This window comes from Girardinichthys multiradiatus, chromosome 21, assembly GCF_021462225.1.
Source record: "Girardinichthys multiradiatus isolate DD_20200921_A chromosome 21, DD_fGirMul_XY1, whole genome shotgun sequence".
Classification (NCBI taxonomy): domain Eukaryota; kingdom Metazoa; phylum Chordata; class Actinopteri; order Cyprinodontiformes; family Goodeidae; genus Girardinichthys; species Girardinichthys multiradiatus.
In genome coordinates, this window is record NC_061813.1 from 13914584 (window position 1) to 14058762 (window position 144179).

General features: G+C 39.1%; 1 pseudogene; it reads right to left on the reverse strand.

The window, feature by feature from the left end:
* Nucleotides 1-35485: 35485 nt before the first annotated feature.
* On the reverse strand, nt 35486-117824 carry LOC124858494 (annotated as a pseudogene).
* Nucleotides 117825-144179: the final 26355 nt, after the last annotated feature.

Genomic DNA, 144179 nt, shown 5'->3' on the forward strand with positions numbered 1-144179 from the left:
TATCAACCACATTACAGAAAAGTAAGCCATCCTGTGTGTATCTTTACAATAGACAATAAAACAACGTACCTTGGTATTACGCATGAGTGGCAGCCCCATTCACCTTTTTCTCGAAAAACTATTTGTTATGGCCATCTCATAGGTTAATGACCACATACAAGATAAATATGAATGTAAGATGTTTGCAAACCTTTGTCAGCACCTGACAATGTCCCAAATGACCCGTACTACAGAAAATGGGAAGTCTGTCAAGAAAGCTTTGGAATAGAGTTTGTGAAATAAATGCAAGAACACTGAACCAATAAACAGCAACAAAAACAGACTTATAGGGACATATATATGACAATGACTGTGTTTTTTTGTTTTATTTTTTTTTAACCAAATACTAAGTCTTGAGTCCATCTTTCTTATTTTATTGCACTTACTTGGGAAGATGTTGGCCTACTTCTTTGATAATACAAGGTAGATCTCAGAATAGATCCAAAGATCAAACAAGTCTAAGTGGGCGTCAGAGGGTTTGTAGTAACATCAGGGGTACATCTGGAGCTGAGAGTGTGTCGATAAGTGGTTAAGATCCAACAGCGGTCCCTGAGTTGCCAAGTTTCTTGGTTGGAACACATCTTTCAGTCATACCTTGGTCCACCAACACTATCTTTGCTAAGGAGAAGCCATAAAACATCTTAAATTCCTGTGGCAACTGATAACAATAAGCAAAAATTCACACCATTCTGTAAACACTGTACTAAAACATTAACCCTTCCCCTTTACCTGTTTCTGTAGATCCACTGCAGAAGACATTGTGTTGTTTTTGCATGAATGTTGTTGTGATTCATCATCTTATCGAGCACAGTAATGTTCAGTTATGCTTGAATATTGTTGTACTACACATTGCCTTGTACCAAATAAATGTTTGTGCCTGTACATGTTTGTATACTACAATGATAATGAGGTTAACATTATTAACACTGCAACATTACTCTAAATTAAGGAGCTTAAGGAATCCAATAATGTTTTATGCCAACAGTTTTTCAACAGTGCCTTGGAAAAATACACTTTTTACTACATTACAACCACAAATTTTAAGTAGAGTAGCTAAAACTCTGAAGTGAAATAAAAATTGTCCCCCTTACAAAAACAAAAAAGTTAAGAATTCAGTATTTCCCGGGCTCATTGGTTGCTTACCTTGGAGAAGAACAATATCTATGAATCACAGGACTTTCCAAGAGTGCAATCAATAATGGCTCAATAACTCTTAATCTCCCCTGTGTACTAATGGCCAAAGCTGGCTACATAAAAACAAACACAACTGAGTTTAGAGACAGCTCTATGCTCTGTGACTCCTTCTTCAATTATGCGCTGTAACCCACACTATAGTCAGGAGTGCAAAGCTGACTCATATTTACCATTCGATCCAGTTTAAGGTGCTTTGTGATTGGTCTCTTTTCTCAAATTCAATATCAGTCGCGTTACTTCTTTTCAGAAGAAGCCGTATGGACATCATAATTTGGGAGAATAATGCATCTCTTAATTCAATTTGCTTTTAAGAGGGAATTTATAATGGAAAGGGTGAACGAAATTTTGTACTTGAATCATTTTTATAATTAAGTTCACTCCCCTATTGGCTCTAAATGTCATACCTTTAACTCAGAAACATGCTGCCGTACTCTCAAATCGATTAATCTTTAGGATGAACTTTTTCTCTTCTTCAGTAACAGATTCTCAAATACACTCAGTCATTTTTGGACAAAGTTTCATCGCTTTGCCTATGATGTTATCTTTATCGTTGAAGATAATATATATTATATCGTCCTGTGTCTTACACACACACATAAAACAGGCTGAGTAAAAAGTAAAAGAACAACTATGTTCTCATTTTATCTGTCAAAACTAACTGTATACTTGGTATACCCGCAAATATACCAAACAAAAATGTTTATGGCATGTTACATGGCAGACAGCTCAATGTGTTTTACATAGGCCACCTAAAACCACGTTCAATTTAGCTGACGACTTACATTAAACAAATTTCAGGATGCTTTTTAACATTGCTTCATAAATGTTGAATTCCTCAAATTACCCTAGATCGGTTTAAACCTATCTGACCAAATAAGTGGTGAAACCTGTTTTTTGTTGTTTTAAAAGTTATTAAAAAAGGATAGAGTTGACCATGCACTTTGATCCTCTCAAAAATGTTGTCAGATTCACCTTGGTTGCTTTAATCATCCTAGATATGAGGCTGAGACATGGTTCAGCATTATTTTTTTAATGCATTAATTTTAAGAGTAGGATCAACTGATCCATAATAGGATGCACAGTCAAAAACGCATTGCTTTACAACTGCGCTGCACTTTAGCCAAAATTTAGATTTTAAAAGGCCACTTAAAAGGAAACGGTATTTTCTATGGAGCCATGTCGGCTGTTCCTTCAGGCTATTGCAACAAAGAGTTAGACTTAGGTGGGTGAAGGTAATTTCATTCATTTCCCATTTAGTATTTTTGCATTCTTGATTGTTTTGTGCCCTGTGTTTTCAATTCATCCCTGTTTTTGGGGGTGTTTGGTCAACTTGGTTAAGAGGCTAATTGACCTAGAGCCATTTTCAGTTGATAACAGGAGGGTGAAACGCATTGGGAATACCTGGCGCATAATGCTGCAGTGTATTTCTACTTTGGCAGCTAGGATAGTGGCCACGATAAGGTGTTCACATAATGCAAGCAAAATTTTTAATTTGTACAAATGACAGCGTTTTTCTCATCTTTTGGCAAAAACAATTCTTTGTGTTGGACCTGAGACAAATCAGCAAGTGAACTCCAGAAAGGCATAAATAGCTGTATAGTTTTCTTTTATTTAAATTTCAGACACTAAAACTGTCAACCTATATAAATACATTATGCTAAAAGTAAAGAAAATGCAGACCAGTAGTGTGAAATATTAAATGGACCTTCTTAAAAACCCCATTTTGTCCTGGCAATGGATCTTAAGCTCTTTCCAACAACCTCTCAGGATAAATACAACAGCCCGTTTCCCGTTTTCTCTCCATATTCTCTCTTTCTGTTTCTATAACTCTCTCTGTCTCTCTGTCCAACGGCTGCCCATACTTTGTGTTTCAGCGTACCAGGTAGGTAGTCACCAAGTACTCAGAATGCACTGCAGTGTGACGTCTGAGGGCCTTCCGTATTGCAACAAACTTGCTCTGTTTAATCCTTTTGAGCTTCCATTCTCTGTTACAGAGAGAATCATTTCGTCTTTGTATTAAATTAATTGATCTCTAATTTACAACTGCTCTGTCACACACATGGTCTGATATCACCTCAGCTGTTAATATGAAAAACTGAGTAACCACTTCAAGCGGGAATGCCACAAAGAAATATTTGTTAACATTGTTAATTTTGGCTCTGAAACGAGGAAATCATAATTGGCTAAAAATGCAATTCTTGGTCAAAGGTTTGCAAAAAAAATATACTCTTTCACTTGGTCAGCATTTTCTTTACCTCACTATTGCATCGCTTAACATTTATACATAACATTTACTTGTTTAGATTTCAGAATCAAACAAAAACAACTGAAAACTGTCCTAATTTGTTATGCTAAGCACTAAAAAACACCATTATAGTAAGATAGAACTGAAAAGTTCAAAAACCAACATATGGTAATGTCTTCCTTGGAAAGATTACAATATTGTTGCCAAGGTACATGCGGATATAATACATGTTATTTTGTATCCCCATTTGTCCTTTAGTGCAGCAGTTATATTACATGACATTATTTAAAATTTTATGTTGTGTTTATGTCACAGTGTGGTTTGCGGGCGGACCAAAGTGCAGACAAGAGCTGGGCAGCAACATGTTGTAAAAGGTTTTCAGCTTTATTTTAAGAGGTTTTCAAAGAAACCAAACAAGGCACTGCAGATACAAACAAAGTCCAGATCCAAAATTTACAAGATCGGTTCTGCAGGAACATGGAATAACTCAGCACAAATACGTGGGTTGAGAACGGGGTATGACAAACACAAGGAACCAGCAACGAACAGAAACAACAAACCAACTAATATACTGGGGAAAGACAAAGGCAGGTAATCAAGGGAACTGAGAACAGGTGCGACAAGGAGGCAGGGGAGCAGAAGGAACAGGTGAAACAAATAAACAATAAAGAGAAACCAAGACCTAAGCAGAACAATAGACTAAGATAAAATAACCAAAACATGAGAAATTTAGAATAACCAAGAGGTAAAGGAAACAGAGGAACTGGAAGGAACAGAAGAATAACAAGAACCTAAGGCATAAACAAAAGGAAACCCTGACTACAAGTAAACAAACAAACACTGATAGAAACAAATTGAGAATGAAGCAGAGGACTAGGATAAAAGTAAACAACTCAAGCTGACCAAACAGGAATCAGAACTGGAACACTAGAAACTAAACATAAAGAACTAAGCTAGACAGAACAGAATAAGAACACAGAAAGGGATTAAAGACGAGGAGGAACAGAAAACACACTAGAAAAACAAGAAGTGTCCAAGGTGAAAAAGAATACCAAACCATAAATAAACACAGAGATATTAAAAGAGGAAGTAACAAATCCAGGAGAACAAAATACCCTAATACAGAGACTAATCAATAATAGAACCATACAAAGTAACAAGGAAACAAGGAAACAACCACATATATTTATATTATATTGTAGATATGTTTATACTGTTTAATTTGTATTGTATTGCACTGACTACGCCAAAACAAATTCCTTGTATGTCCAAAAACGTACTTGGCAATAAAGCTTTTCTGATTCTGATTCTGATTCTGATTCTGATAAGGAAACCTAATGAGGGAGGAGAACAACAAAACACCAGGAGGCAGTAGAGGGAGCAAAACAAACTAATAAACTTAATAGAAACATCTAGACAAAATAAACCATCACAAGAAACCATAAAACAAAGTCCAAAATGTCACTCCGTGACAGTTTAAGCTTTAAAAACTGAAAGAAGTTTTCTCAAACGAAGGGCTCTCTATGTCCATTGTTATTTCTAGAAACATAACAAATGTACTGTATTCATACCTTTTTCAAGGAAAGTTAGCATCTCTTGGCAAGCATTTTCTCATATATCTTATCATTTAAAGAAGTAGACTCAAAAAGGATTAGCATGGTGTTAATAACAACATAACTAAATGCCAAACCTCTGTGTAAACACTGTGCCGAACTAGAACAGCCCATTTATTAAGCATTTGGGATTACTGGGGAAGGAATTTGCTGACTTGGGCCATCTGAATGTTAATATTATCCCTCATAAATGTTTGTGCTATTTTGCAGAAATAACACAAATTCATGTAAGACAGAAAGAAAAGAAACATTGTCCAAACGAGAGATTTTGGAGAAGCAAAGCCAACTCACCAGATTTTTTATATTATCTTTAAATAAGTGTGCATCCTACATGCTAGCTTAGTTTTTACACATTCTTTGTCTGTAGGTGAATGTGTATACTTACATCACGCCTGCTGTCAAGCCTAAACTTGATGCCCCCCTCACTTTATTTGAAGCCAGTAATAAAATGTATCAGTTGCATCATGAGAACAGTTAGATCAACAGTAGTGAATATAGCCAATAAGCAATCATCTGACAGGTAGGAAGGCTCAGGTAGGAATGGTTTTGGCTGGGAACAGTTTGTCAAGGGTAAAGAGTGAGGGAGCTGATAAATTGGTGGAGCAAATACCTAAAGACCAGAGACATACATCTCAGATACAATTGATATGACAGGTTACAGTATGCTTGCAGATCTATGCTGAAAACCATAAAAATAAGATGAAATATTAAGCATGCTGTAATAAATAAAATGTTTATCCAACTGTAGCCTCTGTTTTGTAAACACCAAATCAATTTCTGACTGTTAAATATTGACAGCTAAAGTATTCTTTATGCTACAGATACTCAGATTAAATCTTCTTGACCATTAAAGTGTCAAATATTTCTGAAAAGATATGCTGAAGACTCTGGACATCATGGGGCTGTTGTACTTCACATGCCTCTTAAATGCTGCTTAGAGGACCGGCTACCTATAGGGAGTTTTGGCCATCCCCCAGTCTCATCATTGCTTTTTGCAAATGATATGGTGTGGTTGGAGTTTTAGGCCATAACCTTCAACAAGGACTAGAGCGGTTTACGGCAGAGCGGAAGTGATGAAAGTAAACTCCTCTAAGTTCAAGGCTATGATTGGATTGCTCCCTCCTAGTAGCGGATCAGCATTTGCTTCAAGTATAGTAGTTTAAAATCTTGTTTTTTTGTTCACAATTTATTATAGCGTGGAGTGCGTTGAATAAACAGCTTGAAACCTTGTTTTAAATTATGCAAAGTGTCATGGTGAGAGCAGAGCCAAAAAGAGAACGTCTGAATGTTCAGGTCGATCTACTGACCGTCACCTTTGTTGTGACATTTGTATCATGACTGAAAAAAAGAGATCCCAAGTGGGGGGTCGGGAGATGATTTTCAGAATCATTGTGATGTGAAACCTGAGGCATATAGAGAGCCAGAAGGATATAAATATACTATGAAATAAATAAATGTCCCCCTGTTAGGGTTTGAAAACGTTTGTATTGTTTATCACTCATGTCTGCTCTAAGTGCCTTTCCCTCCTCCATGCCACAGAAAGGGAGATGGGGAGAGGAATGAGTTATGCTTTCATCAGCAGCATCTGGGGACTATTCGTACCAGGTCCCCACTCTCCCTTTTTGTGTGAAATCAAGACACATGAACCCTAACCTTTCTGACCCCACACACACACACACATACACACACACCCTGAATGTTTGTTGAACTGTGTGTGAACCAGCATGTATAAATAAAGAGAGAAGGGTGCCAACACTTTGTAGTCTGCACTGCAGAGTGTGAGCTACCCTTGCTGCAAGTAAAACTGACTCTGTATCGTTCTTGCCTCTGAGTTGACTAATTAATACCTAACACCCATTAAATGTCCTATTAAATAATTTTAATGTACCATTTATTTATTTAACACGTTATTAAATAACTATTCCATTAAACCATTAAACTCTAGATTTATTTATTAAATAAATAAATATAGAATCAAATAATTAGATGTATTTTTTGGGGTCGCCAGGTTGCCAATAGGTGGTCGCCATTCTCTGATACTGTTCTTGCGTCCCACAAGGGGCACACCCAGGACTTCTTGGTAGTTATATACAGCGCCTTGCGAAAGTATTCAGCCCCCTTGAACTTTTCAACCTCTTGCCACATTTCAGACTTCAAACATAAAGATATAAAATTCTCATTTTTTGTGAAGAATCAACAACAAGTGGGACACAATCGTGAAGTGGAATTAAATTTATTGGATGTGTTAAACATTTTTAACAAATAAAAAACTGAAAAATGGGGCGTGCAATATTATTCGGCCCCCTTGTATTGATTCTCGATTGGATTCAGGTCTGGACTTTGACTTGGCCATTCCAACACCTGGATACGTTTATTTGTGAACCATTCCATTGTAGATTTGGCTTTATGTTTTGGATCATTGTCTTGTTGGAAGATAAATCTCTGTCCCAGTCTCAGGTCTCTTGCAGACTCCAACAGGTTTTCTTCCAGAATGGTCCTGTATTTGGCCCAATCCATCTTCCCATCAGTTGTGACCATCTTCCCTGTCTCTCCTGACGAAAAGCAGGCCCAAACCATGATGCTGCCACCACCATGTTTGACAGTGGGGATGGTGTGTTCAGGGTGATGAGCTGTGTTGTTTTTACGCCAAACATATCGTTTTGCATTGTGGCCAAACAGTTTGATTTTGGTTTCATCTGACCAGAGCACCTTCTTCCACATGTTTGGTGTGTCTCCCAGGTGGCTTGTGGCAAACTTTAAACGAGACTTTTTATGGATATCTTTGAGAAATGGCTTTCTTCTTGCCACTCTTCCATAAAGGCCAGATTTGTGAAGTGTACGACTTATTGTTGTCCTATGGACAGACTCTCCCACCTCAGCTGTAGATCTCTGCAGTTCATCCAGAATAATCATGGGCCTCTTGGCTGCATCTCTGATCAGTCTTCTACTTGTTCGAGATGAAAGTTTAGAGGGACGGCCGGGTCTTGGTAGATTTGCAGTGGTCTGATACTCCTTCCATTTCAGTATGATTGCTTGCACAGTGCTCCTTGGGATGTTTAAAGCGTGGGAAATCTTTTTGTATCCAAATCCGGCTTTAAACTTCTCCACAACAGTATCTCGGACCTGCCTGGTGTGTTCCTTGGTCTTCATGATGCTCTCTGCGCTTTGAACAGAACCCTGAGACTATCACAAAGCTGGTACATTTATACGGAGACTTGATTACAAAAAGGGGGATTATATTTATCATCATCAGTCATTACGACAACATTTGATCATTCAGAGATCCTCACTGAACTTCTGGAGTGAGTTTGCTGCACTGAAAGTAAAAGGGCCGAATAATATTGCACGCCCCACTTTTCAGTTTTTCATTTGTTAAAAACGTTTGACACATCCAATAAATTTCATTCGACTTCACGATTGTGTCCCACTTGTTGTTGATTCTTCACAAAAAATTAGAATTTTATATCTTTATGTTTGAAGCCTGAAATCTGGCAAGAGGTTGAAAAGTTCAAGGGGGCCGAATACTTTCGCAAGGCACTGCATATATTTCCCGTATCATCCAAGAATGGTTTGGAATCCTGCAGAATAATCGAGAAAGAATCTCAGGGGAGAAGGATGTCCTCCTGGACCTGTTATCTCCATGAAAGAAATAGATGGATGAAACTGTGAACAAATTTGCATGTTTTTTATAAAGGCTTTTTTGCTTTTGTAGTTTGGATAGCAGACTTTTAATGCATGGTCTAGGTCTTGCGTTTCTCTCTTTTTATTTTTTTCCTCATGACTCTTCATGTTTCTAAATTCAAGGAAATCAAAGGTGAGTGCTCTGCTTGGAATCTTACTACTCTTTGGTGCAACATTGAGGTGTGAGTATTGCATTCCAATCCCTACAGCTAATGAGAGCATTATGGAGACAAAGTGTCAGGGTGCCTCACCTTGAGATACCATGTGCATTTTATCACAAGCCAATTAATTATGAGGTAATGAGGTTGCGGGTTGGAATAATTTTGTTGTTTTTCCCTTCATTTGTTGAGCGGTGGAAATAGAAACGTGCAGTCCGAGCCTTCCCTGACCGATTTGGTGCGTTTTTGTTCAGAGAACAAATTAAACAGAACAACAAGAGGTAAATTCAAAGAGAGGCTGCTTTGCCCTTAGTTCAGCTACAATAAATAGCCCTGGCCCTCCCCACATTTGTCATATTGATTTTTCTTTAATGATATGCACTTGAAAGTAATTTCCTTGTCTCTGCATTGTCAGCGGTGACTAATCAGATTTTCCTGAGACAACCAATTCCATACCTCAAGGAAATGCTTGGCTACAGATACTGGTCATCCACATGACAGAGACATCACCCAACAGCTTGTTCAGGGTGCAATCTTTTTCTCTGTGCACAGGGCTAGAATACTAAATACACACTACCAAAAGTGTGTCTTTGCTTTTTTTGACACAATATAAACTCTGTATTATAAATATAGACACAATATGACTAATACACACACTAGGTTTTTGTCATAGAAGTCCATCCTTGTGTAGGTAGTTCCTTATGTACCTACAATGTATTTAGCTATTAGTTTTTTTTCATTAGAAACAGCAATTTACAGAGAATAATAAGCTTCATACATTATTTTCACAAGCTTATAAAGAAAACAAAGAGGCAAATGTACTGATAGCCCATGTGTTTGCTGGATTTTTATAGACTTGTCTTCAATATTTAACCTTGGCAAAGTGAAATTTGAATATCTAATCAATCACGCCATATTAAAGTTGAATGCTAATCGCCATTTGCTCATTATTATTTCACAAGGCGGCTCCTTTTATGAAATGTCACTCAAAATAGTGTACCCACAAGCCAATCGATGTCACCGTCTTTCTGTCTGAATGTTTCATTTGCTGTAAATACAGAAACAGAGAGAGATATGGATCAGAGGCAGGCAGCGGGGCAACCACATGTGGTTTCTGTGCTGGGAGAAGGCATGCTGAGAAGCAATTGATCAGTAGGTTCAGTATTCTGTTTCCTGAGGCTTACTGTAGTTCTTATCCATGACTAAGGCCCACTGGGGACAAGATGTTTGGAGTCAACCCGTGACCTTTGAGACTAGTTTGAAACCATGCAATTGAAGGAAGAACAATTATGATTGCTTTGATGTTTCAAGTTTTTTCAAGTATTATTTGCACCTCTCTTCCTGTATTTCATGTTTTATAAAATCATTTCACCTTTTTGTTAGGTCTGTTTACACCTGCTGATTTCCTATTTTTTTGTTGCTTTGTGATGTATTTTATTGCTTCAGTTGCTTTAATCATTGCTGTCCATCCCTTTGTTGCCTCTTTTGTGTGTGCTATATTAGTTACAACTCTCCGGAATGGTAGACAGTGCCTTTCTTGTAGGATGTAATAGTTTTGCAGATATCTATAAAGATTATATTGTTATGAAAATTTTAAGATAATAACTTCCTGTCATATCAGCAATAAATGCAGTAGTATTTGTAGGAGTGAATGTTGGTAGCTCCCAGTTTATTATCAAACATATGGCTATGTAAGGAAAGGCTTACAGCTAAGTGTTTAAATGTGAATTTTGAAGTTTGCAAATGCCTAGGAGGGTTTTACTGAAAAAAGGACGAATATTAGCATTTAATAACAACACCTCAAGTTGTGCGTTTTAATGGAACTCCTCAAATACACTGTCTCATTGTGTAACATCATGGAAAAATCTAAACATACCAGCCAAGATGTTCGGATGAGAATTGTGGGCCTCCACAACTCTGGTTCATCCTCAGGTACAATTTCCAGATAACTGAAGTTGCCACAATAATCAGTTCAAATAATTATAGAAAAGTATGAACACCATGGGAATATATTAACATCACAATCCATCAGGAAAGAGACAGGTTATGGGTCCCAGAGATGAATGTGTTTTGGTGCAAAATGTCCTCCCAAGGATATCAAAACACAGTAAAAGCATTTAAAAGTAAAACTTCTTTCACCCACAAGGGTCATGAAGACTCTCAAAATAAAAGACAGTAATCAAACAAACAAAAATCCAAATAAACAATACAGTTCTTTGTTGAAATTTTAAAAATCTTTGGCTATAAACAGGGAACTGCCTGATGAGAAATTCTAGTGTCATGCTGTTGTGTTTCGCTTCTATATGTCAGTGTTTTCACACTTCAGTCCATGCTCAATCTTCCTGCAGAGCGGAGAATGGGAGGGGGTGGCACAGTGTGTTTACCAAACAGTCTGTGTCATATGCGTCTCTAAACACACCACCCACTACTGCACACCGGCTAGCATTTCTCCCTTTCTTTGTAGTCATAGCTTTGGAGAATTTTCCTGAAATGCGCACGTTTACCACTGCCAGCGGCATAAACAATTATCAGTCAGCCCTAATCCACTGTTGCGCATACATATGAGGCTTTAATGCATGTTGGAAAGTGGTGCTGTCACTTTTTTATGGCTTATAAAATTTTACTTGGCAGACATAGCACAACATGATGCATGACTAGGAACGTACACTGAGCTTTAAATTTCTTGGAAAACCTAGTTCAAAACCGTGGCAGTGAAGGTTCCCATCTGTGGTTGGTCAGTCAATACAGTGCTGTGAAAACATATTTTCCTCCTAAGCAATTACCTCTGTTTTTGAGTTTTTTGTCACACAAGCCAAGACATCAAGCCACATTCTAAAACAAATTCATAAACAGGTGAGAATCAAAGTTGTTGACATCTTTCATTCTGAAAAGGGTTACAATGTCATGATGTGTTGGATGGGTGAAGAATCAAACTGCATACGGGAACATAGGATGAGCATGTGAGGATTTATTAATGAACGAGAAAACTTACAAAACAACACAAGAAGAGCATGACAGGGAACATGGACAGAAACACAGAGAAGGTCAACAGAGAGAATAACAGGCATAGGAACGAGGAATTGGGGGAAGTACCGGGAGGATCCAGCGAAGGACAAGGTGAGTAAAATACCTTATATGCTGGCTGTGGGAGATGTGGTGAATGTCATAGGATACAGGTGTATGACAATCAGGTGATATGTGAAACAGTTGTTAGAAAGCAGGGAGCTGAGGGAAAGGAGAATAATGAACACAGGAGCTGAACAGAGACAATACAAATGTACCAAAAACACATAAATCAACTGTGAATCTAATAAGAAAAATTATCAACTAAAATGGCAACGACTGGAGAACATAATGAACGGGGAAATCAGAAAGAGACTGGGTGAACATGGAAACCATAGGATCTATAACCATTGCTGACCAAATATAACACAAAGTCCTGTCTCGAATTAAGAAAAAAAATATATATATATTGTTAGTATTCCTAAGACTTTTGGAAAGATATTCTGAGGACTGAGTAGACAAAAATACAATGTTTTGAGATGTGTGCACACTTTAATATCTGATATAAAGATAACAGTGATGGTAGTGTGATGGTTTGGAGCAGCTGTGCTGCTGCAGGACCTGAATGACTTGTTGTAATTGATAGAACCATAACCACATTTGGGTACATAGCAAGGCAACTGATTCAAAGAGCACCACCAAGGGGCGCTGCGCTGATGGTGTAGGGGTTAAGCACGCGACCATATACAGAGGCTATAGAAGCGGCTGTCCTGGGCTCGAGTCCCGGACCTGGCGACATTTGCTGAATGTCTCCTCCTCTCTCTACCCCTCTTTCCTGTCTGCCTACCGTCAAAAAAAATAAAAAAATAAAAAGGCCACTGGTGCTGAAAAAATGTCTTTAAAAAAAAAAAAAAAAAAAAAAGAGCACCAGTGAGTTCACCTTTGAATGTCTCAGATAAAAAAAAAGGTTTTGGTGTGGTGTAGTCCAAGTTTAAACTTAAATGCTATTGAGATGCTGTGGTATGACTTAATTCTTACAATGTGGAGGAATCTAAACAATTTGCCAAAGAAGTCAAAATTCTTCCACAGTGATGTAAAAGATTAATTGCCAGCTGCAAACTCTTGACAGCTTAGATTTAAAGGCCAACTAATTCCTCACATATTGTCTGATTGGGTTTGATGGCTTCAATTGCAAGCTGCATTTTGTATTTACTCAGATTATCTATATCCGATAACATCATTTGTCGGATGATTTACAACATTTAAGAGAGACAAAAAAGCAAAAACAGAAGATAGTTGCAAGGGGGCAAATACTTTTTCACAGTGCAGTATAATATATAATCATATGTATACTTTTTATTTTGTTGGTACTCAAGATTTCCTAATGACAATAACAGTTCTACAATATACCAGTTTTTGTCTATCTAACCTCTAGGTAAGTTATTTATCCAACCACCTTTTGCAACAACCTGACACTGTTTTTAACTGATAACAAATTTGAACCCTCCTAAAATGAAGTTGTTTTTGGAGTGGCAAGCCATAATTATCTCAGTGAAACTGAGGACTTGGCACATACGTTGTTAAGCAAATCCCAGAAGCAGTAGTTGTACTGTATTCAGCCATGTCTGGTTCACAGAAAAAGGCATCACATACACATTGTGCCATTTTGGATAAGCCATAAAACACACAGTTGCAGGCACAGTGTATAATTGCCTCCCTGTACCCCGCTTCGGGCGTGTTTTTTTTATTTACCAACTATAAAAAACCCAAAGGCAAATGCTTGCATGCATGACTATGAGACATCACAAATGAAAATGATTGGACTCTGAAGGCCCGTGTGAGTACTGTGCACTGGAGGGCATTTGTTTTCCATGCATATTGTTTGGTTTGTTTTTACCGTATGGGTTCATCAATAATGCAGAGCGACTTAACCAACTATTACTATGATGAAGACATCAAAATGCAAAGCAAAGGGCTGTGAGCTCACCGATCCAACAAGAGCTGTCTGCAAAGGGAGGACCGCAGACTGGACAGACTTTTAATTAGTGGGCTTTGTATCTGAGCCAGAAACAACAGATTGGCTGCTTGCTCTTTGTTGTCAACATAGCCATAGAAACCAAGAAACACAGTTGGAATTACGGGTAATTTAGTGCAATTAGGAAAAGCATGACGGACCGATTGCAACCAACTAACTTTACAAAAAGATAATTGGTTAGGCAAAAAAAAATACTATATCAAACAAGTCATGTGTATTCACTATATCCAATATGTCCTTGCATATACTCTTTCTTGCTAAATCTGGAAAGTTGCATTAATCTATTCTATGCTTCCTAATCTTTCTTGAAATGCAAAACTTTAATGAAGCACTGATTTGCCTTTAAGTGATTTCTAACCCACTGTACCTGAAAAAACAAGATGTTCATAATAGCTGCTGGGTGGTGCGGGCGGTGGGGTCCCCGGGCGGCTTGATGCTTGATGTGGCTCCCGGTGGTGTGGCTGCCTGTGTGCCTGGTGGGGGGTGCATCCACGGCATCCCTGGCTAAGCTGGGCCAGGAGCCACAGTGGTTGGGGCTTGGTGGACCAAGGTGTGGGGCCAAGGGTGGGCCAGAATAGGGTTTCGGGCTAGGAGGGTGGCTGAGCAATTTGTGTATGTCTGGTTGGACAGTAGGGGCCTGGAAGCTGGAATCACCTCCTGGGGCCTACATGGTGCCTGGTGTACTGGGTGGTCTGGTAGATCTCTGGGTCCTGTACTGCCAACATTGGGTTTACTTCTCTTGGCTGGCCCAGGTTTTTGAATAAATCTGTCAATCTGATATCCAGAAATAATTGTTTGTAGCCTATGCTGCAACTCTGCCCTGCTGGCGACCTACTTCTGTGTTGAGCGTATGGCTGACCTGAGGTGATACTTCATGTCGGGCTGCCAGGGATGGCTGCTGCCTTCTGGAGCTGGGTTACCTGCCCTTTATTGCTCTTAGCTGCTTTGAATTACCGACCTTCTACCATTCTCACCACACTTACAAATGTACACTTCCAGTTGACAAACAGGTGCTCACACATGCCAGTTCAGTTTTGGTTAGTCCATGTACTGCATTTTTTTATGTTTTTCAAATTCAAAGAGAACCATAATGTCAAAAAAGTATTGATTATGCTCATCTTGAGGTTTTCAAATAGAATAAAGGCTTCATAAATTTCAAATTGTTTTTTCAGGTTTGATCAGTTTAAGTATTTTATATTTGGAGCTAGAGATGATCAATCAGGTCCAGATAAATAAAAACGTGTAAAACAGCCCTATTATTTTGCCCTAATGGAATGCTTCGAAGCAGATGTGCATTTATGGCATCCTTAACAGAATTGAGTCAAGCAAGTGGCTGTGCTCTTTTTTAAAGTGTTTTGTGGCGCTGCTCGTCTTTACTTTAAAGTTTAGAAGACAGGAAGTGGGTGGGGCAGTGAGAGAAGGGGAAGACATGCAGTTAACGACCAAGACTAGGAATTGAAATTAGGACAGCTGCATCAAGTACTGAACCTCCGCACATGCAGTGCACCAAGTTGCTGTACTATCACAACGTAAACTGGGTGCATCACGTATGCCACTGTCGCTTCTTTTTTGTACTAGGTAACCGACAGTTGTTCAACAGCCCATCACATGCCCTCCATTATTAACCAAATCTGTCAAAACAACATGCAACAACTGAAGAACTACAGTATTTTTTTTCTTACTTCAAAAAATAAATCTCTGACATACAACAGCCTCATATCCTGGGCCCAAAACAATAGCATAAACTTACTTTCCCAGAGGAGGATACATGCTAACAGCAACCAGATAGCACTTTGATGGATAGACTACATTTTGATGTTTTAATATCGTTATGTTTTAATATCGGAAGATCCCGTGCCTTTACACCCTTTTTATTTGTTGCTCTGTAAACCAGCTTTGTTAACAGGGTCAAATCACAGTCTTATTCTACTGCTTTCTTTAATAACCCCTACTGAGAGCAGTTTTGTCATAGTTTTGTCTATGAATAAAGGTGGTTACACCTCATTGAACTCATGTTTTATACATAGGGTTATGCAATATGCCTGAACTGTTTTGTCCACCTATTCCAGTGCATAATTTTTGAGAAGGATTTTCTCTCCCCAAAACCTTTGACGATTAACCTGAAGTTACATATATATAAAAAAGAAACACAAAAAGACACCTTCGAGGAAATTCGAAGGTGCAATGTTATCTTTTCGCTCCTGGAATTCTGTGTGTAAGTCAAACACTTTTTCTCACTGTGTAGATTTCTCTGCTTTCCTAAAAAAAACTATTAAATAATTGTGCAATTTAATACCTCCAAACAGTGTTATTTTTAGTAGAAATAAAAGTAAAAATCCTAATTTCTGTCAGTAATCTCTTTGCAAAGCACAGATCCTACTCCGACAGATGCAGGCAACATGCTTCAATCTCTCCAAGCATAGAAAACAGCTGCCTCAGAGATCAGAACACTTATTTCGGTTTTTGGCCACTAAATTTAAGTTAATGTAGCAATTTGAACAGTTTCTTTAGAGGCAGTTGGATAGCACCTGTTCTTTCTACATGAAGAGCATTAAGCGCTCTTTATAAAGCTCTCTAAAAGGAATCTTTCCAGTCACCAGATACATTTCAGTCAATGTATACAGTGACTCACAAGTTCACTAATTCTAAAAACAGTAGCTAAAGTAAAAGATGCATTTTTCTGAGGGGAGAAAGAGACTTTTGTGTGAAGCAGATTACATTTTTTGACTGTTAATAAGATAGACAGTTTTGCCTCACAGCTACAAAGTTCACATTTCTACTTACCTTTCTGGTTAGTTTCCATGTGTGGGTTTTCCTAGATTATCTGGTTTCAACCAGCAGTCAAAGGCCCCCTAAGCAAAATGTGGTTAAAAAGACATAGAAAAGACAGCTTTGGGTTCTGTTTAAAAAGGTGAGAATGTGGATGAAAGCAAAAGGTGAAAAGACACCAGTTTAAAGATGTTTACTGATTTCTGACTGGACATTTGATTCAAAAAAGTACAATTATCAACCAATTTTACTGGTTTAATTAAAACAAGGACTTGTCAATCTGGTCTCAGTGCTGGCTCTATAAAGAGCTTCTAAATTCTAATTCATATTTTATTTTATTATAAGCGTATTACCAATGGTGTGGCATGCCTATGACGAATTAGCATACATATAAGGAGAAGCAAAAAAGCTTGTATCTACTCTTTAGTCTGTTTTGTTTTCTTATGAGAACCAACTCTATTGACCACTCTTTTGTCTGTGGTTCCATTAATATATAGTAAAATAAAACATAAAAAAAACTTTGGTCAAACTATCTAAATTTAGATATAAAGCAATGAAAATTCGATTTCAGTAGATGAAAGGTTTATTTCCAACAGCGAGGACATCATCCTGCTGCCATTTTCAAAATCACTGGTGTCTCTGGGCAGCACTGACAACGATGAGAACAGGCCTTAGATAAGCAAAAAATCCTGAAGCAGTGGGCAAGATGCCCACTGACTGCCAATCAAGGACAGCCCTAACCCTAACCCTGAAGACTTCTCAGAAGAGTTTCTGAAAACCACAGAACTCTGACAGAAAACACTGTTTTTACACGGTGATATTGTAGAAAGACATTATTTGGCGTTAATGAGTGTGTGCGTCGTTGTTTGTCTTGTGTGTGTCTGTGTTGCCCTGTGATGGACTGGCAACCTGTCCAGGGTGTACCCCGCCTCCCGCCCATAGACTGCTGGAGGTAGGCACCAGGTTCCCCGTGACCCACTATGGAAGAAGCGGTAGAAAATGACTGACTGTTTTGATTTCTTTAAATTATACCAAAAAAAAAAATGTTTTTTTTTGGCATAATTTAGTCCTTTAGGCCCTTACTGACTACCATGAAGGTGCTGACAGTTTGCCACTTGGCCTTGGAGAACTACCATGTTCATATTCTCTGCATTTACCAAAATTCAGAGATAGCTATGCTGGGATTGCGACTATAGCCGTCAACTTCAGCAACATCTTTCAAAGTGAGCCTTAACACACACAACAACCTTGGTCACATTTGAAATAGTGTAGCTGAGTGCTTTGTCTGACCTTTCAGAGGACATTGCTGTAGAGAGGAATGTACCTGTCAATACCACTTTTAATGGATCACTCACAGTATTACAGCTTTCCTTTCTTTGGGTCAGGCAAGAAGGGTATCTTGGGGTACAAACAATATTGCAATAAACACACAGGAACAGAAACAAAACATTTTGACCTTTACTAACAATTATTTAAGGTCTTCACCTGCAGTAGCAGATCTAAGCCTGTTCATCTGGTCATGATACAGACTGCAATGTAGCCTGAATATCATCAAATGAGCTTCAATAAATGAGTATTGAATCTGTCAGTGAATTCTTGGGATTAATAAATAAAAGTTACATGTAAATTTCCCTGAGCTTGTTAAAACAAGTATCTGCTAATGAGGACAGGCTCCGACATGGTTCAATGCGGTATGCCTGACGTATTGTTTCACTGCGTTCATGACTTCTAATACCTCCTTTAATCAACGCAGCTCAGTAGAAGGTATTCAGAGGGCATTCCTCTCACCTCGCCAGCAACACTCACTGGCAGATGCTTTGCATATCAGACCTGTTGGATCAATATGTTATTAGAGAACAACCTCTCTGAGGCATGTCAATTAATTCTGGGCTGTCAGCTGGCCCTGCTGCATTTCTCTCTCAGCCCCATGGGAAGGGTGGTTGTCTGAAGGATTTGTGACTTAAACTGAAACAAGATTTCATCCACAAAGTCTAAGCAGTGGAAATGATTGGTTGGGTATTGATTAAATTGATTTGAAACCATATTAAAATAAGACATCGGTTAATTTTTAAAATATGTGGTTCCTCTGATTAGATGTACTATGAAACTACTGTACTAAGACTAATACCTTAAGAATTCACACGTAGTTACTTTGTTGCTGTATGATGTGCCATGTTTTGTGGGTTTTGTTCCTCCGCTTAGAAAACAATGTAAGTTCTATGAGCTTTAATGTTTTTTTTCTTCAGATTTGTATAAATGTTCATATCCAGAAATTCAGAAGACCTCATACATCTGTCTAACATGGATTTAACATGGATTGGCAGAAGAAAAGTTGTGTCGTTTCATTCTGCATTTAGTATGGCCAAAAATATCTTCCAGTAACTTTCTTTATGGTGGTATAAAGTCCAAAATACAGCTAATGTAGAACTTGGTGGTCTTTGTTGGTTGAATCTCCTCTGCAACGCTTTGGTCTGAACTCCTTGTAATTGCAGCTCCACAGGCTCCTCTTTTACCCCTGTTCTGAGGTGCGTCTGAGAGTCATATTTGTAGTTTGACAACAAAGATAAAGTTATGTAGCTGGCCATAAACACACAAAAACGCCAAAAACAATGCTAAACTGTTTATGTAATAATGCCATTTAAAACACCCTGTACGGTTCTGTCCTCAAAGACCTAAAAGCAGCACACAGTGCTAATATAAGCAGAAGGCACGATGCTACTGCTATCAAACAATGGCCAGGACATCATGTCAGGACAGAAAAAATTCATGTCTAAAACAAAGTTTATTGTCATTTTAGCATTGTTTGCAGTTTACAGCTTTGCTGTATCCGTCATTTCCATGGACAGAAGGAACTGACCGCTTAATTCAATTAAGTCTTTCAGCAAATTCTTCTTCAGACTGGCGGAGGTTGCTGAAGGAACTCGTCTTTGAAGAGGGGAAAATAGAAATTTCCCCACTGATGTGGGCAACCGGGCAATTTAAAGAGGTTCTGATGCTGGGGGATGGTGTAATGAATTGTGGGTTAATACATCCAACAATTGAACATTTAGCCATATCCACTTGAGCTTGGACTACAAAATCGCAGCCGTAAGCCGGAAGTCCATGTCATTGTTTAGCTGTTCCGCAGCAAATAATGTAATAGTTGGAAAAACATAACAGAAAACTGAAATATGAGCCAAACAGAATCTGAAAATATCTACGCAGCAACAGGAGTGGCTAAAATCAACTTTTCGGCACTCCTACAGACTGCCAAATGCACAACAAAATATATTTAAAGGCTAAAAATTTGGATTTTGCATGATATGTCGTATTTAATTCAAAGAGGGTTTCTCGTTTACCATCAAGTTGATGTATGAGCTGCTACAGTGCTACAGATTAAGTCAAACACTCAAATGATACATGAAGAGATGCCAAACTTCTCATTTGGCTGGAATGCAATGTGGCAGTTTTGCTGTTTTTTATAATTTCGGTACATAAGTCAAGCTAGACCCAAGACTACAACATCATCAGCAGTAAAATTATTGAAAAAGCAGCTGCAGAAATAGTATCCAATTGTTGTTGTGATCTCTCCAAAAAATGCATCTTCATCACTCACAAAGTTTTTCCTGCCAAATGATCATGGGACAGTGTGTGGCGTAGAGGTAGAGCAGGTCCCCCATATTTGGAGGCTCTTGATTGAAATACTGCAAACTGTAGCTGGACACTGCAGGAGATCTGGCCGAAAGAAACCCTCTGAGACAAATTTGGCTTCTTGGAAATATATCTGGTGAAAACAAACACTGATAGTTATAGTGTATTGAAGGAGCGCCATTCATCACTCTTTACTGAGGTGCATTGTTTTTTACATCTTTGCTTTATCTTTTTCTGTTTAAAGTCTTCCTGATATTGGCTTTGCTTTGCTCCCATTAAATCAAGTAACTATACTGGAAAATATTCAGTTGTCATAATGAAAATGGCTGGATTAGGAACATAGCAACAGGATGAGTCTTGGCTATAATAGGTTCCCCTTTCCTCACTTTGCCAGGGGTAAATGCATAATTTCATTTCTCTCAGGGAGATGGGAAACCATAACCATATATTTTGTATGTCACTGAAAATTGTGGTGGCTATTCCCACTTATGAGTGTGTAGGTGGGAATACCAAGGTATTCTTTAAATACAGCATAAAGAAGTTGGCTGAATGTGAGTTACTGTGTATTATTTTTCTCTCTCAGACAGAAAGGAAGTATGTGCAAAAATAGAAGCAATGAGATAACCTCAATGACTCATGGCACTTTTATAGAAGGCTTTTTTCACATAGAAGTCTTCACACCATCTTCAAATCAATGCTTTCTAGCGAGACACGGCGCCATCGATATGTTGACGCTCTCTCTTTGTCCAGGCTGAAACGGCTACCTCGATTTCTCAGAATTTAACTTCACACAGCAGGGGGACTGAGGGACCCGTCCTCTTGAAGTTAAACCTCCAAGACAGCCTGTCCAGACATTTTCTGAGATTGACCCCAAAATCCAACAGTCTCCGTTGATTTCTCTCCAGACATTTGAAGTAAAGTCATTTTGCCAGCCGCAGATGACAAAGATGGAGAGACTATTGTTTAAAAGTATGAGTGATGGTTTTGCTTCCTCAGAGAGGGAGATGGTGTTGATAGATGAACCAACAGACTCCAAACTCTTTTGTTTTAAGTTTTGCACTGTGAGTGGTTTGATTCACTTTCCTTCTGCTGAGATGATATTTCAGCCCCTAAGCTGTGACACAGTGCAAGTCTCACACTGCAGAGGTCTTGATTAGGTTACATTTCTGGACTTGTCTTTATAGATGAGAAAAGACTGTGCTGAATCTTTGCATCTTTGCTCTCATTTATTTCAGTACCACAGAACATGTCCTAATGAGTTGCTAATAACTCACTGTTTGAACAACAAATAAAAGAAAAATTGACAAATAGCTGCATCTCAATTGTTACAGTAGGCACAGTCGCTTTCTTAAAATTTTGCAAACTGATTCATCAGACGGAGAAAAGATCTAAATATCTTTTAAAACTTTCAACAAAACATTTATGGCAACATTTTTTTATTTAGAATAAAACTCATCTAAAAATTTTCTTATTGTTAAATATACTGAATTTGTATAGCACGTTTCCAGACACTGTCTTCTATTTGTATACTGATCTTTTTTAATTCAATCCCTCAATCCTTATGAGGTATTATAGTTGTGTATGAACAAACAATACATGTAAAACATACTGCACTTACAGAATTATAAAAAATACTCAACACTATAACAACTATTTTTATTAATATCAACCAGTTGTTTATTTTAATATCCGTTGATTCTAACATAGCAAATTCTAACATTTCCTGCCCAGGTGTTTTCGATTTAAATTTAACTGATATCGTTTCAGGCAGACCTGGCACCAAGGGGCCTGCCTAATTAGCCTTTTTCAGGCTTCCACGTTTTAAAGCGGATATGGTGCATGACAACTTCCGGTGGCTATAGCTTTAGCAATAGACAGTGATGAAAATGGCTCAGTCTTGGCGCGGTTCTTTTTGTTTTGTTCCTGGTTGCTCTTGTGGGGCAAGAAAACAACCATACCTCTCTTACCACGCTTTTCCGATGGACCTGGACCAAAGGAGGCAGTGGATCCAAGCGGTTAGAAGGGATGAAGGTCCGGATTTCAGCATAAAGGCGGGGTGCACTTTTGTATGCAGCCGGCACTTTGCTCAGAAGGATTTTGTCAGCGGATCCACTATCAGCCACCTTAAGAGTGGAGCTGTTCCATCTCTCTTTCCCTGGAATAACTTTATTGTACCACCTAAGAGGGAGTCTGCCTTTGAGAGGGCTGAGAAACGGCAGTTTGCCCTCTCACAGCAAGCTAGCCAGAGTGAAGCTGCTACTGCGGACCACGATTATGTAGCACATCCACCCACAAGTACATATCAAACGTGGTAAAATGTATAAATTTGTCATATAAGATACTTTGAGTCAAATATGAATATTACTACAATTGTAGGACATGATCAGTGTGTAGTAATGCACAATCTAGTGGAGAGAGTAAATATTATTTTGTGGTTTTACAGGTGCACTTGATGAAGCGCTTGAATATATTAAGGAGTTGGAAGCCAGGCTAGAGAAAGTGGATTTGTCTCCCAGACTTTTTAGTCGCTACTGTGCCTCTGATGACCAGATCCGGTTCTACACTAAATTCCCATCAGTGTTTTCCGGATCTACTGGGAGTCCATTGCACCATCTGCGTCCGGTCTTGTGTACTGGACCAGAGCACAGAAAATTGGAAATTAAGCATTTGCTGAACCCAGGCCTGGCCGCAGTATGCCTTTGATTGATGAGTTTTTAATGGACTCATTCAGGGTTGCAGTGGGCATGAAGGAGCAGCTTATTGCTTATTGCTACTGTCAGTCGAGTGACCATCACCTGGGCCAACTACCTTTTTATTGTATTCTCTTCCATCAACATCTGGATTAGCCGTGAGAAGGTAAAAGCCAGTATGCCTCGGAAATTCCTGAAGTTCTCTCCAAATGTACGTGTTATCTTGGACTGCACAGAAGTTGCTCTGGATGGGTCATACACCCTGCCATCTGGACTTGCCCCGAGACATCATGTCTCGGGGCAAATTACAAATCCCGATGCCACAATGTCGGGATCAGGAAGTGATCCTACAAACACATGAATGACATAATCACAATAAGTTATGACAAAGGAAACATTACTAGCATGAAAACATTAACAACCCAAAAATGGTCCCTGTGTAAGCTCTGTAGAGTGTGGACTGAAGACATCTTTTCCCCACAGTTTTGGGCTTTCGCACCACCACCTCGCTGGCAGGATCAGGATGGATCCCCTTACAAGAAATAAACAGAAAAATATGTCAAATACACTAAAAAATAAATAAATAGATACAGGGGCAGGAGAGAAATTTGGTAGGACACGGAGGGACAGATTTGTGACAGTTAAGATTTTTACTTAACTTCCAAATATTACCAATTGATAGAGGTTGAGACTGCATCTTTTTAATTATCTACAGAAACAAAAAATTCCAAACAAGTTAGGAGATAAAATGTATATTTGGACTGAAACTTTTGTATGATATTGTTATTGTGGTTATGAGAATGTCATATACTAAATGACATTACAACAGAAAAATATGTGTTCCATTATTTTTTTTTTACTTGTGTTCGTGGTCTGTGCCATCTTTGTAAATGACTTGTGCAAGCCAAATGTTTGCATGGTTGCAAAATCCTTTTCCAGCTGCACAATAGTAACCACTGAACAAGAAGATATTATTGTTAACTCTAAGTCATACATAAGTTGTCAATTGAACATGAGCCAACCGGCTGTCTGACTGTTTCAAACCTGCAGTCTGTGGGGTTCCTCATGTTTCTTCATGGACCTGAAGCTTCTAGCTCTGACCACTACCTGTCCCTCGACAATATTTGATACTACAGGCATGCAGAAGCAAAGCACAATTTGAACATCTATGATGTATTGACTAACATCTTGCACGTTTTTGTTCACAAATTGTAAAGGCAAACATATCAGAATTTTAAAATATCTTTTGAAAGTTTATACCATGTCTCTAAAATATTCCAAATAATTTAGCACACTAAATTAGGCTTCTTTATCACGACGTTTCTGTACTTCATATGTTGTAGCTAGCGGTTAGTTTCCTAAGCTATGTCTTTTCTTACCTTGAAAGCTGTGGATTTATTCTTCATGAAATAACTTTTACCCCTTGTCCAGTTTATTTGTTTGCGAAATCGCCACTGTTATTGCCTTCGCATCAGCAAATGAAACGGGTGGCAAATTCAGCAACCTCGTTGAGAAAATAAAAGGCATTTTTCCTTAAAATGTCTGACATGCAAAAACAGGAAGTGACACAGCACCAGTAGACGCTACTTCCGGTTGTCATGAAAAACGTAAGATTACAAGCACCATAAGTTGCAAATATGCAATGTATTTACCCAAGCAGAGGTTGCTGTAGGCTATTAAATGTGACTTTGGAGGCGGTAGAGAAGACACTTTGACATGGTAGTATGCCAAAATAGGGTTAGGGTTAGGTGGCTTCATCCTTTGAAGGCCGCATTTTAGGCCGATTACATCACAGCGAGGCGACGAAGGATGTCCAAATTCAAAGGGTCCTCCAAATGCGGCCTTTTTTTCAACAGATTTAAAGGATGGGTCCGGTGTATCCTTCGTGGCCCACCCTATCCCATGATTCATTGCGGGTCGTAGTTCGTTCGTTCGTTCGTGGTCTTCCGCTTATCCAGGACCGGGTCGCGGGGGCAGCAGACTCAGCAGAGACGCCCAGACGTCCCTCTCTCCAGACACCTCCTCCAACTCCTCCAGGGGGAGCCCAAGGCGTTCCCAGGCCAGCCGAGAGACATAGTCCCTCCAGCGTACGGGTCGTAGTGGAATATTCCACTGTGGGTCGTAGTGGAATATTCAAATGGAAGTAGTACTGGCATGGCAGAGGAGAGACGAGCTGTAAAGAAAAGTTGAATATATTACGTTTTCTGTGAAACAAAATTAGCTTTTACAATGTTTTAAAGGCGAGAATGTAGGTGTGTTAAACTGAAATATCTGTTCGGTTTACCAAAATACCGCTTAATTGCAAAAGTGCTTGACGTGTTCAGAGATGTCCACTCCCACTGTGCATACAGTCGACACGCCTTGCCAGCTGTCAGCTGACCGGGCGGTCGAGGCTCGATAGACTGGGGGTGATATGTCTCCCGGCTCATCGTTTTTATACTCCCGAAGTTTTACCAATAACTTAGGTGTTTTTTGTCATCAATATACTTTATTTAGCATATTTTTTAATATCTATGAACATAAAAGTTATTTAAACATTTTAAATGCCTGACTATTGAGCAGGAATAAAATTAAAAGATAACAAAACAAGAATATTTTTGAACAAAATAAGCTTATATGCCATCAGGAATATATAAAAGGAGTAAATAAAAACCATGTGTAGTTATATACAGGGGAGACAGCAGGGTAAACCTTAGGGCTCCATCTTTACAGCTCTGTGCTTAATGCTGTTACTTTTGCAAACACCTGCTGGGAACAGCTGGTGAAGGCTAGACTGTCCAAGTTCACAGCCGATCTCTTCCGCCCTGGTTTTTGCAGCCACCCGGCCTACATAGACCAGTCCTTCAAAGGCAGCCCCTAAATTTGGACTCAGCACACAGACACTGCACCAATGGATGGTATTTAAGGTTTGCGCAAAAAAAAAAAAAAAAAAAAAAAAGTTTAAAATCTTCACTATTTATTGAAAAGCTTATGCACAGTTGCCTTTAGGTTTCTGGAGTTAATGTGTTTTAAACAGTGATTATAATTCAGTGCTGATTAGTTTGTAAGGTTTCTGCAATGCATGCGCTAAACCTGATCATAATTAATCTGCATTTTCTGGTGACTGATGCAAACTCACATGTCACTGTTTAAACCATTATTCTTCATTTTATAATAAAAAACATGGTTATGTCATTTGAAAGGCTACATAAGTGTTTATTTACGTATTTATATTAAATAAAAAACTCCCCCACCCCAATCTGGCCACACCCCCTCAGCTAAATTTCTCTGTAACCAGGTCTGGTTTCAGGCAAATGTTATTGTCATTCTCCAGCAGAGAACAGCAAAGCTGTATACATACTATCTCAGTAAACATTGAGAACTGTTCTAGAATTGGTGGTAGGGAATGTTTTAGTTGGAGCAAGAATTTAAATTTGTGTCAGACTTTAGCGCGTTTAGCAATAGTGCTAATGCTAAAGTCAAATTTGCTAGCAAGCTGAGCTTCTTAACCCTGAGGCAGATCAATGCCAGTGAATGGTACATATTAGCTTATTTTTGATATCCATTTTAACATAGGCTGAAAAAATACACACACTGCCTGCAACACCCAGATACAAGCAGCTGTAAACACAACACAGCCTTGATATGAAACAAAGAAGGGAAAGTAACTGTTAAAAAGAAACACTTGAAAAATTTTCAATAAAACAGGACATAAAAAATGGCCGTCAAGTGGTGGCGCATGCATGAAGCATCATTTAACGATTGGAACTGATGGAAAAGACTAATTTTCCTTCCTATACATGTTTGATTGTGACATTGTTAAAGATATAATTTTAACATGAAGTACTTAACTTGAAGTAACATAATGCAAAACATTATCAAATCTGGATAGGCTGGATATGTGGACATTGGGGTGATTATTTTTGGGTTTGTTAAGCTTAAACAAAGAATGTTACTGATTGCCTTTGTGATCTTCTGTTTTGGTTTGCACCTCCAATAATAAAAGAGGAATCCTGGTCCACTATGCACAGCAGTTCCCAGATGACGACTTTGATCTGTTTTTCTTTATTATTTCATTTTAACACTGAAAACAAATCAAATCACTTCATGAAATAAATAGTGAAGGTGTTTGTTAGTCATGATTCCACTGCCAAGGACGACCCAGCAGAGGTGTTTGTTGAGATAGAAGGGATCCTCTGCATACATAAAACGTGTTTTGCACGCTAATGGCTGCATCTGTGAAACTATATCCTTATGAATCAGGTCGATTTAGTATTGGCCAATCTGAGTTTGTAGCTTTTTAATGTATACATTTTAATGTCCTGTCCTGTGTGGAAGAAGCTGTCGCTTATGTAGACTTTCAGTTAATTATTAAAATACAGTACAAATTGAAAGAAGTACAGGTCCTTCTCAAAATATTAGCAGATTGTGATAAAGTTCATTATTTTCCATAATGTAATGATGAAAATTTAACATTCATATATTTTAGATTCATTGCACACTAACTGAAATATTTCATATGCCAGAGTCTGGAGGAAGACTGGGAAGAAGGAAATGCCAAAATGCCAGAAGTCCAGTGTCAAGTACCCACAGTCAGTGATGGTCTGGGGTGCCATGTCAGCTGCTGGTGTTGGTCCACTGTGTTTTATCAAGGGCAGGGTCAATGCAGCTAGCTATCAGGAGATTTTGGAGCACTTCATGCTTCCATCTGCTGAAAAGCTTTATGGAGATGAAGATTTCATTTTTCAGCACGACCTGGCACCTGCTCACAATGCCAAAACCACTGGTAAATGGTTTACTGACCATGGTATCACTGTGCTCAATTGGCCTGCCAACTCTCCTGACCTGAACCCCATAGAGAATCTGTGGGATATTGTGAAGAGAACGTTGAGAGACTCAAGACCCAACACTCTGGATGAGCTAAAGGCCGCTATCGAAGCATCCTCTGCCTCCATAAGACCTCAGCAGTGCCACAGGCTGATTGCCTCCATGCCACGCCGCATTGAAGCAGTAATTTCTGCCAAAGGATTCCCGACCAAGTATTGAGTGCATAACTGTACGTGATTATTTGAAGGTTGACGTTTTTTGTATTAAAAACACTTTTTTTTTATTGGTCGGATGAAATATGCTAATTTTGTGAGATAGGAATTTGGGGTTTTCATGAGTTGTATGCCAAAATCATCCGTATTAAGACAATAAAAGACCTGAAATATTTCAGTTATTGTGCAATGAATCTAAAATATATGAATGTTAAATTTTCATCATGATATTATGGAAAATGATTAACTTTATCACAATATGCTAATTTTGTGAGATAGGAATTTTGGGTTTTCATGAGCTGTATGCCACAATCATCTGTATTAAGACAATAAAAGACCTGAAATATTTCAGTTAGTGTGCAATGAATCTAAAATATATGAATGTTAAATTTTCATCATGACATTATGGAAAATAATGAACTTTATCACAATATGCTAATATTTTGAGAAGGACCTGTACCACCAGTTTTGTCTAAGGTTTAAGTCAATATGAAGTGGAATATTTAGCATCTAATTAATTTTATTAAATTAATCAATCTGAGTAAAACCTTTTTAAAAAAAATCATTTGAATTGAACTGATTTGGTTGTGTACATTTTTAAACATGACTTAAATGTAATATATTTTATTGTACTTAAAATATAAATATTTTCTTCTCGACTTTAGAAATTTAAGTTAAAACCTAAACAGTCAAATTGTTACTCCCATTTTATAGAGTAAATTCCAATTTGTTTAACCAGTGCACATTTAAAACAGCTAAAATCTATTTAGCCTAATTTTTATCTATGAAAGCTTCCTTTTTTCTTTTTGTTTCTACCTTTCATGCAAAGCGTCCTTTGCTCACATTCATTCTGCACCACCTCCCTTAGTCTGCTCCACTTCACACCTTTGCGACCAGACTACCAACCTCTGGGGACGCTTCTTCCTGTTGGTATGCAGAGCACCTCCTCTTCCAATCAGTACTTCTGAAAGGTTGTTACTAATGGTCCCCAAGGAGAAGAGTCAACCTTGAATACATACAAGAACTCCTCCAGCATTTTGGCTAGCCATTGGGGATGTCACATCTTGTTTTCCTCCCTTGTCTCTGCAAAGGTACAATTGCAATATAATGCCTATGAAATAGAAATACAGCCAATTCATCTTAGCTTTATTGTCTCTCTGGAACTATCTGAATAATAAACAGGCCAACAACTTTTACAATACCTCAGGTTGTTGTGTGGTGCTTGTAATCACACATATCTCTTGCACAAACATAATATTCTTATAATTTAGAAGGGAAGGGCTGACTGCTGAACTCCCCAATGATTGTTCTTTACATTTGTGCCATATCTTTCCAAGCACTTGTGCAGTATAAAAACATCATTGAAAGATTTGTCTGATTTTTATCAGCAACAACGAATAGGCCAGTTTACTGTGATGGGCAGCCAGTCTTTAGCTGCTGAGAACAGCTTCATTATTCAATGGGTGAGAAGTGCAAGGACGAGCAGAGGCATTCCATATGTTGCACTTAACAACCAATGAAGCTGTGAAAGGGAGACTTGGGGCTGAAAGAGCTGACAGCGCTCATCCACACCCGGGCTTTCTCCAGAAGAGCCGAGGCAGGCAATAATCTGGCCATAATTAAGGGGTATAAACCATGCCATGCAGCTATTAGACCAAATAGCTTGCAACCAATCAGCTATGACATTAATAGTAGACACCAACCAAAGCGTTTTAACTCATCTCTGATGGAAGAGGATGAATCTGTTTTAAGTATTCAACAATTTGGAGCATATCCCTGAATAAAGTTATGTATATGTAGAGTAGAAGTACTGAAAGTACCTCACGTCTTGTTGCATTTTCAAAGTGAAAATTAGGGAGGAAAAATAAAATTAATGAATCATTTTGAAAGTTGTGCCCATCTGTTATGGTTTGCCGGGGTTTGGTTGGACCAATGTGTAGAACAGAGTATGGGGGCCGCCTGGTGAGTTGAATTGTCATTAATAATAAGAGAACTGGTAATGTAGACATGGAGCTGGGAATTAATGGAGAGCAATGAAAACCAGAGGGTATAAATACAGAGGCAGGGTGGAGAATAGACCAATGAACTAGAGTGTCATGTTACGGAGCTGAGCACAGGCTGGTGTTGTGTGTGCAGTTTTTCTGTCTCTCACCTCTTTCTGCAAGGTGAGACAGGGAGGTGCAATCACACAGCTGAGGATCATCTGGGCCAATCAAGGGCGAGCTCTTAAGCAGCAGGGACCCTGAAGGAGGCATCAGATTGTTAACTCACCTGAATGGTAATCAGACCAGCAGACTAGCTCTGTTTCACTTATTTTCCTGACTGCATCTCTTACCTGAGTTCTTGTGTTGCTCTCTCCCAGAGTGGATTTACACCTGAAGACCCAGTCTTGGAATTTCCCCTGCCTATGGTCCATGTCCAAGTTCATGTTTTGGCCGGAAGTACTTCAATGTGCCTTGTTTCCTTCACTGTGTTCCAGTTTCCTGGAACCGGCGTGCTAAGACAAATACTTACTACTTCTCCTGCGAACCAGTCTTTTAAATCCCTCTGTAGGTAACATCCCCCATAATCCTTTTATTCTAGAGTGGCCATTGTGTTTTCTGTAATGTGATCAACTGCCTTGTGCATGATTTAAAAGTTTTTTTTTACACTCTTTTAAAGATTTATTTTTACATAATTCTTGTCTTTGTACATTATGATGAATATTACCAGTATGAAATACAATCTCAAATGCAAATTTAAAAAAAAAACATTCAGAAAAATCTTTCTGTATGCTATTTAAACTACAATCAACACATTGTTTACAGAAAATAAACTCAGCACTTTATCCTTTCCACTTTCTTTCAAAATATTATTACAATCAGCTGCAACATATCAAACTACAAAGGAAAAGGGGCCCCTACCCTCTATAGGCCTTAGTTAGGAAATGTCCTGCAACATTTCAGTGATCTATATATATTTTTAAATAGTTAATGGATTCATGCATGCTATATATTTTGCAGGAAACAAAGTTTACTTCCTTACATTTATCTATTGTCATGAATCAATTTTACACAGCAAAACATTGTCTGTTTTCATAATGGGCTACTTGGAAGGATTGCATGTTTGCTCAGCGAATAATCAGACATGAAATTACTCTTAATGGAAATTATGGATCCTTCCCAAACTATTTCTTTACATGGCCTCCGTCACTAAAAACAGCTGAATTTAATCTTTTTCTTAAACCTGTGTTGGCCTCTTTAACAACGTGTCCTGTATAAACTGAATAGCTTCTTCCCTGTAATATCATTTTATTGCTCTTGATGGTGTGAAAAAAACCCTGCTCTTTGCTAAAGAGTAGGAAGATGAATGCAAGGGAAAATCCATTTGTACTCAGTTACTAGTGATGTTTAAAAGCAGGAGTTTTCCAAGTGGCTTTTCCTACATACTCTTTTTAAAACATATACTGACTGTAACTGTTGCAAAAAACAGCTAATCAATTTTGTTCTAACATTTATTTCATTTATAATTAACAAAAGTGGGTAAAATTTAAATTAAGTGAAATGTTAAAAAGGCATAAAATTAAGACTAAAATACATTGTTTACCGCTGTTGTCATTATCTTGGTTGTCATGTGACCTGAGTGGGTAAGAGCGGAAGGGTCCTTGTGTGGCAGATTGAACATGCTAGCAGAAGGGAAACGGAAATGATAGTGACACCGTATTGTTCTTCATTTGTTGTTTAGTTTTCACAGTGTTAAGGTGTTCCAACGTCAAGAGAGAAAGAGAGGAATTAAAGATACCAAGACATCAGTATGAGACGCGGGTCTTCATTTCCTGTGTAAAACCGGTGCAGCTATTCTGACCATTTTCAATTATGCGATGGAATACACATTGTTCAGAAACATTTTAAACTGAAAATAATTACCAATCTAAGTGTAAATCTTTATCTTGGACCGCAACATTTTTTTGTTTTTACAAATGTGAGTTTTTCTCTTATGACCAAGTGCATTCTAAACCTACTTTCAGCTGAAACTTTATTTGATCATCCACCAAATGTTTGATTTGGTCTAGCAACATATTAGATTTGGATTAGGTGATAAAGTATAATTAATAAGAGTTAGGCATTTTACTACCTCTCTTGTGCAGAAGACCTATTAAAAACAATTTTTTATATAGAAATTTCAGCCTACTTAACATAATGTACATTTACTCTACAGTATACGCACTTAATATCTGCTCTTTAGTAATGTTCGATACCACGGATTTCCTTTTCTATCTGATACTGAGTAAATTTCAGGCTGGTATTGGCGATACCGATCTGATACTTTATGCAAATACACCTAATGTGGCTGGTAAATCTAAGAAAAGCATTGCTGTTTTATTACACTGGGTGACTCAAATTAAAATTGCCAGCAAAATATTTAATTGAATAGTTAATGCCACAAGTTTGTCAATACCCACATTTTAAAATATTGATTTAAACAGTTAAAGTAAATTTGACTGACTGCAAACAACAATACATACATTTATAGACAGTGTTACTTGTGTCCATCTTTACTTGTTAATAATTTTTATAGTACACAATAGCTGTTTTTTTGCTTGTTCTGTAGAATCTAAAGACACTTTATGAAGTCTAATTTGAATTATCAATTATTTAGGAAACCTTACTTGAATCAAGGCTTCTTTGCCTATGAGATGAGCTTGCACTGTTCCCACATTTTTCCTCTGTACCTGATTATTTCCTGCCTGCAGTACCAAAGGCCTCCACCAGAGACGTCTTTCTTGCCCCAGCAGCAGTACCTGACACTGAGCTCTCCTCTTCTGTCCTCCTCATTATAGTACAGGTCCTTCTCAAAATATTAGCATATTGTGATAAAGTTCATTATTTTCCATAATGTCATGATGAAAATTTAACATTCATATATTTTAGATTCATTGCACACTAACTGAAATATTTCAGGTCTTTTTTTGTCTTAATACGAATGATTGTGGCATACAGCTCATGAAAACCCAAAATTTCTATTTCACAAAATTAGCATATATCATCCGACCAATAAAAGAAAAGTGTTTTTAATACAAAAAACGTCAACCTTCAAATAATCATGTACAGTTATGCACTCAATACTTGGTTGGGAATCCTTTTGCAGAAATAACTGCTTCAATGCAGCGTGGCATGAAGGCAATCAGCCTGTGGCACTGCTGAGGTTTTATGGAGGCCCAGGATGCTTCGATAGCGGCCTTTAGCTCATCCAGTGTTGGGTCTTGAGTCTCTCAACGTTCTCTTCACAATATCCCACAGCTTCTCTATGGGGTTCAGGTCAGTAGAGTTGGCAGGCCAATTGAGCACAGTGATACCATGGTCAGTAAACCATTTACCAGTGGTTTTAGCACTGTGAGCAGGTGCCAGGTCGTGCTGAAAAATGAAATCTTCATCTCCATAAAGCTTTTCAGCAGCTGGAAGCATGAAGTGCTCCAAAATCTCCTGATAGCTAGCTGCATTGACCCTGCCCTTGATAAAACACAGTGGACCAACACCAGCAGCTGACACGGCACCCCAGACCATGACTGACAGTGGGTACTTGACACTGGACTTCTGGCATTTTGGCATTTCCTTCTCCCCAGTCTTCCTCCAGACTCTGGCACCTTGATTTCCGAATGACATGCAGAATTTGCTTTCATCCGAAAAAAGTACTTTGGACCACTGAGCAACAGTCCGGTGCTGCTTCTCTGTAGCCCAGGTCAGGCGCTTCTGCCGCTGTTTCTGGTTCAAAAGTGGCTTGACCTGGGGAATGCGGCACCTGTAGCCCATTTCCTTCACACGCCTGTGCACGGTGGCTCTGGATGTTTCTACTCCAGACTCAGTCCACTGCTTCCGCAGGTCCCCCAAGGTCTGGAATCGGCCCTTCTCCACAATCTTCCTCAGGGTCCGGTCACCTCTTCTCGTTGTGCAGCGTTTTCTGCCACACTTTTTCCTTCTCACAGACTTCCCACTGAGGTGCCTTGATAAAGCACTCTGGGAACAGCCTATTCGTTCAGAAATGTCTTTCTGTGTCTTACCCTCTTGCTTGACGGTGTCAATAGTGGCCTTCTGGACAGCAGTCAGGTCGGCAGTCTTACCCATGATTGGGGTTTTGAGTGATGAACCAGGCTGGGAGTTTTAAAGGCCTCAGGAATCTTTTGCAGGTGTTTAGAGTTAACTCGTTGATTCAGATGATTAGGTTCATAGCTCGTTTAGAGACCCTTTTAATGATATGCTAATTTTGTGAGATAGGAATTTTGGGTTTTCATGAGCTGTATGCCAAAATCATCCGTATTAAGACGATAAAAGACCTGAAATATTTCAGTAAGTGTGCAATGAATCTAAAATATATTAATGTTAAATTTTCATCATGACATTATGGAAAATGAACTTTATCACAATATGCTAATATTTTGAGAAGGACCTGTAGTCTCGTATTCTGTTTTGCGGTTTAACCTGATGTGTTTTACAAGGTTTGTTGTGTTGCCACAACTCTTCACCGTTTTTCCGCAAACATCACAAACCGCAACTGTTTGTGAAGCTGAAATAGCTCCACATGACTGTTTCCGCTCTGTTATTCTGTCTGAGTGACTGAATGATTGCTGAATGCATGCCGCTTTGGCATACACACTTACCAAGGTGGAAGGAAAAGCAGTTCCCACCAATTGGAGAATTTAAACAAGATCTCAATAGTTTAATTTATTTGCACTGTGTTCCTGTAATGATATACATTACCTCAAATTACTTAAGTACCAAAATGTTCAATATTCTGATTTGAGAATCAACTTTAGAGCATACAGATCTGGTATCTGAGGTACCGATGTTTCAGCATCAATCTGCACATCACTTCTGCTCCCCTTTATTAATTACTGCATCAGGCAACCTCGATTCATGTGCCTCTCCCATTTCCCTCCAGACTGTGAGAGTTAACATTCATCTGAAAAACAAAGCAAAAACAAAAAACCTTCAGACCAATAGGCAACAGTCCAGCCTTTTTTTCTTTTCAGCACTGGAAGAAGCTCTGAGGTTGTCTTACGTTCAGCAAGGGGTTTAACATAAGAAATAGGACAGTTGTAGCTAATATCCTGAATGCATCTGTAGGTGGTGGTAGTGAATCTCCCTAAAGTTCTTAAATAGGCTTTGCTTTACAATACTCTAGAAGCATTGGTTTACCTTACTACTTGTGCACAAGTTTTTCCTTCCACTAAACTTTACATTAATTTGAATAGTTATTGCCCCATGAGTTTCAGAGTTTGAGATAGACATATTTGTATATACATATTTTATTTATTTTTCAACAACACCTCTCCTCTAACTCACTAAGATTTTTTTACACTATTTTAAAATTCAATAGATAGACAGTTCGCTATTTCCCATCTGTGGTCGGAGGCCGGGAGAGGGAGTGGGCCCTCTAGTCTGGTGCTGGGGCTGGCATTTCGGCTCTCTTGGGATTGCTTAGGTTCCCTTGGATCTCGGCCCCTGGCTTTGGGCCCTGGTCTGCCGGCTGGGGGGTGCCGGGCTTGATTGGGATGTGGCCCCGCTTTGGTGGAGGGGTTGGCCGGCCAGACTGCCCGGTGGGCCGTGGTGCGCCATGCGGGTGTGTGGGTGGCTGGTGGGCTGGGGCACCCCCAGGGTTTGGGGGTGGAGTTGGCCGGGTCCCCGTTAACTGGTGCTGCTGTGGCCTTCTTCCACTGCTTCCTTCTGTGGTTCTGGCCCATGGTTGGGCGCAGGGCTGCGGTTGGCGGTCAGGTGGGTGGGGCGGCAGAGCATGTCTTGTGACTGCACCGGGGCGGCTGGCAGGTTGTGCTTGGTCTGGAGTGGTTGGCCTGCATGGCCCAGGTACCCGGCTGGTGCATGTATGCCTCTCGTGGACTGGTGGGCTGGGGCTGCTGGCGCTGTCTGGGGGGGTTGGGCGGGCTTGGAGTTGTGTTGCTCTGCGGGCTGCCGTGTCCGGGGGGGGATCGGAGCGGTGGGCTGGGGGGTGGTGTGGAGGGGCTGCAGCCTGTGGGGTGGAGGGGTTGTGTCCACTTCTAGAATGTGGGGTCACCGGCGTTTGGATCGGCTGGGCGGCGATGGTGAAGCTGAGCTGGATAGTGTTTCTCCCTGGGCGGTCGTTGCAGTGGCAGTGATGTAGTGTTTTTTTGTGGCTGAGGGGGGCATGGTGGAAGACACTGGCCCTGGGTGCCTGCCTCTGGCTGGGCACCTCTTGGTAGGTTAGTTTGTCCCATCATGGTGCAGGGTCGGGGTTCCTGTTGTGGGTGCGGTGCTCGGTGGGGTCTGAATTGTTGCACCAGTGGGTGGGGGTGGCGTTGTGCGGGGCCCTTGCCTTGCCATTGCGGCGGGCTGTGTGGTGGGGGACCGGGGTGCGGCGGGGGTGCTTAGAGCAGGGCTGTGTGTGGAGCTTGCGCTGTGTGGGTGTGGCTTTATCGGCTTCTCAGCTATGGAGTTCACCTGTGGGGATTTTCGCGGCAGGGGGGCGGGGGGGCGGGGGCTGGACCAGGGGGTCTGGGCGATGCCGACGCTGTCTGCCTGTCTGTGCCCCAGGAGGGATGGGGACCACCTCCTGGGTCCGGGGGCTGGTTGCCCCTAGGGGGTACCGGCACCTGGACCTGGGAATATAGAGTGTGCATGGGGAGTGTGAGTGAGTGTATGACGTCCATTATTGTTTGTCTTTACGTTGGGTGCGAGTGATTTTATGTGTTCGTCCGGGGATCGTGGGGCAGGTCTGTGGGTCCTCACACTCACTTGCATATTTTTGTGGAGAAACCTTGTATACAAAAACACGTTCACACTCATACTCACAGGTCTTAAGCTTCAGGTGTTGACAGATACACAGATGTTCTATATTGGGCTGCACCTCTCACTAAGTACATTTTACATTCATAAGTACCGTGTACTATGTTGTTAAAAAAACCAAAAAAAAACAGCTGCAGGTGTATAAGCAAGCAGTGTAATCTTGTATTCTCTTCATCCTTCTTTCTCTCCTCCACTCTTTCCTCCTTTTCACCCCGTTTTCCCTTTTGCCCCATCTCTCTCTTTTTCAAGCTTCTTTTTTCCTTTTCATTTCAGTCTCCGTGTCCGTAACAATTGAAATATTCTCAAAGAAGTTTATGATAAAGTTTATTTTATAAATATCAAGCAAAGCTTTAAAGCATTAGCTGTGATGCTCCGCTTGTGAAAGTAAATCTGTTGGGCAATTTCTTGGCACTCAAACAACAATTCTGAGCGCTACTCTGCCGGACAGGACACGGTAAAAAATAAAAATAAAAAATCAAGTTCAATAGATATTTTATCTAATAATTTGTTTTTTGTGTGTTTTCATTTCTGTACAACCTATAATCATTAGGAGGGGTGTGCTTCTTGTTATGTAAAAGAGAATCTTCCTTCTTAATAGATGTTGTCATTTTCAGAGTTTTATTTAAAACACTTGTCGTTTATAAATAGATTAGAACAGCTGTGCCAGTTCTTTTTTTATTCAAAAAAGAAGTGGGACAATAAATTGTGTACACTGTAGTTCTGCTTCACTGCAGACAGTCAATTCAGATGAGCTGAAATATTGAGAAGACAGCAAGGCTGAAGTCTAGACAAACATCTGTCTGGTCTGTGAGCAATTTTCTGTACATTCATCCATTTTTAACTTGACCTTGTTCACTTCAGGACCAGCCCATCACAGGGAAACACCAAGATGATGGCAAGGGTAACACTGTGCACAACTCAGGCTGTCTTAGCCCTAATGCATATATTCACATTCACACTCGCATCTGCACCTGGGAGCTCACAGCTTCCAGTTCACCAGAGAAAACTAACAACAAAAGCCAAGAAGTGGAAATAATTTTTTTCATACACTTTCAAACAACAGAGAAGCATCTTTCTTAGCTGGGTCATAGAAAATGAAACAACCCTCTTGCTCCCCTCTGCATTATGTAAAGAGTTAGCTTTAAAACATCCATTAATTCTAATCTTTTTGAGAAAAACAAAACTAAATTCTTTGACCAGGAGGCGATATTTAGCACCAATTAGTGTCCCAACAAAAAAAATCTTGAATATGTGAATTTATTAAAGGCTTTAATTAAAGAATTATCATGCCATTTTGGCCTTCTCTTTGGTTTATTGGGGATTTTTCAATGATATGATAAAAGTCACTTCTAAAACAACATATCAGGATAGTTTCATTATTTTTTTATATTTTAAAGCCAGGGTATTAATGTTTATAGCGTGAGAGTAACATAATGTTACTCTCACTCTCACTCTCATGATGTTACTTTTTAAACAAATGTGTCCAATTAGTTTTATGTGTGAAAAAGGCCAAAAATTAGCACAAACATACATCAAATGATGGTGAGGGAGACATTCAGAATTAGTGATAATGAATGATGACTGCTGATGAATTGTATCCTTGTTTCATTTAAATTGCATTTAAATTATATATTCCTGGAACAGAAAGGTGCCAGCTACAAGCCTCTTTTGTCTTGAATTAAAGACAGAACCTAATCTTAAAGAGATACACAAAACATTCTCCCTGTAAATTGTTAATTCAACAAGAAGATCAGGTGAACACATCAAATCCTTGAAGAGCTGACATCAGCTTGGAATAAAAGTAGAAAAAAATGACTCCAGGGAAACAGGTCAGATTGAGAGACACGTGTCAGACTGCTGGGAGTTAGAACAAGAAATATCACACACTGCGAGGTACTGGAGCAGCAGGCATGGTGTGATTCAGGATGTTGCAATGGTGAGAAGCATCACGAATAGACCCTGCAACAGATGTGGTAGAATATTTCAAATTGAAGGAGTGGTGTTGACGTTGCTGGAATTGTATCAAAGAACTTAAACATTATTCATTGCTTATATTTTAACTTAAATTTATCTCCCTTTGGATCAGTTTATTTTGGTTTTGACCTAGTTTTTAGTTTTCTTGGCCTAGTACTACTGTAAATTATTTTTTGGTTCTGTGCTTGATATTTTGATATGTATTATTTTACTTTTCTACACAACATATTCTGTACTTTTGCTTCTTTTTAGAAAATCTAAAACATGGGCTCATTCGACTGAGAAGATATCTTCCTCAGAAACAAGAACTGGAATGCTGAAAAGTTATTTTGACAGTTTCAGTTTTGAGTATTTCAAGGTTTAATTTGTAACAGAGACTAAAAAACTGAGACTAAAATAGAGCTAATGTGGACTCAACATCATAGTGGTAGAAGGCAGAAGAGCTGCATTCACTCATCGAGTTTTCATAAAAGGGCCCAGGTTCTTGAAAACAAAAAATACGTGTTGAGCTGATTCTGAAGATCTGGAAACATAGAACTTCAGAACCCATCTGTAGAAGTTAGGGCTGACCTGCGGTACTTTTGGGAAGATTGAAGCCCTTCGAGGCACATTGTACTAGTTGCTTTATTTGCAAACATTTTGCATTTCAAATTTACCCCTTCTCAGCATCTGATTCACATAGAAAATGACACTAATATTATGACAGTACTATTACACCATTAGGTTTAGTAGGTGAGAGCAATTCACACTTCTTTTTTTTAAAATTAAATTACAGTTCCTCTTAATTCATAATTTAAGTAAAAGCTTCCACCATTAACAGCATGCACAAAATGCACAAAGTGATTCCTAAAAACTAGAACAAAACCCCATTCTATCATATTTGGAATCGTATTTCTTATTTTCATTATGTAATGTGGATGATTTATCTCATTTTTACTTAAAGATAAAAAGGATTTACTCGTACTCGTCATCTTCCGCTTTATCCGGGACCGGGTCGCGGGGGCAGCAGACTCAGCAGACGCCCAGACGTCCCTCTCCCCAGACACCTCTTCCAGCTCCTCCGGGGGGAGCCCAAGGCGTTCCCAGGCTAGCCGAGAGACATAGTCCCTCCAGCGTGTCCTGGGCCGTCCCCTTGGCCTTCTCCCGGTGGGACGTGCCTGGAACATCTCCCGAGGAAGGCGTCCAGGAGGCATCCGGTATAGATAAAAAGGATTTATTGAACTTAAAATATATGATAATTTACAACATTTTTCGACAGGCAAGTTTAAATGTTTAAATTAATTGGATGACAATATGGTGACCTTGTTTTTGTGTGTGGAGTTGATTAGTGCTTGCTGGTCCATGAGGACCATCAGGACCCTGCTTACCCTCAGGGCAACAACATCCTGGATCAGACTCGTCCTCAGTAGCTCTCATACGTGTGATGAAAACAGGTCATGTTTACACATCTCATTACAGCAAAAGATTTCCACACTATTGTATGGTTTGCAATTGATGAATTAAAACTTTTGCTTCATTGTCACACTTCATTTACTGTAAAAGAGGAAAAAGTATACCTTTTACATTTCTGCCTCCTTTCCCTTTGTTTTTCTCCTTGCAAAAACAGCTTTCAACAGATGAAAGATATTTCTTGCTAACAATGTGTTGAAAACAGCACTGATCTTTAAGAACTAGTCACTTTTTGCCTTGACAGGAATTGCGCAAACATTTACATAAATGTGGCTTGCAATTTCTCCTAATTAATACACTTAAATATGGACAAACTAAATGGATTTTATTTAGTTGGCAGCACCATTTGAGATGCAAATCTCTATTTGTAAATTACACAAACTTTGAGTCATCAGCAAAAGTTACCACCTGCAAAGATGCATAGAGATGTTTTGGCGAATCACCCTGTTGATGACCTGGTTGGTGAAAGTGTGAGGATTGGCACAGTGAAAAAAAAAAGGACCTGTCAGAACAAATGATAAACCAAAACACCATCATTTTATGATTCATTGCAGTAAGGTAAGAGTTGTTCTTTTGTTTCAACCTTTCTGGACACTGGCTAAAACATTCATATTTTATTAAATTTATATTTTATTTTACGTCATAATGGTAATGCTTGTGAATGTAATGCACTATTTTCTTAAGCTGAATGTCAAGCTTCTATGGAATATAAGCTAAATTCGAACCCAAGCCCAAAGCTGCTGCCCCCTAGAAACTTTTTGTCAGCTCATCTCACAGAGGAAGCCAGAGATGAGAGCAGCTCAGAGGAATAGCCTTGGGCAGAACCCTCTGCAAATGCTCTACTCAACAACCCTGACTGATTCAAGGGAGCCTCTCTTTGAGCTTCAAACAAATGTGAACCAATTGGCTTCCCACCATATGCTGCCTCCATACAGATCTTTCCAGCTGTCTGGGTCAATATAAAAAAGGTAGCTTTACGAGCACACTCAGAATTTAAGGCAGGAAAGTACAGAGATTTGAACAGACAAAAAGTGATAATTTCTCTAACTATAACAGATAAAATATGGAATTAAAAAATGTTTAGGACACGATGAAACCTCAGGCGAGGCTGAAATGGCACTTATCAGCTGACAGCCAGACAGAAAACAAACAGATCTCTTTGTGGCATTGTGCTTCTCAGCATCAGAATAACTCAGAAAATTGGCACAAAACAAATAACATGAAGGAAATCATATATGAATTAGTTAGTATTACTGTGCTTCCTGTCAGTTAGGGTTTGTCAATTTCATCTCAAGAACCATAAGGCAATATGAATCAGACTGGAAGTCTTATCCTGATGGATGAAGGTGCTTAAATGTATGACAGGGTTGTACAAATAAATGCAGGTACAATGTAGACTAAAACGATGCAAATATAGCAAAACACTATTAAACATTACATTTGAGTACATTCAAATTTACAAAGACTTTAAAGTAAAGTTGATGTCACCCTTTTAGCATATCTAAAAATACTTTTTACATGAATCTAAACATGAAGAGACGAAGTCCCTTTCTAATTCTAAAGTTTAGGTGACTTCTGTAATGGGCCACCAATTTGTATAGCGTACAGTACAGACCAAAGGTTTGGACACACCTTCTCATTCAAAGAGTTTTCTTTATTTTCATGACTATGAATATTGTAACTTCACACTGAAGGCATCAACACTATGAATTAACACATGTGGAATTATATACTGAACATAAAAGTGTGAAACAACTGAAAATATGTCTTATATTCTAGGTTCTTCAAAGTAGCCACCTTTTGCTTTGATTACTGCTCTGCACACTCTTGGCATTCTGTTAATGAGCTTCAAGAGGTAGACACCTGAAATGGTTTTCCAACAGTCTTGAAGGAGTTCCCAGAGATGCTTAGCACTTGTTGGCCTTTTTGCCTTCAATCTGCGGTCCAGCTCACCCCAAACCATCTCGATTGGGTTCAGGTCCGGTGACTGTGGAGGCCAGGTCATCTGGCACAGCACCCCATCACTCTCCTTCTTGGTCAAATAGCCCTTACACAGCCTGGAGGTGTGTTTGGGGTCATTGTCCTGTTGAAAAATAAATGATGGTCCAACTAAACGCAAACCGGATGGAATAGCATGCCGCTGCAAGTTGCTGTGGTAGCCATGCTGGTTTATTATACCTTCAATGTTGAATAAATCCCCAACAGTGTCACCAGCAAAACACCCCCACACCATCACACCTCCTCCTCCATGCTTCACGGTGGGAACCAGGCCTGTAGAGTCCATCCGTTCACCTCTTCTGCGCCGCAGAAAGACAACGGGGTTGGAACCAAAGATCTCAAACTTGGACTCATCAGACCAAAGCACAGATTTCCACTGGTCTAATGTCCATTCCTTGTGTTCTGTAGCCCAAACAAGTCTCTTCTGCTTGTTGCCTGTTCTCAGCAGTGGTTTCCTAGCAGCTATTTTACCATGAAGGTCTGATTCACACAGTCTCCTCTTAACAGTTGTTCTAGAGATGTGTCTGTCAGGTTTAAACAACCTACAATACTTATAACAACACAAAAAGAAAAGAGAGACAAAGTATTCGTTATTTTACTCGCTGTTTGTCTTATATGTGCTCACATTCTCATATCATTTAAACAGCCACTTCTCTCAGATTTTTAACTGTAAGTTTATCTTCATGAGTACAAAGACAAGAGGTACATACTGACATTTAAATCACAGAATCATATAGAAATGGATCTGGATACAGGTCAGAAAAGTGGTCAGTCCCATCCTCGTCATTTTCATCATCCTGATGTTTAAATAACGGATAGAGTTGTGTAACTCTGTTTTCCATAGGAGAAATAGCTGTGGTGATAAGACGGTTATACAGAGAACAAAGGCAGGGAATCCAACAACATCCACACAATGTCAAAATTGCAGCAAACACTGCAAAGGAAATTATTACTGATGATACTAAAATTTTATACTTCCCAAACATATCCAGCCAGGAGTCCCACATCGAGGTGTCTACTCCAGAATGCTCTTTCATTTTGCCATTTAGAGATCTCAAACCTTCTATGGCTTTCATTTGGCTGCCATCAGCCAGCAGCAGTGTTGTTAGGTGTGAATGTGCAACATTTTTCTCCGAAAATAGCACAAACTTCTCCTTTTTCAGCTAACAACATGTCCAAAGCAATTCTATTCTGGAATGCCATCAGGGACGTTGAAGCCAATCGGTCATGGACAGTTCAAACCCGCTTTGTGTCCAATTTCCTAGTTTTTGAACATTGTAATGGATATAATTGATCCTGTCTACGTTTCTGTTCAACGTACACCACCAACAGATACTTGATTCAAATCCTGCAGCTACTTGATCAGTTAATCTGTCTTCATCTATAGCATCTATGTATGTAGAGTCTCCCTCAGTCTGCCAAGCTGCTTCTCTGCACTTCCTATCACGCCAATCATGTGGATTTAACACTAAATAGTCCATCTGTTACTTCATCTACTAACATAGGATATAACCATAAAGTAATTAAGCACAGAGTCCTGTTACTTTTGAAGGTGATCAATCAAACAACCACCACCAAATGTCTCATCTAGAGACTGGTTTAAAACACTTATTTACTTTTATAATTGTAATACACCATACTGCAATGAGATTTCCCAATTTATTGCCTCTCTCTGTCATATTTATACAGGTATAGTTTCCAGTGGTGACTCGCTTATGGAAAACTGATTTATCCCTATCTGCTCTAATTACAGGAAAAACAGAATCCTTGTGCTGACACATTTCATTAGGATTAGTTTGATTCATTACTTCCATCACACAGAGTTGTGGTATCACAGCTGGAATTACTTGTAACAAAAGCCTGGAACCCAAACACACAACACAATCTTTTTTAGTCATGTTAGCTGCTTGCTCTACCATCAATAACCAGTTATTATTTGTTCCTGATACTCCTGTTATAACCTGGAACTTAGTCATCTGTAGTTAAGTTTCCTAACATAATTTTTACTCTCTTCGCTTTGTTACCTGGATTGCATTATCAACTTTATGGAACTTAAACAACTTCTTTTGATGACTAGCATAAGCAATGGTGCACCGCTCTGGTGTCCAATTATTTCCTTCATCAGCTACCATCATGGACCATGAGGTGTCTCTTCTATCATTAGTTAAATACCATTTATAACTTCAATAATCCTGTCCTTTCCTTCCTCATTTGGTCAAGCTAATGAGTGGGATCAGCACCACAGCTATGGTATTAGATTTCACGCACACTTGAATGCCATAAGTATAAGAAGTTTGTTTAGTACACATAGTTAGGTTATCTTACCTACCTTGATTTATAGCAGGTGCTGTTTCATATAACTCATAACAGATGTTGTTACATTCTAAGTCATCTTGACTGGTTCCCAGAAATACCATAAAAATAAAAATCAATATAAGAAAAGAAATATAACCACCCAGCATCAGAAAACATTGCTCATCCATCTAGAAATCATTTTGGCTGAAATGTTGACTCCTCTAAATGGTTCCAGTGTCTTAATTGTCTTCACTGACTTTCGGGTCTCTCCAGCCTCTAAATGTCTGGGTCCACCCTATTATCAGTCTATAAATCACTTCCCCTGGCGGAGCTTTCAACCGAAATGATGTTTTTACAATGTGTAAGGTGAATCCAAGTTGATCTCTCAGTTATTTTACTGCCCTTGCAGTGGTTAATAATAACTAATATGGATCCTCCCACTTAGGTGAAATACCAATGTTTCTTCTTTACACTTCTTATTAACACCCAGTCTCCTGGTTCCACTAGTTAGTTTTCCTGCTGGGAAATAGAACATTCCTCATAGCTTAAATTTATTCTGTTGCTTTTCTAACATACTCCTCATATAATCAGCTAGGTTAGCTTCTTCATCTAACTCCCACTTATTTTTGAACTGTGGTAATCTGTATGGTCTTCCAAATAACATTTCATAGGGTGTTAGCCCTGAGGTGCTTGTAATGTTTAGTTGGAAATAGTTCTATCCGTTTAGAAAATGCATCTATAATGACTAAACAAAACTTTTTCCCTTCACTGTAGTTTAACTCAATAAAATCCATATGAATTGTTTGAAAAGGGTTTCTTAGTTTTGAAAATTGTCCCCTTCGTGGTCTTAACTTCCCTTGTGGATAATGTTTTACACATGCTAAACATGTTTTACAAAAATTTTTTTAATAAGAATTTTAGAATTTAATCAATATGTTATATAATATTAATATATCTGTCCTACTATTCCCCCCAGTTGAGACATTGTGAAACACGATGGCTCAAATATTGCTGCCCATTTATAGGTTCTTTGGTAGGACAGGTTTATTATCTGGTCAAATATAGTTTTCATCTTTTAATGCAGCTCCATGTTTTTTCCACATTGCTATCTCCTGTAGTGAGCTTTATTGTTGCATCTTTTCTAACACTATATCCATTGTCACCAATGCATATCCTGTTTGTGTCTTCTCCCTCTCATCTTTTAGAGAAATCATTCACATAAACAATTTCGTGATCCTGCAAATCACTTCTAATTTATTATTTCTTCTTTTGTTTTCTAATTCTGCAGTAATAATGCTGAAACTGCATGGGAAACTCTTAAGGTTAAAAGGTGAAACAACACTATTGCAGCACTGCAACTGTCATTTTAGGCTGCAATTACAGCTCTCACATAATATGGTTGCACACAGGCAACACTATCTAGTTTTGAAAAGAAATAGGCTATTATTTTCATTTTATCTCCATGTTGTTGAACCAGAACTGAAGTCATAAAATGTCCCTGGCAATCTACCATCTGAACAAACGGTTTACTATAGTCTGGTAATGCTAAAGCAGTACTGGAAACTAGAACTTGTTTTATGTGGGTAAATGCTTCTTCAGCTTCTAGACTCCATTTCAGTTCAGACGTCATTTTCAGCTCTTCCTTATACATTAATTTGTTTAATGGAGTTACTATTTCTGCATAATTTGGCACCCAGTTTCTACAATAATTAGTTAGTCCAAGGAAGGACATCATTTGCTTTTTTGTTACTGGTTTTAGAACTTGTAATATTGCAGTCTCTTTCTTCTACAATTGTGCGTCCCCCTGCGCTAAGATTGTGGCCGAGGTATTTAACCTCATTTTTACACAACTGAAGTTTCTTTTACTGACTTCGTGTCCCTCTTCTGCTAAATGTTTCAATAATGCTATTGTGTCATTTTTACAGGTCTCCTCATCAGGAGAGGCTAATAGCACATCATCAACATATAGTAAAACCTGACTACCTCCTGGAGGGTCAGACTTGGCCATACTTGCACTCATTACCTGAAAGTATATAGTTGGACTTTCACAGTAGGCTTGAGGTAGTCTGGTATAAGTATATCTTTGTCCCTCAAAGGTAAATGCAAACCAGAACTGCCTATCTTTCCTGTTGATGGAGCTTGTTTCTTAACTGGAAAAATGGGGGTGTTACATGGTGAATCCTCACATTTTATTATCACCCCTGCAGTTATTAAATCCTTTATTACTGGTTTTATTCCTTCACGAGCATCATATTTCAAAGGGTATTGTTTTACTCTGGGCCTGTATTCTGTTTTTGCTCTAATTTGAACAGGTAATGCTCCTTTTACTAAACCCACATCAGTAGGGTCTGTTGACCATTACTTATCAGGAACTTCATTCAAAAACAGTTCCTCCTGTTCAGTAAGAAATATTTCTCATTATTGTTTTGTATGCAAATGTATCCCTTCCTGCACCATCACTGTCCAGAATAATGGCTTCCTTGTTAATCCTGTGGATGCACTAGTTTCTGTATTCATTGTTGTTGCAAACCATTCTGTGGCATATTTTCCCCTCTGTACTATTTTTCCTAAGTCCTGCCACTTGAGTTCTTTATCCTTGAATAAAGATATGTGTGGAGGTGTCCACATTTTATAGAGCTTCTTAATGTCTTCCTCTAACACTATTTCAGCAACTGACGTACTCTTCCTATCTGTATAAACATAAGTTACCATGACTTTTATAGGGGTTACTTTATTTAATACTTCTTCATAAATTTTATCCTGTCCAGGAGTATTTTTATACCACATGGTAATATGTAGATCATCTGGTGTCATTTGATCTTGTAGTCGAGTAATGACATTTCTTCCTTCTGTTAGTAAAGCCGTCCCTACGTCTAGGGGTGACTTATTTAGAACATCCAGTTAATAGTGGTAATAAGGTGGTCCTACTCCTTTTTAACATCAACACCCTGATGTGTATTGTCTGTAATTTCCTCTGCTCACTCCTCTCTGACCCCTGCAGTTTTTGTCCTCTGCCTCTAAATTTTTCTCTTTCTCTGTTGTTTTAATAATAAATCTGCTCTTCTTCTTCTTCTTGCTGAAAAAAAAGGTGTTGCCTATTTAATTATTTATTTATTTATTTCCTTTTTTTTTATCCTTCATTACTTTTTCTGCATGGAGGGCATGATTTACATAGTCTTCTAGATTTGCTGTGGGGAACCCTATAAAATGTCTCCTCACGCAGATATTAATTGCATCCCTGGAACCAGCATGTAGTGCATTTTTTTAACTGCTGTTAATAAGCTCCTTGCTTATTGTAGACCACTATGTATTTTAAACACTTTTGTCAGTCTAATCCTATATTCTTCAAAAGGTTATTCCTCTTTTTGTTTCACTCTGTCTATTAAAAAGAGTTAAATATTTTCTAAGGTTACACAGAAAAAAAAACCATGTCATGCCATGAACCTCCGTGACACACTGTATCAACAGCCTTCAGCGTCTCAAAACAATAATAATAAAAAATAAACACAAATAAAACATACATGAGGAACAGCCATGGTGGGGATGGATTTATTCACCAAAGGGACTCATTTTAGCCCATCCAATCCTGTCAAACCTCATCAGATCTTTGGTACAAAACAAAAACTTTCCACCTACTCTTTTTACTCCCCTTCTTCTGTCCCTGCTGTTCTATTTTGTAAATCCATCAAAAATTACTTCTTAGCCCTCTGACCTTTTCTGCTTTCCACAAAAACGTCCATTCTTGTCTCCTGCATCACATCTCTCTCTTTTTAGTTACTTTTAAGCAATAATCTACATCCTCATAACCTTCTTTGTCCATTTTTCTTAAATCACGTTTACTTTTAATGTACTTTTAATTATTGCATCCTATAGATCACCTAATGTTTTAGAGTTTAAACGACCATCATAATGATATGTGGTTATCCATTTATCTAAATATTTAATTTTAATATTTTAATTTGATCCTGTGCTTCCATAAATTTCCAATCTTTACATTATTATTCATTTTAGTGTATTTAAATCACCCTTTTCCCATTTCTTCTATTTAAATTTGGTCCAGCATATAAATACCTAGGGTATTCTAAATACTGGATTATTCTGCTCAGTAGGGTGACAGAAAAATCTCCTTTTGTGGTAATTCTCACTTCAACTCTTTTGAGTAGAGAATTCTTGCCTTTGCATCCACAAAAGTTAGTCACTTACAATCCCACTGCTTTGGTATGAGGCAAAACCTAGTGGTTTAAATCCTGCATTCATTTCTCACATGCACACATTTAAACATGAATTTTTCTTAGTATTTTTTGTTGTTTAAAATACTTAAACGCGGACTCCGCCGTTCTGGAAACACGGAAGTTTAGTATTACTTTCTTAATACTTATACTTTGAGCAGGACTCCGGCGCACTGCTGTTACCTGTTAGTGCCTAGGATTCACAGGGTTTGTTTACTTCACGCAATGACCCCCAGTCATTCGTCACACTTTTTTAAATCTAGATTCAACTCACCACTTTGTCCTCTCCTCTCTCTCAGAGTTTCGTCAGCCGTCAGATTCCAGCGGGCGGGCCGAAATCCAGTCCCTCAAAGGGTCTGTGTGTCTTCCTGATGAAGACAGCCGTTCGCACGGTCTTTTCCTGGAGTCTACCGACCCGCTGGAACCATCAGGCGTAGTTGGAATCCGGCTTGAAAGGACCAAATTAATGTCAGGTTTAAACCACCTAACAATATTATAACAACACAAAAAGAAAAGAGAGACAAAGTATTAGTTATTTTACTCGCTGCGAGGAGAAACGGTCAAGATGTGCTCAGTTACAGATCTCGCACCGTTCTGAAAAACATCTCTCCGAATCCTCTTTTTATTTAGGGTGGTCCCTAGTTACAATGAACATTAATCTCTAAAGGATGGGGAAACAACAGCTGCATCGTAAACAAGTCATAAACAGCTTTATCCATTAACAACACATTTCCAACAGTCCTCTTTCAGCTTCAAGGGCCAGTTGCGCCTTTTGTTCAGTGCAATCAGCCTTCATCTTTATGACCTCCTCAACTGGACTGCTTCCTTCCAAGCTTCATTTATGACCTTTGCCTGCAGACAACTCACACATCCTTTACTCACACAAACATCATGAAAGGTTATGAGATCAAATAGTCAAGTTAAAGAATAAGATAAAATATAAGATAAATCTATATTCAATTATTCCAACAGTGTCTGCTGCTAGAACTCTGTGTGGCATTGACCTGTTCTCTAATCTGAGCTGCTGTTAACCTGCGATTTCTGAGGCTGGTGACTTGGATGAACTTATCGTCCGCAGCAGAGGTGACTCTTGGTCTTCCTTTCCTGGGGCGGTCCTCATGTGAGCCAGTTTCTTTGTAGCATTGATGGTATTTTGCGACTGCACTTGGGGACACTTTCAAAGTTTTCCCAATTGTTCGGACTGACTGACCTTCATTTCTTAAAGTAATGATGGCAACTGGTTTTTCTTTACTTAGCAGTTTTGTTCTTGCCATAATACAAATTCTAACAGTCTATTCAGTAGGACTATCAGCTGTGTACTGTATCCACCTCCTGCACAACACAACTGATGGTCCCGACCCCATTTACAGGTACTTCTCAAAATATTAGCATATTGTGATAAAGTTAATTATTTTCCATAATATCATGATGAAATTTAACATTCATATATTTTAGATTCATTGCACACTAACTGAAATATTTCAGGTTTTTTATTGTCTTAATACGGATGATTTTGGCATACAGCTCATGAAAACCCAAAATTCCTATCTCACAAAATTAGCATATCATTAAAAGGGTCTCTAAACGAGCTATGAACCTAATCATCTGAATCAACGAGTTAACTCTAAACACCTGCAAAAGATTCCTGAGGCCTTTAAAACTCCCAGCCTGGTTCATCACTCAAAACCCCAATCATGGGTAAGACTGCCGACCTGATTGCTGTCCAGAAGGCCACTATTGACACCCTCAAGCAAGAGGGTAAGACACAGAAAGAAATTTCTGAACAAATAGGCTGTTCCCAGAGTGCTATATCAAGGCACCTCAGTGGGAAGTCTGTGGGAAGGAAAAAGTGTGGCAGAAAACGCTGCACAACGAGAAGAGGTGACCGGACCCTGAGGAAGATTGTGGAGAAGGGCCGATTCCAGAGCCACCGTGCACAGGCGTGTGCAGGAAATGGGCTACAGGTGCCGCATTCCCCAGGTCAAGCCACTTTTGAACCAGAAACATCAGCAGAAGCACCTGACCTGGGCTACAGAGAAGCAACACTGGACTGTTGCTCAGTGGTCCAAAGTACTTTTTTCGGATGAAAGCAAATTCTGCATGTCATTCGGAAATCAAGGTGCCAGAGTCTGGAGGAAGACTGGGGAGAAGGAAATGCCAAAATGCCAGAAGTCCAGTGTCAAGTACCCACAGTCAGTGATGGTCTGGGGTGCCGTGTCAGCTGCTGGTGTTGGTCCACTGTGTTTTATCAAGGGCAGGGTCAATGCAGCTAGCTATCAGGAGATTTTGGAGCACTTCATGCTTCCATCTGCTGAAAAGCTTTATGGAGATGAAGATTTCATTTTTCAGCACGACCTGGCACCTGCTCACAGTGCCAAAACCACTGGTAAATGGTTTACTGACCATGGTATCACTGTGCTCAATTGGCCTGCCAACTCTCCTGACCTGAACCCCATAGAGAATCTGTGGGATATTGTGAAGAGAACGTTGAGAGACTCAAGACCCAACACCCTGCATGAGCTAAAGGCCGCTATCGAAGCATCCTGGGCCTCCATAAGACCTCAGCAGTGCCACAGGCTGATTGCCTCCATGCCACGCCGCATTGAAGCAGTCATTTCTGCAAAAGGATTCCCGACCAAGTATTGAGTGCATAACTGTACATGATTATTTGAAGGTTGACGTTTTTTGTATTAAAAACACTTTTCTTTTATTGGTCGGATGAAATATGCTAATTTTGTGAGATAGGAATTTTGGGTTTTCATGAGCTGTATGCCAAAATCATCCGTATTAAGACAATAAAAGACCTGAAATATTTCAGTTAGTGTGCAATGAATCTAAAATATATGAATGTTAAATTTTCATCATGACATTATGGAAAATAATGAACTTTATCACAATATGCTAATTGTTTGAGAAGGACCTGTATATGGCTTGAAATCCCACTTATTAAACCTGACAGGGCACACCTGTCAAGTGAAAACCATTTCAGGTGACTACTTCTTGAAGCTCATCAACAGAATGCCAAGAGTGTGTGGAGCAGTAATCAAAGCAAAAGGTGGCTACTTTGAAGAACCTAGAATATAAGACATATTTTCAGTTTATTCACACTTTTTTGTTCAGTATATAATTCCACATGTGTTAATTCATAGTTTTGATGCCTTCAGTGTGAAGCTACAATATTCATAGTCATGAAAATAAAGAGAACTCTTTGAATGAAAAGGTGTGTCCAAGCTTTTGGTCTGTACTGTATGTCCATAATTTTTTTATCAGGATTTTTCATCGCTGATATAAATCTGAGTCATTTAAAGGAGGCATTGACACTGAGTCACAGTCTAATACTTTTAGGAGCCACTGTTATATAATGCTGTGCATTTGTCGGACCAAGGTGCATGTCAATGCTAGGAAGCAGCATGGTGATTTGAAGAGCTTTTCTTTTAATAATAATAAAAAGAAACAGGAACAACTCACATGGGTAAGCCGGACATGGAACCAGGAAGCAAACGGGGTGGTATACAGGAGGAAGTAGTGGCAAACAATGAAAACCAGAGACAATAAATACTGAAGGAAGTGGAGAATAGACCAACGAACACAGGAGGCTAATCAGGGAGAAGATCAGGAGCAGCTGGTGGAAGGGAGTCTAAAGAATACTGAGGGAGAGTGACTAATTAACACAAATGAGCAGGAAGTGCAGAGAGGTAACAGAAAGACATCTAAATGAAATGAAGCAAGTAAAAAATTAGACTAACTATTAAACATTAACAAGGGGGAACCAAATATATGAGGAAAATATAAACTAACACATCTAACCAGGGAAAAAACAAACACCTAAACAACAGAATGAATCTAACAAACCTGAATGCACTAAAATAAAGCAAGTACAGAACCTGGCAGTGAAGAGAAATAAACGTACAGTCATGTGAAAAAAATTTGGGCATCCTTGTCTGGCCATTTTAGCAAGTTCACCTAGAAAGCAGCCCGCAAGCGGCTACAAAAAGTCTGCAAAACCTCTTATTGGAAATATGAATCTGAGAATATTATTTAATATTTAATATTAATATTTTATTATTAATATTTTACCAAATAATATTCCGGTCTGTTAAGGATTGTCCTGTGAATACCAGCCCCATTAAGGCGATGGTATTAGGACAGAATAGAAAGGTGTGAGACGAGCTCTGGCATTATTGAACAGCATAAACTCTGCACATATATGGAATGAATTCACACAATTTCTTAAAATACAAGAATTTATTAACAAAAATAAGTCAACTCAAAGTCAAACATACTTCAATCAACAAACTCTTTACTATGCTAAAACAATCCAACTAAACTACCAAGCAGAATTAAAGAATAATGAAGACTAATGGGCTATGTACAATATAAACAAGTTGATTAAAGATGATTAGAAATCATGACCAAAAAGAGTGATGCAACATCACCACGCAATGTTTATGTTTGAGAACCAAGGATTATCTTGAAGAATCTGGAAGTGAAGTCAAGTTAGTTTTGGAACTAACTTAGAAAATAATCAGCAACCTTTAGACAACCCTTCACAATGCAAGATCAGATTAAATATTATTTTAATAAAATAATGTTTTAAATAATGATCTGCTGAATAAAACTCTCAATAAAATTCTCAACGGTGTCTAATTAACTGCCTTTATTTATTAAAATAATATTTAAAGAAATATTATTGAGTATTTTGGAAAAGAGCGAAATCTTTCTGGAGAAATTGGGCTTAATAGTGTTTACTTAGTTATCAACTCTAGCAAATGATGTTCAGGGACTATTATTCACTAGCTTGAAAACTAACAACCTTTCTGTTGACTAGCCTTAATGCTAGCACACGTGTTCTTACCGGCTGGCCGTTGGGCTAACAAAGAAGCTAGCTAAAGTGCTAAGCTAGAAGATAGCTTAGCGTCAGAATCAACACATACCTTTAAAATACCAGGGTTAAAATGCATAAGCGTGGACGGCGCGTTATGAGCAATGTTCTGGTTAAAACCACCCTTTAAATAAAGTTTATCTTAGCTTTAAAACATACAAAGAACACGAACTGGCCTGTGTGCTACAGGTAGCCTGCTAGCACTAAAGATCGCCAGGTTCCACAAAACAAACTTCATAGAAAGAAAGCGTTCAGATTATTTCATCCTAACTGTTAATCTGTTAATCTACCCAAACCCAACCTCTGAACCTGTTGAGGGAATGTTGTTCAAGGGCGAAGTTTGAAGAATATATCCGTCGTGAACAAAGAGTTAGCTTCCCGCTAACTTCTTCAGTTTCTCCCGATCAGAAGGTGACCAGCTGTTCGTTACCGTAAACACGGTTGCCGGCCGTAGTCTTTCCTCCAGACTCGGCTTGTCGACACAGCTTCTCCACCGGGGCTTCTCTCGAACACCGTTTGCTTCTGTGGGGCCTCGAAGAGAAAATGTAAGCAACTCTTAAACCTTAATTTCCCCGTTCATGAATGAAAATACTGGATACACAGACAGTATTTCATTCTACTTAACTTTGCATATGATCGGTGATCGTATGCTCCGGATCCAGTTGAATTTATGTATTTTTGCCAGCAAAAGACATCAGCGCGCTTTCCCCTCCTATCCGGTTCCTATGGAAGGCCGCGTGGAAGAGATAGACTTGTGGAAAGGTGGGGGGTTTTATTTGGGTATTGGCGCCACAGGAAGTCCGCAGTTACCCCCTTTCCTGGCTGTGCTGGAAGAAGGTTAATGCACTTTATTTTGAAAAGTTCCAGGAAAGTATGTACCGGAGTTTTAGTGTTGAAACCCATGGCTGTATGGTCCCAACACTCTAGAATGTTTTCAAATGATTTACACCAGGCTCTTATCACTCTTAGGCCATGTTTACATGACAACAATCCATTGAAAACATGAATTTTTTTTCCATTTCTGTAAGCACATCTACATGACGTTTTAATTACACTTTCTGTTCATATGGCACCAGTAGAAACGTGAAAACGGTGTAATTACCTGCCATGCCACTAGTAGGCAGTATGTTGTTTGAAACTCAACATCACTTCCGGCTTAAAAAAGAGGGCAGAAAATAAGCACTTTGTTGGAGAACCATCCTTATTCAAAAGAGTCAAAAGATTCAAAAGAACAAAAGTAGGTACTCTGCAATCTGCCATTTTTATTGTTGATATCTTTGTCTTCTGTGGGTTTTAAACTGGTCAGCATTCATTATGTTGTGCATGTGTGCATTCATTTCTACTGATTTCAGTCATACTGCACATGTGCCAGGGCTTACCCATACAGGAAGATTCCATATTTCTACACGATTCCATTTCAGTCTACATGAACAGAGACACTGGGACATTTTCAAGCCTTTACACTCTGGAACCTGTTTTCAAATTTCACCAAAAAACATGGTTGTGAAAACAGGGCCTTAATATAAAACTGCATGCCTGCACCATCAGAAAAAGACTGCACTTTATCTTTCATGGTAGGTGTGGAAGTATTAAACCTTTGCTCTCTAAGAAAAAACATGAAGGATAAACTGAAGTTTAGAATTTAGACAAAGACAAAGACTTCTGGGGTAATGTTCTTTGGACAAATGAGTCCAAAATTGCATTATTTGGACACCAGGGCCCGTATTTTCAAAGACTCCCCATGCTGGTTGTTTCACTACTTCATCTATTTGATATTGATGTGAACACTTGTCTGTCAGCAGTTTACTGTGATCCCCTTCTTGTATAAAGCAGTATAATTTGGTAAAATCACCAAAACAAAATGAAGAAAAAAGGTGGAGAAAACCAACTTGGACAGAGGAGCAGAACCTGCTGCTGGCACAGCTGGTGAAGGAGAATGTAAGCGTGTTGAAAGGTAGATTTTGGCAGGCATTCCTGAGCACATTAATGCGTTGTTCGCTGTGCTTTCATGCACAAGCCTGGAATGTGAGACATGCTGTTTTTTTCCAATTTTTGACAAACCTTTATTTTTGAAAACATTTTACAGTCTGTAAAAAATTCTGTACTATATTGTTGTTTTGTCTGTACTAAATTGAATAACTTTTTATTTATGGTTATTCATTATTTTTTCTATTATTTATTTATCCTTCCTTAAATTACGTTATAGAGGTGCACCTGTAATCTGTCCTGCTGCGGAAATTCTTTAAATTCCCCCTGGGGGGATGATAAAGTTTATCCTATTTCTATATTGATAATTGTATGATGGTTATAGAAGTTTCTGTGTACATTTACTAGACTATTAAAGGGGTGGATCCCTGCACGATCAAGCCGGTAGCATTTTATTAACTCACTATTGTTCATTGTTCGGATAATTTCTCTCCTTTCTCTCTCTTCTCTGCTTTAGACTCTCTTAGGCTCACTAAACGTCCTGCTCAATAATGCTCACTACTCTGGGATGCCAAAGGTACAGTGAAATGTACAGTTGTACAATTTATAGATGGAAACTTATCAGTACGGTATACAGTATACTGAGTAATTGGTGATTAATTTGGTTAAGATGGCATGGCATTTTTTTAATAATCGTAATGATTACTTCTTGCCACTCAAAAAACTGCACGTCACATGATTGTAATTGCACTTTTAAAACCCTAAAAGGTTGTTGTTCCTCTGGGATCAAATATTAATAAAAAAATAATAATTCCAGCTGAAACATTTTCACAACATGGACACTGTGTGCTGTTGTTTCAACTATACTTACCTGTATGATGATCTAAGAGGAAAGTTAGAATTGACCGTGCATTAAGCAGCAACCTCTTCAGTTTACCTCTGCTTTTTGTAAGCAGATACACAATCAACATGTAAACAAGGGGCAAACCAAGTTAAACAGCAGCTTTGCTTTTTGACATTCCATTAATGTTTCATGAAAACTACACACCATGACAACTAAAAAATAATGGTATATCTAGATTAACATTCTGGGGAAAATTGTTTAAGTATGATCTTACAAATGAGCAACAGCGTTAATGTCTAGGTCTGTTTTTTATCAACTCCCCGGATTTCCCCAGATCAGATATGTTCAAGTTGCCTTACTTACGATTATTTCTGTACCTATGTCCATTCATCATAAAGTTATATTAAGCTTTTTGTGTAAACGCTGTTGCGCCCATACAAGAGTATGCCCTATTGGACCTTACTGATAGAAAGTCACGTCTAGACGCATCCCCCGTTGCTTGACGGTGGGGTTTTCTCAGCGCTGATGGAGGTATTGATCATGCACACATTAAAATGATGTCTGCAGCAGTAAATGCCAATGCTGGAGAGGTCCATTAATCAGAAAATCAATGGCCTTGTCAATAAGATACCCTGGCCCTGACAATAGATGACAGTATGAAGGTGAAGCTTCCTCCTGCTGGAAGTCCAGTACAGGTCCTTCTAAAAAAATTAGCATATTGTGATAAAGTTCATTATTTTCCATAATGTCATGATGAAAATTTAATATTCATATATTTTAGATTCATTGCACACTAACTGAAATATTTCAGGTCCTTTATTGTCTTAATACGGATGATTTTGGCATACAGCTCATGAAAACCCAAAATTCCTATCTCACAAAATTAGCATATTTCATCCGACCAATAAAAGAAAAGTGTTTTTAATACAAAAAACGTCAACCTTCAAATAATCATGTACAGTTATGCACTCAATCCTTGGTCGGGAATCCTTTTGCAGAAATGACTGCTTCAATGCGGCGTGGCATGGAGGCAATCAGCCTGTGGCACTGCTGAGGTCTTATGGAGGCCCAGGATGCTTCAATAGCGGCCTTTAGCTCATCCACAGTGTTGGGTCTTGAGTCTCTCATCGTTCTCTTCACAATATCCCACAGATTCTCTATGGGGTTCAGGTCAGGAGAGTTGGCAGGCCAATTGAGCACAGTGATACCATGGTCAGTAAACCATTTACCAGTGGTTTTAGCACTGTGAGCAGGTGCCAGGTCGTGCTGAAAAATGAAATCTTCATCTCCATAAAGCTTTTCAGCAGATGGAAGCATGAAGTGCTCCAAAATCTCCTGATAGCTAGCTGCATTGACCCTGCCCTTGATAAAACACAGTGGACCAACACCAGCAGCTGACACGGCACCCCAGACCATCACTGACTGTGGGTACTTGACACTGGACTTCTGGCATTTTGGCAATTCCTTCTCCCCAGTCTTCCTCCAGACTCTGGCACCTTGATTTCCGAATGACATGCAGAATTTGCTTTCATCCGAAAAAAGTACTTTGGACCACTGAGCAACAGTCCAGTGCTGCTTCTCTGTAGCCCAGGTCTGGGGAATGCGGCACCTGTAGCCCATTTCCTGCACACGCCTGTGCACGGTGGCTCTGGATGTTTCTACTCCAGACTCAGTCCACTGCTTCCGCAGGTCCCCCAAGGTCTGGAATCGGCCCTTCTCCACAATCTTCCTCAGGGTCCGGTCACCTCTTCTCGTTGTGCAGCGTTTTCTGCCACACTTTTTCCTTCCCACAGACTTCCCACTGAGGTGCCTTGATACAGCACTCTGGGAACAGCCTATTCGTTCAGAAATTTCTTTCTGTGTCTTACCCTCTTGCTTGAGGGTGTCAATAGTGGCCTTCTGGACAGCAGTCAGGTCGGCAGTCTTACCCATGATTGGGGTTTTGAGTGATGAACCAGGCTGGGAGTTTTAAAGGCCTCAGGAATCTTTTGCAGGTGTTTAGAGTTAACTCGTTGATTCAGATGATGAGGTTCATAGCTCATTTAGAGACCCTTTTAATGATATGCTAATTTTGTGAGATAGGAATTTTGGGTTTTCATGAGCTGTATGCCAAAATCATCCGTATTAAGACAATAAAAGACCTGAAATATTTCAGTTAGTGTGCAATGAATCTAAAATATATGAATGTTACATTTTCATCATGACATTATGGAAAATAATGAACTTTTTCACAATATGCTAACTTTTTGAGAAGGACCTGTATAGTTTTACCACTGGGGCGCTTTCCTTGTCCTCAACAACCCCGTGGCAGTACTTTATCATTTACTAAATCCTTTTAGTGAGCCTTTTCAAGCTATTGAAGGCTGCAAGCGTGAGGAGGTCATGTATCTTGAACCTTTGGTATATGACTTCTGTGCCAGCTCCCATCCTTCAGTTCCTCCTGCAAGTACTGGGCTGTTAATAAAGTAAAAAACCATGGTCTTATTTTTGACCAGGACATGTCATTTAAATCCCATATTAAACAGGTTTCTAGGATTTTCTTCTTTTACCTCAGGAATATTGCCAAAATTAGAAATATCTTATCCAGGAGTGACGCTACAAACTTAGTCCATGCATTTGTTACTTCAAGGCTGGACTATTCTAATTATTTACTATCAGGATGTCCACAAAATGGAGTTAAAGCCTTCAACTGATCCAAAATGCTGCAGCAAGAGTTGTGATGAAAATGAATAAGATAGATCATATTTCTCCTATTTTAGCTTCCCTTCATTCGCTCCCTGTTAAATCCAGAATAGATTTTAAAATCCTCCCTTTCCCATATAAAGCCCTTAATGATCTAGCTCTATCATACATCAGATATCTGATTGTTCCATATAATCCTAATAGAGCACATCATTCTCAGACATGTCTACTGGTGGTTCTTACAGTCTCTAGAAGTAGAATGGGAGGCAGATCCTTTAGTTACAGTCTACTATGATCGCCAGAAAAGCTTGCGCGTCGTCGTTGCTCTAAGGGGTGACTTTTCCGGATAACATCATATGTTTCTCTCACTCGCTTGAATGCAAGTTTGAAAATGGCGGTTGTTTTCTTTACGCTGGTCGACTCTTATGGCTGGCTGCGCCCACGGCCAATCAGTGAACAGCCATTTGTTCACGTCACGTACAGTACCGACTCGGCCTCGTTAGCCCTGCTAAGAAGGAGGTACCAAAAAAGAAGGTACCGGTACTGAAATAACAGTAATGGAAATGCTTGTGAAGCGAGCTGAGTGGAGCTGAGTCGGGCAAAATCGAGCCAGTGGAACTGGGGCATAAGAGTCAGCTAAAGGTAATTTACCCAAATAATATTTCCCTAAATATTATTTTACTAAACTTGATAACTAATTAAACACCATCAAGCCCCATTTATCCAGAAAGGTTTGGTTCTTATTCAGAATAATATTTCCTTAAATATTTTACGATTTCCTTAATAATATTTCTTTAAATGTTATTTTAATAAATAAAGGCAGCTAATTAAACACCGTTGAGAATTGGTCATTAAGAAGGTTGGTTTTATTCAGCAAATCATTCTTTAAAATATTATTTTATTAAAATAATGTTTTATCTGATCTTTCATTGTGAATGGTTGTCTAAAGGTATAATGATTATTGCCTAAGTTAGTTCCAAGACTAACTTGACTCCATTTCCAGATTCTTCAAGATAATCCTTGGTTCTCAAATATTGCATAGTAATATTGCATCACTCTTTCGGTCATGGTTTTCAACCATCTTTGATCAACTTGTTTATATTTTACATAGCCCATTAGTCTTCCTTATTCTTTCATTTTGCTTGGTAGTTTAGTTGGGTTGTTTTAGCTTAGTAAAGAGTTTGTTGATTGAAATATGTTTGACTTTGAGTTGACTTATTTTTGTTAGTAAATTGTTGTATTTTAATTCATTTTGTGCGTGTACAGAGTTTTGCTGTTCAATAATGTCAGAGCACCGCCTTATTAGGCTGGTATTATCAGGACAACCCTTAACAGACTAAAATATTATTTAATAAAATATTAAAGTATGAATATTAAATATTAAACAATATATTTATAATCATAATCACAACAGACTGCTGGAGGACATAAGGACCACTTTTTCTCTCTCTGCTACATTCTCATACTACTCTCCATTTTTGCTTTTTTTTTTTTGTGTTAATTCACCTTTTAATTCTATGTTCTCTCTCTGTTTTTTCTCTTTCTAAAAGCTACATCTGGCCTGGCTCTGTGTTTAGCTGTGGCACATTCCTGGAGTGGGACATCAGCCAAGCTGCTGCTGCCAACAAATTAATGCTCACCTTTTACAGATGATACACTTGGCCCTGTCTTTCAGTGTTTAACCCTGTCTCTCCTAGACATAGCTACTGGTTGACCTACTGTGACTAACTGTATGTGCTCTCTTTCATACTCTGTATACTTTCTATCTTTCTCTCCTAGATGAAGCCTCTAAAGGACCTATAACCATTGTGGCAGATGGCTGCTCACACTGAGCCTGGTCCGCTGGATGTTTCTTCCTGTTAAAAGGGAGTTTTTCTCTCCACTGTCGCTTCATGCAAATCCAGGAGGAGTGAATGCTGCAAGTCACTGACTCGATGTAATCTGCTGGGTTTCCTTATGTAGAAAAACTTTTTAACCAATTTGAATAATAAACTGAATCTGACTGGACTGTTTGATAGTTAGGATTAATTGGAATGTATGTACCTGACTTGAGCAACTCTCTTGGATTCAGTTGAATTGACTTTGTAAAGTGCCTTGAGATGACCTGTGTTGTGAATTGTCTCTCTATAAATAAAACTGAAATGAATTGAATTGAAATCTGGTTCTCTATTGAGGGCTAAACTGAGAAGATACCACTGCACTTAAATTACAATGAATAGAATTTTGTGTCCAAAAATGTGTATTGAGTTTCTGGCAAAGTATAAGTGTTGCGAGAAGCTATAATCATTTTCACATATAAGGAATTATTTTCATGTCCTAATAGGAAATATTAAGATTTTGAAGATTTCCTTAGATTGAACAGCAAAAACATTTAATTTCATTTATTAATTTATTTGATTAGGACAGTGCACATTACTCAACATTACCATGATATACAGCATAGTAAATATGCTGGAATTAGCACTGTAGCTAAATTTCATCCTTTGTCCTAAAGCAGGTAGTACAGAAATGGAGAAAAGACAGATATAATATAATTAAACACCTCAATACACAATTCACAAGACAGGACACAGAGAACACAGTTCTATTGAACAAGATGGACACAACATGTACACAACAAATAACTAACAAACAGAAAACTATCTAAAAGTAGGATACAATGCTCTCAGGAGTAATCAGTGGAAGACATTAGTGAATGAGTACATAACTGCTTTATAATTAACCAAAAGTTTCTTTTTAAGAATTACATAGTTATCACTGTCTCTAATATGTGATGGTAGCGCCTTCCATTAATGTGTGCCTCTAATAGACGCCAGCTTCTGACTAAATTGTGTTCTACACCTCATTATGTTGCAGTCACCTCTAGTTTGTGCTCTTGTATTTATCCGATTAACCCTTTTCTGAATAAAATAATTTAATTGTGGTGGGGAAAACCCATTCAAAACATTAAAAATAAGACACAATTACTGTATATTTGGTAAGAATAATCTACAAACACATATTATCCTCCAAAAACAGTTTATCTTCCTGAACTGAACCAAACCTTCACTTATACCTTCACCCCCACAACATGATTCTGCCACCCCTGTTCTTACAGTTGGAATGGTGCTCTCAGGCTTGCAAGCCCTCTTTTTTCTCCAAATGTAACACTGATTATTGTGACCAAACACTTTAATATTAGTCTTATTGGACCAGAGTAATGTCTTCTTCCACTATAGTTGACCTTTCAACTCATGTCAGTACAGTACTTTTCATCTCACCAAAATGAGCAAGCAATTTCACAATGTTTTTTACTTTTGTTCTGGCATTGATTCACACATTTTTGACCTAAACATGTTCATGTCTGGGACACAGAACCTGTAACCTTCCTGAATGCTATGATGGCTGGACATACCAATTCTGTTGATGCTTGCCAATAATTGTTTGAAAGATACACGTGGAAACTTCAGGCATCAGGAAATTATACTATAAGGATGAGCCAGACTTGTGGAGGTTTACATTTCTCCTTCCGGTATCTTTTCTGGTTTCTTTTGATTTCACCAGGGTGTTACACAAGGAAGCAGTGTGTTTGAGGAATTGCATTACATCCACATTTACAGGTGTACTTCCATTTAACACAGAATTCACCTCACCTTATTCTGGAATTTAGCAAATAGTAATAATTGTGTTCATCCTAACTGACCTGAAACAGGAAAGGGTTAGTTTCATTTAATGTTAAACAGTGAGGGAAAAAAGTTGTGTCTTTTTATACAATGTATGTAGATATCTGGTTTCAGCTGTGTATATATATGGATATTTGGTTGAGATATTTTTGGTTGATATATTTTGGAGATTTATTTGGCTGAACATATTTTCACAAACCTCTTTTAATAGAAGATTCCTTGTGTTAATACATATATGCAGGTACATCTAAAAAGTATCAGTATCATGAATGTCTCACATACTAACAGCATGACACAGCAACCCAAAATCCACTTTTAGATACCATACCAAGTTTATTTATAAACCTCTTCAAAACAATCATTGCTAAAACAAAGTGCTGCACATAACTGCAAACTATAAACATACATTAAAAGAAAAGGCATATATAAATATGGCATAAGAATGATAGAAGATTAAACACGATTAAACAAATTAGCACAAACAAGATTAAACTAAGCCTCAGCAATGTTGAAAGCCAAAGAATAAAAATAGGTTTCAAGACGAGTTTTAAAAGTAGGCAGTGAAGGAGCCTCTCTAATGTGCAGGGTCATTCCACAATTGAGGAGCAGCAATAGAGAAGGCCCTGCCCCCTCTGAGCTTCCTCCTAGACCTTGGCATATCCAGGAACTGCTGTTTGGCCGACCTAAGGGGATGAGAAGGTAAGTAGGAATGAAGAAGCTCCTAGAGAAATGGCAGAGCAAGGTAATTCAAACATTTAAAAACAAAAAAAATATTTTACAAAGAATTCATGTACACATGTACAAATGCACAGGCAACCAGTGGAGTAACAGAACATGGGCAATATGTTCTTTTTCTGGAGTACCAGTTAAGAGACGTGCAGCAGTGTTTTATACCATCTGTAGACGAGAGCAAGGACTGACTCACTCCAACATAAAGTCCATTATAGTTTTATTTCTTTATTTCATTCATAAAAAACAACAAATAGTACACCAAATATATATATAAACACAAAGTAAACCAATTACTGAATGAAAGGAGAGCAGAAAGAAGATAAAATCTTATATCTGCCCCTTATTAAAAAACAACTTCAAACAAACAGCAACTTAAACTTGAACAATCTCTGTATTTGAGATAAGAAAACCAAAACAATTTGAAAACAAGAACAACATAAGGAATCCTATGATAACTTCTCTACACAATACATAGCATCATACAGGGGTTGGACAATGAAACTGAAACACCTGGTTTTAGACCACAATAATTTATTAGTATGGTGTAGGGCCTCCTTTTGCGGCCAATACAGCATCAATTCATCTTGGGAATGACATATACAAGTCCTGCACAGTGGTCAGAGGGATTTTAAGCCATTCTTCTTGCAGGATAGTGGCCAAGTCACTACGTGATACTGGTGGAGGAAAACATTTCCTGACTCGCTCCTCCAAAACACCCCAAAGTGGCTCAATAATATTTAGATCTGGGGACTGTGCAGGCCATGGGAGATGTTCAACTTCACTTTCATGTTCATCAAACCAATCTTTCACCAGTCTAGCTGTGTGTATTGGTGCACCGCCTTCATTATACAATGTTTGAACCATTGGATGCACATGGTCCTCAAGAATGGTTCGGTAGTCCTTGGCAGTGACGCGCCCATCTAGCACAAGTATTAGGCCAAGGGAATGCCATGATACGGGTGCCCAAACCATCACTGATCCACCCCCATGCTTCACTCTGGGTATGCAACAGTCTGGGTGGTACGCTTCTTTGGGGCTTCTCCACACCGTAACTCTCCTGGATGTGGGGAAAACAGTAAAGGTGGACTCATCAGAGAACAATACATGTTTCACATTGTCCACAGCCCAAGATTTGCGCTCCTTGCACCATTGAAACCGACGTTTGGCATTGGCATGAGTGATCAAAGGTTTGGCTATAGCAGCCCGGCTGTGTATATTGACCCTGTGGAGCTCCCGACGGACAGTTCTGGTGGAAACAGGAGAGTTGAGGGGCACATTTAATTCTGCTGTGATTTGGGCAGCTGGTTTTATGTTTTTTGGATACAATCCGGGTTAGCACCCGAACATCCCTTTCAGACAGCTTCTTCTTGCGTCCACAGTTAATCCTGTTGGATGTGGTTCGTCCTTCTTGGTGGTATGCTGACATTACCCTGGATACTGTGGCTCTTGATACATCACAAAGACTTGTTGTCTTGGTCACAGATGCGCCAGCAAGACATGCGCCAACAATTTGTCCTCTTTTTAACTCTGGTATGTCACCCATAATGTTGTGTGCATTTCAATATTTTGAGCAAAACTGTGCTCTTACCCTGCTAATTGAACCTTCACACTCTGCTCTTACTGGTGCAATGTGCAATCAATGAAGACTGGCTACCAGGCTGGTCCAGTTTAGCCATTAAACCTCCCACACTAAAATGACAGGTGTTTCAGTTTCATTGTCCAACCCCTGTACTTTCTCAATAAATGTGATTTAATAATCTTTTTAAATATATAATCATTGTCAAAATGTTTATTTTAATGTCAAGATTATTCCATAAACCTATGCCCTAAGTCACAGAACTTCGATTTGAAATGGGGGCTTTTGAAAAATCTCCATTCCCATGAGGTACTAGTGACTTGTTCTTTTAACAAATTGATTGAATATTAGAAGGTAATCATTTATTTTAGCTTTATATATGATGTGCAAAATACCATAATCAACCAAATCATAACATTTTAGTAATTTCAACTGATGAAATAATATATTTGTTGGGTGATCATAGCACTTTCTACTGATAATTCATATAGCTCTTTTTTGCAAGATGAAAATAGGATTCATTATTGTCTTACATGCTGTTCCCCAAACGTCAATACAATAAATTAAATGTGGAACAATCATCGTATTATACAATATATACAGAACTTTATCATTTAATTACTCTTTTACTTTTTACAGCAATGCAATTGCTTTTGCTATTTTTATTCTTACGTAATTTATATTCAGCTTTATTTATTCAATTTAGCTTTATTTATATAGCGCCAATTCACAACACATGTCGTCTCAAGGCACTTCACAAAGGGTCTGGAATGGTGTAGGGTTGTTGGGGAGGTAAGAATAAACTACTGAGTGTTAGTTTGGCCATTTTAGAATGGGCTATGTGTAAGGGTACTAAGTAAAATAATAAACTGATAAGGTTTGTCCATCTAGAGCCCACTGGTGGACATTGTTATACTAAAAACCACAAGGATTGTGGGTACCCGTCTCTGTCAGACTGATTATAACCATTGGAAAAAAGAAGGGGTCACACAGGTAGCAGAAATGGAGGGTGTGTTTGTACCTCAACCATAACTGAGCCGGTTTAGGCTAAACCTGACTCCCCTTACTCCATCCAACAGGGAGGGAGGAAGGCAGAGGTAAAAATAATTGGAGAGTGTTGTTTCCTGTTGCATAGTGTGAAAGGTTGGTAACTTTAAAATGGGCTAAGTCAATTCAATCGAATCATATAGATTTCAAGTCAGGTACATACATTCCAATTAATCCTAACCATTGAACAGTGCAGTCAGATTCAATTATTTATTCAAATTGGATAAAAAGTTTTTCTATCTAAGGAAACCCAGCAGATTGCATCGAGTCAGAGATTTGTAGTAGTTACTCCTCCTGGATGATTATGTAGAAACAGTGGACAGTCACTGGCGTTGACTTTGAAGCAATCCCTCATACTGAGCATGCATGTAGTGACAGTGGAGAGGAAAAACTCCCTTTTAACAGGAAGAAACCTCCAGCAGAACAAGGCTCAGTGTGAGCGGTCATCTGCCATGACCGACTGGGGATTTGAGAAAACAGAGCAGAGACACAAAAAGAACACAGAAACACTGATCTAGGAGTACTTTCTATGGGAAGGAAAAGTAAATGTTAATGGATGTAGCTCCTTTAGTTGTTTCACCTAGAAAGAAAGAACAGATAAACTCTGAGCCAGTTTTCAAGGTTAGAGTCTGAAAGAAAGCACATAGAGTGAGTCACAGTAGAAGCTCAGTCAGTAGCTATGTCTAGGAGAGAGAAAGGGTTAAACACTGAAAGACAGAGCCATGTGGATCATCGATAGAGGGTGAGCATTAAGTTGTTGCCAGCAGAAGCTTGGACGATGCCCCCCCTCCAGAAAGGTGTCACAAGTAGACACAGAGTCAGGCCTGGTGTAGCTTCTAGGAAGAGAGAGAACATAAAGTTAAAAGCTGAATAACAGCAAATAATGCAAAATTGGAGAGTAGTGTGAGAATGTGGCGAAGAGGGTGAAAGTGGTAATTATGTCCTCCGGCAGCCTAAGCCTATAGCAGCATAACTACAGAGATAGAGTGGCTTAGGTTATCCTGAGCTAACTATAAGCTTTATCAAAAGGAAAGTTTTAAGCCTAGCCTTAAAAGTAGACAGGGTGTCTGCCTCACGGACTAAAACTGGGAGCTGGGTCCACAGGAGAGGAGCCTGATAACTAAAGGATCTGCCTCCCATTCTACTTCTAGAGACTCAAAGAACCACCAGTAAACCTGCAGTCTGAGAACAAAGTGCTCTGTTAGGAACATATGGAACAATCAGATCTCTGATGTATGATGGAGCTAGATCATTAAGGGCTTTATATGTGAGGAGGATAATTTTAAATTATATTCTGGATTTAACAGGGAGCCAATGAAGGGAAGCTAAAGTAGGAGAAATATGATCTATCTTTTTAATTTTCATCAGAACTCTTGCGCAGCATTTTGAATTAGCTGAAGGCTTTTAACTGCATTTTGTGGACATCCTGATAGTAAAGAATTACAATAGTCCAGCCTTGAGGTAACAAATGCATGGACTAGTTTTTCAGCGTCACTCCTGGACAGGATATTTCTAATTTTGCCGATGTTCCGGAGGTGAAAGAAGGAAATCCTAGAAACCTGTTTAATATGGGATTTAAATGACATGTCCTGGTCAAAAATAACACCAAGGTTTTTTACTTTATTACCGGAGGTCAATTTAATGCCATCCAGGTTAAGTGATTGACTAAACAGTTTATTTTTTAAAGACTCCGGTCCAAAGACAACAACTTCTGTCTTGTCTGAATTCAGAAGCAGAACATTTAAAGTCATCCAAGTTTTTATGTCTTCAAGACATGCTTGTAGTCTATCTAACTGGTTGGGCTCATCAGGATTTATGGATAAGTAAAGCTGAATATCATCAGCGTAACAGTGAAAATTTATCCTATGGTGCCTTATAATTTTACCTATTGGAAGCATATATATAGTAAAGGGAATTGGCCCAAGTACTGAACCCTGTGGTACTCCACAATTAACCCTGGAGTTTAAAGATGATTTATCATTTACATAAACAAACTGGAATCTGTCAGACATATAAGATTTAAACCAGCCTAGTGCTGTTCCCCTGATCCCTATAGAATATTCCAGCCTTTCTAAGAGAATATTGTGATCGACTGAATCAAATGCAGCACTGAGATCTAAGAGGACAAGTACACACACAAGTCCAGTATCTGAGGCCATAAGATTATCATTAGTGACTTTCAGCAGAGCTGTTTCAGTGCTATGATGAGCTCTGAAGCCTGACTGAAACTCTTCAAACAGGTCATTGCTGTGTAAATGCTCACACATTTGATTAGCAACTATTTTCTCAAGAATTTTAGATAAGAATGGAAGATTGGACATAGGTCTGTAATTTTTCAAGTCATCTCGATCAAGCGAAGGTTTCTTAAGTAAAGGCTTAATTACAGCTAAATTAAAAGCTTGTGGTACATATCCATTTACTAAAGATAAATTAATCATATCTACAATGGGGCTGGTAATCAGAGGGAACACTTCCTTAAATAATTTGGTTGGGATTGGGTCTAACATACAAGTTGAAGGTTTAGATGAAGCTAATATTTTTGATAACTCAAGAAGCTCCACAGGATCAAAACAGTCCAAACACAGATCAGGTGTGGTCAATAGTGTTGAAAGTTTTCTTTAAATCAACAAACACAGTAAAGTTTTTGATGGACAGCAGTTGATATTTCTTCTTCTGTAATTTATGAATACATATTTCTCACCATTCTTAAAAAGAGGGATTTTCCTTAGCTATTTTCACATTATCTGGAAATATTCCTGTTGGGAATGATAACTTACATAAATGTCTCAAAGAACATAACTCATATCTTTTACAAACATCATATCCACGTCCACCCAATCTTTTGATTTTTTTGTTTGTAAGATTTTTTACAATACGCAGTATTTCTTCTTTATCAGTTTCACCAAGAAACTGTTGGCACAACCCATAACTGTATCTTTATATATTTTTGGTATTTTAGCGGCAAGACTTGGGCCAACATTTATATAGTACTGATCAAATTCATTTACTATTTTCATTCTGATCATATATTTCCTTATCATTCTTTACAAAATATTGAGAAAAACCTGATTGTGCATTATTATTTTTCAAAATGCTATTTATTACTTGCCATGTTATTTTCATATCACCCTTACTTTTGTTTAATATGTCACTGTAATGTTCCTTCTTGTGCTTTCTTATAATCCATATCAACTTATTTTCTCTTTATTATCTCTCTTATTTCTTGTATCTCTCTTCTGCTTCTTTGGTTCACAATTTTAAAAAGCATGAATACAATTAGTTCTTTTTTATTACAAGCATTTCTTAATGCTTTGGTCATCCATGGTTTGTCAACAGCATTTCCTTTTGCATAGTTTTTTGCATACAATTCTTTTCATACAGAGGTCTCAAAATATTCATAAACACATCATAGGTTCTGTTTACATCATCTACATACACATCCTTCCAGTTTTTTTTTTTTTTAAATCGTCTTTTAGTTTGTCCAAAGCTTTTCTTGATGTGTTTATCATTTTCCTATCTCCGGTAACCATTGCATCACTTTTACAAATTAGTGATTTTTGACAGAATGGGTTCATTTTTTCCCAAAAATTATGTAATTATTTCTAAAGCTTATGTTTTCAAATATGACACATAATGTTTTGGAAATTTAAACATGTTAAGGTACAGGCTCCCAGCTGCAAAATGTTTTTGAAAATTACATTTATACTGGAGCTGAACTAGTATTTTGTCAACACCATGGGGCAAAAATAAATTAATATAGAATTATTTTTGAATGGACTGATATTTATACTGATATTTTTACTCTCTGTGGTTTCTTAGTTATGTACAAAAAAAAAAAAAAAAACTATTTTGCATTTAATCACCACAATAAACAGTGAAATTTAGAAGTGAAAAAACATATGCCCCAACTTGAGAAATTTAAAGGTTTTACAGACAAATGCTTCTCAAGAAACAAAACAAATTTTATTTAAAACAAAGAACAACAAAAACCCATCTGACGGAGTTGACGGCGCATGACGGAGGTGACACAGAATTTTGACTTTGGTGATGTGGTGAAGATACTGCACTCAAAATGACAACTGCACTCAAAATGACAACTAAATTGAAATAAATGCTGAAATGTTGTACTACATGCAGAGAAAATGTGCAAATAACCATACTTAACTTAGATTTCAATTTCAAATGGAGAAGAGGAATATAAACAAAAATATATAGGCAATAACTCTTTGAAATGCATTGTGAACTAATTCAAATCCTTCCAAATCTCTTAAATGGAAAGTAAAATCTTTAATAATAATAATAAAACTGATGTAAAAGTCCTACTTATTAAATCTGATTCTCAATGTAGTCAGTAGATTTAATCCCCAGGCAATAGACGTGTTACATGTTCTCCTTCTATGAAATACATGAATGCTACAGGACTCGGTTGTGGTGTATTGAAATTTTGCTGGCCTTCCAGTGCTCTTTTTTTGTGGTCTCTTGACTTCTTCTGTTTATGCTTCCAACATCTTCTCTTACAGCTCTTATTTCTTTCTCCCAGATCATTGATATGTTTTATTTTTCCCTCCACTCTCTTTCTTAATCTTCCCCTTTCCTTTCTCATAAATTCTTCCTTCAGCTCAGGCTGGCTGTTAATTTTTTCTCTTCTTCTTTTCTGATACTCCCTGTTCCTTCTCTTACGCTCCTCCACAGATAACTTTTCTCTGGGCAGTCTAGCCTTAAATACATACCACTCTGTAATCAGTACACTGTTTGTCCTGGGATAAGCATACACTTCCCTCAATAAATAAACCATATCCTATTATTACTATCAAAGGACTAAAAAAAATCTAATTTAATTTAAACCATAAAGCTATTCAAGTTGCTGAAAATAATCAGAAAAATATTTAAAAAGAAATACTTGATGCATGTGAAGTAATGCCATTTATGTAAAATACATTAAAAGGAGTCAATTGCATACTTAAGTGAGATTTGTCAGCACTGTCACTGAGAGAGTCAACACTGTCAGTTGAAAACCCTGATGGTGTTGATCTTATGGAGTTGACAAATGCCATACTACCTCCATTTATATGATGTTTTTCTGAAGGAGGCCATTTTGTAGATCATCAGTTTCTAGAAATCTTTACAATATATAAAATTAAACATTTATTTCATAAAATTTCATCAAACTTTGGAAATTTTCAATTATGGTGTTGGCACAATATGGTTCAGATGTATGACTTAGGAATAAAAAAGAAGAAAAAACCAAACAATAACATAAGTTTATGTTCTATCCCTCATTTCAAGAATCACTGAAATTACAAAAACTGACAAATGATCACTTATATCCGTTATGAAGATCCCACTCATTACCTCTCCATTTCTTACGTTAGTAAAAATATTGTCAATCACTGTTGTGCTATAAGTTGTGATTCTTGTTGGTCTGGATGTTAATGCATAAAGAGTCAAGCCATACATTGAGTTTATAAACATAGTGATATTATTTGAGTCAGAGTGATTTCCCAAATCAATATTAAAATCCTCACACAAAGCTGTTTTATTACAACTCATTTCAAATAGCTCCATTATTTGACCAGTAAATTATTCTGTATTTGAACCTGGTCATCGATACACGCAAATAAGTATTATATTTTTAGAGTTCTCATTATATATCATGACTGTAATTACTTCCATTACATTATCAACAACCATTGACATTTACAGTTTATTTTACAGTTTATTTCAGTATTAATAAACAAAGCAACCTCTTTTATTACTTCTATTCATATGATATAGTCCAGACCCCTCAATTTGAATATATAATATATATTGTCATCATTGAGGCATGTCTCTGAGATTGCTATTATATTAACATTTTTGTTTAATTGCTTTAAATAGTCTATAATTTTTCATAAACTAGCATTCATATTTCTACTAATAAAATGAATAATAGAGAGACCTCCATTTACCATTTTGGTATTATTAAATTGCTCCTCACTATAATATTCACAATTTTTGATTAAAGGTAAAAAAAATGAATCAATTGTATCAACTATATTGTATATTTTAGACTCTGAGTCTTCATATGTAGTCATATTTTAATGTTTGTGTCCATTTGTGCATATACCTTATGTTAATTCCTTTTGTTTCGTTATTGTTTTGCTTCAGTCATCTTATTTTATAATTTTTTCCCTCCTAAACTCATCTAAATCCTTCTAACTCTTTCAGCTCTTTTATTATTGTAGCCTGAGACCCTTCTTTTACTCTGATCTAAACGTTTCCATTTTGTGTCCAAGTTGATACTATCATTTTCTAGTTTTTTTAACAACCTTGCCTCACGTGCGATGTGTCCATTGCTTTTTGGTGAATGTTCATTAATGTACACATTTCTTCCTTTCAATCTTTTTGCTTGCATTATCAAATTATTTCTTAATTTCCCGCTAATGAATCTTATCACAATAGATGGTTTGAATTTTTCTGATCTACCCGGTAAGGTGTGACAGAGATAAATGTCCTCAGGTTGGATGTAAATGTCTTTACTTTGTAAAAAAGTCACCACTTGTGGCTCAAGAGTCAGTAGTTCTGGTGGAGTATCCTCCATTGTCTCTGCGTTCGCTGTAACTTGAGTGTAGGTCCGATATTTAGTTTCAAGTCCAGTAATTATCACATCATCTCTTCTTGAATATTGTTCCAAATCATCCACCTTTTGTTCAGCTATTTTTTTATCTCTGTCCCTTATCGCAACTTTCAACAGCTTCAATTCTCCGATCAATCCGATCAGAAGTGCATATTGTGATCCCAACTTAGCTAGTTCAGCACTGATGAAGTTTAAAGACTTTTAATCTTATTTATGTTGTTGTCTACCTGACTACCCTCCACTGAATCCACCCCGTCCGGGTCTAGCCCCGGGTCATGACTCTCCCGGGGCTGGCCCGATGACAATCGTTTAGCTGCCTTTTTCATGGTCCAGCCAGGCTGGGTCTGACAGGGCCCAGGTCTGGTGGTGGCTGGGTCTGCTGGTAGGTGGGCGTGGCAGGGCCTGGGGCTACTGGTGGCTGGCCTGACAACAATAAACAAAGCTTCACTTTCAACAAAGCAGGCTCTTGTTCCAAAATAAACAGAGCTGTCACTTATCCTGCAGGAAGGTTAGGGGGGTTATGACCCCCCTCAAAAATCTGATCAAGTCAATATGAGGTAAATATATATGTATTGTTAAGTTAGATTTCTCTATGCCGCTCACACATGCCTGTACACGCAGACACACTGAATAGCTGTGCATGTAGACTAGTTTTGAAATACAGTCGTACCCAGGTGCTTTGTTAGACCTCAGAGAATTTAAGTAAACCCTTTCATCAAACTTTTTGACAGGTGGGTGGGACTTCCGGTGAGGGCGGGACAACCGGTTGGCGCCATGTGGGCGCCATGTGGGTGCCATGTGGGCAGGAGGTCACGTGGTCAAGCAGGTGGTGTGTCCAAGGGGGCGTAACCGTGGATGCTGATTGCTTGTCGTCATTAGGGGCGATACCATAAATGAGTCAATTAAAACACAGGGGTGTGTTTAAGGGTGTTACGGGGAAGGCCTTAAATGAGCCAATTAAAACACACAGGGGTGTGTTTAAGGGTGTTATTAATAATCTGTATGTTTTTTCAGGCGTTAATACATCTAAAAACAAAAAAAAAAGACATGCATCCTTTTATATTTTAAAGGTATAATCAACTTAATGTTGACCTATCACATGAAATCCTAATAAAATGAACTGTGTAACCTGACAGAAATTGTAAGTTCATTTTGCTTTTACAGCAGGACCTATTTTGTTGAATATATGAGCCAGTCTAAATCAGTTCAAAATAGAAAAGACCTAGAAAGTAAATTAAAAGATTGTGCTTCACTACATCGATGGAACGAGAAAAAACCTTCAGCTTCTGCGTCAACATACTGGAAAAGCAGCTGAAAGAGGTAAGAGGAATATGAGATTAACAGAAAAAAAAAAAAAGAACTTCAGTATACTGTTTCCAAGTTACAAATTGACTAGCAATGATGTGTTTGTTTTTGAATCATGAAAGACTCCATTTTAGGAAAAAGGAATGATAATTTTAGTTACCTGTAGCTTTTCTAAAACATTTACTTTTTCATCTTAGAGTAAAAGGTTATTCAGGGGGGTTACAGTTATACTATATCCAACTGTTAGGGGCGATGTCAGGAAGGGCAGTTAGGTCTGTTCCTTAGATAACCATATCACCTTTGAACTCGAGAAAGGGTTTTGGTCTTAAAAACATAGTCTTTGCAGTTGAGATAACACTGTCATGTTCTGGTATAAATACTGTGAGTAAATGTTGTCCGGGGGCTCTGTTTCATTGGCTAACCTCAGTGTCAGGGTCTTCAAATGCTGAATGTCTTTGAACCATAACACTTGTTACATTGAAAATACCAGTACTGACAAGAAAGAATGTTGGTAAATATTTCAGGAAACACGAAAATTGTGGAATCTACTTCTGATAATAATTCACAAAAGTACAATGACATCTTTAAAAGTAAGTAAGTAAGTAAGTATTCATCTTTAAGAAATCATTAAATGCATGTGAATGTTCTCTAATTTTGTTTATATATATTGTTTATATATATATATATATATATATATATATTATAGTTAACCCTTGACAATGTTTCAATTTATAGATTTGATGAGAGAGGTAAACCCGAATGATCAAGTTGGAGGGTTCAGCGGCTGGAATCGACAGTCAAAATTGAGAAGGCGAATTATTTCCAAACAAGAAAAAACCCCAACAACATCTGAACTTTCTTCTAACACAGAAATTAAAACTGATTCTTTGAATACTCCTCCATCAATTATCATCATTTCCCCTGAAGACACACTGGATAATTTACCGGCACCACCAGAAAGTAAGTCCTAGGAACTAACGATTTTTCTTTGAGAGTGAATGTATTTTAAACCTCAGATAAAACTGTTTACAGATTCGACTGAGAGCTCTGTGGAAGACATAGCTGTCGAGCAGCAGCAGCAGCAGCAGGGTAGAAAAAAAATAAGAATTAAATAAAAACAATATATATATATATATATATATATATATATATATATATGTATTTTAAGCATAGTTCAATAAAATGTCATATAAACCCTTTTACAGATACATCCAAAGATGCCACATTGAATCCGCCCACCAGAAGGTCGCTTTTCAAAGATCAAGACAGCTTTCAGCAGAGAGGCACCGTTTCAGTTCAACAAGAAGTGAAATCTGGAGGTTTTACCGCAAAGAATCGGAGTAAGATAAAAAAAAAAACGTGTGTATTTTAAAAACTATTTTTCGTTTTATTTATGAACGCTGTGCTGCGCAGCGTAAGATAACTTTTATTGTCTTTTGTTTTTACAGAATATTTAACCCCGGCCAAAAGACAGCGACTCTCTGTGCTACAAAGCAGAGCAATGCTAGTGAGTGGATTAATGAACGGTACGTTTTAATTCAGTCAGTTTAAACGTAATCAATCAGGCTCTTGAAGATTTAAATAGATCATCGTCTCCACACAGCATTGAGGAAAGTGATTCACCTGACAGTCATCAGAATCCTTCTACGTCACACGCCGCAGATCGGCACGGTGACGTTTTAAACGTAATCAATCAGGCTCTTGAAGATTTAAATAGAGCACCATCTCCACACAGCAGCGTTGAGGAAAATGATTCACCTGACAGTCATCAGAATCCTTCAATGTCACACGCCGCAGATCAGCACGGGGGTCATTTCAATACGGGAGTAGCAGTTAGTTCTGATCAAATAGGACGAAACCCTCCAGCCGTGGTTGAATGTGAACATTTTAATAACCATGAAATAAGGAGACCTTTTACCATACCGCCGCCCTGTCCAAGTAACGTTCCAGATTTAGCCGCATTCTATACAGACATCATGCGTATTATCATTGAATTAGCCGACGCTGCGAGATCGTTAACCAGACGTAACGACGTTGTGCAGCTGGAATTAGTGGGTGAAAATCTCAATCGTCACATCACATTTACTGTTACAGATGATGGAAATATGATCCTGCCTGCTTTCGAAAACTTCCTCGACGATTTAGTACAATCGAATGCAAATATACCTGTAGATAATAACATGGAATTTGTTCTTCAGGTTGTTAATGACCCAGCAGGAGGTTCTAAGCGTAAAGCTGCAGGAACGTTAGACTGTGAACTGTTTAATAAGAAAATGCGTCATTTGTATATTATAAACAATACCGGTAATCAGTTATGTTTTGCAATCAGCCTCGCACACGTCTCTGATCCTGAGCTCACGGATCACCGTGCTGTAGAACTGGGGAGGAGATGGCAGCATCAGGCAGGCCTCGACGAGCAAACAGCAGTTACTTTTAGTGATATTGGTAAATTTGAAACCATTCTGAAGAGAAAAATTGTAGTGTTTCACAGAACCACGGGCTCTACTGCTCTGTGTAAATTTGAGACCAGTTTCCCCGATCGTTCAAACCCTCTGTTTTTGCTGTTATTTCAAGGTCATTACTATGGGATAAAAAATCTCAAAGGTTTTATGGGGTGCAGATATATTTGTAATTACTGTTACGCCAGCTATGATAATGGAAATACACACCATTGTGAAGGTTATTGTCCAGTGTGTCGAACATATAAATGTATGCAAGAGATTAGCAATCCTGTAAGCTGTGCAGGCTGTCAAAGAATCTGTCGTAATTCCTCATGTTTCAGCAGACACAGGGAAACGCGCATCAGAAATAGTGCTGAAAGGCCTATGAGTGACTGTGAGTTGGTAAAACTGTGTAAAGTATGCAAACGGATATACGTTATTCCAATCAGTAAACCGAATAAACCACACGTGTGTAATGTAAAATGCAGTATTTGCGGTGAAAATGTACCCCCCAGCCTAGACATTACATGCGATGATCATAAGTGTTACATTCAGCCTTGCAGTGCAATTAATCAGCTTGATGATAAACTGATTTTTTATGATTTCGAATGCCTCGTCAATGAGAGCGGCGTGCATAACCCCTTTCTGGTCTGTGCTAAAACGTTGAAAGGTGATGAATGGTACGCTTATGGACTGAATTGCACCCAAAAATTTCTCCTGCATTTCAAGGGGCCGAAGTACAGAGGTTACACCTTAATAACGCACAATGCGCGGGGGTACGATGGTTACCTGATTCTCACAGCAATGCTGCAGTTAGGGATTAAACCTCATCTCGTCATGGTAGGAAGTAAACTTCTCTGTTTAACCGACCCTGATTACAGGTTAAAATACATTGATAGCCTGTCATTTATGTGCATAAAGCTTAGCGCCATGCCGAAAGCGTTAGGCTTTACCGATCAAAGCAAGGGTTTTTTTCCCCACCAATTTTCCTCTGAACAACGTCTCCAGTATGTGGGGCCTTTTCCTCCTCCATCCTGCTACGCTGTAGAACGCATGAGTCTTCAATAACAACAGGTGTTTAGCAGCTGGTACAGAGAAGCGAGCAAAGAGGTCTTTGACTTTAAGAAAGAAGCTATTTGTTATTGTAAAAATGACGTTGAAATTCTTTTTCAAGGAAGCTTAAAATTCAGAGGCGAGTTCTTTAAGGAGACAAGTGTGGATCCGTTTAAAAGTATCACAATAGCATCAGCCTGCATGAAGGTTTTTGTAACCAATTTCCTTCCTCCTCAAACCTTAGCCATTCCATCACCTCTGGACTACAGACGTAGCAGTAAAACGTTCTCCAGCGCGTCCATTCAATGGCTCGGCTGGATTGCAGGCAGCAGAGCCATATTTATCGAGCATGCATTAAATAGGGGTGAAAAGAAAATCGGCCCATATTCAGTGGATTGGTATGCAGAGATTAACGGTGTCAAAGTTGCGTTTGAATTTTACGGCTGTTTTTTCCACGGCTGTAAAAAGTGTTACATGCCTCATGACAAGTGTCCGTTGAGAGGGGTCGCATTTGAATAGTTTTACGCAGCCACTGTTGAGAGAAGCAAGGTGTTATAAACTGTGTACGGCCTTCGTCTCGAAGTCATATGGGAGCATGAGTGGATTGAAATGAAAAAATCAGACCCAGGGGTGATCAGCTTTCTTGAGAAAGTTAATGCACCTGAACCGCTATCCCCCCGGGATGCTCTGTATGGTGGACACACCTGTCCTATGAAGTTGAGGTACACAGCGGAACCGGATGAAACTGTACACTATGTGGATTACACATCTCTGTACCCTTATGTAAACTCCAACTGCGTTTTTCCCCTCGGACACCCCACCATCATTTACAAAGATTTTGATGACCCCAGCAGCTACTTCGGTATAATCAAAGCTGTGGTCTACCCACCACGTAACCTGTTGTTCCCTGTTTTACCTTACAGAACATCCCAAGGTAAACTTGTGTTCACTCTCTGCCGCACATGCGCTGAAATAAATAACCAGTCAGGTCCCTGCATAAGGACAGAGCTCTGACGGGTGTATGGGTGAGTGTAGAACTCTGTAAAGCGTTACAATGTGGGTATCGTCTTGCTAAAATCACAGAGGTGTGTCATTTTGAAAAGAGAAGTGATACAATCTTTAAAGGTTACATTCATTGCTTTTTAAAGGGTAAGCAGGAGGCTTCAGGCTATCCGTCTGAAGCAGTGGATCAGGAGAGTAAGTCAAAGTATATAAGCGACTACAAACTGCATCAGGGCATCCAATTAGACCCTGAGAAAATCGAGGTGAATCCTGCCAAAAGGCAGGTTGCAAAATTGTGTTTAAACAGTTTTTGGGGGAAATTTGCGCAAAGAAGTGATCTGTCTCAGACCACAGTCATCACTAACCCTGAAGACTTTTTCAGCTTCATGTTCTCGAGTAAATACAGGGTTAACTATTTTCATTTTTTCAACCCTGAAATGTGTGTAGTGCAGTGGAATTTCAGTAAACGTGTCATATATCCACCAAGTAAGAAATAATGTGTTTATTGCAGCATTCACCACCGCTTATGCACGTTTAAAACTTCTCAGCAGCATGGAGAAGTTACAGGACAGATTGATTTATATTGACACGGACAGTTTGATTTATGTGACAAAAAGTGGTGAAACTCTTCTGGAATTGGGGAATTATCTGGGTGATCTTACTGACGAGTTAGATGGTGACAGCATTTCGGAGTTTGCATCGACTGGACCCAAGAGTTATGCATACCAGACCAAAAACTGTAAAAATGTAATGATACGTGCTAAAGGCATCACTCAGACGCATGAATGCAGCGAGAGGGTCAATTTTGACAACATCAAAGGGCTGGTCGAGGGCTACTTACAGGGGTCAACTGAGGGTGTCATTGAAATCCCTCAACACACGATCAGGAGGGATAAAAAGAGATTCCGTTTGACAAACGCGACATTTCTTAAAAAGTTTCGACTGGTGTATGATAAGAGACGTCTTTTTTCTGACGGGACAACTCTGCCTTTCAGTTATTAGAGTTGAAGAAGAAATAAAATAAAAAGTCACATGGATTTACAGGAGATTGATTTTGATCCTAGATTTAGAGCACCTTTCTCATGTATGATAGTTGGACCCAGCGGCTGCGGGAAAACTTTCTTTGTAAAAAGTATTTTACAAAACTGTAATCATGTCATGGATATTGTTCCAGAAAATATTGTATGGATTTACACATCTTTTCAACCCATGTATGCTGAATTGCAGAAGATGAATAAAAATATTACCTTTGTGGAAGGATTGCCTCATTCTTTTGAAGATGAAAACCTGTTTCCTCCTGATCAGAATCATCTGATTATTCTAGACGATGTTATCGCTCAAGCCTCAGATGATGAAAACGTGATGAAGGTCTTTACCCAGTTTTGTCACCATCATAATATGAGTGTTATGATGTTGACTCGGAATGTCTTTCATCAGGGAAAGTTCAGTCGCACTATTAGTTTGAACTGTAATTATATGGTGTTGTTTAAGAACCCGAGAGATAAACTCCAGCTGAATATACTAGCCCGCCAAATGTTTCCATCTCAAAAGGGTCTCTTCTTGGAGAGTTTTGAAGACGCAACGAGAGAAGCTCATGGATATTTAATCATCGATTTTACACCTACCTGCCCAGAACATTTCAGACTGAGAACGGGGATACTTCCTCAGCAGTGGCCTGCTGTGTACGTGCCCAGAACAAAGTAAGTCATCATGTCTGCGCGTATAAAAAGGAATTTACCATTATTCAGAGCTTTGTACCAGGCCTGTCCACAGAAACGTAAAGATATTCTCGCACACTGCTCTCCCGACTTTACTCAGGCTCTGTGCGAGATTGCACTGAATATCCTAAAAGGTAACATTAAACTATCACCCTCTCAACACCGACAATTGAAGAAACAAAGAAATATCATCAGATTGTTGGGTGATAAAAGAACCGGGATAAAAACTAAACAGTTGGCTCTCAAAAAGCAACGAGGTGGTTTTATTCTCTCCATCTTAACGGCTCTTGCTCCCTTGATTGGTGATCTAGTGGGTGGAATCATCAGGAGATAATGTCTCTCAGAACATCGCAGAAGATGTTTCTCATTTCACCTTATCAATTCAAGCGTCTGACCCAGTCAGACACGTCCATCAGACAGACGGCGGAGGAGAATTTGGATGCTGAAATGAGAGCGATATTAAACGAGCCGGGTTTGACTTCTTATGAAAAAATCAAGAGATACGATGCTCTTCTCCAGAGGTATCTGACTTTACTTAAGCAAGGTGTCAAAGAAGAAAAACAGCGGGTCAGTTTAACGCTGCAGCGTGACACAGAGATTCTTGAACATGAGCGGTCCCAAGAAAAACAAGGCCCAGGGCAGGACGAGGCCCCTAAGGATCAGGTTCTTATGGAAGTACTGAAAAGCCTTCCTAAACACAACCGTAAAAATGCCGAGTACATTTTGAAGAAATTATCCGAAAGAAGTGAGAGTTGGACTTCGCGAGGTGAATTTGTATTTAAAGGAAATGTTATAAAAGGGTCCCACATGATTGATTTGTTGAAAAATTTCATGCTTCCGTTTAAAAAATCTGGAGCATCACAAACCCGAGGATGGTCTGACTTTCTACACACCTTGTCAGAGGTAAACATCCCTATATCTTCAGTCATTAACCCTTATGCTCGTGAAGAGTATAGACGTTTCAAAACAGGGGGTACATCTATTGAAAATGAGGGTACACCACCTGGCGTTAAGCAGAGAAGAACAAGAAGAGGAAGGCAGATAACTCATTCTCCCCATTGGTTGAGATCCGAGCTGGAAGATCCAAAAAATGCTGATGGGAAGTCAAAAAAGTCTCTTCGTAAGACGACATTACCACGATGGATTACATTTTCACCATAAACCGTTATAAGAAAATGAAGCATGTAGCCTATTTCTTTATTCAATAAAATATTTATTGATTATATTTTCAAGTCTAGCTTCGTTCTCTACTTCACACACTAACATATGATGTCATTACACAAATATTATATCATAAGAAAAAACAAACAACGGAAAAAAAAAAAAAAAGACAATTTAAATTCCATAACAATCCAGAAACATCTCCAAAGAGCATGTTCCGTGAGTATAAAATGTACAACTTTGATTAATGACACATTTCTGATATTTTTTCACAAAGTTAGATACCATTAAATCATTCTTAATCACATCTCCGTTGTATTTCGACAACACTTGCTGCATTGATAATCCGCACGCTCTATGACATAGATAAAAAATGCAATGGTGACCGCACACAGTGGACAGAGTGTTTTGAAGCTGATTATTATGATACAATATTTTTGAGGATCTGTCTTCTAAAAATGTTACGATGCTTGACGGGTAGAACTCGAAATCCGGAGAGAATCCATAGGAGTCAAAAAAGCTGGATTGACCATTCTCATCCAATGTCAGAGCTAGCCAGTGTTCTCCCGGCATGTGTGAAGGATGTGTGTTCACAATAAAGTAGGCCGGCCCTGGGAATTTGTCAGCTAGCAGCGGCAGCTGGTCGCACGGCCATACACCACAAAACAAATCTCCCAGCAGATGACGCATCAGGCTCTCAATTTCATGATTATTCATGCCTGATTAGATTAATAATAATCCACCAGCACACGCCTCTTTGAATCAATCTCTAAAATAGAGTCATAACAAGCGTAGATGATCAGCGTGGTGGTATGAGGCAACGGGTTTCTGAAGCGCATTTCCAATCTTAAATTCCCACTGGAAACTGGAGATAGAGCATCTGTGTCCTCGCCCGGGTTAAGATTAAATGTGAATAGAGAGTATCCTTGATTAAATTCCTGACGTGTTATACTCAGTGGAAGATCTTTTAGATGTCGTCCTGTAGCCGTAAACAAGTTGTAATACTCTCTCACTGAATGACCTTGGTTAAAATTGGGCTGGAAGGCTTTAGCAGGAATTTGTCTGCCATCCTTACACAAAGCTAAATATTCCAGTCAAACGGATTGAGATTGCGTGTTCCTGTAAAAGCATCATGATCCAGTAACGCAATCACCACATACTTGGGAAAGACGCCTAAGAAAAGATTCTCTTGGTTGCATACCCTTGAATTTTCAGGGATGGAATATGTTTTTACATTCACACGTGAAAGTGGATACAGAGCATTTGCCTTCATTAAAGCTGAAGCGTGCCCCAGTCGTACAGCTGGAGAGACAGTAACTTTTTTGATAAAAAGAGATGCTCCTAATATCCTGAGTTTGTAAGTGGAGTCTCTTGCTGCCATGAGACAAAAGGCATCGTTGGCTCTTGTAAGTTTAATTTTAAGGTCAACAGAGTTTAAAAGAAGTCTCTCGCAGAAAAATATGTCTGCATGCAGGGGGCCTAGGAGATGTACCTCCCTGGAATTTGCCGTAAAGCCTGCTCTGCTGTTAAGACCTTGGTTAGGGCCGTTAGGTGTAACAATAGAGTTCAGAGCACCTGCAGTGTCTTTATAAAAAAGACCAGAGCTTAACTGGGTTTTTAAAGAATCCTCAGAAAAGTTTAACAATGTCTCAATCATGGCTCTATATGGATGTGTAGCGCTGGATTGTGAAATCATTCAATCTCCGAGAGTGACGTCACACTGACTGAAGATGGTGTTTAACGGGTAGTTGATGAGCCCTACAGGTGCATCATCTGGCAGGTTTGTTCCATTCTCGTTAGTAATTTTCACTCTGAGATGCAACAGCGTATCATTGAGATCCGTATACTTTTCTCCGTCTCCCGGAATGAAAAACTCGATCGGCCCTCCATCAGTGATTGCTGATAAAGGCTGGATCTCGGTGTAAATTTTATCTTCGATCGATAGCTGCATCATCGGGGCAGAAAATAAGTCTAACTCTGCCAGCGTGCACTCTGATGATTTGTTATGTAAAAGAGCCATTATTTAAATATATCAAAACTTGCAGATGACTTCCTTCCTCTTCGTTTGTCAGCTGCGACTGATCTCCTTTTTCGCGTTTGTTGTTGTTTTTTAACCGTCCTTAAACGATCACAAGGGGGTCTTGTTCTGGGTCTTTTGGATAAAACCATAATTCCTGAACCTTCTTGACCGTCGGTGTGTGTAGAACCACTCATTTTACTCACGGCTCTACCGATGACATCCGAAGCGATATTTGATGCAGCCGTTTTAAGATGGGGTTTTGCAATTGCAAATCCTTTTTTAACCAGAGGGGATACGAAGCGGAATAATTTTGAAAATAATGATCCAATTCCGCGTCCGTACATGACCGGGGCCCCATAAAACCCTGGCAGATTACCACCTGATTGACTTACATAGTAATTTACAAAGCGATTTGGATCACGTCTCAGACTTAGCTGTGCCATGTTCTCTCTTGCCTGCTTGATGCAGTGTTGAATGACCAGCGTAATATGAATGATAACCAATCAATCTTAGAGGTTATATACATATCTCTGGAATAGTTTATACAAATAAAATTTATCTCAGGCTACGTTGTGATATCACCGGTCTGAAGTGTAGTCTTATGACGGTCTTTCCATAGACAAAATTTACAGGAACGTTTTGGTCCGATTTAATTTCTATATTGATATTTTCAATATGTCTTCTGGAGACTGGAAGGTAGTGGGCGGGGTTAAACGTCTGAGTAATCATATCACTGAATTTGCCTTGTACTTTGACGGTCCGCAGTAAAGGTGCAAAAGTGTCGCCTACTATTTGAGGGCTGACCACGTCGCTGTAACAGTATAGGTGATAGAAACCAGCCTTTATATCTGCCGGAAAAGGAGCCAGTTTTGGTTCAGAAACATGAATCCATTCCCCTGGTTTCACGCCCATCATATAAGCTAGAGTGCTGAAGAAGCGTATTTCATACGGACTGTTTGCTTGAAATGCAAATCTCTTTTGAACTTTGCTGAATTTAATGCGTAAACCCGATTTCAATTTTTTGAAAAACATTTCCATCTCTGTCTCGAGTTGAATAACGCTGTTATAGTAGCCACTTCTGATCCTTTGCGTATTGATCTCCACATCACCAACCTTCCTCCATTCAAAGTAGGCATCATAATCCGGTAAATTATGCCATGTATGAGGATATGAAATCTCGGCTAATGCAACCATCCATTGGCCTTCTAAATCAATATGTTGAGCTAAATTTACACGGAAACTTGAACTGGTATTATTTTTAAACACTTCCATGCTAGCATTAGATGGAAGAGTAACGTAAAAGCCATCATCCTCTACCTGACGGTTCATGATGCTGTGTCAACTGTGAGGTTTAGTGCAAACCTTTTTCATACGTTTGGAAGTTCATCAAACTTGATCCAACTGTTGAATTTCTCAGGCCAGTTTTTCCAGCTTACAAAAACCTGTTTGACTCCCTTGACCGTACATCGTTTTAATATTTTTTCCACTTGATACATCTTGTCGTTAAATATTTTTACTTTTTGAAGTTCCTCAGCGTAAAAGGAACCCTCGATAGGTTCTCCATCCAAATCTTTGAGTTTGTATACAGGAGCAGAACGGGGTATCCGCTCATACACTGTAAACACTTCATCCGTAAAACTCTGTTTGTATTTTTTGTCAAACACTCCACGGACCTTGGATATTCTGACAAGATCCCCTTGTTTAAACGTTGTCACTGAGTCCTTGCAATATCTGTTGGACTTGACATCATACAGATTCTGAAACACTTGAAAGGCATTTTCTGGGGTCACTTCCATAGGGCTCATTTTAATGCTGGAGTGGTAGGAATGGTTGTAGCTTCTAGCTAGGTTTTGCAGTACATCGATGTACCGCCGGGTATTGTTAGCTGTAAAATATCTCCACATCCTTGTTTTTAATGTGCGGTTAAATCTCTCGACCACTGAAGCTTTTGCTTCACTCGCTGTGTCAAAATGTTCAATACCGTGTTTCTCCATTAAAACCTTAAATTTCTTGTTAAAAAATTCTTTACCAGCATCAGTCTGAAGTTTTTTGGGGATCTGACTTTCTGTAAAAACAGATTCAAATGCCTTTACCACCTCAGCGGCTGTTTTCCTCTTCAAAACTCGTACATACGCCCTTTTTGAAAAGATGTCAATGACTGTTAATAAATAATTATAACCATCATTTTCCATGGCCAGAGCTTGCATGTCACAGAGATCAGCCTGGAACTGCCTCAATGGTCTGGTGACAAAAACTCTGTTTCTCGGGAACTTTATTCTTGCAGGTTTATGTAGAGTATAGGTATCTTCTCCTGATAAAAAATCTTTAACTTTTTCAACCGCAACCTTCTTTCCCGTTTCATCTTGCATAACCCTCCTCAGCCTATCTTCACCCCCAAAACTTCCCGGATTTGAAAGGCTATAATATACTTTCTTCATCAGCCGTCTTCCTGCCATCTCTGCCTTATGCTCACTCTGCAGATTACTTGTTAAATAATGAGAAAAAACACACAGGAGGGTAGATTTATCCTTATTTTTTTATTTATTTTTGTATTTAATATAAAAAAAAAAAACAACCAAAAAACAAAATCAGATAAAATGCAGATTAATGCAGATGAATTCAAACACTACTAGCTTTTAAACAACACTTTTGGGAAAGGTTACTATGTTCCTACTTTAATTGTATTTAATGGTAAAAAGAAAAAAGAAGAAAAATCATATAATGCAGATTAATTAAAGTACTGGAATACTAAAAAAAAAAAAAAAAAAATGATACAACAAGTCATCAAACATGTGAGATCAGTTTGTCAGTCCATAGCACTCTGAAACAGAGTTAAGTTGTTTGAGATGTTTCTCATCGACCATGCGATCTTAAACGTGCGCTATTGCACTGTGGATGCCTTGTACCGATTTCAGTTCATATAAAACCGTCTTGGCAATCGTCTTCACTCTGAAGTCATCCGCTTGTATGCGTCGAAGTACCAGAAGATTCTGAATAGCAGGAACGAGTTTGGGGGTTACGAGTCGTCGTACGATGCGTTGAAAGTTGACTTGGTAATAATCCTCCCCCAGTACCTCCAGGCAATGGTGTTGACGCTGGCTCGGGTGGTTCGTTATACATCCATAGCAGGTTTCTCTGAGATAGTTCAAAGAGGTTATGTTGAATAAATGAAGTATCGCTGTTTTCACCGTATTGATGAGGGTGGTTGAGAACCAACCGTCAATTTCGTCCACCTGGTTACTCTCATCCTCTGCTGAAGGCTGAGGGTCCTCCATCGGTTCCAGGCTTTGTGTAGGGGCTTCGGTAGAGGGTGAGTAGCCGGTGACTACCTCCTCCTCCACGACCACCTTCATGTCTTCAGGCAAGACATTCGCGTCTACAGACTCAGCCATGAATAGCGGTGATGGTGAGCAGAGGTCTGGAGAAAGCGGTAGATATTTCATGTTGTATCCTGTAGGTGATGCAGGACTGAAGTGGTTCTCTGAGAATGAGGATGTTGAGGTGGATGGTGAGAAGAGGTCAGGGGAAGGCGGATGATATGGTCCAATGTTGAAGCTTTCATTGTGCTCAGGAGATAAGTGGATCTCTGCTCGGTGGTTGTAGAGATCCCTGTATGGTGTCGGTCCACTCATTCTCATGATACAATTCTCAGTGTCTGTGAGCTTGCTGTTATCCCCCCGTATATATATAATAGGAAGGGGCGTGTCCTCAGAAGAGGGTTCGTTCTAAACATAAAACAGGAAACGTCAGTGTTTTTTTCACTGACATGACATCGATCCAACTTCGTGACTTGTGGAAAAGGTCGGAAAGACGATGTCCAATTTCACTCATCTTCTCTGCCCAAGCTTCAAACGGCAGAGCCAGCATTGTCTTGAATACGCTGCAGTCCTGATTGAAAGCCTCCAACACAAACAGATCTGAGGGACTCGTCCGGTTGTTCCTGCGTCTGCTTGCCCGAAAAGACCAGCGGCCATTTGCTGTGGTTTTTGACTCCCACACTGCGCTAAAGAGAGGTTCTCTCTCAGCTATTTTAACATCGGATGGTATATGAAACATTCTCGCCCGTTTTACAGGTCGAGGAGACAGTTCATTTTCTTCTTCTTCTTCCTCCCTCTCCTGCCTTGAGACTGTTTCAGGGCTATCATTAAGGTGCGGGATTGCAAGCCTTAACACAGCCCAGTCGCTGTGGGTGAGAGTACACAGAGCCACTGATCTATTAAATACCTCATCTTGATCCAATTGATACAGGCAAAGCTCTCCTATTTCATACATGAAAATATAACCCCAGCTGCCAACCAGGCCATATGGCTCCAAAGACCATTCTTCCTGCAGAGTGTCGAACGGGGGTCTTTGTACCCTGCAGATGTAGTATGTTGATTTCTTAGGAGCATTCAATTCACGGGATGAATACTGGTAGACGGTCACTGGGGTTTCGCACAGAACTGACATACCTCTTGGCCGACCCGAGGTCTGAGTTTCAACCATGGTTGTTGAAGTTGATGTTGGATCCTCATCATCGGTAGAGTATGTCATGACGGGAATTCCGATAGGTATCTCCGTTGAGGAAGTATATGATGCAGTTGCTTGTTCATCATCATCATCTTGGCACGCGTTGCGTTTCTCCTCCGCTTGACGATAAACTCTCTTAACTCTAGCCATTGTTGAACGGGTGTTCTTTTTTCCAACGAATGCTGCATGTAAAGTGCAGAGTTTTATCTCTGTATTTAAAGTAAACACTAAAGCACGCCCTATTGTTTTCATTGGGTTATTCAAGGTTTAACAATGCTTACAAACACCCCCCCTCTATTTTTAATTGGTGCTGATGCCAAACAGTTTCCGATAATACCATATTTGTCTTGTTCTATTCATAACAAACACACCCCTGTGTTTTAATTGACTCATTTAAGGTATCGCCCCTAATGACGACAACCAATCAGCATCCACAGTTACGCCCCCTTGGACACACCACCTGCTTGACCACGTGACCTCCTGCCCACATGGCACCCACATGGCGCCCACATGGCGCCAACCGGAAATCCCACCCTCACCGGAAGTCCCACCCACCTGTCAAAAAGTTTGATGAAAGGGTGTACTTAAATTCTCTGACCTCCCACCTGGACCTCTGGGGCTGAAGCTCAAGATGTTTTCAGAACTGCCCCAAATGTTATGAAAGAAGACATTTAGGAGTTCATGTCTGTTAAAAGATGCATTAAGCCCCAAAATGACAGACTTCACATTTTTATTAAAAACAATCAGATTTGTTTCTATTGTGTTCCATATAATCACTGCCCACTCTAACCAACCTGACAATGAGTCTGAAGGAAAAGAAGTCAAAAAGTGGTTATTTGCGCACATGCTGCACCGCGACTGCGCAACTACGTGCACAGGCTCAGGTGGACTGGCAATTTGTCCATTCTGGGCTGTTTGGTCCAGGAGCGTCGGACTGTCTCGTTAATTACCAGAAAAGTTACACTGAGCGCATCACACAAGGCCACAATAGGGGAGACGGCTCTTCTCAGAGCAGCCGCGGAGCCAACCAGAGAGCGGGAGCCTGGTGGGTGTGTTTGCCCTAGAACAGGTGGAAGCAGAGCGGCTTAACCTAGGCTGAAGTTAGCGTTAAACCTGCGAGCTGGCTCAGAATGGGTTAATTGTAAGCTAGCGCTAATCACTTATTCACCCAGCGTGAGGTGGAGGTTCACTAATGAGCATCATCAGGGTCATGATGAGGAACTTTCACCTGAGCTACAGGTGAAGTTTGGCTTGGCTGTGATACAAAACAGTAGGAACCCTCTCTGTAAGCTTCTAGCTGGACCTGCATCATGAAGTGAAAAATATCTGATCTTTACTCAAAAGGTTCTTGAAAGGTGGAACATATTTTAATGAAATAATGGGATAGCTCACAGCATAATTAAAATAAATAAAAGTGTTTTTAGAGGTCATCATTCCAGTAAAATCTAAGAAAATCAATTTTATAGCAGTTTTCTTTTTAGAAATGTAAGAAATTATGACAATGGAGACTCAGATGTGGGAGAGAGAGTGAGAGACTAAAATTTAAAAAGGTAATTTACATAGATGAGAAAAGAAACACATTTATTTTAGCCAGAGTAAACATAGTTCCTTTGAGTTTAACAACAACTTTAGTTCGACAGACTGAGCAGAACGTTTTTTGTAAATATCACAAAATGTGTCATTATCTGTTTCCACCAAATGTTTTTTCATCAGTTAATCTTCATCCTTCACCTAAACTACTAACAAAAAATTAAAACCAAGTCATATTATTGAGAAGCTTTTGAAACATCAAATGCAGCATTCATGAATATGAAGGTGGTCTAAAAATGTTTAAATATTTGGTTCTGTGTTAGAAAAAAGATGAAGTGAAAGTAAGCTTTTTATTAATTGCTGAACTGATGTGGAACAGAAAAACTGCAAAGGTAATACAAAGAAAACAGGAAAGTTAGGTAAATCACAGTAAAAGCATTAGAATGAATTTAAAAACAGGAATGCAAAATTAGCCTGACTCCTTTTACAAAAGTAAATGATTCAATAAATAAACAACTAGGCAGAGATCTTAACCCCCCAAATGCTAGACCAAAAGGTATGCCCTTGGTCCTGCACAGATCTGTGGAGTCAAGAAGGGCACTTCTTCCTGTACAGTGCTGATGTCCAGAGTTTGTGTGTGCAGTAATCTAAGCAGGACAAAATAAAAGCATTGATTACACTTTCAAAAGGTTGCCTGGACAGGAAAGATTTCATTTTTGCCAACTGCCTTAAGCAATAAAACCAGGAACTTACAACTGCTCTAGTTTGACTCTCCAATTTAAAATCACTGTAAGGATTATGATTATTGATTAATGAACATTTATCAAAAGATAGAAATCAGAGATGTCTTCTGGTGTTGTGATTAAGGGCTCAAGGCACTTAATAATTACAATTAGTTAATTACCCTTAATAACTCATAATCTTTCACCAAAACCACGCCAAATGTCACTGTTTAATCAGCTGCTTCACCAATTGGTGGGCAAACTTTGACCTTAATTTGACGGATAACTCTTGCATGGAAAAAACACAAACGCTTCCCTTGATATAAGTGAACATTTATTGACCATATAGCTCTGATATAATTACTGCTCTGGCCAAACCTTCACCCAACTAACAAGCACTATTCTACACAAAGGGGATAAAAATGACTACCTAACAATAATACTAAAATAAAATATATGTGCATTGAGTATCTATGAAGATCAAACCAGCAGTTTTATGGACAAAATGTGCAATTTGAGTTAACTTGGAAAGTGAAGCAGAACCATTGTACAGGGAAGCCTTCTTGGTGCGCTGATGCATCTCGAGGCCGGTGATAAGCTGGTAGATGGTGGGCTGCACACTTAGCTACAAGCAGCTGATTGCCCCAAATCTCGAACAAAGGGTCATAAAACTGAGGCGGGAACTCAGTGGAAAAACTCCAGTAATAAAACTGGAACAAAGGAGTGGTCAGGCGAGGCCCAGACCTCCCTGCAACATGCACCTTGCACAGCAAATCAAAAACTGCTCAGCATAAAACACGTCAATCAGTATTGCATGCAACAAGTTGATACCTTGGAACTACTGGTGATTCTAAATCACCTTAAACAAGGCCTCACCCTTCCCAGACCTCTAAATACACCAATCCGATTTAATTTAAAAAGAACAAAATTACTTTGACGTTGATTTCTTCTCTCCACTGGTTTGAGGATGGGTTGCAGGTCTGAAGAAAAAAAACGGGGGTGGGATACGATAAAAGTCTCATCCATCCAAAACGGGGGAAATGCGAGGTACCGTTGCAGTCAACTGAATCAACAAGGAGGAAACCTCATGTCTTTGGAAACAAACCTCTGTGGGTTTTTGCGTTGCGGGGTCTTCGATCAGTTTATGAATCTTCTGACGTTCATGTATCAGACAGAATTCTAAGCTTTCAAGCTCTTCCAGGAATGGCCGTGTGCAGGAAAAAAAGTAACTCGCCTGTGAGTTTCTGTCACTCCAGATATGCCCCTCTGTTGCATCGTCCCATGAGACACACTGAAAATGGCAACGAAAGTATAGTTTCTGCGGGTTTTATAATCCTGGGTGACGGCAGAGCTACGACGCCTGTTGTGAATAATTGCTGGATACACAAACAGCAGTTCATTCCTACTTAACTTTGTGCATATGATCGCTTGATCGTTTGACACTATTGGATCCAGTTTGAAGAGTTATGTCCGTTTGCCAGCAAAGAGACATCAGCGTGCTGTCTCTCCTTCCAGATCCACTGGGGACCTGTGTGGAAGAGGTCTGTTTGTTGGAATGAGGGTTTTTTAATTCAAACAGTGACGTCACTGGAAGTCCGCTGTTACCCCTCCAGTTCCTGGGCTGAGTTAGAAGTAGGTTGCTGTGATTTATTTTGAAAATTCCAGAAAAGATCAAACTGGCCTTTAAATGTAGTAACCCATGGCTGGACCCAAAAATATGTTCTAAGTAAGGAGCCTAAAGGCAATATGTACAATAAAAAACGCAGCAGCCCTAAAACTGTATCTTAAAAACCTCTTACAACTGTACACAGTCTACAGCAAATCAAATGGCCCCAGGTCATAACACATCCCTTCCTAAAATACATAACACTTTTCACAACAATGCATATACATACAAATATGCCTTACCAACCCTGTCTGGACAAAGGATCAGCTAAAATGTATCTAGATCTGCCTAGTTAGAGCCTAACATATGAGTTTTTAATAACTGTTACACATACAGGAGAGAAAGACAAGTGGATTGTGGTCAGTGTAGACAACAATAAAAAAAGGTCGAATGTTACGACCCAGCTCAGGCAGGGAAAAGGATAAGTAACATTAAACCAGATGTAGGTTGTTTTTAAAATAAAATGTGACGATAGATAAGAGCAGGATGATTCTGAGTTTAAAATGTTTACACAAAAAGACTGATCAGCCAGATAAGATCAGAAGTAATCAAGTGTTGTGTTCTAAATGCCCACTAAGTGATTTAAATGTGATAATGAAATGTTGCGGTCCACAGTGCCAAAAGAAGCAGTTAGGTCCAGCAGAACCACGACAGTATAGTCACCAGAATCACTTGCCAAAGAGATATAATTATTGGCTCTTAATAATGCTTATTTGGTACTAAGGCCGGCTATAAAACCAGATTGAAAGATTTCCAGATTGCCAAGAATGATTGTATTTGACAGCACACAATCCTTTCTCAACTTTCTGAAACAAATGGCATGATGAAAGTAAAGTTTGCATTTCATTTGGGAAATCCAGGTTTCAGAGTGTGGAGGAAGAGTGGAAAGAAACAGAACCCACATTACCTGAAGACCGGTGTGAAGTTTCCACAGTCAGTGATGATTTGGGGGTGCCATGTCATCTGCTGGCACTGGTCAACTGTGTTTTCTTCTAGCACAAAACGTTTGCTGACAACCATTATTTAGATGCTGATTTCATTTTCCAGCAGGACTTGGTTCCTGCCCACACGCCAAAGGTACCAAAAGCTGGTTCAATGACCATGGTATTACTGTGCTTTACTGGCCAGCAGACTAGCCGGGCTGAACCCCAAAGGGAAACTATGGGGTGTTGTCAAAAGGAAGATGAGACACCATACCCAACAATGCAAATTATCTGAAGGGTACTGTCAAAGCACATAGGCTTCCATTACACACCAGCAGTGCCCCAGGCCCAACCAAGCATTGCGTTCATAGAAATAAACATACTATTCAAACTGCTGACATTTATGTTTAAAATATCCTTTTTCTATTAAGCTTATGTAATATTTAAACACTGTATCTGGGTTTTGTCTAAGCTATAATCTTCAAAATTAAAAGATATAAATGCTTGAAACATTTAAGTATGTGCATTGGATCTATAAAGTGTACATAAAGTTTCACTCCCTGAATTGAGTAACAAGAAATATTGATGTAACTACAATATTCACACACATATACTATATTTAGGTTTGGATTATAGTGGTAATACTTTGTATTAGAGGTTATGATAAATATTTGTTTAAAATTTGTATGAAAGTAACATGTTTTAACACTAATTTTCAACAATCAGTTACTTATATCATGTTTCAATTACATTTACACTGTAAAACATCTAATATTAAATCAAACTGAGTGGGTGAACTTCTACTAAGCCATACAGTGATTAAAAATCACACCAGGAAAATTACAAAGACAATCTTTATGTACATGATAATTCCACACCTACAGTAGCAATTTTCTGCTTGACAAATATTTACTGAATGGGGCTTTGATTTCCTACTTTGAAAACTTTCCTTTTGCCATTAAGCATAAATAAAAGGCAGCCAAAAGAACCTGTGTTTATGTCTAGACATGACATTGGCAGGAAATCTCAAATCAGATTCTCTATTTGTGAATTTGTCTTTTTCTAAAAGCAGGAACATGGAACTGTTCTTCTTCGAAATTTTTCTATTCGACTTTCTGCTAAGTGAATTGAATACTAAAGACGTGAATATAATTTGACTTTAGACATAACCAATTTATTACTAACCCTAGTGCAATCCAGTACCTTGTAATGAAAAGGCAGGCTGAGAGTCTGGATTGGCGAAGAGTGACACCTGCTTCAGATGGTTCAAATTAGAAATGCCAAAAGAGAAAGGAGACTGTCAAAGTGAGATGTGTCAGACATTTTATTGGTCTAATACTCTTGTAAGCTGGAGGACTCAGGTTTCAGTTGAAGAGTTTTTCAAAGAGTGGGATGTGAGCCTCACTGAGCAAACACAAAGACCAAGCAACATAGGAGGCATTTCAGTATGCTTGCCTCTCATCCACTCCAACCCACTTCAAATGTTGCTTTCTTCAGTGTCTAAAAGGCCTAAACACCTGAAGATGGAAATAAATGGTTTTTACAAATAATAAAAACTAAGTAAAATAATACATCTTTGTGGTGACATTTAAAGATTTATTCTGATGGAAACACATGCACACAGAATTTAAAGCAACCAGGGTTACCATACATCCCTAAAAATTAGGGATGGGTACCTTTCACATTTGAACCAATACAGTACCAATGCTCTGTGAGATCAACCTAAAAGCTATAAAGAGCTGCATCATCAGTTTTCATGGACTACACCGAACACCTCCAGTGGCAGATATGATCATGTGAACATTTTAATCTCTACGATGTTCGACTATTTACAGGACATTTTTTAGGTAGAGCCCTATGAAATCCGTTGAATCTTTTCCAAATACCTTTTTTTTACCCTAATTTTGCTTTCCTGTTTTTATTTTTCTGAATTTCATTTTTACCATTGAAACCTTATTTTTTACCCCAAAAAGTGTGTAATAAGCCCCAAGGGTTTTTTGTGAAATGTGTGCTTTAAATGTAATATGAGTTTTCTCAGCAATTACAAACTCTATTTAAACAATCTTGGTATCAAATTAAACAATTCCATCAGAAGTATAAATATCACAGCAGCTGCTATTGTTTGAGAGACAATTTCTCCCATCACCAGAGGTTTTCTGCATTTTACAGCATATACACCTTTTAGCAATAATAATGAATGAGGCTACAAATTTTTTAAAACCCTAAATCCACTTGTAGACATTGCCTATGCAAAGATTCATGCAGCTGAGGTAAACTAAAGCAAGGTTACAGAGCTTTTAGTTAAGACATACCTCAGCGTAAAGCATGGCACATGCTGGCACCATTAAAATGGTGTTTTTACTTGCAAATCCTAATAAACATTTTTTTACATGTCTAAAATGGTTCGTTTTGACATATTTGCACCTCGTTTCTATTGATTTAGATAAATATTCAACTGGTTCATGCTAAATTGCTTCTTCTCCCTGTTTATGGTGTGACTCTTTGAGTGTAAGAGATCGTCACGTTTCCTTACGCATTTATAGTAATTCAAAATTCTTAGATCTAATTTCAAGTTTTAGAATAAAAAAAGTGTCAAACCCTTACAAGATAAAAAAAACCAAAAACGTTTTCTAGAAACGTTTCAAATTTATGGAAAATGAGGAAGAACATGTAGTATGCAGTCTCCTGACAGCACAAAAGAACTAAACAAAAACAAATTCCTTGTATTATTGTCATTCTGTTGTGGAAATTCTAAGCTAATATACAGGTACTTCTCAAAATATTAGCATATTGTGATAAAGTTCATTATTTTCCATAATGTCATGATGAAAATTTAACATTCATATATTTTAGATTAATTGCACACTAACTGAAATATTTCAGGTCTTTTATTGTCTTAATACAGATGATTTTGGCATACAGCTCATGAAAACCCAAAATTCCTATCTCACAAAATTAGCATATCATTAAAAGGCTCTCTAAACGAGCTATGAACCTAATCATCTGAATCAACGAGTTAACTCTAAACACCTGCAAAAGAATCCTGAGGCCTCTAAAACTCCCAGCCTGGTTCATCACTCAAAACCCCAATCATGGGTAAGACTGCCGACCTGACTGCTGTCCAGAAGGCCACTATTGACACCCTCAAGCAAGAGGGTAAGACACAGAAAGAAATTTCTGAACGAATAGGCTGTTCCCAGAGTGTTGTATCAAGGCACCTCAGTGGGAAGTCTGTGGGAAGGAAAAAGTGTGGCAGAAAACGCTGCACAACGAGAAGAGGTGACCGGACCCTGAGGAAGATTGTGGAGAAGGGCCGATTCCAGACCTTGGGGGACCTGCGGAAGCAGTGGACTGAGTCTGGAGTAGAAACATCCAGAGCCACCGTGCACAGGTGTGTGCAGGAAATGGGCTAGAGGTGCCACATTCCCCAGACCTGGGCTACAGAGAAGCAGCATTGGACTGTTGCTCAGTGGTCCAAAGTACTTTTTTCGAATGAAAGCAAATTCTGCATGTCATTCGGAAATCAAGGTGCCAGAGTCTGGAGGAAGACTGGGGAGAAGGAAATGCCAAAATGCCAGAAGTCCAGTGTCAAGTACCCACAGTCAGTGATGGTCTGGGGTGCCGTGTCAGCTGCTGGTGTTGGTCCACTGTGTTTTATCAAGGGCAGGGTCAATGCAGCTAGCTATCAGGAGATTTTGGAGCACTTCATGCTTCCATCTGCTGAAAAGCTTTATGGAGATGAAGATTTCATTTTTCAGCACGACCTGGCACCTGCTCAGAGTGCCAAAACCACTGGTAAATGGTTTACTGACCATGGTATCACTGTGCTCAATTGGCCTGCCAACTCTCCTGACCTGAACCCCATAGAGAATCTGTGGGATATTGTGAAGAGAACGTTGAGAGACTCAAGACCCAACACTCTGGATGAGCTAAAGGCCGCTATCGAAGCATCCTGGGCCTCCATAAGACCTCAGCAGTGCCACAGGCTGATTGCCTCCATGCCACGCCGCATTGAAGCAGTCATTTCTGCAAAAGGATTCCCGACCAAGTATTGAGTGCATAACTGTACATGATTATTTGAAGGTTGACGTTTTTTGTATTAAAAACACTTTTCTTTTATTGGTCGGATGAAATATGCTAATTTTGTGAGATAGGAATTTTGGGTTTTCATGAGCTGTATGCCAAAATCATCCGTATTAAGACAATAAAAGACCTGAAATATTTCCGTTAATGTGCAATGAATCTAAAATATATTATATATACATATATATATATCATGACATTATGGAAAATAATGAACTTTATCACAATATGCTAATATTTTGAGAAGGACCTGTACATTTCTCATGTCTAACATTTCTGGCTAAAGTTCTGAAGAGCCACTGTGTAGGGCTTAAAGAGCTACATGTGGCTCCAGAACCACAGGTTGCACACAAACCAGCAAGTATTGATTACAAAATCTTTAAACAGTACTTAAAAAATTACTAGATACTACAATGGTCAAATATGCAAATATGACTGTGCTAAATAATAAAAATCTTTGGTGGTAAATGTATTAACTATCATGAATCACTAAGGTAGTTGAAGTAGAATAAACCAGAGGATGAAAACAGACTCAAAACACAGGATGTAGACGGTAAGTGAAGTTTATTCTTAGTGTAGGCTTGCCTAGGATAATAGGGTGGTGTTGTCCAGGAACCAGGGGACGAGGGCGGAATCCAGGAATCCAAGGTGAGAGTGCTGATGGTAAGTATATTTACAGTGCAGTCCTTAGGTGAGTATTTACAAGGTGCAGGCAGGCAGGCAGGCAGGCAGGCAGGCAGGCAGGCAGATAGGCAGGTAGACAGGTAGACAGGCAGGTAGGTAGGTAGCCGGGCAGGTAGGCCACGTAACTGAAGTTATGTTCCAGCGATGACCTGTTCCAGCAGCTGCCTTAAGAAGCCCAGTGAGCTCATCAGGAAATGAGCTGCAGCTGCTGATAACGAGCTGCCAGAACCAACCAGGAGGAGAGGAGCTGAGATCCTACATTAACAATGTCATATTTGTACTTGAATCAATATGTGAATCAATGACTCATCATTACTGCTTTTGATGGAAATTAGAAAGAAATTGCTGTCAGGACAAACTTACTGTCTATTACCAATTAAGTTTATATTTTCTGTGATGAAATCCTATCAGTGTCACTCCTTTACCCTCTACCACCACGTTCCACCTCTCAGACTCTCAAATTTCACCTCAAGTCTGAAAGTTTTCCCTGATTACGGTAAATCACTGAAAGTTGTTATCATTCAGGCCACCCGGTGAGAGCAGCTGCTTGGCTGTTGCGTTAATCCACGATGCTTATGCAAATACACGCCCTTTGTAAAGGTTCTTCACAAATATGATGTTATTTAGGCTGCCAATCACAGTTTATATAATTGCACCATTACCTGCACTTGTGAAAATTTGATAAATGACACCTCCATTGACAGCAGATTGAGAGGGAGAGAAATTCTGCACATCAAAAACTTTTTGTGCTTTAGAAAATTTGCAATAAACTTGACAAACTTTTGTCAGTAGTCATTTTTATTGTTTTAATACAACTTTTAACATAAAGAAAAGATGACTAAATAACACACTATAAATGTTCATAATTGCTACTAATATTGATGCTTAATTGTGGAAAGTATTTTTGATAAATAGAGTTTATGAAATCAGTTGCTTCATTTATAAGCTGTGGAAAGCAGTAAACCGGCAAAGAATTGAAATTTGAACAATAAAGAACGAGCCCCTTTTTAACATTAAATCAGACAAACTTTTCCTATTTCCATTAAGCTTATTTGGTGGTATGCTTAGGTCACTCTCCATTATGAATGCCCGTTTTTGTGTAAGCTTTAACTTCCTGGCTGATTTGTTGAGATGGTCACAGTTGGGATGGGGTTCCCAGGTTTGCAACACTCCCCATTTTTTCTGTCAAATGTAACAATTGTCATATTGGGCAAAAATTCACTTTTAGTTTAATCAGACCACAGGACATTTTTTTCCAAAAAGGAAGGTCTTTGTCCCTAACTACAATTGTAGGCTTCTTCCCCTACAAGTGCCCTTTCATCCTATGTTGGGACAGGACGTTTCCTGAGTTATACTACACTTTTTTACCAGTTATAGGCAGTATCTGTACAAAGTCTTTTCCTTTGTTCTGGGGTTGATAAAAATATATTTTGCACCCAAAACATGTCATCTGAGATCGAACCTGACTCCTTCCTAAACAGTATGATTGCTTGGCATTTCCGTAGTTTTCCCATAATTGTTTGAACATGGCACTTTCAGGCATCTGGACATTGTACCCAAAAGTGTACTAGACCTGTGGAGGTTCTCAGTTCCCTTCCTGATATCTTAGCTAATGTCTATTGATTTTTCTTTGATGTCACACAAGGAAACAGTGTGTTTGAAGTTTTGCCCTAAAATACATATACAGGTGTGCCTCCACTTAACTCAAATGTTGTGAATTAACCTACTAGAAGCTTACAAAGCGATGACATCATTGTTCATTGGTAGGTGCCAGGTTGCATAATTTGTTGAACATCAGTTGAACAAATAAATCACACTGAATGGCCTCAGACCACCGCTTTAAGCCCACAAGCATCTAAGCACTTAGCTTCTTAATATACTGGAAACATGCTGTCTCTTATTTTTACTTGGAATGACATCAGCTGAAGTGTTTCTCTGCAGAGCTTGAATACTCTGCTGGTTTTATCTAGGTCCGCTGTGTCCTCCCACAGACCACAAACATACAAATTAGTTTAACTATCACCAGACACATGATTGAAAGTAAGCTGTAGAGATTGTACTTATGTTGAGCTTTTCCAGTCAATGTTCTTGCATCTTCAAAATAAAGTGATATTCATGTTAAACTTTAGGGTAAAAACATAAAAATGCCACTTCAGGCAGCAAAATAAATTTCACCTGCATGTTCCTTTAGGTCCAATTGGGTTATGCCAGCTCTTTATGGAAGTTGGGCACTAATCCCTATATCGAATCACACCTACATTTAAGGTCAGAAACCTAACCAGATTGAGTATTTAGGTTAGATATGCCTGGGCATGTCTATGTGTAAGCATGGATGGTAAATGTTGTCAAATCTATACAGTGCTTTCCTAGTCATACTGACTACTGAAAGTGCCACAGAAGAGCCATATTCACCCAATCACACTCAAAAACACACACACACATTCATACAGCAATACACAGATCAGTATACAATTCAGGGTTAAGTGTCTTGCCCAGGGACACACGACATGTAGCAAGATGAAACTGAAATCAAACATAGAACATTCGGATTGCAAGACTAATTTACACTCTGAACTACAGTCACCCTGTCGTGTGCAGTTCACATTTATCAGAAGCAAGATTCTGCTATTCTGTTTGGACTTGTGACGAATATTCATGTTGCCTTTTGAGTTAGAACGAGTCTATTTACCACTAACAGTCTCTCATTTCTTATTGACATGTATCCGTACAAACCATCATCAGAGAAAAAACTTGACCAGCAATGGTATACTTTAACGTTAACTCTGCAGATTCAAGTGCCAGTCTTTATTAATTTTACAATCTAGTTCAAATTAACGCAAGTTAGTTTTATTTACGCCACGTTATATATGCTCATCTTAAAGTCCCCCACAAAAGTATTCAACCTTTTTAGATGCCCTAGATGTCTTATTAAAGCCAAAGGATTTTGTGTAACAGACCAACTCAAAGTAGTTTATTACTGTGAAGGTGAGGGGAAATTATACATTCTTTTGAAATTATTTAATAAACTAAAATAAAAACTTGTGGTTTATTTTTTTAGCCCCATGTACGATGATACCTCTAAATAAAGGTCAGCTGCTTATTTAATAGAATCCCCTTGTGTGTAATTTAACTTGTAAAGAATGCTGTTCTGAACAAACAGCAGCAGGAACACCAAGGAACACACAAGACATGACCACCATGAAATATGGGGGTGGTAGTATTATGCTGTGGGGTGTTTCAGTTTTCGTTAGCAGGGACAGGGAAGCTGTTTAGATTTGGTTAGAAGGTGGAGTGTGGGAGGGGCTGAATATAAATGTGTGTCACACTATTGAGATTTTTATTTGTAAAAAAAAAAAAAGACAAAATCTTGTATCATCATTCTTCCTTTACACAACCGTCTACTACTTTTGTGTCTTGTCTATCACAAAACTCCTCATAAAATATTTAGAAGTTTGGGATAGTGACACAATGTGTAAAGGTTGATTGCAGTGGTTGTTTATTTAGTTCTTGAAAACAATTGTTGCCCACCTTGACAAAGGTTCCTCTGATCTTATTCTGAGAGCTGCAAAAATATGAGCTGTGTGTATTTGTTCCCTAATGTGTTTTCTGGATGAATTCCTAGCCTGCAGGCTGGCTCAGGTGCATCCCCTGCTAATGCTGTAAAGATTCATCAGATGTGTTTGGCAGGCTTTTACAAAGGCTACAAGGTTGCCAGAGTAATCCATTTTTAGGTTATATGTCACTGTGTGATACATGAGTTATTAGTTTGCTTAACTGAACCTTTGGCTTTAATGCATTATATTGATGACTTCATCCATTCGAGCTTAACAGCCCAATGCATTTTTGTTGTCTTTCAGGTTTTAACTCAACTCTTGTGTTCGGCTTCAAGCTATTCCTCTGTTACGGTCAGAATTTCAAATTATTTTTCAAAAAGTCTATGTGAAGAACAAATACAGTCTACTTGACAACATATGTCTTAGCAAAGTTTTTTTTATCTTAAAGGCTGTATTAATACATTCATTATCTTCTTTCAAAACTACCTTTAGGGATGATTGTTAATCCTATTTTGCTCCCTTTGTGCACCTATGCAACTTCTCTTCACAAACTTGTAAATAGGAAGATACTGTCGCTGTCATGATTGTGGGCTGTTTCTCTGCTTCATCCCTGTCTGTCTGCTGCTCTAACCATGATGATTACATTCACCTGCTCCTTCCAAGCCTGCTCCTAATCAGACCTCACCTGCTTCACCTGTACACCTGGCTTTATAAGCAACACCCCAACAGACAAACAGCGCCAGATTATTGTAAGCCTCAGTGTGAGTAGTGTCCAGCGTTCCTTCCTTGTCTGCCTGCCTGCCTGATCTGGTCTCGTTTTTGCCTCTTGGATTTCTCTGCCCTGCCTTGCCCAAATCGGATACCTTACTGGCTTTTGCTTTCTGGACATCAACCTCGTTTCTGCCTTCTGACCACCTCTCCCTGCCTTATCCCTGGATCCGTTTGCCTCAATCTGTCTCCTCGTATATGACTCATTTCTGTGCCCTGGGATTTTTAATAAATAAGCAATTGACTTCTGAAGGTAATTAGAAGGAGTAGTGTATTCTATTTAGAGGTATCAGCGTACACGGGGTTAAAAAAAATACACCCCATTCAAGCCTCTCCCTCTGATCCTGTTGCCCATATCTGCTGTCACGGCTCTGATCCTGTTGCCCCGCCAACCCTCTGAGGAGCCGAAAATCAGCTTCCTGGTTCCCTTACGGATTCTGAGAAGGTTAGTGGCTTTTTCTCTGAGTAAAATATTATTCTAAGTTCTCTGCTCAGCCACTAACCCATCTGTCTTCCTTCATAGGTTCCTGAGTCGGCCGCTGGGGGTTTCCTGTCGATCGCCATCCAGAACTTTTAATGAACTTTTGCATCTGATCTGTTGTGTCTGGGTGAAATTTTGGGTCCTTAATTACCTGTTACAGTTGCACTGTTTCTTGTGTTGCCACTTAAGATTAGGTGTGTAAAAATACGTCTTACGTTGGTCTAAACATATTGAATTAAAAATACATTCTATGAAGTATTCAGTCCCATAATGTCTTTGAACTATTGTTGCCAGTTTTGATGTGCCCCTGTTTTAAACAGTGCACGTATATTATTGCATGTATTGTTAGATTCATACAGTTTAATTGGGTCAGAATAGGGTACATTTAACTGAAGCTTAACAGAATGCTATGAGTGTCTAAGTAGTAATCAAAGCAAAGAGAGGCTATTTTGAGGAATCTAAAATATAAAAGACCTTATTTCACTTTTTTTTTTTTTTTGCTACATAATTCTATATATTTTTGCTTCACAGTTTTGCTTCACTATATATATCTACAAATCAAAAGCCATTAAGTGACAAAGGTGCATCCAAACCTTTGACTGGTAGTATATATGAGTGCCCCTAAGTGGTCAAATAATTAGTAGCTGAAATAAATTTAGAAAGTAGGTCAGGCTGCCTTCAAACATCCAGCATGCCGAGGTGAGTCAACCCTTATCAGTCCAGACAGAGCATTTGCATTATGTAGCATGAGATTAAGTAAAACTCTTTTTCCAGCCATTGTCGTAAAATTTAAGGAGCACTTGTATAATTTCTGTAGCAGAAGTGCTGTATATGAATGACTTCTGATGAAATTTTATAACATGTCCAGAAAATGAAGCATGCAGCAATTTCTGCATGCAACTATATCAAATGAATTTGCAGGAAGTGCTACAGTGTAATCAACTGAAATGTGCACATCTTGCCTTGTGTTCATTGAAACTCAAGGCAGATAAGCAATAATGTTATAAGGGCAGAAATAGAAAATTTTAAGGCAGCAGTCTCAAGGAACAACTTCCGTGTTTTCCCCTTTTTGTGTTTTCAATTAAATTGTGTCATACATTGTGCTAAGAACTAGATAAACTGCAACCTTTTTACCTGTCTTTGTGTAGTAAAGTAGCTTTTCAAAGCAAATGCATTTCTGCCTAAGTAAAGTTATTATGGAAATTTAGATTTCTTACAAAAATATTCTGCAGGGACTGTTTGCTGTACTATTTTTACTTTACTGACTCTAGACTTTATAACAAAGTCTATGGAAATGCTGTGTGTGTGTGTACTGCCAATATATAATAAATGTCTGGTTTCTATTTTATAGTTAAATTGGATTTGTTAATCCCCATCGATGATATTTCCAGGCAGTTCCTGTCATATTATGGTAATAACTGTTCTAATGTGTTATGTCTGGTTTTACCTGGCCAATGGCTGGCCTCTGTGATTTTCTTTATTGTTTCCACCTGCTTCTTATTACCTCAATACACTCTTGAACAAATTCTAAACAAAACGTAAAAAATGTTTGCTTTTCTTTCTGATGGACCAAGTTGTAAACAGAGCTTCAAAACAGAAAAGGAAGAAACAGGAGCAAGAGAACAAAGCAAATAGAGTAGTAATGGAAAACTGCACTGGAACTGGCTGTTTGTAGCATTTTTCTGGAACAAGCAAATAATGTCCTGATATAAATCCCACTTAAAACATTTGGGAATCTATTGCATAGGAGGTGTAAAGTTAATACAAGTTTAAGACAATTTGCCTTAAAATGTCAAAATATGTGTATAAATCTGATGATCATTTTCTGTCAGGCATTTACTGTCATGACCTCATGATGGTAAAGGCAAAAAGGTTTTGTCTTTGAATTTGGCAGGATGATTGAACTGCACAAGCAAGGCATCTTGCAATGTACCATCACTGCTATGGTTGGATACAGTATGACAGTCATTTTAAATAAATTAAAAGATTCCTTGGGTTATGGTTCAAAATATCAAGTGGGCTTAAAAACTTAATATATGCTGAGCCAGATGATCCAATGGCATTTCCATGAAGACACAGGTATATTCTCAAACCAGATAAAGGTGTTTACTGATGCTCGACATGAAGCCATCTTCACCACATGACTTTCACCCCAACCTACTTAAAACATATGCATCAAACATGTCTAAACTAATTTTTGAAGCAATCAACAACAACAGTGGCAATGCTTACTACTGAGTCCTTTTTTCACTTTTTTAATTCTGTTTCAGGATTTTTTGGCTCATGGTCTTGGTGCTTTTGATCATCTCATGCCTGTGTGAGTATAAATATCATTCTCAATAAATTGTCCATTCTATTTTTTCTCATTTGCTTCTGTTTCATCTTTTTACATTTTAAAGCTCTACTTACAACCTGCTTACGATCCAGCAACATTGAATCCATCGCCTTGCAGCTTGTTCCCCAGTCTTATGATTATGATCAGGAGTGTATGTTCTGTCCTGTTCTTTCAGTTCTTTGTTTGTTCAATCAAACTCATTGGTTTGCTCCTTCTGCATTTTGGTCCCAATCCACTCTCTCGATAATAACATGGAATAGCTTTTCATTTCATAGACGACAGATGGCACACTTAGAATTTGATTAACATCTGAAATTATTTTGCCACACTTCAGAGATGTCTCAGTATCCCCAGATCAATGCAGTGATAGATTATTTTTATTAATAATATTTATTGTCTGCATCAACTAATATAATAACAACTAGACTACAATTCAATTGTGTTACATTTCAGATTTTACCTGCTATGTTTGTTCTACAGTATGTACAACTTTTCTACTGCTTTTCCACAGCCTAGATTAATGTCCTTTATGTACTGCAACTAATAGAGTGGAAGATTGGTGATCAGTAAATGTGACATGCTCCAATCAGGTTTAAAGCTTTCTGAGCCATACTGCCGATTTTTCTAAAGCCATAAAAGCTTCTGGTTTATCTTCCCTACTCCATCTCTTAGTGACCTGCCTTCCCTGTTGGGTGTTAGTATTAGGTGTAGAGATTTACAGGACAGGTCAAAGGGCAGAAGTGAAAGATAAAGAAGATGCTGATGTAACTGTTCTTTGGAAAATTAATTTTCCTCGTTTCTCGGCGTAATAAATCAGTGATGCATGTGGTTTCTGATGGGGAAGTTGCATTCACATGTGGGCTTTTGTTTTAACTTGTCCAAATACATGAATGCATCATGGGGCATGCTACTTCCCTTTAACTCAGAACTTTACAAAAGGCAGACGTCAGTCAGAGTCATTTAGAAATTGAATGTTTACTCACAGGCATAGCGTGAGGCCCATCCATAAAAAAGGATACTGGATCACCCGTTTGATGCAGAGACTGACTGCAGAACAACCACAATAACTGTTATCTCTATGGCGAGTGCTGTCATCACTAATAACAATCCGTGTGTGCAATTCGGTGCAGGAAGAGTTTTTCAGTGACCACAGCCTGAAATGTGTAGCCTTTTTTACATTTTCCAGTGAATGTCAATAAGCATATAGAAAGAAATAGGAGACATTCGGGTATTCTTAACCAAGCATGAAGATTATAGAGTTTTTATGGAAGAACCGCTTAACATCATGTATTTCTGTGGAATACATTGGATTAAGTCGGGTGAACAGAACACAGAATCAGAAAGATTTGGTAAACAATTGAGTTTGATAAAAATGCTCTACCTAAAGGACCTAAAATAAAATAAACAAACAAAAACATGTTTTTTTTTTTTAAAACAAACATATTTTAAAAAAAGGTAAAGCAAGAAAAGAAAAAAAACAATGCAGCCTCAATAAATATTATTTGAAAAGTGTACTGATTTAAATTTATACTAAATTCAGCAGTTATGACTGCCAGACAGGATTTGTTGGAAGTTTTTTAATAAATCTTTGTTCAGTGTAGAAATACCTATATGTTGCTGAATAGGAATCTGTGACTATATCTGCAGTGCAACCCGCAGTGGTTGGTGGTCGGTGCCATCCATTATGAATTGGCCCCCTGGGAGTTGAGCCATATCACTCACATGGAATCCCAACGGTGTGCATGTTTTTATATTGCTATTGCTGGTCTATATTTGTGCCCTTTTGGACTATCAGCTAAACTGCTGGATCTCCTCTGAGAAAGCTGGAATAAGTTTATATACAACAATCTTTAGGTATGCACAAAATAATCAGACTGAGGTTTGGGATTTTATGTTGAATATGAAATATATTTCCCAAGAGCATCATCTACTAACTTTTCAAGAACAGTCAGACAGCCCAGTGCCTTTTGCATTAAATAGTCTATCTGTTTTGCACTTGGATTCAGTGTTGTGGGTGAGTGGGTAGTCATTGGGTGACAAGTACCTGTACACCAACCTCTACGACCATTTTAAAATGAATATAGAGCAATATGACCGCTAGCTGGTGTGCTGGGAAGACTGACATTAAATAAAAAAAACACTTTAAAGAGCAGAACCTCTGAGTGATTGGCTCATATTGATTGGTGGACACACAGAAACAGAGTTTGAGTTTGTCTTAGTCCTTCTGATTGGACAGATCAAGGAGTTGTTGGAAAAGTGTGTGGCGAAGTTAAATTTATTTTAACTGTAGCACAGGACACAAAGATGTCACAATAAACCTTTAACTCATCGTTTTTAACGTTTTGTGACTCTTGTTCATAGCTTAGTGACTCTGTGTCTGTGAAAGGCACAAAGTCAAAACAAAAAAAAATGTTTTTACTTAGTCCAAATTATCTTGAAAGGATAAAGATCTGAGGTCTGATTTATAAATGTAGGCTATGCACAAGATAGGGCCTGAAACTGGCATACGTCACTTTCCATGCAAAGGTTATCTATAAAAAACAAACTTGACGGGATAATGTGAGGCCCCTCACGCCAACTCTGACCCATGCATACGCTCGTTTTGGAGACAGGAGAAACTGGCGATGCAGATGGTGAAGTGGGGTATTGAAGCCATACTGCATTATGATTCTTCTCAGACATTCAATTTAACTACAAATAACAATGCCATCATAAGCATTCAAAACCGCAATGTATGCTTGAGCCATACCATTACATAAAGACCATCCAGATAAATAAAAGGCCTATAAGCCAACTTAAATCTTAAATCAAAGTCTGCCCAACATCTCATCAAAGATTTCTCATCATCACATTCCTCTCCACGATGATCACCTGGGTGATGTGTCCCACAGATTAACACATAAATTGCGAAAAGGTGTGAGGCAATAACACTTACTGACAATAACTTCTTTTATTTGTCACACTATTACTGTGGCTACCAAAGTATTTTGTCAATTCTTCACCTTACTCACCAATACATCTGCCTCAGGTGAAATTATGTTTCTTTGCTCTTTTCTCCTGGGTTGCCATTGTTAACCATGAAATAACATCGATCAGCTGGTTCAGTTAAATACACTTTGACATTCATAAGGTGCTCTGCATTGACCAATAATGGTTGAATGTGGGCATGTAGAGGGCAGAACAGCAGGTGTAACCTTGTACGCCTTGGGGTGTAGTTGTGGTTTATAAAGGGGAAGTTGCTTGCTGGTGTGCCTGCACAAGGTTTTATAAGTCTGAATTTTATTTGGCATACGCCATTTTCAACCTTTGGGAGTGTGTACATTTTTGGTATAGATCATACACAATGAGACTCTTTAGTTCAGAACTATCCATTTCTTAGTTCTGAGTCAGTCATTGGTGAATTCACTGGTATGTTTTGGTTCATTGTCATGTTGCAGGATCCACTTTAGATTTAGTTTGAATGTTTTTACAGATAGTCTCAGATTTTCTTTACGGGCCCTCTGATACAATTCATGGTGGACACTATGGTGGTGAGCTGGCCATGTCCTTTCCCAAACCCTGATAGCTCTATGCTTCACTGTTGGTATGAGGTTCTTTCATTGGAATGATATATTTGGGGTATGCCAAATCTGGCCTCTGGTATTGTGTCCAAATAATAGGATTTGGACTCTTCTGTTCTAAATAATATTGTTACAGAAGTCCTGGTCTTTGCCTACTTTCTCTCTGGCAAACTTCATTCTGGCCTTCATGTTTTTCTGAGAGAGCAAAAGTTTCCCCCTTGAACACCTGAGACGTGTGGAAGCTAAACGCCTAATCAGACAGCTCTTTCAGTCCTACCATGATATTCCTTGACATTTGACCACTAGGAACATACTAAGGACACTAATTGCTGAAACAATTAATCGTGATTGAATTTTGTGATTGATTTCGTTATTGAAATGATCATCAACTAATTTATTAATCCAATAATCATTAAGTAGGGCATACAGAATCTACAGGTCCTTCTCAAAATATTAGCATATTGTGATAAAGTTCATTATTTTCCATAATGTCATGATGAAAATTGAACATTCATATATTTTAGATTCATTGCACACTAACTGAAATATTTCAGGTCTTTTATTGTCTTAATACGGATGATTGTGGCATACAGCTCATGAAAACCCAAAATTCCTATCTCACAAAATTAGCATATTTCATCCGACCAATAAAAGAAAAGTGTTTTTAATACAAAAAACATCAACCTTCAAATAATCATGTACAGTTATGCACTCAATACTTGGTCGGGAATCCTTTTGCAGAAATGACTGCTTCAATGCGGCGTGGCATGGAGGCAATCAGCCTGTGGCACTGCTGAGGTCTTATGGAGGCCCAGGATGCTTCGATAGCGGCCTTTAGCTCATCCAGAGTGTTGGGTCTTGAGTCTCTCAACGTTCTCTTCACAATATCCCACAGATTCTCTATGGGGTTCAGGTCAGGAGAGTTGGCAGGCCAATTGAGCACAGTGATACCATGGTCAGTAAACCATTTACCAGTGGTTTTAGCACTGTGAGCAGGTGCCAGGTCGTGCTGAAAAATGAAATCTTCATCTCCATAAAGCTTTTCAGCAGCTGGAAGCATGAAGTGCTCCAAAATCTCCTGATAGCTAGCTGCATTGACCCTGCCCTTGATAAAACACAGTGGACCAACACCAGCAGCTGACACGGCACCCCAGACCATCACTGACTGTGGGTACTTGACACTGGACTTCTGGCATTTTGGCATTTCCTTCTCCCCAGTCTTCCTCCAGACTCTGGTGCCTTGATTTCCGAATGACATGCAGAATTTGCTTTCATCCAAAAAAAGTACTTTGGACCACTGAGCAACTGCTGACCAGTGCTGCTTCTCTGTAGCCCAGGTCAGGCGCTTCTGCCGCTGTTTCTGGTTCAAAAGTGGCTTGACCTGGGGAATGCGGTACCTGTAGCCCATTTCCTGCACATGCCTGTGCACGGTGGCTCTGGATGTTTCTACTCCAGACTCAGTCCACTGCTTCCGCAGGTCCCCCAAGGTCTGGAATCGGCCCTTCTCCACAATCTTCCTCAGGGTCCGGTCACCTCTTCTCGTTGTGCAGCATTTTCTGCCACACTTTTTCCTTCCCACAGACTTCCCACTGAGGTGCCTTGATACAGCACTCTGGGAACAGCCTATTCATTCAGAAATTTCTTTCTGTGTCTTACCCTCTTGCTTGAGGGTGTCAATACTGGCCTTCTGGACAGCAGTCAGGTCGGCAGTCTTACCCATGATTGGGGTTTTGAGTGATGAACCAGGCTGGGAGTTTTAAAGGCCTCAGGAATCTTTTGCAGGTGTTTAGAGTTAACTCGTTGATTCAGATGATTAGTTTAATAGCTCGTTTAGAGACCCTTTTAATGATATGCTAATTTTGTGAGATAGGAATTTTGGGTTTTCATGAGCTGCATGCCAAAATCATCCGTATTAAGACAATAAAAGACCTGAAATATTTCAGTTAGTGTGCAATGAATCTAAAATATATGAATGTTAAATTTTCATTAATATTTTGAGAAGGACCTGTATAACATGCCATTTGCTTAAGAAACAACCCACTCAGAGCAATAATTAGGCCACAATTGTGCAAAAAATATATAAATTTTGCATTTAAGATGAAAAACCTTCTTTGTCTGTAAACATGCTCTATCCAGAATTCCTCAAGTGGCATAGCTTCAGCTTCACCTGGTTCAAATTCTACAGAAAATCTACTGTTAATCACCTTTTGCTTTTTGATTATTAATTGATTAATCAAAAAAATAGTGGACAGATTAATCGATTAGCAAAATAATCGTTCGTTGCCGACCTACACCAAACTGAGTATCTGAACTTTAAACAAGGCAAAACTCCTTCAAAATGTTGGGTAATGATGTTCTAAACATGTGCTGATGTAATACCCATGTGTGGATGCTTTTGTTTCTCACCAGAAATTTAATTTATTTTTAGTGGTCTTTTATTCATTTGTATTGGTTTTGGTTTTTTAACTCAAATTTTTCAGTGTTAATAGAATGGACATTTTCAGCCCTCTATTGCTTTTTTGCTGGCTCTTTTTTATGCATAGCTATCCTAAGCATTTCAATCAGGTTTAGGTCTAAACTGTATTTGGGCTACTGGCACACCGTGATTATTTTCTTTTTCAGCCATCCTGTCGTTGATTCGCTGCTGGGTTTGGGGTCATTGTCTTGCTGCATGACCAAGCTTTAGGTTTTTGACAAATAGCCTCAAATCTGAATCTACAATACTTTGTTACATAAAGTCAAATTCTATAAATTAGGATATAACTAAGTTCATTTATTTCATTAACTCAATCCACTAAGTAAAACACATTGTATAGATTAATTACACATAGACTGATGTTTTAAAGCCTATTTTTCTGTGAATTATGATTATTTTCTATCACTGTCCTGCATGTGTTTGTGGTGGTCACTTGTTGGACTGTTGAGTTTTCTGTGGTGTATGCCGCCTCTAGCCTACTGGCTGCTGGAATTTCCTCAAGCCTATCCAATCCGCCCCACCCCACCACCCACCCTGAACAGGATTAAGCAGGTACAGAAAAGATGTATTGGTATTCATTTCCATTCAATAAATGGTTAAACGCAAACAATATGGCTTGGGTTTAGTTTGAACAGTGCTAAAAAACAACAAACATCTTCATGCATGTGTGTTTTTCAAGCTAATTACATGTTAAGTTTCTCAGCCAGCACTAGCATGCTTTTAGATGCTGCAAAGCCTCAGTTCTCTCTATCCTCTGATGGAAATTTCAATACAATCAAGGATGAAGCACCGCAGATAAGCCCGTTTGTATAAGTCTGATAAAGTATCAGCTCCAGCTGTCAACCTATTTTTATGACCGCTGTTTAGCACCCAGGACAAGCATTACATCATTGCAGTCAATCAAATCTGACATGCTTTCACTCAAAATGAAGTCAAGTCCTTGGATGGTTTTAGTAATGTCATATACTGGATTGAAAGTCAAGCGCATATTTTGCCTTTGAGGTAAAATAGCTTTTCGGTAGCCTTACAGTGTATGTGCATTGGATATTGTCAATATTTTTCCAACAAATATAAAACTATAAATCTTTCAGAACAGCATGATTAGTTCTGATACTGTTCCATCTTTAGGTTCATTGCTTTCAGACGTTTAATATTGCGTGCACAGTAACCACATTGCCTTTGAATGTCTACTACTTTAAGCAATTCAAGTATTCTTTTACAGATTGCAGAGATTCCCCTTGTAAAAAGTTAAACACAGTTGGAGTAGGAATATAAAATTTCTGCAGGTGTTGATTGCACTTTTAATTTATTATGAACTATGCTAACAAAGGTGGGGTAGAGCTGAATTAAAGCTGTCTGCTCTAGAGATCTATGTGTAATAAGGAAATATTTATTTCATAAGGTCACTTGTGATCGCCAGCAGCACTGTAATAGCCAAGAGACAGCTCATGTTAAAGCAGTGCTGCCTGCATTCCTGTTAACCTTTCTGGGCAGGGATTGATAGGCTGCCATTGTCACCAGACCTGTTCTCATCACAGATTAAACCTTGAGGTTGCATGCGGGTAATTACCCAGAATCCTTAGTCATCAGGCTATGTAAATCTCTTGCCGGCTCATTAGCACAGCTTATTTCAAGAACTGTTTTACTCCCCAACCCTCTTTTTTCTCCTCAGCTTCTCTGCCACACTTTGCACCTTTGTGCTAAGCTTTAGAGCTGTTTATTTATCTTCTGTGAAACAAAAAATCAGAGAATAGCAAAGATTAGGCAAAGGCCTTGAAAACACGCAGGATTTTTAAAGAAACAACAAACTTAAAATCAGTTAGGAATCTTTTTTTGTACAAAACTGAAAACCGAATTGAACATATTGTCGACTTTCATGGGAAAGGAGTTTCTAGAATTTAAATAGAGGTCAATGTAATTTCTGTGGTGTTTGGCACAATAAAACAACAAGCTAAACAGTGTCTTGTTAGTTTAAGGTGTGCAGATATTATGGCAGACAAGAAAAACAATTATATGACATTGGTTCTGGTTGCTGTTTGGCAACGTTAGAAAAACACTGAAGTAACAAGAACAAAGTTTGCCACTTTAGCTTTCTCCTTTGTTAAAGTGAGTAAGCAAACTCAAAAATAAGAGATAGGCAGTGCTCTTAAAAATTTTACATCGCTTTAAAAATGAAAGCTTCTGTGATGGACCTGATACATTTATTTTCAACATATAATGAGACACATCCTGTACAATTTAATTGAAAAACAAACAAAAAAGCTGGTGCCTACCTCCAGCAGGTGGGAGGCGAGGTACACCCTGGACAAGTCGCCAGTTCCATTGCAGGACAACACACAAACAACCATGCACACATTTATTCACACACCTAAGGGCAATTTAGTGAGATCAATTAACAGTCATGTTTTTGGGCTGTGGGAGGAAGCCAGAGTACTCTGAGAGAACCCACGCATACACGGGGAGAACATGCAAACTCCATGCAGAAAGACCCCCGGCCGGGAGTCAAATCCAGGACCTTTTTGCTGCAAGGCAACAGTGCTGCCAACTGTGCCACCGTGCAGCCCTATAAATATATTATTTAATATTTAATATTAATACTTTGATATTTTATTAAATAATATTACTGTCTGTGAAGAGTTGTCCTGTGAATACCAGCCCAATAAGGCGGTGATATTAGGACAAAATTGAAAGGGATGAGCCAAGCTCTTATTAACAAAAATAAGTCAACTCAAAATCAAACATATTTCAATCAACAAACTCTTTACTATGCTAAAACAACCCAACTAAACTACGAAGCAAAATTAAAGAATAAGGCAGACTAATGGGTTATGTACAATATAAACAAGTGAATCAAAGATGGTTGAAAACCATGACCAAAAAAGTGATGCAACATTACCATGCAATGTTATTTACTGTATCTTTGAGAACCAATGATTATCTTGAAGAATCTGGAAATGAAGTTAAGTTAGTCTTGGAACTAATAATGGAAGCAATAATTGGTATACCTTTAAAATAACACTAAAAAATAGGTTGAAATGCATAAGCGTGGACAGCGCGTTATGGCCAGTCTGTGTTTAAAAACCACCCTTTAAATAAAGTTTGTCTTAACTTTAAAAAAAAAGACAGAACACATCCTTAGCTAAGTGCTAGAAGACTAGCACTTACTGTAGCGGAGTTTCTCAACACAAACAAAACAAATGCCATTAAATGAAAATTTAGATTATTTAACTCTAAACTAATCGTATCTGCCCAAACACTACCTCCCGTGCTGAGGAGAAGTTGTCCGAGGTGACGAAGTTCAGGAAAGCATTCACGGTGAACAAAGGGTTAACTTCCAGCTAACCTCTGTAGCTGTGGGAAAGGGGCAGCTCATTCTGCCGCCCTGGGCAGAACTGCACGCAGAGCAGGCGTGCTGTGTTGCGGTACCTTTGTCCTTCCTTCAGACAGGGAAAACTGCTCCACTCAGTGTTGTAGAGGCAGGGTCTCTGCTGGGAACTCTCTGGTACACAGTTTGCTTCTGTAGACCTCAGAAAGAAAAGTCAAGCCACGTTTGTACCTTAATTACCCCGTTCATAAATAAATACCAGATACACAAACAGCAATTCATTCCTACTTAACTTAGTGCATATGATCGCATGATCGTATGACACTCTTGAATCCAGTTTGGAGAGTTATGTCTGTTTGCCAGCAAAGAGATGCTTCTTTGTCTCTCCTTCCAGTTCCGCTGGGAACCTGTGCAAGATCAGATAAAACATTTCAATAAAATAAAATTTTAAAGAATGATTTGCTGAATAAAACCAACCTTCTGATGACTAATTCTCAACAGTGTTCAATTAGGAGCCTTTATTTATTAAAATATTATTTGAGGAAATATTGATTTGAAAAAGAACCAAACCTTTTGGATAAATCGGTCTTAATGGTGTTTAATTAGATATCACGTGTAGTAAAATAATATTTAGGGACATATTATTTCCTAGATTGGAAACTAACAACCTTTCTAGGTAAAAGATTTTCAGCTTACCCATAAAGTGGGCGAGCACGTATTTTAAGCCGTTAGCGGTTGGAGCTAACAAAAGAAGCTTATAGCTGGTTACCAGAATCAAATCTTCAAAATAGCACTAATACAAGGGTTGAAAAGCATAAGTGTGGACAGCACGTTATGGCCGATCTTGTGTGTTTAAAAACCACCCTTTAAATAAAGTTTGTCTTAACTTTAAAAACTCAAACACAGAACACATCCTTAGCTGAGTTTCTTAACACAAACAAAAACAAACATCATTAAACAAACATTATTTTGATTATTTAACCCTAAACTGATCTTCTCTGCCCAAACACTACCTCTTACGTGAACCGTGCTGACGAGGAGTTGTCCTGGGCGTTGAGGAAAACATCCACGTGTGGGTAAACAAAGGGTTAGCTTGCAGCTAACCTCCGCAGCTGTGGGGAAGGGCTTTTAGCTGGCCAGGCTGAACCGTACGACAAAGGCCTGTTCGGTTTCTTGAGTGGCTCGCTACCTGGACATACACACAGGAAGGCACGCGATGCGGTCCTGGCCTTCTTTTCCGGGCCGTGAGGGAAATCCGCTTCGATTAGGGCTGCGTCTTGAGGCCTCGGAGGAAAGCCAGGTCACGCTTGTCTCATTACACCCTTTATATGAATTAATGTCGGATACTCAAACAGCAAATCATTACTTAACCCTCCTGTTGTCCTCATTTTCTGTATACACCCTTTGTCCTCAGGGTCAAAATAACCCGTCTTCACTAAACCCCCAATATAAGCAGCTTAATTGAATTTTAAACACTGAATTTCATCTTGCATATTGTCATTGAGCTCAAAATGTGTGAATACTTCAGTTTTCCCTCTTCACTTGAATTTCTATTGCTTGAGAAAAGAAAAAAAATGTGCAAAAAGGAGTTTTGAATACATTTTTATTCATCCCAATGACTCAGTTTCATTTTTTTTTCTCCAGTGAACAATTTAAGACAATGTACAATACAAAAATATGAAAAATAACATAACCCATTCAACTAATTAGCACATGTAGGGCAGTATACAAGTGCACAGCCCTTGCAGATATATTTCTTACACCTGCAGCACACAGTATGTGTTTTACAGTCCTTCTTTTGAGGGCAGAACTGACATCTCTTCCTCTTACTTGCCCTAGCTGGGAGGCTGTGGTAGATGGATCCTCAGGTTGATCAGGAGCTCCTGCACTCTGAATAGCTTTCACAACTGCTGCTGAGAGTTCTGTGCAGGGGACATGCTTCCTTCTTTCAATGAGTGGAGTTATAAGTGCCTTTCCTAGCTGCACCAGGAACAACCTCCTCTTGTTCTGGCTTATGAGACATCCAGGTTGGGTTGATCTCTCTCCAAATCACAAAGGCATTGTAGGAGGAAACATCAATTATGTTGTTGAAGATGACCAGGGGCCAGTGGGCAGTCATTCTTCTGCAGCTATATGTTCCAATCACCTTATCCAGGTTGTCCACACCTCCTTTGTTGCGGTTGTAGTCTAGGATGATGATTGGCTTCCTGTCCTCACGATCGCTAATGTCACCGTCTGTGTGCAGTGTGCTCAGAAGAACTACATTCTTGTTTTTCTTTGGGAGGTAGGAAACTAGAGTGATGTTGGGCGTGAAGGCAAACTTTGAGGAGAAGACGTCTCTCTCTGCAAGCAGTGCAGGTGGGACCTCAGGCTTATTCTTTCGAACTGTACCAACCATGGTGATCTTCCTCTTCAGGAGCTGCTGTCCAAGTTCATAAGAGGTGAAGAAATTGTCACATGTCACATTGTGACCCCTCCGTCCCTCTGTCACATCAAGCACAACTCGCATCCCCTGGTTCTTCTCTGGGCATCCACTGGTCGGCTTCCCAGTATAGACTTGCATTTTCCAAGCATAGCTTGATTTGGCATCGCAAGCCACCCATGACTTGATCCCATATTTTGCTGGCTTGCTGGGCATATACTGCTTTAAAGGACAACGACCTTTGGACAAAAGACATTAGCATCAGTGATTAGTATCAGTGTCACAGAAAACAGTCAAAGAAATCAATAGTGAAAATCACTTTTATTACAAATATGAAAACAGATTACCTCTAAATGGAACCAGTTGTTCATCCATTGTTACGTCAGGCCCTGGATTGTAGAGGTAGGGCAGCCGCTCCACCCACTTGTCCCATACCTCTCTTATGGCTGCAAGTTTGTCTGTCACACGTCTTGCTGGTCTTGACTCACGGTCATCAAATCGTAGCAGTCTTGAGTAGGTGTGAAAGCCTTTCAATGGCATTGTGGCTCGGAAAATTGACCTTCCACTCTCAGCATCCCATAGACTAGCTGCAGCCTCACCTCGGGACCTGTATACACCTGCTAAGATTAGCAGCCCTAAGTAGGCCTGCAGGTCAATATCATCAATATTTTTCCAGCTGTCTCCATATTTGCGAAAACCCTCCAGATTTGTCATCCTCAGGATTATTTTTTCTATTGCTGGTGTGATAAACAGGTAGAATGTAGAGACAATATCATGGGCATGAGAAATGGCATACCTTGTGGGTCCTGGGGTCATCTTTATGATGTTTTGTTCTGCATGCCTGCCGTGTTGGTCATATGCTGCTGAGGACCATGTTATTTTGCCATTTTTTGAAAGGAAAGTCTCTCTTTCAGCTTCAGGGTTTTCTTCTTCTTCTGAAGATGATTCATCATGCTCTGGGTTGTATTCCTCCCCATGTTCTTCTTCGGATACATCCCCCACTTCCTCTTCTGAATCAGAGTTGTCTTGCTGGACATCTGAGAAAATAAGCCCTACAGCGTCTTCAGCAGTATAAGGCACACTCATGGCTTCAGCACAGATAGAATTCGGGTCCTGTTATCTGCAGCACCTTTATAACCTCTGGAAATAAACAGGTAGTCTTCTGAAGCCTGCGAGAACACCACCTGATTTGCCTGGTTTACTTCTGCTACTGATTGATCTGAGACACATCTAAAACATTGTAACATTCTGTTTGTAAATAACTCTGTGACCTTGATTTCAACTCTATTTGTCTCACGGGTCATTTTGACCCGAAGACCACCTTTGTACCTTTTTTTGTACAGCTTATATGGAAATGTGAATAAAAGCAACATTTCACTTTTTCTATTAATGGGGCCAATCTAGGAAAAGTCATAAAATATCAAGTTAAAAAAATAGCATTTAGTGGATTTTTGGGGGGTTTTTAACAGAGCGGCGGGTCATTTTGACCCGAGGACAACAGGAGGGTTAACTTTGGTGCGTGTGATCGTAGTCACTCTGGATCCAAGTTGAAGAATTATGTCTATTTGCCAGCAAGGAGACATGCGTGCTGTGCCTCTCCTGTCCGGTTACTGTGGGGATATGCATGGAAAGACATCTGTTTGTTGGAATGTGGGGTTTTTCTTCAAACAGTGATGCCACTGTTACCTCTTTGTTTCTGTTCCTGGCTGGAAGTAGGTTAATGTGATTTACTTTGAAAGTTCCAGAAAAGTTCTTACTGGCCTTTAATGTTGTAACCCATGGCTGGGGTCCCAACAGAAGAAAAAAAAAAAAACATTCAGCAATCTGTTGTCACCTGGTGTGCACACCCTTAAACCAATAATTTGTTGAAGCACCTTTTAATTCAAATTTAGCATTCAGCGTTCTTTGGTAGAACTATATCATTATTTAACATCTTGACTTGGTAATATTGTCTACACTACACTGCAAAACTATCCAAATCTATCAGCTTGTGAGGGCATGTCTTGTCCACAGGTTTCTTCAAGTGATCCGACATATTTTGTGACAGATTTGGTGCTAAACTCTGGCTGGGCCATTCCTAATCTTTATTTTTCTCTTATGACCCATTTTCTCTGTTGATTTGAATGTATGCTTAAACTCGCTGTAATGCTCAAAATTAAAATCCCCCCTCATTTGGAGCTTTCTAGGAGACAGCTGAAGATTTTGGCTCCAAACTGACTTATATTTAGGTCTAGTCATTAGTCTAGTCATTAAGTAACGTCAGGGCATGATGTTGCCCTGAGGCTAGAAAAGGTATCTTACTGGCCTTTAATGTTGTAACTCATGGCTGGGTCCCAACACATGCGGGAGTACAGGCTGCATGTTATCTTGCAGCTAAATAATCCAGGGTACCAGCAAAGCAAAACAAAGCAGTGGTGTCATTAATTCCTTCTGATCATCTCTAAGCCAAGCTCTGCTAAAAGCTCTGCTGCTCACCCTGTCTCCAAGCACAACGTATTTCGTGCATCCTCATCCAGTCAGTTGGCAGACTTCTTTGCTGTTGGCTATGCAGCTTCTCTTTCATAAAAATAAATTTGTCTTCCACACAAAACCAAGCTCATCCTAACTCATATTGACATTCCTTCATTATAGCACATTAATCAAAAATTACCATACTTTTTTTTTTTTTTTTTTAACAAGACAGGCTACTGTGAACATGACTAGAGCTATTATTGAATCATAGACTCCTTATGCCCCTAAACTGATTTTGATGCATATGGGCACTAATTAAATTAAACAAAATTATTTACACACACTTTTACAATTATAAATACTCCTTTAATAAAAAGCATTAAATAAAATAACCATCGAACTAAATAATCAAATTCAACACTGAACTGAATGTTTTATGTTGTAAAAAGCACAGCAAAATATTTATAACTTCTAACAAAGGTATGTTGAAGTTCCAAGTGCTTACCCACTATGACCTAAACACGCTTTTTTACAGTTGTACATAACTGCACACAAAAGTACTTATTTTAATCATGTCATCAGGTTTTCTGAGAAGCCAACAAACACTATTTTACCAATAATACAGCTATCAGGACCTTTAATGTCTGTTTTCTGTGTGTCCTCATTTACTTATCAGAGGCTTCTTCCTCACACACACGCTGCTTCCGGTTGTCTTGAAATTTGGATGGACAGATTTAATGAATGATGAATGAAGTTGTCCACCTGTCTAGCTCAGAGCTGTTGCGTTTAATATCAGCGCTAGTGGACAGACAAACCCCAGAGAGTTCACAAAAGAGGCAGCAGTTCATTTTACATGCAGCGCCTGCCAACGGGGAAGCTAACGCTCCCTATGCACACCAAGCCAGAGTCATTATGGAAATACATTTTGTGTGCAGTCGCTGCATTTTTATGTTGCAAGAAAAAAAAGTTAACATTTTATATTTAGTCTTTGCCTCTGTCTAGAAGCCCCTGGAGCTGGTATTTGCGCTGTGAAAATGGCATGTGAAGGAATGTGAGCTAGTTGCCATTATTTTATTCCCCTGGGATTTTGTGACTGCATAAATACACAGTTGCTGTGTGCTTTGCGTCACTGATTGCGTTGCTCAATGCATCCTATGCGGCTGTGCATGTGTGCATTTTCAAATGAAGGAGTAATGCTAGTAGTGCCTGCTCTTGTGTGCAGTTGCTTGCATGTCTAGTGTTTTGGCTCTGTTCATGCCTGCACCACGTTTTTGCCTCTTTAGATTTCTCGACACAGAAAGTGATGCTCACAATTATGAGAAGGCAGTATAAAAACAATTTTGGTTGGTCTTTAGTTCAGACAGTGAAAAAATATATAGAAATATATCTGCTATGGTGCAAAGCAGCAGCATTAGCAACAACTCTAAATCTGGAGTTGTCAGCAGTGCGTAAACATCGAGCAGGCAAAATGATTTTCCACAGAATTGGTTTATTTTAAGAACATTTACATACAAAACGTCCAAGCAAATATATTCTAATGCTATGTTGAACTTAAACTCAGTATATACCTAATCATTAAATGCAGAGTTTTTAATCTTAAATTTATAGGTTCAGTAAAGCTACTGACCAGGTGCAAGGGAAGCTCAGCTTCCCCTAAAATGTCAAAAAATAAGTGATCAAATATATACTGTTGTGTGTACATGTTATTGACTAAATGTGCGCTACAACACGCCCAACGTTTGTTCAGAATCAGCTTCTTATCACTGGTAACGAAGCGGCTATCCTCTCACTCATTCCCGCAGCTTCACAGTGCTTTAAACAGTGAGTTCAATAGCGAAGCAAAAATGCTGGGCTTTGTCCTGCCCATCGGATGCCCATCGTCTCTGGGAGTCTATGGGGCACCCTTGGGTGCAGCGAAACGAGACGAGTCATTGGATAAATGCTGGGCTTTGTCCGGCCCATCGAACGCTCAGCATTTCTGGGGGTCTATGGGACAGTGGGCTGGCCTCGGCTGGCCCGGACGCTCAGCTTCTGCATGATGATTGGATGATCTGTCTGAGGCAGAATCCCTTTTTGATTGACAGCGAAATGAGTGAATCAGCGATCTTGGAATTGAGCTTCCCCTCCTTGAAAAACCAGGATTCCCCACTGGTCCTGACACACAGTTTTTTTATCTTGCGTGTGTGTTACACTGTGTTAAATGTATTAAATGTGAGTAAATAAATGGAATTTTGTGGAACACCAAGTTGTGCCACATATTTGCAGTACATATACAGCTTTTGATGCTATCTAGTTTTGAAAAATGTATGTGTAATGGGATTAAGGGTGTGGAATTCACAGTGTTTAGCTGCATCAGAACAAGGTATGTTACTTTTGCTGTTATGTTGTCGGTTTTATTTTATTATTCATTTCATATTTCAAGGATCAACTAATCATCTTGGAATGAAATTTCAATACTAAATGTGAGGGAATCTTCATCAGTGAAGGAAGCATAGCATAGCATAAGTAATGTGTAATATCAGAGCTGCAGGACACAGTGTTCATGTGATACATTTGTTTTTAATCAGATTAATCTGTCACAGCTTGACATATCTGGTATTTATGTTGTGTATGTCACAGTTTTTAGATGCATAGGAAGGCGATTGAGTGTTGCTTTCCTATAGCTTTAAGTCCTCCTTCACCAGTAATGCAAGAGGCAGAGATACAATAATGTGACTAGGTATAGAGTTGGACAGGTTCACATATTATTGTGACAAATCATGTTTCCAATTTTTTCATAAATATGATCCTTGTTTGGAAATGCTTAATATGAATGCATAGCTATGCAAGGGCTCCTACACAAGTTTAGTCTGAAACATGCCCTTTAAGTCTTGAAAAGATGTGTGGATTCTTTTTTTTTTATTTATTATGTGCTGATATTTCTTATTTCAAATGTTGAGAAAACAGTTACATGTACAATGTTTTGGCCTACCAAAATCAGAATCAGAATCAGAATCAGCTTTATTGCCAAGTTCGTACATACAAACAAGGAATTTGACTCCGGTACACTTTGCTCTTTTGTTCTGTTTTTGCATTACAGAATATACAAATTTACAATTTACAATGTACAATATACACATATATAATAAAAAGGTGCATTTGTAACATCTGTATGCTGTTGTTTTGTACTTTATTGAATGTTCATCAAACAAACAGCCTGGGGGAAGAAACTGTCTTTGTGGCGGCTGGTTTTAGTAAACAGTGCTCTGTAGCGGCGGCCTGAAGGTAAAGCTCTGAACAGTTGATGTGCAGGGTGTGTGGGGTCTGCAGAGATTTTAGAGGCTCTTTTCCTGACCCTACACCTGTAGAAGTCCTGGATGGAGGGAAGGTCAGCTCTGATTATTCTCTCTGCAGTCCTGATTATTCGTTGCAGTCTGGACCTGTCCTGTTTTGTGGATGAGCCAAACCACACTGAGATGGATGAAGACAGGACAGATTGAATGATGGCAGTGTAGAAGATGACCAACAGCTCCTGTGGAAGGTTGAACTTCTTGAGGCCTCAGGAAGTACAGTCTTTGCTGGGCCTTCTTTCGAACAGTGTCTATGTGTGAAGACCATCTCAGGTCCTCAGAGATGGTGGTTCCTAAGAACCTGAAGTCGTCCACGGCCGATACAGTGTTGTTGAGGATGGTGAGGGGGCTGTATGGGGGTGGTGTTCTCCGAAGGTCCACCACCATTTCCACAGTCTTGAGTGGGTTGAGTTCAAGGTAGTTCTGACCGCACCAGTGTACCAGCCGATCCACCTGCTGTCTGTGTGCAGACTCATCACCGTCCTGGATCAGTCCAATGACAGTGGTGTCATCTGCAAACTTTAGGAGTTTCACGGACGAGTCCGATGAGGTGCAGTCATTTGTGTACATGGAGAAGAGGAGTGGGGATAGAACACACCCCTGGGGGGCACCAGTACTTATTGATCTGGATCGGGAGAAGATGCTCCCCAGTCTCACCTGCTGCTGTCGGTCCGTCAGGAAGCTGTTGCTCCACTGACAGGTGGAAGCTGGGACGTTGAGCTGGTTGAGCTTCTGGCGGAGGATGTCTGGTATGATGGTGTTGAAGGCCGAGCTGAAGTCTACAAACAGGATCCTGGCGTACGTCCCTTGGTGGTCGAGGTGTTGCAGGATGTAGTGTAGACCTAAGTTAACAGCATCATCTGCCGACCTGGTTGCTCGGTAAGCAAACTGCAAGGGGTCCAGCAGGGGGCCTGTGATGTCTTTCAGGTGCTTCAACACCAGCCGCTCAAAGGATTTCATGACCACAGACGTCAGGGCTACAGGCCTGTAGTCATTTAATCCTACGATGGTGGGTTTCTTGGGAACCGGGATGATGGTGGATCGTTTGAGGCAGGAGGGGACCTCACATTTCTCCAGTGACTTGTTGAAGATCCTTGTGAAGATTGGAGCGAGTTGATTTGCACAGGCTTTCAGGCATGATGGGGAGACGTTATCAGGTCCTCCAGCTTTCTTTGTTTTCATGCGCTGAAAGAGCCTGTTTACATCTTCCTCGGAGATCTTTAGTGCAGGCAGAGGATCTGAAGGTAGGGTAACGTAAAATGAATACGTTATAATGTCTTATTCATTTTTATATACATATTTTCAAACACAATTTGTTTTTAAATGTGTGTGTCAAACGGTATAAAAGCTAAATATCAGATTTCTCAGTGGCTAATTTCTATCTGTAGTCCTTAACTAAGCAGATTTTTCTACACATGGCTAAAATTCTATTTTTCCTCTTCATACGGTACTCTCTGCCTGCTTTTATGTTAAATAAACAGTATTGTTGCTGTAGTGTAAACAAGCATGTTTAGGTATCTTGCAAAAAAATAAAATCCTTATCTGTCTTCCTTGTGCCATGTTTCTAAAGCCATTATCCACACTGAACACATGAAGCACTTCTGCAGGAAAACTGACAGCATAAACTGTAATGATGATAAACAGCCCATCTATTAGCATCATTTTAAAGGTCAGAATCATCAATGACTAATAGAAAATAAGGGTCCACCCACACCATAAAGGGGAATCTATCTTTTCTTAAAAAATATATTTATTGTGTCTTTTTGTTTTTGATAATTATTATTAGTATTGTCATTTTCAGGTGTTTCTATATCAGTTTTTTTAGTCCACATTTCTTCATGTTACTTCAAAGAATTTGACTAAAAACCTCCCACAGAGGGTTTTCTGAGACTCATCTGTCCTTCAGGAAGGGGTAGTGTCTGCAACTGGAGGCAGTTATCCCTCTCCAGCGTACGTCAGCCACTGGCCCCAGCCTTCTGTAATTGTGCTGACCACAGGACATATTGCCATATTGCAAAAATGCACATGCTTGCAAGAAGGGAAGGAAAAAGACTGTTTAACTGTAGGATGCATAGATCTACAAAAACGACAGTAAGGCAGAAAATAAAAAGGGGATTCAGGTTAGGGGCTTCTCCTGCTGTAAGTCTAACAAAAACATGGCTTTGAAAAATTTTTAATATTCAAAGAGATTTTTTCATTTCTGGAATCCTGACTTATCAGCAGTTGAAGACCTACATAATCTTCACCTATATAGTTCATCAGCACAAGATGTTCAGACTAATGTATTTTACTGTTAGTTTGGCCACCTGTGTAAGACATTCCTGAGTACAGTAGCATTAACCTGGAAAATCTGTCTTTCATATTGAGTTCAAACAGATAATTAAAGCTCCTGTAGCAGACAGTAATGAGCTGTCAGTTTGATTTAGTCCAAATGTTTTAAAAAGATGAGCTTGCTGGTTGCTACTGGTGTGTTGCTCCAGGTGACAGATGGCAAGAAGCATTTTTTCTTGTTTTTCTGCATTTTCATCTTCAGAACTTATTTGTCATTTTTGTCTGATGGATTTCATGGTCTTTAAATCTTTCCTTTTGCATAGGTTCAGCTTAAGATAGTTTAACATTTAAGGAACCTTTTCATTTTTCGAGAGAAAGAAAGCAGCCTAGGTGTGTAACGTATGATGGAGTATTAGGGCCAGGCTAAGAGAATGATTTTTTTTAATTACGAGAATTAAGTCGTAATATTGCAAGGATAAAGTCATAACATCATCAAAATAAAGTCTTAGGCTAATATTATGTGAATACAGTTGTAATATTAAGAGAATAAAGAGGTAATATTATGACATTAAAATCATAACATTACAAGAAAAAAGTAATGACAGGTCCACTTCCACAAAACAAGCAATTTCTTCCAAATCCGCATGGTTCTTTCCTTGAAACAGACGCAGTCATATGCACAATCATTTCAAAGTCCTTATACTAGTAATAATTTGATGCTGATGTGCTAAAATATGTCCTTTTTTTTTAAAACTGATACTAAAGTATTGTCAGGATCTGTGCCATGTCTGTCTGTTTTGGTGCTATTTCTGTTCTTAGCCTCTAGATGGCGTTTTGAACTGGAGGAGAGGTGACAGGTGTTCTCTATCTCATTGATGATCTGCTGAGGAGTATTTAAGGAGGAGGCTGTCAGCAACTCACTGCCAGAGTGTTGCCCTTTGTGGTACAGCGCAAGCCACATTACTTTGCCTTTGCCTTGACCTTGCTTTGCTCTTTTGTAATTTTGGATTTGTTGCCTTGCAGGTCACCTGAACCTGACTTTGCCTTCAGCGTCAAACCCTGCCTGGATACCGTCTTCTGAAAAGACGCTATCCAAGCCCATGAACCAAGACTCAAGACTCCTGTTTCCTCATTGGATCAAACCAGCTGGCAGCCTCCTGATTCCTTCGTTCCATGGATCTACCTCTGTGAACCCTGTCGACCCTCCTCCTCCCATTGCACCAACTACAGAAACTCTTGGACCATCAATCATCCTGGCACACCAGTGTTCACTGTCTCCTGAATTGCTTTCTGCATGTGGGTCAAATCCGTTCGAAACATTATGACAGAACACTCTGGCCAACCCGACCGAGCAGAAGCATTCAGGAGAACTCTCTCAAAACAACTTCATCAAATCACAACTCATGACTCTCCCCTCCGCTCTCTTTTTGAACAACAGAAACAGACTAACCAGCAGATTGAACAACTAACCTCCCTGTTTCAGCACACCTTGAGCAATCTCACCGCCCTGGCTTTAGAGGGCGCTGCAGCATCTCCGGTGTCCCAGCAACTTCCGCACTCACGTGATGTCACTTCCCCTAACCCTGAAAAATTCTCCGGGAGAAAGGTGATTGTAAGGGTTTCCTCCTCCAATGTACTCTTGTGTTTAATCGCTCCCCTCAGTCTTTTCCATTTGACTCAGTAAAGATTTCTTATGTTCTGGGGTTACTCACTGGTAAAGCCCTGAGATGGGCGGAGGCGTGTTTTCCTAACTGTTTAGATTTTGGTTGTACATTCTCTGATTTTGAGGAGGAGTTTCGACAGGTTTTTTTCCTGTGAGATTGGTTTAACTGCCTCAGCACGAAAATTATGGTCAATTAAACAGAGAAACCAGTAAGTGGCAGAGTTCTCCATTGATTTTCGCACCCTCGCAGCAGCCTCTGGTAAGAAAGGAAGTAGTTTTTGAGTTGTTCTGTTGTGTTCACAGAGTCCACTGATACACACTACTTGTTGGACTGCACTGCTTTCATGCATTCATAACCTGCCATTTGGTGTATCAAAGACAAAAAACAACTGATGCTCATTTTGTGGAACATCGAGTCCTGTCACGTTTGTAAAGCAAATTTGCTTTTGATCCATCGCCATTTTTCAAAGTGCATGTGGCATGAGAACCAGTTCCTATTTTTAGTCCGTGAAGTAGAAAAAATGTCTACTTATATGGCTTAAAACATTTGTTTTTGATAAAGCTTATAGTTAGAGTGGTTTAGGTTATCCTGTGTTACCTCTGTAGTTATGCTGCTTTGGGTTTAGGCTGGCTATAGGACATAATGACCACTTTTCCTCACTCTGACACATTCTCCAACATCTCTCCAATTTAGCATTATTTTCTGTTATTTAAACTTTACGTTTTATGTTCTCTTTCTGTGTTTTCTCTTCATAAAAGCTAAACCCGGCCTAGCGTTCTGTTTAGCCGTGACACCTACCTGCAGGGTATCAGCTTGGCTGAGCTACTGCTGCCAACAACTTAATGTTCTCCTTTTATAGATGATACACTTGGCCCTGTCTGTGCTCTTATCCATCCTTTATAATTGAAAACTATCTCAGAGCTTATCTGCTGTGTTTGTTTCCTAGATGATGCCAATAAAGTGAACTTTTGCTATTAAATGATTCATTTTTACTTTCCTTCAACGTAGTAGATACTACTGTGCTTCTATGTCTCTTTTGTGTGTATGCTTTGTCTTCTTTCATGGTGGAAGGGCTTTGGGGGTGGATGAGATTCGCCCTGAGTACCTCAAGTCTCTGGTATGTTGTGGGACTGTCATGGTTGACACGCCTCATCCAACATTGCGTGGTGGTTGGGGACAGTGCCTCTGGACTGGCAGACTGGGGTGGTGGACCCCTTTCATAAGAAGAGTGACCGGAGGATGTGTTCCAACAACAGGGGGATCACATTCCTCAGCATCGCTGGTAAGGTTTACGCCAGGGTATTGGAGAGGAGAGTCCGGCCGATAGTCGAACCTCGGCTTCAGGAGGAGCAGTGTGGACCACTGGACCAGCTCTACACCCTCTACAGGGTACTCGAGGGTTCATGGGAGTTTGCCCAACCGGTCCACATGTGTGTTGTGGACCTGAAGAAGGCATTAGACTGTGTTCCTTGTGGATCGCTGTGGGGGGTGTTCCAGGAGTACAGACTCGGGGGCCCTTTATTAAGGGCCATCTGGTCTCTGTACAAGTGGAGCAGGAGTTTGGTCCGCATTGCCGGCACTAAGTCGGACCTGTTCCCGGTGCATGTTAGACTCTGGCAGGGCTGCCTTTTGTCACCGGTCCTGTTCATAACTTTTATGGACAGGATTTCTAAGCGCAACCAAGGGCCGGAGGGTGTCTGATTTCGAGACCAGTGGATTTCATCTCTTCCTGCCTCAAGTGGAGTTCAAGTATCTTGGGGTCTTGTTCACAAGTGAGGGAAGAATATTGTGGGAGCTCGACAGACGGATCAGTGCGGCTGCCGCAGTAATTGGGACGCTGTGCTGGTCTGTTGTGGTGAAGAGAGAGCTGAGCCGAAAAGCGAAGCTCTCAATTTACTGGTGGGTCTACGTTCCTACCCTCACCTTTGGGCCATGAACCTTTGGGTCATAAACTTTGCGTCATGACCGAGATACCAGATTCAAGCGGCTGAAATGAGCTTCCTCTGTAGGGTGGCCGGGCACTCCCTTAGAGATAGGGTGAAGAGCTCGGCCATCCGGGTGGCGCTCAGAGTAGAGCCTCTGCTCTTCCACATCGAGAGGAGCCAGTTGAGGTGGCTCGGGCATCTATACCGGATGCCTCCTGGATGCCTCCCTTGGGAGGTGTTTCAGGCACGTCCTACAAGGAGGAAGCCAAGGGTACGGCCCAGGAAACGCTGGAGGGACTATGTCTCTCAGCTCGCCTGGGAACACCTTGGGCTCCCCCTGGAGGAGCTGGAGGAGGTGTCTGGGGAGAGGGACATCTGGGTGTCTCTACTGAGTCTGCTGCCCCCATGACCCAGTCCTGGATGAAGCAGAAGATCACGAGTACGAGTACGAGCTCTGTTCTCAAACCCCCAGTCTGTCATGGTGGTGACAACTCATACTGAGCCTGGTTCTGCTGGAGATTTCTTCCAGTTAAAGGGGATTTTTTCTTTCCACTCTCCCTACATGCATGCTCAGCATGAGGGATTCCTGTAATGTCAACAACACAATGCAAGGGGCTGTCCACTGTTGCTACATGATCCTCCAGAAGGAATGAATGCTGCAGGTCAGTGACTTGAAGCAATCTGTTGGGTTTGCTCAGTGTGAAAACCTTTCAACCAATTTGAATTATAAACTGTATTTGATTGCATTCTTTAATAACTAGGATCAAATTAGAATGTATGTAATTGACTTGGAATCTGTCTGTATGATTGGATTTAATTAGTTTTTTTTTGTATGTGCCTTGAGATGACGTGTTCTGGAGTTATATAGATAAACTCAATTGAATTAAATTGGATGCCTCATGACCAATTCATCCACTCATTTTATTCCTATACATTACCAATTTGCATGTATATACTGCCGATTCTTTCTTGTAAACAAGCCATTTTGTACCCTTGTGTTACAAACATTTCATATTAGATTATTTTTCTGTTGTAGTTGGAAATGTTCAAACCTCCCATATGATTAAACAATTTTATTTTCTCAGAAAGGGTTGTATGACAACTTCTTTCCATTTCTTTTTGCTTTGATCCTTGCTTGGGATAGTTGAGTTTTAACAAATTTTAAAGATTAGGACCACTGATCAAGTCAAAATAAGTGAGTGACCTGCTGCTGGTAGATATTCTTTGTTGAATACATAAAATTTTCCTTACTGGAGGCCAAGAGCAAAATATAAAAAAATATAAACAATTAATGAAATATCGGGCTGCACGGTGGGGCAGTTGGTAGCACTGTTGTCTTGCAGCAAAAAGGTCCTGGGTTCGACTCCTGGCCGGAGTCTTTCTGCATGGGTTTCTCCCCGTGCATGCATGGGTTCTCCCTGGGTACTCCTGCTTCCTCCCACAGTCCAAAGACATGCCTGTTAGGTTAATTGGTCTCTCTAAATTGCCCTTAGGTGTGTGAATAAGTGTGTGCTTGGTTGTTTGTGTGTTGGCCTACGATGGACTAGCGACCTGTCCAGGGTGTACCCTGCCTCCTGCCCATAGACTGCTGGAGGTAGGAACCAGCTTCCCTGCAACCCACTACGGAAGAAGCGGTAGAAAATGACTGACTGACTTAAAATATTGGTTGTGTAACACACACAAACCTGACAGGTAAATCAAAACTGGAAAGGTACAAAATGCTGAAGGGGCAAAATAGTATACTATTGGCATGAGATAACCAACCAGACAGAGAATATATGACTTAAGACATTAATTTATAAACTAAATGTAAAATGTGCATAATTTCAAAAAGAAAGAAAAGCATGCTTAAAGAAACTACATTTTTAAACCAAGAAAACACAATCAAACCATTGATGTTGCAGGGATTGGTGCTTCAGTGTTAGGAGGAGAAACACGCAAGTGAGCCATATGGAAGGGTCACAGTATGGAGCAGTACTTCTTTCAGCACAGATCTCTGTGACTATAATCCCAGCACAAATCAAATCCCACTGCCATAGTGAACCTGCATAATTGCAAACAGGAGTCTGATAAGCTCTTGTAATGGAACTCTGTCAATCAATTCATGTCATATACCCTCTCTCTCCTGGGTGTTTGCTCAAATTGAATGAAGAAATCCAGGAGCCAGTGACATTTAGGTCTACTCTACAGCTAACTGTGGGAAGAATGTTCCGGTTTAATTTCATTAACTGGGAGAAAGTAAAAGCAAATTTGCCGTAAGAAAAGCAATTATGACGTTACTGACTGGAGCTTTTATGCTCCAGAAAGGTCTTCTTCTCATTAAATGCGAGAGAGAACGGAGAGGAGTTCGTATGGCGTACTCATGAGGTATTTATCATGCAAGCGAAACACAGACCTCGTTGTGGAAAATGACTTGCCCTAAGGGTCGCTGTGATCTAAATGGAACCATTTCTTTAAAACTCTCAAACCCATCAGTTGATAATCGTTTAGCTGAAGTTGTGGATGTTATGTGTGTTTATGTGGCAAAAATTTGCTGAAGTTCATAGACCAATAAATGTAAGAAAATAGAGACTTTGGTCGGTTAAACTGTAGCTCATGGAAAAACTAAGCAATTGTTTCTGGCCTCTCTTAAGGTTTTAACTGTGATTAAAAGATGAATGAAACAGTTACAAGTTTTATAGGTAAAATATAGTATAGCAAAGAGTATTTTCTAATAATTTACTTCATTGGTGGAGGAACAAAAAGCATGTAATCTCTTTGCAATTAATCCTAATTTCTCACCATGGCTGCACTGCTTCTGCTGAACTTAATGGCTAACAAGTCTTTTTTACCAATAAGCTGACATATGCAAGTGCATTTATGATTATATTAAGATGTTTATAAATATAAAATGAGTTGAGTGTAAGTAGTGTAACATAAATGATACAGTATTAATAAAAAAAGACTGGGGACATTTTAGGATATTGGGATTTTAATTATTATTCTAAATCCGTTGTACCTTTTGTCAAACAACACTTTCATGAGCTGCATTCAAAGACAAAAGATTACCCAATACTAATGGAAGCTAAATGAAAAAGGAGACCACATGTAGATAAAGGTGTATATATTAATTAGGTGCTTTCAAAGGTGCTTTTAAATATAACACATAATGATGACACATAGAATTTTTTTTTTCTGTGAGATCTTTTAAAAATAAGCCTTGACCAAATGTATACAAAATAAAAGAAATCTAATTAGAAATATCAAACTGCAAGTAATCCAAGTAAAATATTATTTTCACCATTTACAAAACATGTTTTTATTTTCTTATTTAATTCTATAGTTTCTGAGTAATATTTAAAATTTTTAAAAGTAGTTAAGTATTTTGGAAGCATTTTGTTCAAATGTTTTGGGTTTTTTTGCAAAATATTTGTGGAAGCTATACACGTATGTACAGATCAAACTGGGGTATGTGCTCTGCAGGTTTCACATTTCATGTATATTACATATGCTTTCTGCTACAAAATTGAGAAGACTGCAACTCAAACATGGCAGCAATGACCCAATAAAAACATGTGGTCTCAAATGATGAAGGGCCACTCATGTTGAAATGCGTAATGCTGGAAACTAAAAGTGAATTTGACAACTTTTCTTTTTTTTGATTAATTCAACTAATAATTATCTGACCACTTGGTCCCACTCATAGTACATTGAAATGTATCTGTTTGATAGTCAGGTGATCCTTAAACATGAAAAAAAATCATAAGGCAAGATGGTGACATCAAGCTTCAAGTACCGTACATTGTCCTGAAAAAGCAGAATACTGTGAATTCCACATTCTTGGTACCAATACAATGCACTGTTCAGAAAGCGAGCGTATCAAAGGTGACGCGCATTTCAAAGACAACTCTGCACCCACATTTTCACAAACTTCTGTTCCTTTCCTCACATTTAAACCTGCATAACACACATTTTTCAATACATCAGCATACATGGCAAGATAATAAACAATATGACAGCAGTTGGTTTATTTGTCAAGACACATATAAAGTCCAAGCACTTTAGCCCTTCTAATTTAATGCATCTCACACTATTTCTTGTGTGAAGATATTTTTCTTGAATGAGATTTTTAAGAAGCCCAACCCATTGCAGAAAACACAAACCAAAAGCAAGACACAGCTTGATATATTTGATTCAGGCTCTGATCCAACTATCACCAACCTTTTTTATAATACAGAGATGTGACTCAAAATTTTAAGTTTAAGACCTGAATTTGACTCAGGATTTGCATGTCTTTACTTGGGACTTGGTGGAAAGACTTGAGTCTTACTTTCTGACTTCAAAACAATAACTTGGTCCCAGGCTGGTGCAACTTCTTTTATGCATTATTTGGTAGGTTGTAGTCTTTCATATCATTATAACAATTTGCAGCAATTGTATTGCAATTAAATATTTCCTTGATATTGTGCACCTGTTTTAGGCATCAATTAAGTAACTTGATGACCAAACCTTTACGTTTTGACCAAATTAAGCCTGATTACAGTGAAAACATCTATGGACAGCCTGGATGTCTTTTCTCACAGGAAGGATTCAGCAAACTACGATGTGATTTCAGGGGCAGTTTTTACAACGGTTCTTTAAGAAATGCTTTTAGATAACCACATCTGTTAAATGTCTGCTTTGTGAAATCTAAATCACTGCAACTGATGAGTCCAGTATTGTTTTGTTTCTTACCAAGAAACTTGCCTGTTTAAGAAATATACTTAGATTTTTGGTTTAGTCATTTGGGCTCTCCTTTTGCTTTTTCCTATCCTGCCTATCCTGTCTTCTTATAAATAATTCTTATGTGCACCAGAAAATTTGCCAGAAAATCTTTCTTTCAGAAAAGTTTGCTGAAGAGTTATTGGGATTAGGCTGGGAGAGTTGGGCAACCGCTGTGGGTGGTCATAAGGAGAGTGAGAAAGAAACGGCACTGCACCTTTAAATAAAAACCAGTAAAACATTAACAAAAAACCTTCTACACAACATTTGGAATGTTGTCATTTATGACCTCTCATGTGGAACATCTATAGGCAGGCCAGGAACAAACTAACAAAGGAGATCAAAGCAACCAAGAGACGCTACAATGAGAAGTTGAAGAAGAGCCTTTCCACTGGTGATGCTTCGGCTGTATGGACGGGTATGAGAAACCTGACTGCCTACAGGAGCCCCCCCACCCTTCCTGAACACAGTCCTCACCTGGCCAACCATCTGAATGTCTTCTACTGCAGACATGACAAGAAGCCATTCACACCTCAAACCATCTCCTCCACATCCCATTCAGGAACAAATTCCTCTCATAAAGTAACCAACCCCCTACCTTCAGATCCTCTGCCTGCACTAAAGATCTCCAAGGAAGATGTAAATAGGCTCTTTCAGGGCATGAAAACAAAGAAAGCTGGAGGACCTGATAACATCTCCCCATCATGCCTGAAAGCCTGTGCAAATCAACTCGCTCTGATCTTCACCCGGATCTTTAACAAGTCACTGGAGAAGTATGAGGTCCCCTCCTGCCTCAAACGATCCACCATCATCCTGGTCCCAAGAAACCCACCATCCTAGGATTAAATGACTACAGGCCTGTAGCCCTGACGTCTGTGGTCATGAAGTCCTTTGAGTGGCTGGTGTTGAAGCACCTGAAAGACATCACAGGCCCCCTGCTGGACCCCCTGCAGTTTGCTTACTGAGCAAACAGGTCGGCAGATGATGCTGTTAACTTAGGTCTACACTTTATCCTGCAACACCTCGACCACCCAGGGACGTATGCCAGGATCCTGTTTGTAGACTTCAGCTCAGCCTTCTACACCATCATACCAGACATCCTCCACCAGAAGCTCACCCAGCTCAACGTCCCAACCTCCACCTGTCAGTGGATCAACAGCTTCTTGACGGACCGACAGCAGCAGGTGAGACTGCGGAGCATCTTCTCCCGCACCAGATCAATAAGTACTGGTGCCCCCCAGGGCTGTGTTCTCTCCCCACTCCTCTTCTCCCTGTACACAAATGACTGCACCTCATCGGACTCGTCCGTGAAACTCCTAAAGTTTGCAGATGACACCACTGTCATTGGACTGATCCAGGACGGTGATGAATCTGCATACAGACAGCAGGTGGATCGGCTGGCCCACTGGTGCAGTCAGAACTACCTTGAACTCAACCCACTCAAGACTGTGGAAATGGTGGTGGACTTTTGGAGAACACCACCCCCATACACCCCCCTCATCATCCTCAACAACACTGTATCGGCCGTGGACCACTTTAGGTTCTTAGAAACCACCATCTCTGAGGACCTGAGATGGTCCTCACATATAGACACTGTTCGGAAGAAGGCCCAGCAGTAACTGTACTTCCTGAGGCAACTCAAGAAGTTCAACCTTCCACAGGAGCTACTGGTCATCATTCAGTCTGTCCTGTCTTCATCCATCTCAGTGTGGTTTGGCTCATCCACAAAACAGGACAGTTACAGACTGCAATTAATAATCAGGACTGCAGAGAGAATAATCAGGGCTGACCTTCCCTCCATCCAGGACTTATACAGGTCTAGGGTCAGGAAAAGAGCTGCTAAAATCTCTGCAGACCCCACACACCCTGCACATAAACTGTTCAGAGCTTTACCACCTTATATATGTGTATATTGTATATCGTAAATATGTAAATTGTGTAATGCAAAAACCAAACCAAAGAGCGAAGTGTACCGGAGTCAAATTCCTTGTTTGTATGTACGAACTTGGCATTAAAGCCAATTCTGATTCTGATATATAAGATCTATTGCCTCTATTAGCTCTAGTAGTGAAAATTAGCATTTTTCAATTGAAGCAAAATATGTTAAAAGACTCTGTGATATTAATGCATTTTACTCTGCTGCCTGGATGTACAAATACATACAGTATGTATGTACCACTTACTGAACTATTAACAAAATAATACTAACTAGGACACATTGAGAAATCATCTGATGACTGGAATTGGCCAATGTTATGCTTGACTGCCCTCACTGGTGGTTGGCCAATTTAAAGCTAAAAATCATCTGACAATGCTCTCCAGTGACAACATTTTGGGCTGTGAACCGAAGACTCAAAGTGAACTATTTTTGGTATTGCTGACATGTGACCAATAAAATCAGAGCAAGAACAAAAGGTGTTAGAAGCTTCTAGGGAGAAAGCGTATTTTTTTTATGGAGATCAGTTGGCTGTCCATTGTTTCCTGCACTTCCTCATTTCTGCAATCTTACATGCAGGGTAGTGTCCCAAAGCAAGTTTATTTTTACAAGCATCCACACAGTTTACTTTGAACACAAAGGGAATATTTATTGCAAAAGGCAAACACTTAAAAAATGCCTAAAAGTTCAAACTGTGCTGTTAGGGTTGTATATTAGAAATACAGTATGCTACCTCTATTCTGACTAAACAATTTTTCTTCTGCTCTCAGTGATGAAAGCAAGCAGATTTTCTATGCAGTGGCATCTACTGTTGAAAATTATAACTGCAATTAGTGTGGTGCGCTTCAAGCAAAGGTAAAACTTCTAATTCTATTGATGACAGACTTCCTTTAAAAGGTACACACGTTTAACATTGAGGATTTTACTGTATATGTGGATTTTCAGTGATGCAAAGAGATACAGTTTAGTAACTTCGGGTGGTTTTTCAGAAATCATGGTTTGAATGGTTTGTTACCAGGCCTTTGCAGAGCTGAATGACATGGCATTTTATTCAGGTGTGTTGGAACAGGGATCTGGTATCCTGCATCAAAAAGCTGCAGGATAGTAGCTCTCGGACTGGACTTGGGCACCCCTGTTTTAGGCTGTAAAGTTTCATCATTAGAATAATGATTTTGTATTTAGATATATAGATCTCAGTATTTTACAGCTAAAATGATTATATGCATGTAACAATGTAGGTATGCGAAATAAAAAATAAACAAAACCCATAGAAACAAACATTCTGCAATGCAAAAACACTTTTAAGACAGAAACACGAATTGAGTAAATATTTACTTTAAAAAAAACATCCAGCTTCAGTGTCTTTGTTTCTGATCATAAGAAGTAAAAGAGGAGGCAATTGCACTTTAAACTAATTCAAAACAAAGCAGTGAAATAAACAAGTAGAAATTATAGAAATAGAAGAATAAAATCAATCATGGCCTTTTAAATCCACCGCTTCAACTCCAAAGTGTCCTGCTGCTTTAGTGCTGTAGTCTGTTCTCTCTCTCTTCCTGTGAACATGCCCCCCTCCGAGGTGGTAGAATAGTCTGACTGCATGCTAGAGGTCAACATCTATACACTTGTCTTTCTATCAGTCACATCAGTTCATGCAACTTGTGCAGGTCCATGAGAACATTGCGAGTTATAAACATTTTGTCCACAGAGATAGTTATGTGGTTGAGTTGCTGAAAGAGAGACCAGGAACCTCTGAAAGGCTCCCTGGGGCTGACCTGTGTCCGGGGTAAAATGTGATTCCCTGAGTGGGCTGTGTCAAAGTCAGCAGGTGTGGAAATGCTTTTCCATTAAAAATGTCTGAGAAGCTGCATTGAGTTTGAAGTTAACCAACATTGGAGAGATGAATGTTACTGTGAATAACATTTCTAAATAAAGAAAAATAAGGCTGGGGACTCCTCTGGAACCTCTGGAGATCATTGTGGAAAGACGGATTCTTCATAAAATGAAGAACATTATGGAGAACCCTGAGCATCCTCTTCATGAGACTGTCCTACAACAACAGTGTCTTCAGTCAGAGGCTTCTTCAGATCTGCTGTAAGAGAGAGCGCTACAGGAGATCCTTCCTGCCCACAGCCATCAGCATCTACAACAGCTCTTTGAAGAAACCTTCATAATGAGCTACAACAACATTTAATTTCCCTTTGGGATTAATAAAGTATTTTTGAATTGAATTGAATATATGATTGGAACATAACTTGAATATTTTAAGATGATATTTCAATTCAAAAACCTAATTTATTTATCTATAAAGCAGATTCTTTCTAAATATCCTTTTTGGAAGACAGTTTGTCTTCCTTTACTTGTCAAATTATGAAAGTGTCTTTCTCAGAATATTCCTAAATTTGCAAAAAAGAAAAAAAAAAAAGATATTGAACAGCAACACAAAGATGGCAATATATGTAACATATTTTTTAACATTTACTCCAGTTGCGCTAGATTCACTCTTTTGCATAGTGTGTGTTTATTGGGATAAAGGGTGTACAATTTAGTGACTCACTGCAGTAGGACAGGATACATTACTTTTGCTGTGACATCACAGTTTTCTTTTCCCCTGCTTAATGATCGCCTGACTATCTGGGGATGAAAATCCAATGCTCTCCAATGCTGCCAAGTGTTCAAACTATTATTAACTGAAATACTCACAAAATAGGTCACGTTGCCATCATTTAGAGTCACTCAAAGCATTTGGCTTGCAGAGGTTTGTAAATCTGCATCAGTGCAAAGAGCATCTGCAGAACTTTATTTACATTTTTAAGATTATTTCAAAATTATTATCAGGTCATCGGTGCAACAATTCAGAAGCACAAGTGTCAGTTTTGTTGCAGTGGCGCATATGTGCAGTTTATATGGCATCACATAGCCCTGACTATCAAAATATTTTCACATGTCCAAAAATGCTTAGAGTGGCTGTAGCAGAGTGACATGCTGAGCATCTCTGTATGCCTGAAATAAATTAATGGTATTATTGGGTCATTGTTGCAGTATCCACATAATACTTACATAGTCAAGTCAATACTCATATAGCTACTCCTCAGGGACCAGAAGCATGCAGCTTATACATCTGTCCCTGGACCAGACCTAAATCAAATGGGAGAATCATCTCCTCAGTGTGCAGTCAAGTTCTTCAGTCTTTCTAATTAGCCTGTTATTTGATTTGTGCGTTGAAGCAGAGTGTTGTCTAAAAGATGTCGAAAACCAGCCCTTGAGGAATGGAGTTACAGACCCCTGCTCAAGGGGACACATTAAATTCTCTCTAAATGGTTTAAATGGGAACCAGATCAAACTGAGTTTTTTAATAAAGAATAAGCAAATAGAGACGGTAAAAATGTGTTTTGTCTAAAGACCCTCTGGGCTCATCCATAGAATCAAGATAAAGAACTCTGTAATCTGGGTAGAGTTGCTTATGCCTGCAAGTAGCCTGTTGTGGTGGTCTCTGCATCTCTTGGGAAAAACCTATCATCCAGGATTTTTACCAGTGGAGGTCTTTCCCATCCAGAGGAGAGCTCTAGACATACCCAGACCTACACTGAGAGATTTTATCTCACTGGTGACTAAGTAATACCTCGGTATTCCCTATAACAGTTACCCGAGGAAAGCGTAGTCTGACCATCCTGAAGCACAGTCCCATAAAAAGATTATAAAATATGCATCATTTCTATTTTTGTTTTGCAAATTGCAATGGTATTGTAAATACCATTACAATTGTAACAACAGAGTTCAAGATAAGAGGACTTCAGTTTCTTTATTTAAATGATTTGCTCTAATCACTAGCCTCATGTAGGTTTTAAGAAGACTAAGGTTAAATATTTTGGAAAATGTGGTTTTTGAAATATGGTGTGTAAAAACAAAAAAGGTTTTTTACATCACACTTGTTGAGAGTTTCAGCATTTTTCATAATTAAACAACAAAGGATGATTTAAAAGCAGTTCACGCTTTTGTTGTTGCACTTCTTTTTGATAACGGCACCCTTAGCATGCAAAGAGAGCAGAGTACAGATTTAGATTTATGGAATAAAACAAACGCAGAATATTTCATAGGGTAAATGGGAATTTAAGGCGCAGTGAAATGCCCTTGGGGGCAGACTCTGCCAGGTTGCTGCCCCAAGCAGGCTTGCTTTGCCAAGCCTGTCTCATTACTAACACAGGGAAATGTCACAGGATGGCTAGTTGGATAAAAGAGGTTGATGCTGCTCAACAGTGGAACCGTTCTGGGAATTTGCAGATGAAATAATTTAATGGGAGAGCTCTGAAAATTGTATCACACTTTGTTAAAGAAAGCACATGAAAGCAGAAGAAGCCATTCAGCTTTGTTATGTTTATGTATGAACATAACCTATAACTCAGATACAGAGCGAAATCTGTTGAGATTTATTTTGTTTTTGCTGTTGTGGTCAGACTAAAATGTTCTAGATCATCAAACTAATCCTAATATAAGACAGCCATAACTTGAGTAAATATAAAATGCAGTCTTCATATAATCATTTTATTTATGAAGAAAAAACAACAACCAGGCCCTATGAAAAAAGGTGATCCCCTTGAATCTAATAAAAGGTTGAATCACTCTAGGTGGAAACAACTGGCATCAAAAATCTGTGATGCAATTGGTCTTTTACATCACTAGGAACACTCTTTCTTGTAGATGTTTTTTTTTAATTTGTTCATTTTTTTTTTTACCTGAGCCACATTGGAGGGTTTTCAAGCATAAAGGATATGTTTAAGGTCACTCCACACAATCTCAATTGAGTTTAATTGTGGACTATGACTAGGCTGTGCCGAAACTTGTTATACTTTGTATTTCTAAAACCAACTGCTTTTGAGCTTAAGGTCACAAACTGATGGTCAGACGTTTGCCTCCAGATTTTCTAGTACAGAGAAGAATTCAGGGTTCCATTAATTACTATACATCAAGTCATCCAGGTCCTCAAGCAGCAAAGGAGTTTCAGACCCTACTGCACTCACACTACTATCACCATGTCTGACTGTCGATATATTGTTTTTTGGGAAATGCTGTGATAGCTTTATACCAGACACAGATTTTGCAAAAAGTGTTTGTTTTGTTTTGTTAGTCCCCCAAATATTTTCTCAAAAGTCTTGAGCATGAAATGTGATGTGGGTCCTGCTTTTCTTTTTTGATCAGCAGTGGTTTTTGGTCTTGGAGCTCTCCTCTATATGCCCTTTTAGTTTAGTCTCTTTGTTATTGTTGGAACACTGGCTTTAACTTAAAGATGTTAGGTCTGCAGAGCTAAAATGGGTATTCTGGGCTGTTTTATGGCCCCCTGGAAGCACTCTTGGAGTAATTTTGGTATAGGTCAACTACGCCTCGGAAGGTTCACAACAGTTCCAGGTTTCTCCATTTGTGGAAATTTGCTCTGAATGTGGTTTGCTGGAGTCTTAAAGCCCAACAACCAGAACTGCAAATTTAAAAAAAATCCTTAAACAGAATGCTTCTGGCAGCAAAATGTACTGACATTCCAAGGAGTGGTCACCCTACCAAAATTATTAGAAGAGTACTTTGAAGGTCTGACTATCTCGGTTGTGTTCAGTGTTCCTGATTCAACACTAAGAAACAGACTGGGCAAAAATGCCATCCATCGGAAAGTTCACAAGCAAAAACGACTCCTGTCAAAAACAACACAAAAACATTTTGATGCTCTAGAAGTCTTTTGAAATAATATTCTGCAGACCTGCGAGTCCGTACTAGACGAAAAACTGAAACGTACTTCAGTTATGCAGCAGGACAATGATCTAAAGTACATTAGCAAGTCCACCTCTGAATGGATAAGCCAAAGGTAATCAAAGTCTGGACCTAAATCGAAGGGTGTATTCACACTTGCCACTTTTGGTCCGCTTTAAACGGACCAGAGTTCGTTTCCCCCCTTGGTCCGGAACGTTTTCGCAGGTGTGAATACACTCACGTGAACCCTGGTCCGAACCAAACAACCGGACCGAGATCCACTTTTTGAGGTGGTCTCGGTCCGCTTCCAAACGGACTCTGGTGCGGTTTGCTTATGGTCTGAATACAAACCGGCCCCGATCCGAACCCACTCCAAAAAGCGTACGTCTCTTTGGACATAAAAAGCCACCGTAGCCGGTAGCAAAGGTATGTGTTGTAAGGTAATCATACCTGATAAGCTGTGTGTTGCTTAGCAACACTACTGGCTTGTAGAGAACGTCGGCGTTCAGCACACATTCTCCGACGGGTTTCCAACATTATAAATGGAACGTCTCAAAGCCTGTGTTGAATGAGCTGCTCTTAACAAGTAATAGTTCACTTGCAAAAAGTACAATGTGAAAACAAACTGCACCAAATGAAAAAAATAAAGTTCGCTTTTGGTCCAGACCAAACAAGCGCACCAAAGGACTTTCCTGGTGTGAATACACCCTAACAATGCTTGTGCATCAACTTAAAAAGGCCATTCATGCTACAAAAGTCTACAATCTGCCAGGTTAGAGCTATAGGGCTAATTTACACCTGTAGTGCCTGTTATGATTTGGGGTTGTTTGGTTTTTGGTTTCGGGTTTTTTCTTTATATGTTCTTCACAGCTCAAGTTTTGAATCATGCTTCTGTTTATTATTTTCCTGTTTATGTTTTTGTATCATGCTTCTGTTTATTATTTTCCTGTTTATGTTTTTGTTTCATGTTTTTCTAGTTATAGTTCTATTAGTTTGTTTCCTTGGATTTGCATTCTGTTCAAGCCATGTTTTGCTCCTGTTACGTTGTGTTCTGTGTTAATCAACTTTATTCGGTTCACCTGCACCTAGTTAATCTGTCTTGCTTCACCTGGTTCACACTCCATTTATACACACCTGTTCTGTTTACACATGGCGGAAACATTTCTCATATCATGTCTTGTTCTCAAACCAGGTCTTGTTTTTGATCATGCCATTCCTGTCTCGCTTGCCCGTTAGATGTTTTGTTCCTGCCTCCTGCTGTGAGTGAGTTTTTGTTATTAAACCTTTTTACTTACCGACATGCTGCCTTCTAGTCTGCATTCTGGGGTCCTATATCTCGCAAGCCGTAACAGTGGCTGGACCACCTAGTGTAAAAAAAAAAATATAGTAAACAGTCTGATGCTATTTGATAAATACAGTCCATTATAAAAAACATTATCCCAAATACATTCCAATGTCAGGGGTGAGACTGAACACATGGATACTGGGATGATTGTGTGTAGCGTGTTGCTTAAACCCAAACGCTGCAGGAGTTGGCAGTGGATAGATGGGAACATGCGCTTTGATCTATTAACACCTGAAGCGCTAAGCGCAGACTCGGATAGGAGTCAGTGTTACAAATGGTCCAGCGACCCAACAAGGAAGGCGGAGAGAATGGAAGGATGGTACTCACGGTACTGGAGAGGATGCTAGGCTGACACACAGGAGGAATCAGAGCTCATGACATGAGGTAACAATTTCTGAGCAAAGAACACGTGAGTAACACTTCCTTTTAAGGCCAATCCCCATGGTAACCTGACCACAATCTGACAGGATCCCCCTCTCCAAAGCGAGCAGCACCTGAGCCCAGTTTTTTTTTCTTATTTCCAATCTGTTTGCAGAAAACAAAGGTAAGATCATTATGAATTACGTGTTAGTTGATATGAATTGTATGTAGTGATATATGCAAAATACGTCACATGTGAACCAAAAAGAATGTGTGAAAGTTTGAGAAATTGTTTCCTTCTGCAAACCCACTTTTCTGATGTGACCAGATGATGGGATGTTGCAAAGTCACTTTAATCAGTTATAATGACTTCTGAAGAGAAAGGAGGCAGCTGAACCTTTCACCGCCTCTCCAGCTGTGTCTCCTTGTCTAACATCAATAGCTGCTTAGCCATGTGTGCTGCTGAATCATCCAAAGTGAGGTTTAACTTTCACTTTGGTTACTTGGGTTACTTCATCACAGAAGGGCAGATAATTAATGCTGTTTCTCCAGAAGGCACGGACATCCCACCTTGAGCAGACATATTGCCTCTGGCTCTTTTCTCCTTATGCTTTTAACTGGATTATGAGGTAATCACGATCAAAGGTGGGGGATTATAGTGGCATGGGTGGCAGCACCATGCATCTCTCAGTACCTATAGTTTAAAATGTGATTGACCCATTTAGAGCAAGTAAGTATAGACCCAAAGGAAAAATATGACTAACATTTGGGGGCATCATCTGACAAGATTCCTATAGGTTCATACCTGCATTGTGAACTGACAAAAAATGTGCAGCTTCAGCCCTTTGATTCCAAATCCTGAGACACAATGAAAATTTTAAATCCAGGCTTGACAGACATGCTAGGTTGCGCCTGGCTTTTTTAAAAATGTGAGTGGGTGACATGTTGGCCCAGCATGACAGAATTAAATTGTCTTCGGTGTGGCACAGGAAGAAAGCTTTTACTGTTATTCAAAGTCAAAGGAATAGCTTTGTGCGTGGCGGAAGCTTAGAAGAAGATTTTCCTGTAAAGCTTTGAAAACATAAAATATTGTTGCTACGGCACCATCTCCAAATTAGAATGTTTCTGACCTTACTATCGGCTCATCCACGTGTTTCAAGAGGGATTAAGTTGTCTCAAAGAGAGAAAATCGACCATAACTCACTTTATCCATGACCAGTTCCATCAGTAAAGGACACAACACAGGAAGAACTTTACTATTGTTGCATTAAAGTCAATGTGTTTTATTACCCCACAACTGATTGATACCCAACCTATTTGCAATCAACTAAAGTAAAAAAAAAAACATTTCTGGTGTAGCAGACATAATTACATAAAACTCTCATGAAAATGAAGGTTCTTTGATTCTGTTTTGTCATTTTATTTTGAGTTTATTTCATGTTGTAGATCATTGTTTTTGCACATGTTCTGTTTTGTGGTTATTTAGCCATTACTATCCCCCAGTGCTCCAGCTTCCTTCTTCCCCTCAGCAGCTCCTCAGATTCCATTTATAAATTAATAGTAAGAAATTAATTGAATAGGTAAACAGTTATCTGTAAGCACATTTATTACTGGGAAGAATTACTGCACCAATGTTTGAAAAGTGTCTTAAAGATGACATTTGTTTAATGATCCTTTGTAGTGTTAAAACTCAGATAATAACATGATTACCTGTTTCAAAATCCTTTATAGTGGTATTGTTATTGTAAAGAGGTACCAACATGTCTTGGTTTTTGTTTTATTTTTATTTTGGGCTTGAATTTAAACTATAAAAAATGTCCTCATATTGAGAGTTTTCATCTTCCACAAGTATGAAAAAAGTGTTCCAGAAGTTATATCGGTTTCTTATATAGACTGTCTTTTTCATCT